This window comes from Molothrus aeneus, chromosome 5 (assembly GCF_037042795.1).
Source record: "Molothrus aeneus isolate 106 chromosome 5, BPBGC_Maene_1.0, whole genome shotgun sequence".
NCBI classification, from domain to species: Eukaryota; Metazoa; Chordata; class Aves; order Passeriformes; family Icteridae; genus Molothrus; species Molothrus aeneus.
The window spans coordinates 46,474,776-46,618,954 of NC_089650.1; the positions used below are offsets into that span (position 1 = coordinate 46,474,776).

The 144,179-nt window shown below is 39.9% G+C and overlaps 2 protein-coding genes and 1 long non-coding RNA gene across 4 annotated transcripts; 2 read left to right on the forward strand and 1 right to left on the reverse strand.

Annotated features, from left to right (window-relative positions):
- Positions 1–43,847: 43,847 nt before the first annotated feature.
- Positions 43,848–48,163, forward strand: LSM8 (LSM8 homolog, U6 small nuclear RNA associated). Its single transcript, XM_066550564.1, has 4 exons — positions 43,848–43,948; positions 44,771–44,811; positions 46,186–46,313; positions 47,905–48,163. Exons 1-4 carry the CDS (start codon positions 43,918–43,920, stop codon positions 47,993–47,995), a joined length of 291 nt encoding a protein of 96 aa, XP_066406661.1. The 5' UTR covers positions 43,848–43,917; the 3' UTR covers positions 47,996–48,163.
- Positions 48,164–55,438: 7,275 nt separating this feature from the next.
- Positions 55,439–103,034, reverse strand: ANKRD26 (ankyrin repeat domain containing 26). 2 transcript variants are annotated; one of them, XM_066550565.1, is made up of 39 exons: positions 102,817–103,034; positions 100,999–101,113; positions 100,589–100,762; positions 100,356–100,462; positions 99,720–99,857; positions 98,797–98,948; positions 95,871–95,921; positions 93,006–93,039; positions 92,855–92,927; positions 91,592–91,652; positions 90,231–91,237; positions 89,582–89,711; positions 88,009–88,070; positions 86,795–86,906; positions 85,271–85,299; positions 85,104–85,170; positions 84,975–85,019; positions 82,794–82,876; positions 80,172–81,155; positions 79,124–79,332; positions 78,398–78,547; positions 77,427–77,460; positions 77,135–77,273; positions 76,480–76,693; positions 76,004–76,187; positions 75,453–75,599; positions 73,351–74,304; positions 71,650–71,802; positions 70,547–70,722; positions 70,254–70,347; positions 69,077–69,151; positions 67,781–67,915; positions 66,757–66,869; positions 65,575–65,716; positions 64,697–64,978; positions 63,754–63,989; positions 62,754–63,000; positions 58,009–58,054; positions 55,439–56,927 (listed from the first exon to the last, which is right to left on the reverse strand). In XM_066550565.1, the coding sequence occupies exons 1-39, from the start codon at positions 103,017–103,019 to the stop codon at positions 56,806–56,808; spliced, it is 7,479 nt and encodes a 2,492-aa protein (XP_066406662.1). In that variant the 5' UTR covers positions 103,020–103,034; the 3' UTR covers positions 55,439–56,805. The 2 variants fall into 2 exon arrangements, with proteins under 2 accessions (XP_066406662.1, XP_066406663.1); XM_066550566.1 differs by lacking the exon at positions 95,871–95,921.
- Positions 103,035–103,308: 274 nt separating this feature from the next.
- On the forward strand, positions 103,309–105,650 carry LOC136556809 (uncharacterized). Its single transcript, XR_010783699.1, has 2 exons — positions 103,309–104,236; positions 104,978–105,650. It is a non-coding gene; the product is annotated as an uncharacterized lncRNA (long non-coding RNA).
- Positions 105,651–144,179: the final 38,529 nt, after the last annotated feature.

Below are 144,179 nucleotides of genomic sequence, written 5' to 3' on the forward strand. Positions count from 1 at the left end.
TTACCTGTCATTACATGGTGTGACATGATTTAAACATGAGTTTTCAGCTAATCAGAAACTATTCTCCTCATTTTTCCCCTCTGATGTTTCTACACTTCAGAGGCAATGCATTATGCAGCAAACTTTACCCAAAATAATGTGGCTGGCCAGGTAAGATAGCAGCAGCAAAAATGATATCTGATGCACTGACTATAATAATTATTCAGAAAGATTGAGCTTTAAACAGCCTAAATTCGTGAGTGCTGAGTGGCTGTTGCTCTAGCACATGTCAGACTTTCAAGTGAAAAAAGAGCAGGTTCTGTAACTCACACATTATTGTTTATATTATTAATCAATAATAATGTGTCGGTTACAGAACCTGCTCTTTTTTCACTATTATTATTATTAATAATAATATAAGATAATAATAAGATTATTAATAATAAAAATCTTCATTTTTCTGAATATTTCTGGTTAGGACAGTGTCTGGGACATTTGAAAGCCCAAAGTTTGCACATTTAGTTGCGTTTCCACAGGCCCTGAGGCCTGAGCAGCCCCAGACATCCACTTACCTGCTCTAGGTGATCCTGAGTTCCAGAGGTCCCTTCCCACCCCAACCATTCTGTGATTCTGCTTGCTCCTTCTCAGTTAGTCCTATGGTAGTGGGGCAGCTGTCCCAAGAGCCTTTCCTTGTTCTCGTCCTGAGTAACACCCAGCTGCATCCTGGAACTCCTTATTCCAGGGAAGTGTAATCCCTGAGCATCCACCAAATTTCACTGTTAAAGATACACTCATATACAGAAGAGAGGCATTAAGTAACTTGTCCTTTGGATAATGCTGAAGGCCCCTTTAGAGAGTGATTGACCCTAGAGTGAAATAGAGAGTAATAAATACGAGATGCAGGGGTTTTTAAATGCTACAGCAGCATAAACTGGAAGATATGAAAAAATCAAGAAAGGAAATGCCAGAGCCTCACACACGATCTAAACAAAGTTCAGACTACACAAGCTAAACTTACTGTGTAACACCACCAGCATGTTCAGTATATCTTTTTTGAATGAAGTACAAGTAGAGTTTGTGAATTTATTAAGTGGAGTCTTCCTTCTCTGTTGAGGTTATGTAGAAATAGATAAATAAATTACAGACCAACCCCTCCCCTGTTCGCAACAATCCTTTCCTCTTCCAAGAAGCAGCCCCTGAATAAAGATACACTACATCAAGCAGCTCTATAGGAGGTGTCTTTAATACAATAAACCTGTTGTATGGTATTAGCATGGGGCAATAGTGGAGGCTCTGCTAGCAGTAAGTTTTACATTAGCAATGAAAGGGTTGAGTAAAAAGTAGGGTCTTAGCCTCCCTTGTTTCTGCTTATAGAATTAAAACCCCAGAACCATTATTTTTCATGTTGCTTCTAATTGAAGCAAGTGGAAAATCAAATCTAAGGGGCTTGGGCAAGCATGAAAACTGAAAAAATAAGCCAGAAAAGGATCTGACTAGCTCTCTGCCATTGACCCAGAAGCCCAAAATATTACACAGTCCTTAAAAAAAACTCTGAAGAAGCAAAGAGAATACCTAATACTTTGTTAGGGAGTTTGATAAATATTTTATCTCCTCCTTAAATACTCCTCCTAAATTGTTAGTCTGACACCTATGAAGACAGTTACAGCAGGTTTGAAACAGAGCAGCACCCAGAGCAGCAAGAGATTTGTCACAGTCTTGCTAAGCCAAGTGACAATGATTATGTTATTATTTGATGTCATCATTAAATAATAGACACCAGATCACAGTGAACCTCAGCAATCTGCTCCCTGCATCTAACATGGAAGTATCTACTATGATGAATCTTACATATAGCAGTTTTTGTTAAAAAATATTTTTGTGAAAACCTATGTTGTGAGTAGTTTAGTTTTGCCCCAATGACACACCTCTTGCAGTACATGTACTTGCAAAGGATGCTCAAGTGAGTTGTACACTCCATGTCCAATTCAGTGTTACGTTTAACAGTCACATTAGGGCTGTTGTCATTCTTCCTCAGGAAATTCCTGCAAGCCCGTTCTGGCTCATCTCAATCTTTGCCCATCGATCAAACATTATTGATCTGAGTAAGGGTGCCTAAATGCCACATGAATGGTAGGTGAACAGCTGTGCTACAAAACCAGGACCTTATCTGTAAAGATCAAAGACCTTGAGTTCAGAAAGTTGCTGAACTACTACGGAAATAAAAATTTAATCTTTGATCAAAAGCTGACCGAGGTCAAATCTCAAGCTATAGTGTTCAAAAGAGTTCTACAATTCCCAAGGTATTTATTGGGCTAGGGAAACTGGGCATACATGCTTCAGGGGCAATGGGCTCCTTCTGCTTACTGAAATCTGTTTGCTTTCAGGAATAGTATCAAAAAATGACCTTGCTACAACCTGCCAAGTGGTGCTAAGCCATGGTCATTGTAGCAAAGCCATCCTGCAGAGATACACATTTAACTACCTGAGTCCTTTTTAGATTCTGGAACTGAATTTGAGAGTGCACCCTTTGCATTCTTCCTGAAGGAGAAATATTTGCCAAAACTCTGAGCCACACTTGCTCAAGAAACTAAAATATTGAGAAAATATTACTGCTACCTGAGGGTTTGGGCAAACCCTTCTCATTCAGAAATCATATTATCATATCCTTTGTACAGCTCAGAAAGCTACCTTGAGAATTACAATTTACTTTGGTAAAAATCCCCAGAAGCTACTGTCAAGTCTAAGCAGGCAAGTAACCTGTTCTAGATCTTTTGTTCAGTGTTACATGCTATATGCATTGCTTCATTCTTGCAAACCTTAACTGCTTGTAATGAAGACTTCCAGTGAAAGGCCTTGGTAGGAACTGACTTCTGTTAACTGAAGTGTTCAGTGTTATCACTAGTGTCTGACCACTTTGCAAGCTTGGCTAGCTCAAAAGACCACAAATGAATATTAATCAAGCACATAAAATCTGTTTCAGAATACATCTGAAATTCAGTTTCAGATAACCCATGAAAATGCATACTAATCTTTGTGGAGTTTGCTGATTTTTGGTTTGTATTAAATATATCTGGTGGAGTTCTATTTAACCAGAGATAAACGACTTCACTGAAAATGCAGAAAACAAACAAGACAATAATGATTGTTGACCTGGTATTGTTGGCAAATTCTTTGGCTACAGTTCTCATACTGTTTTCATCCCACCTAAAGTAGTGATGCCTGTGAACAACAGCTGTAATCAATACCATTACAGACTACACTTTTGACAGACACAGTTTCTTAGGAAAGGAAAGAAATCATTGAGACCAAAACAGAAAAATGCAAGAACTTCCTGAACTCTGAGCCAGTCAGTCTGTATCACTAACATTTAGTCATGAAACAGACAATGAGATGCTCTTTTCTCTGAAGTTGTCATCTGCTGACTTAGCTATGTTTGCCATAGAAACTTTGGGTTACCACACTTTTCATCAATCACCTGAGAGGATAATCCAAAGCACTGGGGACAGACGCAGCAATATATTGAGGCCAGCTCCTTGTTTGAGCTCTGAGGCCAGCTTTTCCTGCAGCATTTCAGTGAAAAAATGCTTGTTTATGCTCTTCCTGTTACAAGCTGAACTAAGTGTGATCATTTGGGAGACAGAATCTTGAAGGCTATAATTAATTACCTTCAAGTTGTAGGTAATTAAAGACATAGATCCTTGACTGTTGAGTAAGCAAACAAGGAGATATACTGTAAGGCACACTGCATCAAAATAATGTAAACTCCCATTCTGAAGAAGGGAGAAGAGAGGAGAAGCTGAGAACACCTATATTGGTACTTGCCCACATTACCTCTACACATTATTTCAGAAAAAAGTCACTTCAGAATACTGCAGGAACCCTGTATTAAAAATCTGGGCACTGAAAATTCAAGGCTAGAACGAACAGTGTGCCAAGGAACAATTTTTGGTTTTGGTTAATTAAAACAGCCTGGAAATATCATGTTGGGTTGAAGCCTCTTCAAGGTTGATGTGCTCCAGATCTTGTGACTCCAGCAGAGAAAAGGAGAAAAGGTTTCTTTCAACTTGAGGAATGATCTTGCACCAAACAATTTTCTTTTTTCCCTGAGCTCCTAATAAAGAGGTCGAAGTTCCAATTAGTAAAAGTAATATGAAAAACTTTGTCTGTACTGGTCTCATCTTACTGCAGAAGTCTCATAAATATTTCAGTACTGTATACAGGACATAGACACTAGGTATTTGGCAAAACAGACATGACAATTAGTCTCATAATTCCTTAAGTTTAAAAAACCACATTTTAAAGAACACAGTTAAAAAAACCACATTTGGGCATCTAAAGCACTGCTGAAGCAGAAGATATGAAGGTTCAAGACAGTGATCCAAAAGGAAAAAAGCCTGACCCCTCCTCTGATGCCTGAATGTCTGTCTGTACCTAGGCCTTATCCAAAGAAAACTTACTGGGGTGCCAAATTCTGTGTTTGCACAAATGTCCAGAGATATTATTTTCTTACTTGACCTAAACATATGATACAATCCTATCTCCCACCTAAAATTCCATCTCCATCCTAAGATTCACAAAATAGGCATGCCTCTTAGGAGACCCATCTGGAGGCCTGATCTGCTCACACACAGACTTTAATGAAATGGCAACAGCAGTGGCTGTTAATGGCAGTGGCAGCAGTGACTGATTACTGTTTATACAGTACCTTAGCTATCAGGGCAGATGCCAAGTAAAGAGGAGACTGAAGAGACTTTTAATCACTCAAATGTTCTCAATGAGGTGGAAGACAGCCCTGTTTGTCTTTTCACAGGACTGAGCCACTTGGTATATCTGAATAGGTGGACATCCAAAAGGACAGTCTGAGCTAAGCACAGGCAGGAATCTCCTCAGCCAGTGCCTGGCTACAGTGACTTTTGTTTTGAGCTGCCTGGTGGTGCCCAGGCAGCCTCTGGGGTCTCGGCTCTCCCCCAGGAGCAGAGACATTTGCTTTGAGTGCTGCAGAAATGGGTGACATAGCCTTCAGCTCCAGTCTGGGAGTTCCTCCAGGATCTTGATGTGGAGGAATTTCTCCATTGCATCCTTCCTGTCAGTTATGGGGGAAAGGCACCCTGAGGCAGAGGTGGCTTGGGGACGGCTTTCACCACTCCCTGGGAAGGTGGTGGATGCCCCAGCATTGGACATTAAGATTCAGCAGACACAGTTCTGGGCCATCTTGTCTAGACTGTGCCTCTGACAAGAAAGGTTGGACCAGATGACCCTTGAGGTCCCTTCAAACATGCTCTTCCATGATTCTATGATAATCTTTTATTTTTTCCTTCCTACAAAGTTGTCTTGTTCATACAAGAAGCTCTGGTTTCACAGCCTTTTGGGCACTGTGTGCTGAGAATGACCATGCTTGGGGGCTGTGCTTCCTTCAAAAGGCGACATGGCATTGGCAGGAGGTGTGAGACAGACCTGGGGCTTCCCCAGTTAGCTGAACTGTGGTGCCACAAACAAGGTGCCTGCAAAAGCCCTGGGGGAATTCGTGTGTCAGAAACCATGGCATTTTCAATATTTCTGATTAGAAAACATATACTCAAAGGAAATAATTATAGAAATTGAAATATTTAAGGTCAAGCCATGTTTCCATAAAAGCCAGACTTTTAAAAAGCAAGGATTACACTCTAAATAGTCTATTTATAAGGAACAAGTGATATTTTAACGTACCAGTATTTTTCCAAACTGTTTCAGGAAAATTATGAATAACTGAAGAAATCTGAAAAAACCCAAAAAATGTTGAAAAATGCTTAATTGCCATAGCAACGGCTGTTTTACAGTTGAATATCATAGTTCCAGAGAGACTCAGAGCTGCCATGATCAGATGGCTTCTTTTAAAATTTCCTGATTGCTAAAATCAAAGAATTTATTGCATAATCCTCTATAAACACAATAACAAAAACAGCTTCCCTCAGCATTAGTCACAGTGTGCCAAATGGTTTTCCACACCTTTCCATACACAGAGATCACCTTCATTTAAAGCTATTAAAGACCATTTTTTTGGTTACAAAACAAAATACAGAATTGTATTAAAGAACAACTATACTGCAAAATCTGAAAGGAACCTTTCCTTTCATGACTCAGTCTCACTGTGTGAGGCAAACAGTCTGAGTTATCTGTATATCCTACACACATGCACTGTGCTATTGACTTGCTGCAAAGTAGACAAATATTAGGAGCCCCCCAAAAGCATAAAATAAAATAAATTTGTCATAGTATTATTATCAATGAACTTGTCTTGGTTATAGATCCACAAGTTGATTATCTGCTTCTGAAATATACTTACTAAAATATGTGATAATTTTAAATGCACAAAAATATTACTGATGTGCTAAAAGCTATCATTCTGCCCCTCAGAGGAAATGGAATAGCTCTGACTTCAGCAGGCTTTCAATCAGACTTTAGAATTTCTGAGCTGGAGGATTTGTGGGCAACGGGAGCCAGGCAGACTGAGAGGAATAAAGCTGGGCAGCACATCATTGCTCCTGAGAAAGTGTCGTGTTCCTCCACTCTGGCCTGTGGCTCCTTGGAAAACAGATGCAGCAGCACATATCCATGTGGTATTACCAAAATGTGTTATACTTTTTCTTATTCTAAGAAGATCTATTACAGAGGACAAGATCCACACATCTTAGCATTGATCTCTTACAACTGATGAGAGTTTTTTTATGACATTGGAATTTTGTCAACTCAGAGCAATTTTGGCACACATAATGAAACCTTTTAGAAGAAAGATCATGGAAATGCCTGACATGCATGTATCTGTTTGCCAGCAAGAATTCTGACAAAGCTGAGGACATCCTTGCTGGAGGTGACACAGAGGGTGCAGGTGGAGGGCTGGCTCAGTGGGAGCAGTGCAGCTGTGACATGGCAGGGACACGTTTGCACAGCGCAGTCTCCAAACCCAGTTCTTCCCCGTTATTTTTGACTGATGAGGAGCAGAGACCCTATTATAACAAAGGATTCTCCTGATATGCATGGAGTACCATGGGGAAAAATAATAGTTTTGTGGAGGCAGCAAGCTGTTTAACTTTATTTCTGCCTATTTATAGCTCACTTGACCATTTTGACAATTGCAAACAATTCTGTAGACTAGCTATTTAGACACTCTGCTGAATGTATCCCAACAGAAACTTGAGGGGTTTAATAATTTTCTAGCCAGAGAGAATTTAACCTGTGATTCATTGAAGAATGTTACAAATAAAGACAGACACTGAATTTTTAAACTTTCACTTTTTGTAAATCATCTTTTAATTAGATTGTTACTCCAATTTATCTGCTCACCCTCAAGTGTAAGTCAATTCTTTTATATGAAACCAAACCCCCAAACACCTCACTTAAGACTTCAGCAAAGGAAATTGCACTAGTACTTCACTTAAAATCTTGAGCACTGATTTAAAAGAAAAACTTTTTGCAAGGCTGCACCATAGCACCAGCTTTACCACGCTATAGGAAACCTTTCATTCAGCCATTACTGTCACCAAGGAAATTGAAGTTAATTCTAGCTTCCACCTTCTCGAATACAGACTTCTGGTAAAAATGTATAGCCTATTTTTGAAACCTCTGTAAATATCTCCAACTACTTTTGTTGCTGCCTAGATCAATTTCCTGACTAGCAAACTCCAAATAGACTGAATTAAAATATGCTTGATATTATGTGTCATTAGTAAGTGAGTGCTCTTACCTTTTCAAATAGAAGACATCTTTACAACATTTGCATTTGAAAGGGGTGAGTAATTTTCAGCTTTGAGAGAACGTAACTCACATGTTTTCTGCATAATTTTGCATTCCACTTAAAAATTCTCTCTTTGCCTTATCTTTCATATTCCTTTATGTTTAGGCTTCCCAGTATCTCTTGCCCTGCCAGTTCGTCCATATCTCTCATGAGTTCTGCTTGCATACCCTCAGAGGAATGATGAAAGCTCAGTCTTTCTCTGCAAATCATTGCACCATTGTCTGCTGGGGATTATCCATGGAAAATAATCTACAAAAAGAATTTATTTGCTACATAAAAGGCAAAATAAAAATAAGGTTTATCTTCTACCTAATTAAAATTTGTGCAAACTCAGAATTAGACGTCATTCTTTTAAGCAAATACTCATTCTCCATCTTTACAGAGTGCCATACAAATCTGTTTCTACAGAAAGCAAACCAAATAAAAACTGTCCCGGACCTTCCCCTGTACATTTTACCTTTTGTTAGTGGAGTCATTGCCTAGTACTTCTTCACCAATGGAAATAAACATTGAAAAAACATAGAAGTCATCTCTTCTGTTTAGGTAAACAAAAGCTACTCTTCAAGAAGGATCACAGATCATCTTATGAACCTTTTAATAGTGGTGCCAATGAAAAGATGTTCTCTGTACTATGTACAGGATCTAAAGGATACATTTGGCTACTGAAAGTTCTGCCCCATCTCCTTTTAGTCTGTATGTAATGACCTATGGCAAAACAAGGCAACGCCCATGATGTGATGGTGAGCACCACATCCCTTTGTCATGTTTCACAGACTAATTGTTATAATCATTTGCAAGAGTGACTTTTTGTTATTTGTGTAAATGATGTATTTGTCCTCCCCCCCCCCCTCAAATTTTCCAGTTGCAATTCTGAATTCTTGATTTCTTAAACCTTCATCTTGATAGCAATAAAGATCAACCTTTGAGTAGGAATTCTCAGAAAATGGCTGTAGTGTAGCATACTGTCTGTGTTTTAGCCACTCTATAATAACACGAATTATTGCATGTCCGATGTTTGCTACTTTGTTATAGGTTTAACTACATTTCTTGTTCCATTTGTCTGAGATGATTTGAATCAGGTATGAAGAACAAACTCCCTCTCCTAAAGAGATTTGACCCCCATTCTTGTGGGCCCCACTGGTATCTAATACTGCTGCAGCAGAAGCGTAGCCTCCCTTTTAAAAAGTCGTACTGTGAAAGGCATCAGCTACATAGTTCAGCTATTTGTCAAGAGAAGCAACACAAATTATTGATGGAAGTTATACAAACATTCACAAAAAAATACTACAGCATTTTTTGTGGGCCACAAATAAAAAGAAACACTATTCCTAAACACTAGACCAGGTAGCTCAGAGCCCCATCCAGCTTGGTCTTGACTTTTCATGACTTCTCTCAGCATAATCTAATGTAGTATCAGAAGTCATTACTTTCATAACAATATTGGTGCATTTCCATTTAGCTGCTGTACCAGCAGCATCTTCTTACTCTGCATTGCTGGGTTAGTTGCACTAGAAACAAGGACAAGAGGCTTAGCCTCACTTCAGTTTGTGTTGCAGGAATCACTACTTCCAAGGAATGACATTAAAGTAGAACCAGCAGAACCAAGTCTCTAAAGCTGTTTTCAGCATCTCTACTGAAACTATTTTCTGCTACTTCTATTTTGGTAGGCTGGGGACCAGCCTGTGGTATATAAAATCACCACATGATTCCCCTATTTTTTGAGTAGTATCTGTAAAGATGGGGTTTTCTCCATCAAAAACATTAATTTTCCTTGGTCCGGGTTTGATGTAGTCAAGTTGCCAGTGAAATCACACTGACTCACAAAGACTTAAAATTAGCTTAAGTCTAGGCATATGTAATAATCTCAACAGGTCTAATAAAAGGATTGTTTTCTAAATCTTCTAGAAACTATTTAATTTAAAATATTAATTTAAATTTGCTATTTAATCTAAATTTACATACTTTACACTAGACTGGATAGTTTCTTAAAAGTCATGAAGTAGAAGGTAAATTCAAACCAAATTTTATTATTTTGATAATAAATTTACATGAAGATTGCTGTGCACTTCCTAAAAGAAAGGAGGGGAAAAGGCATAAATAAAAACAAAAATGTCCAGAAATAATCAGAATCACACAAAAAACTCATATGAATTTAATTCACAAGTTTATCTGTTGATATCTCTGCTTCCCCTACTGCTTTCAGGTGATATCTTTCCAAGGCATTTGCAAGACTGTTTCAGGCCTGAAGTCTGCTTTTCCATTGCTGTTTCTTTGGCAAAATAATTATGAAGCATTCAAATAAAAGTCAATCTTACTCAACAAAAGAGGGGGGGCAGGGGGGGAAGAAGGAGAAAAAAGGGATATTTGCTTTGGGATATTATTTAACAAAAGAAAAAGAGGAGAAAAAAACCCAACGTAATCTGGCTTTGCCAGCCACAGAATAAACAAATGTAGAAGTTTTCCTGCCTCAGTGCCTCAGAGGGTCTCAAGGCTTTGCTTCTCTGGGTCATATTTATAGGTACTTTCCTGACATTGCCTTCAACTCAATGTGCATACAGATGCTCTGTATACACACACAGGCTCCTCTGGATAAGCCATCCTAGTTCCATTAAGTGTACCATCAAGTTTAATCCCAGGTTACCACGAGACCACTATGCAGGTAATAACAGTCACAGTTTTTGTCCATCCCCACTGTCTATCAACATCTCTTGAGCCTAAAGTAAGCTTTAGAGTGGCTCTTGGTACGATTTTTCTATTAAAATCTCCTGTAAGTTAAACTCTCACACCTCCCAGAAAAGAAAAAAAAACCAACTCCAAATTAATTCATTTTATAATTGCTTCACTTCCTAAGGTTTAGGCTACATAAACTAATCCATGGCCACACTCATCTCTCAGTTCCCCATAACCTTTGTAAACCAAATTACATTACCAGATCAGTTGATAAGCCAGCGTTTGGTTCTGTAGCCACAGCTCCTTTTGCCCATACTGACCAGAAATGCCAGCACTCAGAAGGAGCAAGATGGGCTGTTCCTGGACTACTACTGCTTTTAAAGAGTATTTTGATTTTATAAAAAATGTTACAATGAAGTCTTTATTTTGGTGATTATATGCTATTTATTTTCACAGGCATTCTGACACATTCAGTGCATGCCATCCGTGTTTTCCTATGTCAAATGAAGGGTATGAACCGGAGGAAAATATTGCCTTCCCCAACACCTGCCTCCTTCATTCCAAATCTGAGCATTAGCATCCAGAGCTGGGATTGTGTCCCTGCATCTCTCCTCAAGCTCTGCATGGTGCTGAGAAGGTCATCCAAACCACAGTTTTCAAAAAGTGGCCACAAGTTATGCTTTCTTCATTTTCTGGGTATCTAATATGAAACAGCTGTGGATGAATTTGCAGGCAAAGTGAGTAGTCACAGCTCCAGGTGGGGGTGGTTCCCACTGCATAAAACTTCATAAAATGGTTTCTTCACTAAAATAGTACCCTGAAACATGATTTTCTAGGTGGCTTTCCAAAAGCAGCAGACATCTCTGACAATGGGATTTTAGCACAAACAATTTCTTCAGGAATGCAGTGAAGAGAAGTTCACTAACAGTTGTGAATCACTGCACGTTTGCAGAGATTCTGGCAGTGGAACAGATAGCCATCGTAGTATATAAAGGACTCACAACTCTGAGTTAGTTGTCTGCAAGAAACCAGAAGGTTTTGCATAAAACCAGTGCCAAAACTGAACCACATCTTCCCCTACATGTGTATATATAGTGTTACATGCACACAAGCAAGAAGAGTTGAAGAAAGCAAAAGGAATAAACAAACTTTCCAGGATAAACTATCTGCAGGTATTTTTAAATTAAAACAGTTGTGGCAACACTGCAAGACTCTTTCCAAAGGGTAAGCTTCTACAACATAAGGAAAGAGAGGCATCTCCCAGAAATTCCAGTATGTCAGGTTATTTAATGACAGCATCCAGACCAAGTAAAGAGTGACCACTTCACATTTCTCAGTCTGAGTACATATCTATCCTGCTTAGGTAGGGCTGGAGTCTCAACTCTGTGCACACTGTTTCCACAGAGAGGAAGCCCAGCCATGCATCACAGAGACTGTCACATTTGCTTCATAAATGACCAATATTATTTAAGGGATCAAGAGTTACATGTAGACACAAGCTAAGCCAAGATAACCAAAAAGATATAGCAAAGAAAAGCTTGGATCAAAATACCCACCTGTCCTAGCAAGGCTTTGGGAGGCTTGGGTTAAATTTCTTTTGCTGCCTGAGGGAATCTGACCTGGTATCTTCCACTTGGAGGTGAATATGCTGATCACAAAAGGTCGGCTATTTTAAGGCACAAGGGTGAGGCATCCCATTATTTCTGTTCAAACTGTTCCACTTTGCATGGAATGAATATTCATTGGGTTCCTGAGAGAAGGGAAGTGAAGAAATGTCTGTAACTGGGCTGTTAGGCAGCCTAGTGGGGAAGGTGAGTGAGAGGAACACATCCTTTTGAAATATGTGAGCATTTCTGGCTAAGCAGCAGCATGGACATAGTGTTAATGATCTGTGTTTGGGACTGAAATGTTGATACTGGAGACAAAATGGAATTTGAATGTTCAAATATGATTGTGGCAGCAGCCCTCAGACACCCTACTTAAAAGGCTACCTGGAAATTAATAGTTGTCCATTTAGTGCTGGGAACTGGGAGAAAAATATAGTGCGAAACTACTCACAGAATGATGAAAAGACCTCTCCTAGAGCTGCAGGAATAAAGTTTCTCTCTCTAAACCAGCCTTATATAGAGACCTAGGAGTACAAATGATGCTGGCAGAGAAGTAATTAAGTAGAATGACTGCAAAGCCCTGATAATAGAATGTCCTATGTTAGGCAAAAAAGTCATTCATCTAAATAGTCTAAAAAGCAGATTAAATAACTGTTCATATGAACTCTTCTATGAAGGTATTTTCCCCTTTAGACTGTTGCTTTAATGACTGTGTAATTATTGGAATTAATTGGGTTTGAAAGAACACTAGTATTTTTAACATAGGCTTTATCAGGTAGTGACAGTATTTTTATCTTATTATAAGTTTGCATTTTCATTCTCAGATGCCTTACTATTGGATCAAACTGTTCAGCTGCGGAGTTGGTGATAAATTCATCTGTGGTAAAAAAGGCGCTCATATAAGTCTGTTTATACTGAATTTGCTGTCTTTCCTCAGGAATGAATCTGTCCCACAAAGCTTATTATTAAATTATTTAGAGAGATGTTGATGAAGTTACACTGTATGGGTAAAGAAATTTCTGCATATTGCCCTGAAATGACTTTGCTATAGAGAAAGGCACTTAGGGATGGCTTCTTTTAGGGACAAAAATCTAAAGAATTTAACAAAAGAGAGCAACACTGTTTTAAGATTCAGCAACAAAAATGCTTTATGGGATCATTATGCACTATATATTAGGCCATTTGGAATTATACTTTTAAAAAATCAAGAAAACATTATATTCTTAAATTGTTTTAGTTCTAATGAGGAACAACACAGCATCCAAAAGAATGAGTGCCAGTTTACACTGACTGAGATCAGTGACTGCTCCACTAAGGAGAAGGATCTTCCTGCTCTGAGTGCAGCCCATCCAACTGGAAAGAGAGCAAGGTTTTAGCTAAGGAACACCCAGGGGTGCCTGTGCCTTTTCAGTTTAGTCAAAGTTCATTTCAGATCTTCTGGCTGACAAAAAGCAGCAGGTTTGCTTCTGTATGCACATATGCAGCTGGTTTGGCACTGCAACTGCATTTGCTGGGGGAGAGCAGTAGCAGCCATTTCCTTCACAAGAGTTTTGCTGTGTAATTAAGTTTTACTAATAAAAACTGAATGTACCAGATTAATAACCTTGTCTTTACACTGCAGACTGGTAAATTAGAGTTGGATTTCTGTCTTTATAAGAATTGTTGCCAGATTCAGAACACAGCTTTAATACCTCTAATTTAATTACCTACAAAAATTTGATGCCATTCCTCTTCCACAAAGTGCACATTCTAGCCAATGGAGACACTGATTTATACCAGGTCTGGGGTCTGTGTAGGAAAAAATTAGGCTCTATTTTTTCAGGACACTTGAGAAAAAATATCTGGGGCTTTGTTCCTGCTTATTCTATCTATAGACTGATAATGTGAACCTTTCCCCTCCAAGGTGTGTTCTTTGTTGGAGCCAGAATTTACATTTGCCTGTTAACTCAGACTGTTGTCCTAAAACCACAGAGATGCAGATCTGGGAAGGACAACAGGATGCTGTCCTGTGTCCATCCTGTGCACTATCCCCAACTGGTGCTGGTATGAACTGTCCTTAAACACATCCACACATATTCTTAAATACTTCAGTATTAAATACTTCAACAGTCAAAATACTCCTTCTTAAACAACTGCACTAATTATGGAATTTAGAAATTACAATATTTAGTTGCAATAGGTTTTTTTGCCCTTCCTTTCTGGTCTTTCATAACAAGTGACCATTATCCTATTTATAATTTTCTTTTTCAGATACTAGAAGATTTAAACATCCCCTTTTAATGTTCCCTTTTGTAGCCTAAAGGAATGGCATTACCTTTCTTTATGGATTATATTTGCTAAATCCTTTAGCTTTCCTTGCATCATACTGTGGATTTTTTTCCAAGTCATCTTTTTAAAATGTGGTGTCTAAAAGTGGACACCTGATCTGAGATCCAGTTGGCTACCAAGCAGAGCAAAACAGTTACTTCCCAAGGGTTGAATACAATATTCCTAGGAATGTATTTTTGACCAAGACTTTTCCTTGGAAAAAATACTGTGTTGTTACTCATAGTTAATTTGTGATTCACCACAATCCTCAGATCCTTCTTTGTGTAAAGTCACTTCTGCTACATGTCTATTTTCATATCTTTGTTGAAGTTCATCTGCTTTTAATTTCAGAGGATGTCTAATTTTTTAGACTCATTATTTTCCAGTTTTGATGCTATCAGAGCAACTTCACCATTCATATTGACTGTAGATTTTCTAAACATATTACTTCAATTTTATCATTCAATCATAATTAAAATTATTTAGAAGAAATGGTGTTGCAACATAGGTCACAGCACATGCTGCACCTGAGAAGGGTCACAATACACAGAGTATCATCATTCAATGATACTTTTTTCATCAGAGAGCTTCATCCCATACAGAGTAACACCAAAACACATCAGAAGGCTTTGCATGTCTGCCCATACAGAGCAACACCACATCACTTCAGAAGGCTGCAAGCATCTGCCCTTCTTGTTCTTTAGCCCAACCTTTTATCCCCCTCATGTTCATGCATTGCACCTGTGTGCCCTCTGTTCCCTTTGGTGGTTGGTCAGTGCACCTGGGCACTCCATGGCTCATGGCTGTCAATGCTGCTCACCTGCTTTTCACAGCTGTGCCCACTGGGGATGAGACTGGGCAGCAGCCCCACTCCCACTTACCACAAACTGTGTGCCTACAAAATGGGACTCCACATGAAGTTTCACATTCTTAATGTGAATCACTGGAAATTATTTTTGACAGTCACTCCTTAACTACAAAGAGGGGGCTCAGCACTCACTTTACCTGGATATGGGTAAACCACAACCACAGCTGTGGAAGTGCTTAGCATTATAGCCTGTTATGATACCTTTTCCCAACATCCACCTTTCCAGAAAAGCTATGCTTTTAGGAGGAAGTAACAAAGATGGACCCAGACCCTTCTCAGTCATCTCCCGACAGGCTGAGGCAATGACAACAAGATGAAATGTAGGAAATTATACTCAAACACACAAGAATGTTACTCTTTTTTTACCATGAGTGTGGCTGAACACTTTAACAAGTTTCCCAGAAAGTTTGTGGAGTCTTCAGCTTGATGACACTCAAAACCGGAATGGACATAGACCTAAGCAACTTGTGTAGCTGACTCTGCACGAGCTGGGGCATGGATTACAGACCTCCCGAGATCTCTTCGAGCCTCAAACATTCTGCAATTCTATGAATTTATGAGATAGTATTATTTGGTTTACATCCCCTTCCTTGAATTCAGAGAGTGTTTTACAAGCAGTTTTAACTTTTCATAACAGTAATGTTAAATAACCTGAAGTCATGGTCTGATCTGCAGCTGAAGGTCAGTCTGGGAACCAGGTCAGACATTTTGCTAGTCTCTGCAATATGACATGAATAACATGTAACATTTCAAACAGTATTTGAAATTCTGTAGTTGGCTCCTCTGGATACTGAGACTGCATCTTTTTAACCCTAGATCAAAGTTCTTCTCCCAGTTTGAGCACTGGTAACAAACAGTTTCCCTGTTACAGTATCTCTCTTCCCACCACTCCACCTTTAAAAAACAGTATGTTATTTTTAAGGAAGTTGAAGCCCAGTGCTGACATTATTAGTAAAGATCTGCATCCAAATTCGTGACTCATATGACCCAGGGTAGGCCTCTGCAGTCAAATGGGAGTATTGGCAAGCATCACTTGTGACCTGGACTCCATCCCCTGTGTTCCCAGAACCTCACAGTCACTTCATTAGTGCCCACATGGATGAGTAACATGAATAGCATGAGTCACAGTCAGGGACTGGATATGCCTCAACAGTCTTTCCACTGTGCCTAAGGTTTTTGAATTAGTCAAGAAGCCCATGTCCCAGCAGGATGGTCAGACAGGCAGATGGATGTCTCTGGCCCCAAGACAGTCTCTAATCACAGTCATCCACTGAGAAGTTTGTCACTGAAGCAGCACAGCAAATAAGAGGATTGTACCTTACTGAAAAGCTGAGCCAAAATGTACTTGTCTTGAAGCAGGAAATTTTCAACATTTATCTTTCCTAAAAGAGTTTACCTTTCTTTTCTGCCGCAGTGGGGAATCTCTGGCATCTGAATTCACTGGGCATGGGACCTGACTCTTAAAAGAACCTACAGCTTTTACAAATTACTGACTTGGAAACTGATGGGGTGGACAAAATACTCTCAGCTAGTCTCGTAACCTGATTTTGATACTTGGCAGGATTTTTTTACATATTCACACTCCTTTTTGTTCTCTTATTTAACAGATTGTTTTTCAGCACTTTTCTACTTTCATGAAAGTTTCTAGTTGTGAAATAATGTAAAATATTACAGGGTTTTAAACTATCTGTTCAGACAGTGTACTAAAACACAGTACAAGCACATGTCCTGAACAAGAGTGCAATAGCAGAGTGTGAGAAAAACCCCAAGCATTTAATACAACTGTTTCTATGCATATTTCTTAGTTGCATTGTTGAAATCCACACTATTTCAGGTATAATTCTATAATAGTGGCTCTTTTTTTTTTTTGTTGTATGTTATGAACATCAGGGGTTTTTTAAATTATTGGTAAACCCGCTGATAATTTCTTTAAAAGGCTAAAGGGGACTATTCTGTTAAATCTTCCCTTGGAATTTAGGTGTCCATAAAGGTGTCTCTTCTACTGAGAGACCTTCACATTTCCTTACTCCAAATGGATGACTCTCCCCAGAAAAGAATTATATATAAAGACACGAGCACTTTTATCTATAGCTGAGATACAGACAGGAAAGGCCAAGTCTTGCCAGAGCAGGAGGCATGAGGTGGACACTGGGTACTTGAGTATTCATTGTTTCTGCAGAAATGTGGTAATTTGGGGCAACTTACTACTGGAAACTGAAGTGTCAAGGGATTGTGGATACAAAGTAGCTCAAGAGGGGTTTGTGAAATGTGTAATTTCACAATATGTGATTTAGGTGCCCTGAAAGGCAGTTAGGTAAAAAGCCCTCCAGCAAATCTGGCCTCTTGACCCAGGTATTTTATCATCTTAGCTAGTCTTGAGCTGGATGGGGAAATGGTGAAGCATTACGGCCTGACTGCTGAGAGGAAGCAGTATCCACACAGTATTCAAACCTGTCACCGATTGTGCCTTCTAAGAACTAATTTTGATCCTATGATCTCACACTTCTACAACTCCTGTGTTCCCTAACAAAGGTTATTGAAATGCCAGTTTTTCAAAAACTGGCTACCTAGAGCTTGTTTTACTAGCAGCATGACCCTCTAGGGAAGCTAATTCACATGATTTTTACCTGACTTGAGGACATATAGATTCACATTATTAATTAATACCATCCACATAGCTAGTTTCGGAGCTTGAAAATTCAAACCCACAAGAGAAACACAAAAGCATGTGTATTTTTCCCCCTTTACCTAACAAAGCTCTGAGTAACTGTGAAGATAGAAGGGTGTGTGTGGACTAGCAAAAAAAATTAAACTCTAAGAATAATTCCTATGAATATTTTTTTGTCAAGATGCTTCTGTCTTACTGCAATAAACTCTACAGCTAACTCCTTCCCAGTTCCAAAAAAAAAGCAAGCAATATTGCACATTTCTAACTGCAACTCAAGATTTCCATGAGGCATGTCCTTAAGTGCTCATACACCATTGGTTTCTTGTAAGTTATATTGGGCCAAAGCAATTGCGCATTTCTAAGATAAATCTCCTGCTATAGCATTGAAGGCAGAGCCCCCCTATCACACAGGCTTCACTTATTTCAGGAATCAAGAGTTTTTAAGAGCTCCCCAAGGTTAAATACAGCATCCTCTGTGCAAGCCAAGTTGCTATGGTGACATTGCTTTATACTTACACTACTTGTTAATATAGGCCTTTGGCCTTCTATTTTTTAATTGCTGATGGATGAACTATCAAAATGTCTTACATTAACGGTACAAGGGTGATGTGAATCATATTTCAAAACATCAAATTAAATGTGGTACAATTAAACTTGAGAAAAATGCATCATCTCATATACAAATCTGTTAAGAGAGATTTTTGATTAAAGCATCACCTTTATTTTGAAGCAATAGTGTTTCAACCTATTAGACTCAAAATACGTTCCAGGAGGTAAAGATGGAAGAAGGACTTACAGTCAGAAAAGCAAGACATCAAATGTCAGGAAAGTATACTATTGTCATCCAAAAACAACAGCAGGAGAAACTAAATATTTCTAAGGCTCTGGTCTCAGTCCTGTGTGTTATCTTGGTCTCCACCCACTGGGAGTTGAATCTAATTGCCTACTACTTGTAGGCATAAATAAAAATAGTATGTTCCACCAGATACATTAAATAATAATATTTTTTCATTTGCACATTGTTTATATCTTTATTTACAGTTTAAACAATATGATGCTCTAGCAGAAAGCCTTCCAAGAAAGCAATATATTCCTCGTCTATGGCTCTAATAATGATGTTGTGAGAGACAGCAACCTTCTTTAGGCATTAAATAAGTATAAACTTCTGGATAGGGATCTTAACAGAGATCACCTCAAACCACAGAGATGGTTTGAGGGTTTTTTCATCTCTACTAGAAACAATCAAAGATATGTGAAAAGTTAATATATTCAAAAACCATTAGGCCTTTTGTTTTAGAATTTGTATATAGGCAGATGGAGCAATTAAGTAGTCCTAGTGCACTTTTAATCAGAGTAGAGATGCTTCTCAAACATCCTTTTATCCACAGTGAAGGAAGTCTCTGATTGCATTTTTACAAGCTCCAGAACATGCTACAAGTGAAGATTTCTCTTCTGCCTCTTTTCAGCATTTGGCTTTTCCCTTAAGATTCTCTGTCACTCAGCATCTTTTGCTACCCAGTGACTTCTGACTAAATGTACACCAAAAGAGAAAATCTGAGATACAGATTTCATTCCCTATCATTTGACAAAAAGTATCCTGAAGCAACACTTTTTTTCCTTTTTTTCTGCCATTCAGCATATTGAAGTGTCACCATCAGCATGGAAAACCATTTCATGGACAACTACGTTTCACCTGATTAGATGCATCTAGGCATATTTTTCATTTGTAACAACAACTTTAATGTTCTAAATGTTTTTCAAAAACTTTATAATTATCTTTCTTCCAAGGAAGCCAGAACTTAGGCCCAGAAGAGTACGTGCTAATCCTTGGAAAAGGAACAAAATGAGATTTATAGAGAAATCCCTTGACTATTCTGCCAAGCTCATTCAGGTGACAACTTGCCTTAAATGCTGATGAGGTCAATATATTCTTATACTCAGAGTGCTGTTCATTACTTTTGCTGGGAATACTAAGCTGAAGGTAAGATTTTTAGATTTTTCTTCATTTCAAAGTTTCTGTAGTCAATGGTTATAAGAAAAGAACTTAATGTTATCTACTCTGTTGTGTTGTTGAAGAAGTCTCTAATACATTTGAAATATTTTGGGGATTTTTATTCATGCATTAAGTAGGAAGTGGATAGACTGAGATAGCTGATTCACAATAGATCAAGAGACACATTTTTAGGAACTAAATCTTTCAAATACTGCAGATTTCAGCTTTCACAAGAACATCTAGTTTCATCCTTTAATGTATGTTCCTATGGAGACCTGACGAATTTGCAGTTCAAAGACCAGCAAAACATTTTTTGTGAAAAACGTGAGTACATAGATACTAAACAGGAATAAATATTTCTTACTTGAGAAAGGAAAAGTAATTATGATAGCTACAACTTTCAGCTGCTGTTTTGAGTGTCTGATGCTTGTGTCATGTGCTTCAATCTAACACTCAGACTTCTGAAAGCTTCATAACCTCGGTTGCATGTACCTTGTATTAACAAATTGAAAGGGATGCTTAAAAAAGTTGAGGCTAGTTAACTAAGAAAAATGCCAGGCAGTGAATGAGCTATTTGCTGGGCAGGGAATGAGCATGTATATGCAGATGCAGTAGTATAACTGTACCAATTAAGGACAAGGTTTGGAAATTAGCCATCTCAAAGTGATCATCAAACCCTCTAGTCTCTAGAGTCATAGCAATGAGATGCTGCTCAAATCCCATGTTGATCCATGTCCACAGTAATTTTAAGGTGCTCTGTACAGAATGGCTTCAGGATGAATTCTACAGAATGCCAGGGAAGGAAGAGCATTTTAAGGCTCACTCCAGTAAAGATTTGCTAGCAGATTAGACAAGCCATGATAAACAAGCCATGTTTACCATAAGAGAGGAGATGACTGTGAAAGGGGCATTAACATTTCCACACAAGGAAAAGCAGGCTATGAGGATCAGCCTCCATCTTGAAAAAGTTTAGGATCACTAGTCACAAAAGAGGAAGAAATTTCAGTGGAAACACAGTCCCAGTACCTTGCTGCTCCCTTGTAGGTATCATCAAAAAGATTAAAAAGAAAGAAATGCTTACCCACTCTTTTACAGTCCAACATTAATATACCATCTCCCAGAAATGCAATATTCACAGATACTGTGTACAAATTCTAGTTAATATGGATCATATGGACTCGGCAACTATCAGTGTTTATGGCTTGTGAGCTAGATGACTTCCAGATAGATACAAGCTTAGGATCAATTGATGGTCTTCTTTAACATTCGTAGCTAGGCTGCTATTAAATATTTACAATAGTAAATAGTATTTATTTGGGTGTTTTTAAATTTAGTACTTTTGTTTGTTTGAAATTTTATCTCTCTTGTATTACAAATTCAGAATATCTAGGTAAAACTAAAATATACCAATCCTATAAGAATATGGGACTCATTAGTATCAGTGTCCTGGACAATACTCAGGGAAATACAAATACATTGCTCCAGAATATTATAAAAAGTACCAAGGCATTCCTCTGTTGAAGTATTTTGGGAACTGGATATGAAAAAGTGCATTCTCAAGATCATATATTATCCACATAACTTTTATCTTGTACAGTGTTTCCTGGGTAGAGAACTAGAACCTTGTGGGTTAGAATCCTAGATTCATAGAATCACTTGGGAAAGACCTTTAAGAATCCAACCATTATTGTAATACCTCCAGGTCCCACTAAACCATGTTCCTAATTACCACATCTATCTTACAGGAAGGACACAGATCTGTTGGGGTGAGTTCTAAGAAAGGCCACCAAGATGTTAGAGGGATAGAGCAGCCTCTTATGAAGGGAGGCTGAGAAACTTGGGATGGACCAGCCTGAAGAAGAGAAGGCTCTGGCAAGACCTTTTTGCAGCCTTCTGGGGCTGGAAGTGGGCCTACAACAAAGATGGGAGCAAACTTTTTAGGTTTTCAACTAAAAGATGGTTAATTTCAATTTGATATAAGGAAGACTTTTATCACAATGAGGTGGTAAAACACTGGTTGCCCAGTGAGGTGGTAGATGCCCCACCCCTGGAAGCATTCAAATTCAAATTGGATGGGGCTCTGAGAAACCTGATCTCGTTGAGGAAGTCCTGCTCGTGCCAGGGGGGTTGGATTAGATGACCTTTAAAGATTCCTTCCAAATCAATCTATTACACAATTTGAAATACCCCCAGGAATGGTGACTCAACCACTTCCCTGCACAGCCTGTTCCAGGGCTGGCTGTGAAATCCTTTCACTGCTTCTAGTGAAAATTTTTTCCCAGTATCTAATCTAAACCTCCTCTAGTTTGAGGCCATTTCCTCTTATTCTATCAACTGTTTCTTGGGAAAAGAGACCAACTCCCATCTCAGTACAACCTCCTTTCAGGTAGTTTAGGAGAACGCCTAAAGGTAATCACTTTCAGAGTTTGTAGGTAGACTGGTGGGTTGAGTTCTAAGTCTTTTGTAGGGATACTCAACCTTTTTCAATTTGATGGAGAGTGTGGAGTGATGTTAGAAGTTTGCTGTCCCTAAATTTAGGCTCTGAATTTTATTTTGGCAGAATTCACCTCTGTATTGATTATACAAAAATTAGGGAGAAAATATCTTATTTCAATGGACTTAATTATCTTCAACTCCTATCAGTCAAGACAGATATAAATAAACATGGTGGTGCGAGTGTCATTCCAACAAAAGATTATAGTATTTAGAAGCCCTGCAGAACTGTTACTGTTTTTCAATATGAAGTCATGAAGGTTGTCTCTCTCCTTTTTATGGGTGGGCCTTCTACATCTGCCTGGAGTAGATGGCAATAGAACAATGCAGGACAGCTTGAGCAGTCACTGCCAGCGTTGTACCCATCCATCAGATAAAAACAGGATGCCAGTCTTCAGAGTTGTCAGCTTGGTAACTTTCAAAGGCATTTCAACTCCTAGCAAAAATAAAACAGCCTTTCTCAGATTAATGCAGAAATCTTGCACTGTGGTGAATAGGTAGTACTAAAATAAGACTCCCTGCTGCCTTCCAATGTAAAAATAACTTGTATGTCTGAGTATGCTACAGAAGACAAAGCACCCTAACAGTTTTTTTGTATTAACTAGGTAATTACTAGATGTTAGACAAAGATGTGGTTTTAATAGTGTACTTAGAGGAAATGTCATGGGATGGATGTGTACCTGTTCTACATTTTATCTCCCAAAACAACTATTTTTAAAAATTACATAGACTTAACTGTTATTCATGTAAGTTCCTTCTCAGTCACACTAACTAGACAGATGCATCTTAAAACAAATGAAATTGCCATTTAAAAGCTACAATTAAATAATCACAGTTATACTGCATTAAAATTTTGTAGTGGACACCTTATTACCTTGGACTTTGAAAGACTTTTTCCAGTTTTCTACTTTCTTACTTGCAAGACCTTAAGTAACAGAGGACCCTTCTAACCTGGTTATGTTAGGAAAAGCTCCCAAGACCCATTACTGACTCCAAGGCAACACGACGCATATTTGAAGAATACTATCAGCACAGCAGCACTTTGAAGTCATTCTCATGTACAGTGATAGTCCTTGATCAAAATATTTCTTCTCTAGATAAAACAAACACAGGAAAAGAAAATAAGAGTACTTACACAGATTTTCTAAGGTCACCAAGGAAGACTGATAAAGACCTTGGGAAAAGACTTCATTAGTCATTACCCCATCCTTCCTCTCTGATTATGACTTTCTGCTGATAAAGTCCTGCTCTAAATTGAATTATGAGTTAATTAGCTTTCAGAAGGCTGGCTGAGAAGCTGCAGCCTACTAATTTGAAATAGAGCTCTTAGAGCATATTAATGACAATACAGAAAGAAAGAAGAAATTAAGATTTTTAAAAACAGCCAAGATTCTTTGAAATTTCTTTTTTTCAAAAAGACTAGCAATTTACAAAGTAAGACACGTAACTAGCTTCCAAAGCAACAAGAACTAAGAGAGACCACTCATAGTTTTTGTTTGCTGTTTGACAACAGGGCTAATAAAGAGAAGCATGAAATACTTTATCCAAATCCACAGCAAGATTGTCATTGAAAATTAACTATTTGACACTATGAAAGGGATTGCAAGGATATCATTACCAAAAAAAAAATGTTTGATGCAAACCACTGCTCAATTCAAGCAAGTATTATAAAAAGATAATGTATGCTTTACTTGTTTGCTGATATAAATGATGAAGTTGAAGATCAATTGTCGCAGACATCTTTTTATGAAAAATCCTTTCCTTAGGGTTTTTCCTCCTAAGAAGCTGAGAGGCCTCAGGGACAAAATGTAAACAATGGTTATCTGCTGCTGTGGAATGCAACAGGCAGGTCTGTGATTGGTCTCATGTGGATGTTTGGAATTAATGGCCAATCACAGCCCAGCTGACTTGGGACAGAGTGTCCAAGCCACAAACCTTTGTTTTCATTCTTTCCTTTCTATTCTATTCTTAGCTAGCCTTCTGAGAAGCCTTTTCTTCTATTCTTTTAGTATAGTTTTAATGTAATATATATATCATAAAATAATAAATCAAGCCTTCTGAAACATGGAGTCAAATCCTCGTCTCTTCCCTCATCTGAAAACCCCTGTGAACACCATCACAATCAATTATAGCTTAATATTGACAGAAGCATCTTGGTCATGAAGTGTAAATAGCTTCTTATTGATGCTCTGAGAGATCAGGCAAGAGGAGAGTTAAGAGCTGGAAGCAGATCTCCCAGGTATTGCCTAGGAGTAAAAGCTTTCAATGGAGTTCAAGGGATTGACATCTTGCATGAAAACAAATTTCTGCTGGAGCCTGACTTGTGTCTTTTTAGGATGTATGCAAATGTCTAAGAATCCACACTCATTTTTCAAATTCAGAGCAAAGGACTATATCAGCAGGGGGGCTCATGCTTTTAACAGCTTGATGAAAATATTTCTACTGAAGAAGTCTTTTCACGGAAAATTATGGCTTTGGGTAATTTTCCAAGATCTGTTTTTCATGCTCCATTGATTTTTCTATGAAATATGAAAAGCTGAAAAACAAAACATTTTCTCTGAATCTCAAAATTTTATGTTTGGAAATAAAATCAGGTATCTTGTGAGTTTCATTATCCATTGTCTTTTCTCGGAATGCTGTCCTGAGAACACCTCCACTGGTGCATTGTTGTCAGGAACTCCAGTGATCAGCATTATTTACAAGTACATAGATCACCAGAAAAAGGATAAATAGAGAAACTGGACAAAAAAAGAAAATTAATTATTACCTGCAAAATTAGATAAGCCACTGAAAAACTCTCACAGATTATTTGTGTGCATGTGCCTGTGTATGCTTCTTTTGAAAATGAGACTAGCTGTACTTATACCCAACTAGCTATAAAGATCATCATTAGATAACACTATCCTAGGTAGCCACCTAATGTACTGGGCACACAGCTATTCAAATATGCATGACTAACAGTGGTGATGCAAACTTTTATAAAGAATACTTAAATCACAGAAACTAAAGAAACACTCCTCCCCAGACAACTTGGGAAATTTTATCCACTGCAGAGTCAAGCCATATAATGGTGCCATACCCCGCCTATTACAGATCTAGCTCCTTGGAAAAATATTAGCTGTGCATCTATCCATCGAATAAATTACTCAGTCCTACAGAAGCCTTCCAAAACCAACGGGCTCCTCTGGGGTTTGTGCTAGCTCCTAAGAGCTGTCTGGTCCCCAGTGCCACTAATACCCCATGATACCTAATCACTAATACCCTAATCACTACTTGCAGGATTCCATCAGCAACTGAGGATCTCTCAGGATTTCATAAAGAAGAGTCCCTTGAATGGGATCCCCCCCTCTTGGATCATAAGGATGATGCTTCTGTTTGCATCCCTTGCCTGTGCCTCTGATGGCTCCCCTGTTACAAACAGTCAGATTAGCTGAGGGACCAACAGCAGGAGAAAAGATAAACAGGACAAATAACATCTGCACAGTCCACTTTGTCCTAAAAGGAAGTGTCTGACTTTTCATCCCTGCTTCAACAGTCCATCATTTCATTTTGCCAAACCCCAGAGATGTCACCTCCATAGGAAAGGGGCCACATGCAACCCTCCTAGGAGGTGTTGTTGCTACGTCTGTGCTGTGCAGGAACTGGCTGGCCCTCAAGGCTCAGTTCTGGAGCTCCTCTGAGACCTGAGCCGTGCAGAAAAAGGGCAGACCTCTCAGCTGGATTTGTGTCCAACAGGATCTGCCCATAAGGACCTATCAGACACAAAAGTCTACTTCATTTGGACCTGACACACCAGGCTTGGGATTTAGAGGGTGTTGATATAGGGACAGGCAGGAGTTACAGGCCCACTCTGTCATGCAAGAAGAGCTCAAAGTTTTAGGTGTTCCCCTAGGAGGAAGCCTCCAAAAGTTTTGTTGAAAGTGTCGACACAGGGGTACCCCTGATGCAGGTGTAATTAGCACTGACTTCAAGATGCAGAAGACTGAACCACTGCTTTATTCTTCTATACTACATTCATCCTATATTCTTAAGAAACCCGTAACCCCTTCGAGCCTGTCTGATACAGCTTTGACCTCACTGGTCGACCAACCAAAACACTACCACCCTTTGGTAAACAAATCTCCATAACATATTCCACATTTGCCTAGCAACAGGTGTAGCAAGTGGAGATAAGAATGGTTTTAATTCTTTTTCTGAGCTTTCTCACAGCCTTCCCCAGAGAAAATGCCTGGGAAGGCCTGTACCTGCTCTCTGTGGCCAGAGAGCTGCTGCCACAGAAAGTCTTATTTTTTCCTAAGCTTAATGCACAATTCTTGCTGGAGGAAGCCCCTTTACCATATCAACATGCTGTATGCCTCATGAAGCATGTTTAGGGACTTGTAAAGCAAAGAATACAGTATAAGTGTAACAAAAAAGTGTTATTGCAGCTACACGCACTTGTGGGACAAAATTAGAGGGAAAATGCTCCAGGTTGAGGGCACAATAACTTGGTAATTGAGATGTTATCCACAGCATCCTTTAAATAATGAGCCAAATGCTAAAGACTTTATTATAAACACTGCTTATCATTTCCTTTGAAGCAGTGTTTAGAATAAAATACCAGCTGGTAATGTAGGATTTTTCCAACTGTTTGTATACAATTTTCTTTTTGAAATACAAGAAGGAAACAAAGGTTTCCTGATGAGAACAAACTGAAATACAAGAACTTCTGCAGGAAACTGAAGGAGTAACAGGATCAAAAGCAAAAAATACATGCATCCCACAGACTCCCTTCTTGCCTCTGAGGCCTCTCATTCAAGGACTGACCAGGACCACTGTGGCTTTGTTTATGGCATCTAACAAGCTCTAAGCCTCTGGCTGTAGGACTGCATTAGGTACTTCTTAAAGCACTTTTTGAAGCTCTAGGGAACAATAAAACAGTATTAGGAATCAAATTCAGCTTTTTCATGTTTGTCAGCACTCCATCTATATTGTTAATGTAGAGGTAAATGTATCTGTAGGCATGGATAAATGTGTATATATATATTGTATCTATGTTGAAAAACCTTATTTACCTATAACAGAATTGCTAAGATCTGTTATTTATTTACATTAGAGAACTCCATACAATTTAAAAAGGACATGTGATGTGATGCTTGTATATTCTTGTTTTATAAAACTGATCAACAATATATATACATATTTTAAAATTACATTTAACAGTCATTCATAGAATCTTAGCTTAAATGAAATAGCTTCTTATCCATATTTAAGGGCTTTGGGGAAGTTTTTAAGAATTTGAGGAAGTGAATGGATTTTTAAGGTGTATTTTAGTACCACTGGAGCTAAAAATTTCTCATCAACCTCAGCATCTGGAAGACTAAGGTCCCAAAATTCAGATGGCTTACAGCTGTTAGCTTGCCCTCTAGTGGTATTTCTTTAAAGCCACCACTGATGAAGAAAACAGATGGTCAACAGTATTTTAAAATTATGAAAAACAAACTGACTTATGTTACTGCTGGAGAAGAAAATAGCTATAAAAATCCCTAACTATTCTAATTTTCCCTGGCACAGCAGGCAAAATAAAGCTGCTACACAAACTCTGAAAACTTCACACGGAAGTTTGAAATTGTAGGTTGGACAACTCAAGTAGCTTGATTTATTTCATTGTTACACAATACCCCCATTTTTTTTCAACTTCTCCAGTATTTCAATGTCCTTCTTCCCTGCTAACAATATACTACCATTTTATTTCCTGGGCAGGAGCTATGGACTTGTTGGATCACTAGATATCATGTAGTTTACCAATAACTGAGAGCAAAAGTTCAAAAAACCATCTTGACTGCAGGAATTTCTGCCTTTGATTTTGTGCTTGCTTACAGTATGCATAGAGGCAATGCTTAGATTCAAAACCTCCAGTAGAGCAGAGAAGAGAGGTCTTCCCAGGCTCATGGGGGAAGTGGTGGCCAGGTACTCATAAAGAACTTCTAGTCAGGCTGAGCTGAAGCTGATTCACAGCAAACAAACGGGATGCAACATTGATCTAATTTATTTCTTACATCACTTCTGCAGTATGTTACATGTTTATTATTTTATGGTCTCTACTTGCACTGTTCTGCAGGTAAAAACCAAACCAGGCTGGAGGCAAAATCAAAAGACAAGTTGTTCTTAGGCACAGAAGATACTAGCCTATAGCCACCTAGGAGTTAAATATCTTTCTTAAACCTTGTCACGTGTTTCAACCTGGTTTTACACTAGAGTAGCATGATCAGGCAGAGTTTTGGAGAGCTGATCTAACTGCAGCCCAACCCAGCACAAGAGCAGATGATTTCTTTATAACTAAATCAAGCCTTCAATTCAGGTAAGTAAGTCACAGGATTGATTTAAGAGAGGGAAATCTGTACTTTGAACAGCTTCATCTGCAAAGCTGCTGACTGCAAAATCTAGCAGGTCTGTGAGAACTAAACTTGCAAGTGTCTACTGGCATAAGGTATTCTCACTTTTATAGATTGAACTTAAGATAATTAAAGAGTCTGATATTGACAGTGTACTAAGCCTACTTGCTTAGCAATTCTCAAGACTGGCAACTTAAATCCATTGAACAATTCCTTAAAATACTTTCCAAGTTTTGTCCGGACCACAGTTGAAGTATGTTACTGTTGGACTCAATGCCAGTGTATGCACTTTATATATATGTGGATGTACATGCATACCTATTTTATGCATGAGGTATACATGTAGATATTATATAGGCTATAGATATATATATAGAGATATAGGTATATAGATATACAGAGATATAGATAGATAAACAATTTGTCATGGTAAAAGACATTTCAGTCATAATAAAGTTCAATTTTGTTTCCAAGTAATGGTAGTATAGTTAAAACATTTTCAAAGGCCTGTCCAAATACCAGTCCCAAAATGAAGATTGGACTAGTAGTACAAATGGAGAAAAATAGTCCCCAGCACAAGCATTTGCCACCTGGCAGCCTAGCAACTGACTTGATCACAAAGTTTCTTGCTCATACTCTGACCTAACCTGAACAACAGTAGTACTGGTAGTACTTAAGTAATACTATGTAGTACTACTAGTAGTACTTAAGTACTACTACAAAGAGACAGGAAGCTATCATGCAGTTATCTACAGGCTCTGAATAACAAATATTCTTGAACATACAAATGTAGACACAATTATATATTAACAAAGAGAGAAAAGGAAGGAATAGCAGTACTATGCCTAACATGTGAGAAGCAAAAAGATCTGTGAAAGTCTGTGGTTATGCATAGCTGACTTTAAGAGGCACCTTACAGATGGATGGGTCCTCTCTGCAATGAGCTGGATTTCATTGAAAGTGCTTAATATGCTTCCTTTTACCTGAACTGGTACTGTAGGACTACCTCAATTCCAGGAGGACACTGGCAAAGTCACTTTGGTCAAATGGAGCTCAAAGCTCCATGAGTTCAGTGACTCTGAAGGAGAAAGTCTACACAAAATGGAATAATGGTCTTGGCTTGGTCTTTGCTGTAGAACAAAAAGAGCAGCAGACTTTATTACTTACCACCAAGCCTTTGGCTTGATTTAAAGCTGAGAAGACACCACTGGTCACTCTCATGTCCTGTCCTGAGAGGTAGAGACAGATCTAACCTTTGGCAAAGTGAAGTCTTTAGAGACCTTTGTTTCAATTCGAAGGGCTGTGTTTCTATGGGTAGAAGTACCCATTATATAGCACAGAAACACAGAACATATGATTACTGTGTGCCAAATCTGTGGTGAGAGGGTGGGAAGTGTTCATCTGCATATGCTGTAAGAGTTCATTAAACACAGTAAAATGACTGCAAAATTTGCATAATGAAAAGTCACCATTTCATTTTCTCCTCTCCATTTAAGACAGAGAACACCAAATATATCTCAGCAGTCATCATATTAAAGGATTCTGTTCATTATAGTACCTGGTAACACTACAGTGGGGTGCAGCTTTAGCCTTGTGCTCGTCAGCTGCTCTCAGGTCCTTAATTCCAGAAACCAAAACAATATGCTCCTAAACTAGAAGAAAATTTCCTTCAAGATTTTATGCATAAAATCTTCACCACTACATTTGTTTTATATAACTTATGCACTTGTAGAGTCATGTAAATGCAAGAGAAAATATCAGAACAGCAACCTTCAAAATCACTGTGAAAAAAAATTCAATTGTCAAGAAGCAGGATTTCATTAACAGCATCACATAATAAAGCTTTGCCATCCCATTTGGGTGATCTCAGGTTACCTGTCATTTAACATTTGAACTCTGTCAGGAAACTGACAGTCATTCATATTTTCACGAAGTTACTTCCTCCAAGACAAGTCCTTAAGTGATTTGCCTTCTCCTGCATGTATTTGCAGTGTATAATGTATCAGCAGTATATAATTATCTTCAACCAGAAAGAACCAGATGCATCCAGTCATCTTGGATTTCAGTGAAAATTACTCAGATTGAAAGGGATGCATTATTGTAACAGTCCTGTTTATATGCCCTAAAATATCAGCCATTGTGGGTGGCGGGGGAACCTCCACCATCATGCTGATTTGTTCTGTTACTACATGTTCTTTGAGATTATCAACAGCCTGCAAAAATGAATTTGCCATATGTCTATACTCAGCCATTCTCCATTTGGTTGAATGGACAATTCCTATTTTATAGAGATCTGGATTTTACTCTCTTGAATCATGCTGAATGGAGAGACTTAGTACCCAAGTAAATTCAGTGATCTAAAGCCAAGCAGGACAATTACAATAATCTGTCTGACCTTCTGCACCACATAAAATTCTATGTAGTCTTAGCTCAGTCAATTTGTGTTTGAGTCAGGCTATTTTAGGAAGCTATCTGCCCTTCTAGTCAGCTGCAGAGAGCCTGAAAGTAAGGGGCAGAGCATCAAACATTTTTCTAAAGGAACTGGAACAAGCAGAAGACATAGCTATGCAGTCTCACCCATAGAAAATTACACTTTTAGCAATGCTGAGAGAAATCAGAGTTTTTGTGATATTGCATCAGGTTTAGAATATATCCTTAGCTACTGTGCAATGCTGCTGAAGAATTTCAGGTTCTCTGTGTATCCTCTTCTTTTACCTCCTGCAGTTACACGAAGACATAACATTTTCTATAAAGTAATGACGGGTCCAAAAATGTTTGGCACGTCAATTGAGGGCAGTCAGATCAGCTGCCTGCAGGAATACTTCTGGTTCCTTCACTAATTTGTTGGGGAGCAGACTCCCTACAGTCACTGTGAATACTTTTTGTAAAGTACTTCCTGTAACAATGTTACAGGATACACCACATTAACTCTTATTTCCTACCAGATAAGAAAAGCAATAGCCAAATAAGATTGACCAGATCTTAAACACGACCACAGTACGAAGTCCAGGTTCTGGCACTTTTTCTCAGGGTTTTGTGCCAGTCTTTGATGAGATTATATGGGGATCTCCTTTTCTTTTGCTTTTTCCTCTTTTCTTGTACCACATTCATCACCAAATGCAATGCAGAATTAGTTTCTTCTGTCAAATCAGGAAATTATCAGTCTGCCACAGACAACTATTGTCATTGTGCAATCCCTCCTGGTCACCATGGTGCTAAGACCTGCTTCACCCCAGTCAATATTATCACTAGTCTATTTTCAAGGCAAGTAGTATTCTCTTTTACTACATAAGATTCTCTTTGGTTCCACACTCATGAACTTCCTTAGGCGCCAATATTAACTGAATGACAATGCCTGCCCTTGACCCTACAAACTGCTTTTGGAACTCACAATGTGCTGCAAAGCCTTTCAGGAACCTCCACCTAGAACAAAAGAGATGTGAAGTGCAGGCTGCACCTAGGTATGGGCCATGGCCTGTGAGAACAGTGTGTGCTATTTAATGGTGCAAGGCTTACCTTCAATCTTCTCCCTGCTCACCATACAAGGGTGAGCCAGCTAGAAGGAAAAGCAGCTACACCAGCAGAGCTTCCTCATGGCTGCTGGGGGAGCCAGGGGCAGGGGAAGAGAGATGGTATTTCACTAGGGTATGATACATGCACACCAAGCACAGAAGCAAGGAACAGCCAGGTATGGGATTCTGGAGGTGAAAAGTAGGACATTGCACATGTGGCTTGACTGGAGTGGAAGTAATTTCTGAGGGGAAGAGGGACAGAAAGCATTTTGGCAGAGAGGTGGAAGATAGAGACTGAAGATCTGGCACAGGTCAAAGCATATATTCATCTAAACTATCACATCAAAGAAACTTGGGAATTGCTACTTTAGTGAAATGACCAAAAAGTAAGAATGACCTCTAATATTAGTTAAGATATTGATTCAATGTATTGCCTTCGGCAAGGAATTGGTTAGATGGAATTAATTACATCTATCTACCTATTTCAAAGCACTGCTGCAAGGATTAATTAGTCATTGTTTGTAGATTTCTTTGAAGATGAAAATGCAAAACTGTATAATAAAATGAAATCATTAGTCATAAAGTTATGTGACTTTGATGTTTTCCAAAAAATACGTAAATTAATACCATAACATCTACTTCCATTTCATTCTTAGGCATATTTGTAATCCTGGACAAGAATTAATAGTGCCTGTAAAATATTACTACACAGTGGTAACATGAATTAATTCCATTTTAAAAATAAGGCTACATTAAAATTAAAAAGTTTAAAGCCATAAGACTTAGGCTCATATATAAGTTTCCTGTTGATATTCAAAGACTTAGTGAATCTGCTGTTTTAAACTATTGTTTCATCTATAGAAATCAAATTTCTGGTTGCTTTCCAACAGTCAGGAATTGTAGCTGATGTTCCTCACAACAGCAGTGAAACTTCACTGCTGTGAAAGGAATTACTGATATACATGTGATAAGGATTACAGTCTAGCCTTGGAGTTGTGCCTCCTGGGGTGACATGACAGCCAATGTGCACACATCTTACTGTCTTCTGGACAAGCTTGGGCCACAGCACACAGGGAAGGGTCATAGGTCTTCCCCATCTGACACTTCGAATGAACTGAAAGACAGTGATACTCTGTTTGGCACACAGCTTCAGAAAGCATCAACTATGAAAGACCTACTAAGTCAAGAGATGCTGCACAATTTTATGTCGCCATCTCAGGCTAGATGGGGTAATACCTTTGACAGAATCATATCTTTGACATTCAGTGAGGTTTTTTTTGGGTTCTGCACACTTATTCACACAAGTATAACAGAAATTCCTGTGTTTTTTCACCATGGTATCACAGTTCTATCATCATGATGTCACACTGAGTCACTTTATACCTATGAAGTCACAGTTTCTGCTGATATTTGAATTTTTTGACATAAATTACTCTGAAACCATCATGGAAAGCTGCTGGGGAAAGTTTCTAGGCTAGACTTGTTACCAAAGACATTTTACCTTTTTTTTTAATGGAACTCTATGAAATGTTTCTGAAAGGGCACAACAGCTTCTACACAGTTTGCTTCATTGCAGGTGTTGCTTAGCATTCATATAACTACAATGACACACAAAGTTTTGTTTTGAATTGGCTGTTTTCCAAACAGCCAGTGTTTTTGTGCACTGGTTTATTGACGTTGATGGGCAGGAAGAAGTGAAAGGGAGTGTTAAGATTCCTTCAGGGTCCAATCATCCTACCTAACTTTTCACATCTTCTGGTATCCATACCGACCCCCTAGAGGACCCATCTGCTGGTAGGAAATTATGCCTAGGGCACTATACTTCTCACTTAAAGTTGCTGAATAGAGACAGAAATTACCAAAATGGCTGAACACAAACAAAAGATGACTGTTTTTACTTACCTATCTTTAGCTCATATGCAGACAGCTTCCTTTATTATGTCAAACCAGCGCCTTGACCACAGAGCTCAGAATTACGTCCTTATTCAATTCCATCATATCCTATGGAAGCAAGTCTAAAGAAGATCTCAGCCAGAGAGAAAGTACTTCCTACTTGCCTGTTTGGATTAATTCTCACCTCTACTCTTTTGTTTTGTCCTTCTCACCTTCACCTTGACTCTCGCTCTCCATCAAGAAACTTATTGATTCTTAATTTATTCAGGAGATAACATCAGTACTCACTCCTCTCAAATCTACATTGCTTTCACCTCATCAAACACACCTTCATAACACAAACGTGTCATGTTTGTATTTCAAGACTTTCAGAAAGTCTTGAAATGTGTTTTAAAAATCACTGCCTGGCAGATTCTTTGAACAAAATTTTCTTAACCAATGGAATTGCACTGTTTTTCCCTACCACATGCATTTTGGATATTAACAAAATGATAAAGTTTTATGAAAAGATCCCCATTATTTATGAAAGTTGCTATTCAAATGACACTGCTCATTTAGTCTAAGTAATCACAGCTCCTAGAGCGAAATTGGGAAGTCATGTTATACAACATCTGAACTAGATGAGACTATATACATGTAAGAACTTTGCAATTTAATAGCATACTTGCATTTCTAACACAGTGATAATGCTTCCGAGGTACAGAATAGAAATCAGATTCAAATCATCATGGGCATGTACATGAACATAATGAACACCGAGTATGTTCTTTGAGAAATAAACATAACATCCTCTTGCCAAAAAATAGCAACGCTTTTTAAAATTATTTCCTCTTTAACACAGCCCATATTCCATGTGCAGAACAGATCATCTCCTGTTTAAATACCACAATCGTGACTACAAAATACTAGAGTCAGCCAATACTAAAAACACTTACATGCTGTATATGTTCATAACAAAGAGCAAAAATACGAAAGCACTTGCAAAAACAGATTGTGCACATTAGATTCAGGGCAGCAGAGACCTGCACAGTGACAGCCTTATCTTGTTACTGTGATTTAATTTGCAATGGCCTTTTTTGCCTAAGAGTTGTACCTGCCCCATCACTTATTTGACATTAAAAAATTGCAAATCATTTTTGAAAGATGTATAAAGACCCTAATATGTCACACCAGTATCACCAGGAATGGCAATCAATATTCTTTGCATTCTATTTATTTCTTTCAGATGCCTGTAATTATCTTTTTGTTTGTTTAGTTATTTAAAGTCACACAAGTAGGTGAGGCAGATGATAATAGTTTCTAATGTCACATGTAGCATCTATATTCCACTCTGAAACTTCTCTTTCTGAGGCTGAAAGACAGTGAAGGTGATGAGCAAAGTCCTGAAGTCTCTGGAAAGGACATAAGAAGGGGCAAGATGGGAAATGATCTTACATATTCTGTATCAAATTACATGCTGAGGGGGAAGCAGAAGAGCCTTCCTCAAAGACCAAAAGGGTGTTGTAAAATAAACTATTAGAAATTGCCTAGAACTTAGTTCATATTTGATTTCTTTTTTCTATGTGTGGAACAAGGCAGCCATAGGCAAATTACTTTTCTTTGCATTCTCTCTGTAAAATACTATAGAATAAAACAGAATAGATTATTTTCAGGTGGAAGGGACCTTTAATGATCATGTAGTCTGTCTAACTACTTCTGGGCTTAGAAGTTAAGGCATGTTACTAAGGGCTTAAAAATGGAGACAAATACTTTCTTCTCTCTGCACTTTCTCTTGACTATTCACTATGCAAAGTACTTGTAGCCAGAACTTTTTCTCTCTTTTCACATGCCTATGTAGAGGTTTCCTGTTGTCACCGTATTGCAAAGCTCTCATACCTTCTCAGTGATGTCTGATGGGCAGCTCCTCACAGCACTGACTCCTTCTTCTTCACAGCCCAACCAACAAACTCCATCTCTCTCCTCACCCAGCTAACCCACCCTTTTGTAGCACTCATCTTCTTATTGGACACAGCTGTGGCCCATTAAGGGCAGGCCTGATCCTAATCTTTGGTGATAAGTACAGCTGCAACTCCTCAGGTGTGACTACCTTCTGCACTATTTTTATTTTCTTACATTCTATCCCTCCACAGTTAACCATAATGAGGCCCTAATATTGATTGATGCCTTCTGGAGTCATTGTAATACCAATATTTTAAAAATAGCTCATTTCTATTTATAGTTCCACCACTGAATTCAAAAGAAATTCTGCTATTTCAGTGAACATCTATATAGTTCAACTTGCAGATTTAGTACATGATTAGCGTAATATTTACCAATCATTTTGAGATATGGTAATGCTCAACTAAATGGAAAGAATAATTTTACCCTCTACAATAAATGAAGCATGTGGATCTTCAGAACATTAATAGCAGCACCATATCCAGCAGAAATTGAGTAAAGTACTTTAAAAAAACATTGTATTTAGAAATTTTATGCCTTCAGGATGGGTTCAACATTCAGTGACATATATATTGTTGTCAATGACTATAAAGAGAGTGCTTATGAATTGTATTTCATTCATTCCTCTTGGTATTCAATTAGATGTGGCTAATATGTTAAGTGTTTTTCAGTAAGAACACAAGAGACCAGCATGGATGGCTTTCAACAGCATTAATCAATAATGCAATAGCACAGTGGATGATAATGAAAAAGCAGAAGTTACCAGTGGTTAGCACTGTGCTCTCTGGGACACTGCTCTTCTCTCATGTGAGATACTGTGCAGTGATGGTAACCCTTCTACACCAGAGCCAGGTAAGCAGGTGAGACTCAACAGAAGACACTTCTCAAGGCCTTTTATCACTGCCCCCCTCAGCTCTAACAGCACTATAGAGCTGCAAAACCTAGGCAGTACTTTCAGGTCAGGTGTCAGATGTACCAATTCAAATAGCCCAGAAATTTCACAGAGTTTATCTGTGCCACCCATCACTCCAGAGTCATAATCCGGCCTTGGACATGTGATCATAGTAATCTAAGAACAATTTTTTTTCCTGCAATTAAAAGGGGGAAAAATCCTTAGCAGTGTGCAACTTGCCATGAAGCTGATCTGCCTCAAGTAAAAAGCTTTACCCATGACAGTATTTGTTCAAACAAGAAGTTACAACATAATTCCATCTCGTCATGATCGAAAGGGCCGGTTTGGTTTTTTTTTGTTTATTTATGAAGGCGTTCCCCAATTTAGACCAACTGTACCAACAGAAAGCCAACCAAAAGGATTTTTCCTGCTGTCACTTGCTTTTACATCTATTAATCTCCGCAATCATAGCTCCTCCTTCCCCTGCAGATCCCCCTGTGCTGGCTACAGCGCAGTGTCCAAGGTGCAGCATATAGAGTTCTCTTTTTCCCACCAAAGGCCTCAGTGCTGAGCCTGCCATTGGTGTCAGCTGCCCACCTGAGTGAATCATGAGCTACCACAGCTGGGACAAGCAAGGTCCTCAGTAAAGCTCAAATATCTCACTGAAGCTGGTTTTTCTCCCCATACATTAACCAACCTCAGTATCTCAACAATAGCAGCTAAAAAGACTCATCACTAGAAGGTGTCTCAAGTGGCAGCTGAAACATGAACCAGAGGACATGAAGAGAGTGCCTAAAAGTACAAGCACATACTCTGGCAGTGAACAAGGATGCCAGCTGTGATTACCAAGGAGATCATGGAAGTAATAAGAGAAAATACCCAGCTGAAGTAGTAGCTTGTAAAATCCTAGGCTAGAAATAATGACAAAACAGACAGCCTGCCTCAAGGCTCTGAAGAAAGAATAGCATCTGCCATCCTTGTGTGCCACCTCTCTTCATTCTGTTGGTGAAATTCTGTTTCTTGCTCTTCAAGGTTTGCTTTTCACAGCATAGCCTACTGATAAGAAAAATAGCCTTCTGCTGCCCTCTGGCCTTATGCCTTTTACCAGAAAAGACACAGTGCCTATTAAAGGAAAGCATGTAGTCCTATTTATCTTCTGCTCCTGTCGATCATTTTTCATTGGGGTTTCCAACAAGGATTCCAACACAGCTTCTAGGCAGGACAAAATCTGCAGTATAATCTTTCTCCACTTTCATAATTTGTTCAAAGGTCCTGGTGCCAAAAGACTGCTCTGTGGTACAATGGATAACCTACTTCAAAAAATAATGATGCTATATAAATTACAAAGCAGAAATATATTGATTTTTTAGTGCAATCTACATTATATCTGGCAGCAGGCAAAATGTAAGTCACCTCTGAACAGAGCCCTTTGACAATGTGCTGTTCCTTTTACATGGAGATTATGTGCCACAGAGCATATGAAACAAGAAGTGGAATGGGGTCAAATGGGCATCTCTGCAGAGTATTAAGATAAAGGACTTTATAATTAAAACTGGAAGATCTAGTCATCTTAACGCAGACTAAAGATTAGGATCAGTGCTTTCACAGGAAGATGAATTATACTCTGAGAAATAGGGAATCTATCAGAAGGAAAAGCCTGCTTCATGAAAGCAATTTAGCAAATGCAATTTCAGCTATAACTGTAAAAATGATTCTATGACATGCTAGTAAATGTCAGTGACTTGAAGCTTATTATTTATTCTAGGTTCAACAGAATTGTCTTTATGTTCTGCCTAGACCAACTGAAAACAAGAATCCATTAGCTCTGTTATTTTGTAGTAGGTACACAACCCATTACCAATGGCATTTTTCCTACCACTAGTTCGTAACACCCCCTAAAATGATTAGCTAAGAGGATAATGGTACTGAACTTCTACAGCTGTTATCCATTTCTTCAGTAAAATAAAAGGAGGAAAATGGAAAAGAGTTTGTTTTCCTGCCAACAGAAACATGCAAAGTTATTTTTTATGCTAACACATAAAGTAGGGATAGTCTCATTAAGATTGCTATGGTATTTTGCATATTTTAGCAAAAATTGTTGGGGAAAATATGCACTTTCTCATATGAAGGAGCACTTTGAATAAATTATTTTAATGTTTCCCATAGCAGAAGTTGCTATCATAACAAAATTTAGATCAGGTGTTTGTTAATGAATTTCTAAAGATAAATAAAAAGTACTTTGAGACCTCACGCTACAGATTTGTTTCTAATGCATTGTAACACATTCACAGTCTACCAACCCTTTTCAGACTGCTAACTTTCTATATTTTCCAGTTGTTTAATTGCAAACCCCTGTCTTTTGATATAATAATATACATGAAACACATCTCAGCTTAGATTGCAGCTAGTCATGCATGAGATGAGTGAGATTGCTACTTTTCTCCAGCTACCAGAAAAAACCAAATCTATGTCCTTGCATTGCTGATAATGGGCACTAAAGTATCTACAGATTCAGAGGAATAAAGTGGAGGTGAAGGGATGTTTCTGTTTTTCCCGAACACATAACCAATCATGTTTAGCCAGCTTGGGTGTGTATTAACTAAAGACAAGCTAAAGGGCTAACTCTTTCTGTGAAGTGATATTCTGAGCATGTAGGAGAAAATCAGAGAGATTTAAAACTTTGAGTCTCAGAAAGTACTAGAAAGGTTATCAGATTAAGTAAATTAAATATGTGGGATTTGGGGATGCTTAGTTTTCTTGTGGAGTACATACTGCCTGATTCTTCTTCTTCAGTATGTACCACTCCACTATTTCCTACCTTGGGTGCTATATGTTTCTTGAGCAGCAACCAAGGGATGCAATTCTTGTTGAGCAGGCTGACAGATGTTACTAATTTGGGGAGTTTTGTTAAATTCTTTAAAGCTCCTATTCCAACACTGTATGAGGTGATTATACTAGATTTTCAGCTTCCAAGGAAGCTGGAGGAATAAGTCTTGCATCTTTCTCAATCTGATTTGACAGGGACATGGTCTGACATGCCATGGCACAGCAGTAGCAGTCAGGGCCCCTCTTCTCACGAGGGCATCACAAAGCCATTTCACCCTTCAGCATGGCAGGCTCTCTAAAACCTGGCTGCTTCTGAGTAACTAAGGAAAGCACAGCCAGCAGCAGCTAGCATGGTTTAAGAGATGTAAAACTGACAGGCATTATACAGTAACTAGCAACAAAGCTTTTAGTGAGGCATTTTACCAGCCTTAGGCTGGATAACAATTCTGCACACAGCTGCTTGCACACACACCTTACAACTACCATTGCAGGCTTCCTCCCTGCCCTGGCAGCCTTCAAGCAAAGTGTGGAAAGTGGAAAATGTGCAGGCACTACAGGGCATGATTAGTTGGTCACATATTCTGCAGATGCCTACAGGGCATGATTAGTTGGTCACATATTCTGCAGAAAGCATAGCATAACATGGAGCAATCACTTGCCATAGCAACCTTAACGTTTGGAGAATCAACTGCAGAAATAAACTGATTTTAATTACTGGAGCAAATGTAATTAGCAAGTAAGCTATATCTAAACAATGTAAGAGAAAAGGAAGCTTTTTTAAAAAGGTCTTTGTTTCTTCAACTGAGAGCTTAATGGGCATTATAATTACTTAGTATGTCCCCAAGGCCAGTTCTGCAGCAACTGAAGGAAGGGGCAAAGCCTTGCTAGCTACAGTTTTCTGATCCCAAATGTTGCCAATGTTACATAGTCACCAGAAATAAAACGTGTCTGGTCTAATGCAAGCTTGAACCTGTGAAATGTCCCCATGTGAGTTACTCAGAGTAGGCTCGCTATGTAAGCACCGGAGAAACACAGGCATCTTTAGTGGGAAACGCACCTCATTCTCGGGCAGAGCAGGATTTTTCTGTGTGGAGGAGGCGGAGGGGCCTTGCCGAGGCTGAGGCCGGCGGATCCGCGGCGCGGGGCCGCCCGCTGCCCTCCCTCCCCTCAGCGCACGGGCTGCGCGCGGGGCGGCCCCTGCTGGGCACGCGGCCGAACCACAGCCTCGGGCCTCCCCTCATGGATCCGCGTGCTCTCCGCACCGGGCTCAACTTCCACAAAATTACGCAACTTGTGCCCCCAAGTTGTAATTTAGCTTGCCAAACCTTGCTCCTGAAGGGCAGAGGCAGGATATTTTTTCCCTCCCCAAAAGATACAGGTTTAAATTAGAGTTCTCCATTCCCTCTCTCTGTGGGGGTGTTTTGTAAGAAGAGAATAAGAGCAGCAGTGGCTTCAAAGGAAGGACAGAACCTCAGTTAGGGCTGTGGGAAGAAGGGCTGAGCCGCCTGCCTTCAGGGAGAGCCTAAGAGTAGACGAAGCCAGGAATTCTCTTTTCAGAGTTCCTTTATACTGAGGGTGCTAACTGCTTTTAAGCACCTGGTTTGGCAAAGCCTGGGCACCAGACTTCAGGTGTCTGGCCTTACTCTTTGGATTTTAATATTCCTTTGTAAAATAAAAACAGTTTTTTAAAAAGCCCTTCTCTGGTTTTCAGGGACACTTGTAATATAAACAGGTGGATCAGAGATCCTTGACATCAGGTCTTGTGGCAATGTTCTGCAAGTATTTTAAAATTTCATCCTACATCCTTGTATCTCAATGATCTCATGCTCTTGGCCTTTGAGAATGTCTCTTGACAGAGAGAAAGAAGAGTATGAAAAGGAAAATGTCAATCCCCCTAAAAAACCCTTTAGCCTCTTACATGAAATACAGAATAATTATTGCAGTCCTGGTCTAACCATTAGTGGAAATTGTTAAGCTTCTTATAATAAAAGCTTAAGAGGATGAGAATTATGTAACGCCCAATTCCAAAAGTATTTTGTTCTCTGACATCTCTTGTCATGTTTCTGATAAAGGCTGAGCCATTGGACAAATTCTTCAGGGACTACTTTGGTGTAGGCACCTTCAAGGTGCCAAAGAACACCTTTTTTTTTTTCTGGCTAATTTACCTTAAAAAATTAATTTTGCTTTCCCTGTGATTCAGATGGCTATAGAATGCAAGAAAAAAAAAAAAAGGCATGTTAGAAGAATAAACAAAAGGAAGTTGGACTACTGACAGGGACAATCTAAACTGCGAGGTTGGGAGGAGACACAGCTGGGACAGGTGACCCAAACTGACCAAAGGTATATTCTGTACCATGACATCAAGCTCTATGTACATAAAGTGGGGAGGAGGAGAAAGGGGGGATGTTTGGAGTGATGGCATTTGACATCCCAAGTCACCATTACGTGCGATGGGGCCCTACTCTCCTGGAGATGGTGGAACACCTGCCTGCCCATAGGAAGCAGTGACTTAATTCCTTCTTTTGCTTTGCTTGTGTGCATGTTTTTTGCTTACACTATTAAACTGTCTTTATCTTAACCCAAGAGTTTTCCAGCTTCTGTCCTTACAATTCCTTCCCCCATCCCACTGACTGGGAAATGAGCAAGCAGCTGTGTGGGACTTGGTGGCTGTGTGGAAGGGCAGCAGTCGGCCTCCTTCCTGCTCACCTCACACCAACAGCCCACAGGAAACCAAGGGAGGATAACATGGCTCCCACACTAGCAAGACTCATATGAATTTACAGGTTACATTTAATGATCATCTAATCCCAACCTCTCCTGCAATGGGCGGGGACACCCTCCACTAGACCAGGCTGCTCAAGGCCTCACCCAGCCTGACCTTGAACACTGCCAGGACTGGGGTATCCACAGCCTCCCTGGGCAACCTGTTCCAGTATCTCACCACCCTCACAGTAAAGACTTTCTTCCTAATACCTAGCTTAAATTTCCCCTCTTTCAGTTTGTCCTGTCACTAAAGTTCCTGAAAGCGAGTCCCTCTCTGGCTTCCCTGTAGAACCCCTTTGGATACTGGAAGGTTGCCATGAGGCCTCTATGCAACCTTCTCTTCTCGAGGCTGAACATTCCCAACTGTTACCCTGTCTTCATAAGGAAGGTGCTCCAGTCCTCTTATCAACTTCATGGCCCTCCTCTGGACTTGCTCCAACAGTTCCATGTCTTCCTTTTGCTGGTAGAGCCTGTGACACGGGTAGGGTCTCACAAGAAGAGAGGGGAACAATCAATTCTCTACCCACATTGCTTTTGATGCAGCCCAGGGTATGGCTGGCTTTCTGGGCTGCAGACGCACTCTGCTAGCTCATGTTGAGTTTTTCATCAATCATCACCCCCCAAGTCTTTCTCTGCAGGGCTGTTCTCAATCCAGTCTCCACTCAGCCTGTGTGTCTGGGATTGCCCTGAATAGGTGCAGGACCTTGCACTTGGCCTTGTTAAACTTCCTGAGATTCACATGGGACTTCTCTCAAGCCTATCCAGATCCCTCTGGATGGCATCACTTCGATGGCACCACACAGCTTGGTATCATCAGCAATTTTGATGAGAGCAAACTCCGTCCCACTATCCATGTCACCTATAAAGATGAACAGAGTTGCCCTCAGCGCCAGCCCCTGGAAGGACACCACTAGTCACTGATCTTCACGTGGAGAATGACCCCCTGTCCTCAGCTCTTTGCCTGCGGCCACTGAGAGGCCAATCGCTGCACCAGGCGCTGAAGCCAGGCTCGACTGCAGGGATGAACCTTCCCGCCCCACGCCACACCAAGTCCCACCCCGGCCGCTCGGCTGCAGGGATAAACCTTCCCGCCCCACGCCACACCAAGCCCCCGCCCCGGCCGCGCCTCCCGGCGTCCCTGCGGGCGGTGCCATGTGCCGCGGAGGGGGCGCCACAGCCCCCCCGCGCGGCTCGTTCTTTGGTACGGCCCTCTCCCACCTTCTGGCCGCCTCCTGCCCCCAGCGCGTGCGCGCTCCCCGCCCTCGCGGCCGGCCCCTCCCCCGCGCTGTGCGCCTGCGCGGCGGCCCGTACGTCAGCGGCGCGCGCCGGCCGTGGCGGCGCCCCGCGGAGAGAGTCGGCCGCCATGACCTCCGCGCTGGAGAACTACATCAACCGTATCCTCCGCTGCGGGCCCGCCGTGCGCCCGCTCTGCTGCTCGGGCCCGACACTGTTGGCGGTGTCGGTTTCTCTCACGGGAGGTTGGCCTTGCAGGCCGGAGGTTCCGCGGAAAATGGGGTCCCCTATAGCACCCAGTGCTGCCGGGCTGAGCTTTGCCCGTGCGGAGCGGGAGTCGCGGTGGGCCTGCGCCCTTAAAGGGCTGTTAACGTGCGGTTAAATAACAGCTTCGCATCATTTGCTCAGAACCTGCCAGCTGGGGTTCTTGCAACGCTTTTGGTGTTAGTTTTTCTGTGCTTCTTGTAACCCGTGGACGTTTTCAGTTTTATTCACAAACAGTAAGCTAGTAACCCAGAATTAGTCAAGATGATGAATATGTGATCATCGAATGGGGATAGTCAGATCTTCAGGAAGAAGGGATGCAGAATACTAGCCTCGAGATCACCACTGCAGAGCTTTTTAAGGACTTTTAAAGTTTTTTCAAGGCCTTAATGTGTTTCTGAAAAGGTTGTTTCCATTTTGAGGCAGTGCAGTTAGTAATGGGAAGAGAGGTGAGCTCAAATCTGTATTCTGTTTTAAGGCTCTTTTTCACGTTTGTGTATGACTGTCCATGGTTGGGTGAAGAGAGACTTTCATGGAGATGTTAATGAAAAATACTGCATTGTCACATGTTATTGTCAACCATGCTGCTTTAAAAAAAGTGCTGATAGGCTTTTGGGGCTCTAAATGGCTCATAAAACCTGTATTCCATATGAATGCTTCAAAAAATGTTAATGCTTCTATTCCAGATATGACTAAATGTTTCCTTAATGAAATATCAGGTACTGTTGCAGTAATTACTTCTGATGGAAGAATGATTGTGGTAAGACTTTTTTTTTTTTTTAATGTTTTATTTTCTCCCATAAAGATTTTCCATCGTGGCAATAAAGAAGCTCTGTTAGGATAGTCTCACATATTCACACAACCAAATTATATAGTATAGAATAATTTCCATAAAGCTTAAAAAGATAATTTTATGAACACTTACTGTTTCTTGCATGTCATGTCAGCTTTTTTCCATTGATAAATTTGTTTCTGCAGATGCTCTGGCCTTTTTGTCAAATGGCTTTTCCTGTGGGAATGCACCAAAAAATGCATTCCTCTTCTGTTCAGTAATTTAGTTTCTATCTAAAATATCCACTTTGTTCTGTATGCTCTTCAGCTTTCCTGCTAAAACCATTTCTTCCCTATGGCTGTAGAAAAACATCAGCTGGAGAAGTGTTGTGGGCTTCTGTTTGTACCTGAAAACCTGAGGATAGGCCAACTTAATGCATTAGACTGTATAATATTTTTGGGTTTATTGCTTCTGTGTTCTGGGGCTTTTTTTTCTTGCATTGCTTCCCCCCATCTTTTATTCTTTTGTGTTTTGAGTGTAACTTAATAGTATGATTGTTGCAGCAGGATTGTATCTTTCTGTCTGTACTTAGCTTTGTGCAGCCTCTGGAAAGAGAGAGCAGAAATCTGTTGGCTTCACCAAATCTGCTTGGCTGAAGTCAGTCTGGTAAACTTTCTGTGTGCTACAAGATACTTCTTATCAATAAAGATTTGAATGGAGTTGGTATATAGGACTCATTGTTAGATGATACAAATGCATATATCGCTGTTTAAAGGGCTGTTTTTTGTGAGTTTGAGTTTCTTAATTAGTGATGGCAAATTTATGTTAAGAATTTTCCAAACATGTACTTAAGTGCCACAAAATACTGTATTTTTAATTTATTTTTTATATAATTTAGTAAACACAAGGTAATCTCCTTCAAAGAGATACCACTTTAAATTGCTTGTTAGGAATGGTTTCAATATTGTTGACCACAAGAATCCAACTTTTCTGTTCTTTGTTTATTTAATATTTTTTTTTAATTTCTGGAAACGTCCATACAAAAAACCAGTGTAGAAACAGTAAAATTGGTTGTCTAGAGGAACATCATTGATAAAATGAAAATTTATTTTTTTTATAATAAAGCTTAAGCTTATTGTCTTTTAGCATGAACACACAGTAACACATGGGTGCTTTTCTTAAATTGGTTATTGCTTTTAAAATTTCATTCTTTAGCTTTTGTGTTTAAGCAAAAGAGTAAAACCTGAATAGTACATCTTTTCTCCAGTACCTTTATTTTGCCACTCTGGTTACGATATCCTTGACAGCACAGAGGCAATTTTTAAGGGCAATGGCAGTGTGCTTTTTTGTGTTTTTTTTCAGGGAACACTCAAAGGTTTTGACCAGACCATAAACTTGATTTTGGATGAAAGCCATGAACGAGTATTCAGTTCTTCACAAGGAGTTGAGCAAGTGGTGCTGGGCTTATACATTGTGAGAGGTGATAACGTGTAAGTATGGCATGCTCTTGTTTAAATCCTTCCATACAGACTTTGTGTGTGGATGCACATGTGTCTGTGTATATTTATATATCCATAATCTGTATAAATCATGATAGCTGCACACACCTTGCATCTTTGTGGGTGGCACTGAAAGTATTGTCAAAGCTGAAGGTATTAAAAGGATGTGTGGAAGTGACACTTAGGGACATGGCTTAGTGGTGGACTTGGCAGTGTTAGGTCAATGGTTGGACCTGATCTTTCCTAACACACAGCTGTGATTCTGTATTAAATAGCAAACATCTATACTTCTTTTACAGAAGTGAATGACTTGTAATGTTGAGATTGAAGATGATCTCAGGGCTGGAGCATCTCTCCTACAAGGACAGGCTGGGAGATGATGAAGGAAAAGACAGAATAATCACTAAAAAATGAGCTAGAACTTGTGTCTGCAAAAAGTCAGCAATCTGGTATACAAAGTTGACTTGCAACAGTTTTGTTTTGTTGTTTTTTTTTTTTTTTACTTTAGAGCAGATGTTCACAGAGAGCACTTTATAATCTGGAAAATCCTTGAAGGTTCTGACTTGACAGTGTAGCAAGTGTTGAAGCCAATGTAGTGATGTGTCAAGTGTATGAGTTGGTATTTGATGTAAAATTCCTTTATAAAATGAGGGTGAAAGCTCAATGAGTGCAGAGGGAAGTAGCTGGTGTGCCAAACCCATGGGAGGGTTACAGGAGAAGTGGAAGAAGGCCTGGTAAGTGGGCCAGCTAGGAAGATTACTTTTGCAGTAGCATTGTGAAACCAATGGGAAAAGTAAGATTATTTTTTTATCACAGCTGGAAAGAGAGTATGCTGCAGTGACCAACACATGAGCCTGGATAGGAATTTTCATCTTCTAATTCTAATGGATACTTCTGTACAGCAAAATGCAAAGGCTTAAATTGATATCTAGGTGCATTTATCTAATATCATTGAGAAAGTGGATCATTCTGAATGCTTTCATCACTTTGGACTTGAAATTTTAAGAAAAACTAATTTGACACATTGTATGCCATTCTACCAGTAGCTTTTCATTCAGATACTGAAAATGTGTATAAATCAGCAGATAATGATTACTACTTCACTGCTTGATCATACAATTGAAATGTATGATGAAAGACATCATCATACAGCCACATTACTGAAATATATTCAGAATATGCTTCTGTGATATGGAATTGTTTTTGCAGTCTTAACAAATTCAAACATATAAGTAATAATTATGTATTCATGCAACTCTTCAACATGCTGAAATTCAGTGTCCTTATAGGAAGAAGTAAAAAGAATAAACAGTTAAGTAACAGTAACTTCAAAATAGGGGACTCTCATGAAATAGGGAAGCTGTTGAAAAATAAAAGGAAAGAAAGAGTACATGGTACAAAGTACTTTGAGCATTCCAGTGTGCATCACTAGAGGCTTTCATGGAATAAACAGCATCAATCAGAAGTTGGTATAGTTCAACAGGATGTAAGGCTTGTTAGATGATAAAATACAGCTTCTGTTTTAGAACTGTGTGATTTGATTTCAACAAATAATAACCTGATTTTTTTTTTTTAATTGCAGTGCTGTCATTGGTGAAATTGATGAAGAGACAGATTCTGCTCTTGACTTGGGGAATATTCGAGCAGAACCTTTAAACTCAGTTGTGCACTGAAAAGATAAAAATGCACTGGGACTTTGTAAATCTTCGGTTGTACAGACCTATTTAGCAATGTGGACAGTTTTTACAAATTGTGTTTAATTTGTTTAGTCACCAGTTTTTTATTATGAACATGTTGTAGTTTTGCATGTAAATTAAAGTTTCTACATTTTGCTAAAGATACTTTCATTGAATTTCTTTTGAATTTCAGGCTGCATAATTTCACTGGGAAATGCAATCAGTATCAGTGATGGTCCTGGTACTGAGTATATATACCTTGTTCTTAAAATAAGATCTCATTCCTAAAGGTAAACCAAGGTTTTTTTCAAGTTAACCCAGGATTATTTGAAGGTAGATGTGTGCCAGTCAGTTTAACCATCTCTAAATGTAGTTGTGGCTGTATGTAGAAAACTGTTCTTTGTAATTTTTTTTTGTGTATGTGTGTAGTGCAGAAAGGAAGAACGTTAAAAGCTTTCACAGTCTAATTAATGGCATATGCACATAGTACTTTTTTTTTTGTGGTGTCAGACCTTGAGTCCACTGGAGGTGCAGGAGTTCGTAATGCCTTAATCCTTGCAGACAAATTGGAGAAACAGACTTTTGAGCAGGAACAAAAACCCCAAATGCATGCATTTATTTGAAGCCCATTAAATTCCAGACCAGCTAATTCTCTCTCTTTACCTTTCAGCAGCTGTTGTGTTGCTCAAAATTTGGGTAAGACCTACAGAAAGAGAATTGTGTGTTTGCTAATGTGTAACCATTGTCTCTAGAATGTAGTTTAGAAGACACAGAAGTACTTTTGGTAGGTAAATTACTTATTTTGAAAGAAATTTGGCTTAATAATATTGGATATAAGGATCCCAAGTAACAATGGTCACATACAGACCTCTTATACCAAGCTAAGTGGGACAAGCTCTGTGCAGCATAGTGTGTTTGATGCCATATCAGCATGAAGTCTGTACTCTTGAACAAAGCTCTTGTTATTCCCCAGTGTCCCACAGGTCCAGTATTTTTCCCCTGTATATAAATGTGCTGTCAAAACAAACAAAAAGGAATTTTAATGTGCATATTAGGGGGTTTTGTACTAATTTTACTATTAAGTGGGATTTTTTCATTGCAAGTTCACTGTTTGGAAACCAGATACACTGAAGATATTTGTTTTCCATAAAATGTCTCTCAAGTCTTGTACCTTCCACCTTGTTTTACAAGATTGTTCTTGGTGGAGCATATGAAGCCCAGCAAACCTTTTTTTGCCTTTATCTATCTTGTGATCTGGTACTGTGTTGTGTTCTGTCCACATTTCTTCTTGGAACTGCTGAGCAAACATTGAATAAGTCAAATAATGTTTTTGCTGTGATTACCAGAAGTCAGTACTAATTCTGGCCATAATTGATTATGTCAAGAGAATCAGTTTCATTAAACAATCAAGAAAAAAGCCTTTTTGCTACTGAAATGCTGATACCTTCACAAGAGAAAAGAAAGTATAGGAACTGAATTGTATTGATAAAGAAAAAGTAGGTTATTAAATTAGGTATTTTAGAGCTCAGCAAAAAGTGCAGAGGCAAAGAGTGGAGTCAGGATGCACTAATGCACTACTTATTGTTGGATGTATTAGGAGAGTTATAGTTGAAACACATGGATTGAATACTTGTAGTACTGGAAAAACTATGGAAATATGTTGTCTTATAGCTGAGAAGTTATGTTTGAAGATGAATCATGGAATGCTAATGAATTATGGAGACCATTTACCTCAAACACATTTGCAATGGTGAAGGGATCAAAGCCAGGAGACCTAGTCAGAAGGTATTTATTAAAATCAAATGTAGGACTTGATAATGCTTTAAAAAATGTTAAGATGCAATTAAAGCTTTGTGAACTTTCAGGGACTCTTAAGCTATAGTGGCTTACTAGGTACCTGTAAGTATAGAGAAATCACTCAGTAAAACAGTATTTAATGCATGAAGTTGAATTACATAACCAGTCTGAAAGAGTATTTTCATTGAATCAAGACTGTAGCACAGTAGGCTAAAAAACAGATCACCAATGAGAGTAATTTATGTCATTGTTTTCATAAATGAAAAAAGATGGGAAAAATCAATGCAATTGAAACCACCAAGTGGCCATAGACTGATGGCCTAGTAGTAGTGATTCTGAAGAAGTCACTAGTACTAGTGATTCTGAAGAGAGTGTTGCCCCCAGAGGAAGAGTGGGGTGGAAGCTCAGCACATGTAAAGCCTGTGTATTGTGTCTTCACACTAGGGGAACTCTGCAGTCAGTGTTGCAAGCACATTGAGGGTAGTAAAAAGGTACAACAGAGCAAATAAAGCAGAGCTGAATTTTTAAGAGCAAAACTCAGATACTGAAGAGGTATGAAAGAGGACTGGATGGAATGAGAAAAGAGCACCACAGGTTCTCGTTCTGTGTTGAGAAGGGGTATGTTTGCTGTGTGCCAGCTGGCTGGGTTGAAGGTTCTCCTGTTTAACACTGATTGCAGAGATGCAGCAAAGCAAATTTCTCCTGGGAGATAAGTAGTATTGTCTGCAAAAAGCCTTTGCTTTATTCTTCCTGGAGAGAAAAGTACTCTCAACAAAGAAAGAGTAACTCTCTTTCTGGAACTGAAGGTGCTCCCTAAGAGTTCTGACTGCTGGTGCCTTATGGCTGTCACCTGGTTCCATGGGGTACATGAAGAGCCCTGCTCAGATCAGGAATACTTTCTTCCTGAAACTGTCTTCCTGCAGTGAGCCTAGATTAAATATTCAGTAAATAACAGGGATATTCAATAAAATCTAGTGAGTCCTTGCAGAGGACTAATAAACATACTATACAAAAATGAGAAGGGCAGAAAAAGGTGATACTAAGGCCAAAAGGAAGTAATGCTGAATTGGAGGTAATTGTCATATGCCATTAAATTTCCTGCATTGTCATAGGTTGGTCACTTCCTCCTTTTGTTTGGTTAATTGAGATCTTGGAGTGAAAGGACAACTCTTGACTAGTGGAAGAATCCTCCAGTGAAATGGATGAGCTGGTTTATGAAGAGATTAGGTAAATTAAGTTGGTGTGCATGAAGAAACAGAGAAACCACCTTCTGTGGTCCAAGGGCAATTTCTCTAACTGCAATCCACATCAAAGTGCTTCAAATACTGCATGGCCTACAAGTGGATTATTGGATGTATTGGATTGAACACGGATACTGTTTCGAGGATGTAATCCCACAGTGGACAATTTCTGTACAACTTGACCTTTCCTATCAACTATATAGCCTGTTGTCCTTAGCCCTGGAGGTAGTGTTTATTCTCCAATCCATTTTATAAGTAAACAGCTGAGATACACATCAAACACTCAGTGCTAGAACTGAAGATAAAGTGCAGGTTGATGGTATTTATCTCATGGCCACTACTACTTTGGTAGCAGATGTACCAAATCTGTGTGCCTGAGTAGGTGTTTTGTACCCATGGCACCATAATTCCACCAATTAGTCTCTGCTGCACTCTGCTAAGAATTTTATTCTGCAGATTAATATAGAAATTATCCTTAAATACCAGAGTTGTATTCTCCATGCATTGGTATGAAAGGATTTAATTTATTCCATTGTTAACATGACAAATAGTAAGTCATCTGCTGTTGCTCCTTTAGGAATTAAATTACCATGACCACAACAGCACTTCTCAAGGAGAAGCCTCAGTTGAAGAGACTTGGAAACCATGAATGTGAGTTATGCCAGTTAGAACACCAAGGTGTGTTTGCTAGTTATATTTGGTCTATGATACATTTGTGGCACCAGTGTACGCTACTCTACTAATTTTTACCAATGGATTCTTATTTCTACTTTACAATTGAGAGAACTGCAGCTTATTGATAAGAATAATGAAAAAAATTCAGTGGGCTAAGTGGCACTTGAAGTAGCCAGAAAAACTGTGTCATATCAATCAGTTTGAACTTCTGTGTTGCTTAAATAATAAGGCATTATAACTTCAAGTATCAGGTATTCATGGACAAATAACTATGAAACCCAGATGTGCCAGAAGTTCAAGATTGTTGAGGTGAGGGAGGGAAAGCTTGTACAACACCTAGGTTAAAACTACATGAGAGAGATATGAAAGACCCAGGTATTTGTTCTGAAAATCCTGTTCCTGATGGCCTCTCTCAGAGTGCTATATTTTGTCTTAGGGTCCTTTTCAGGGGCCTTTTTTTACAGTAATGGCAGAAATGCTGATATTTCTTACATCAGTAGCATTTTCCCTGAAGGAAATAAAAGCTCCACTGATGCAGGTGAAAACCAAAGCTGAAAATGCAACGGCATTCAGACTTTTGCCAAAACCTGTTTACTAGCCATAAAAACAGGACTTATCTACTTGTTAATGCTCCTTCCTGGAGCATTGCAGCACATTCTAGGAGCTCTGGAACTTGCTTGGAACAATGCGCTGCTGCCAGTCAGCCTTACATCAGTAACAGTGCCACCGGATGCCAAAAAATTTCACTCAGTGCTCAACTTCTTTCCAGCTCCTTGCATTTTTAGATGAAAGGCTTTCATTGCTTTAGACAGGACAAGCACATGTGCATGTGCTGCTTTTGTCTGCTAAAACCTCTTTAATGGCTTTCCTGCCATACTGGTTTGTACTCTACGTTTATTTTATCTTTAGTGTCAAATCCAGTGATGATTACAGTGCATAGAAATGTGAGTGGAAATTATTCAGTGGAGAAATTGAAGAAGTTGGACCTGAAGTACTCTAATGCATAAAAAATAGAAATAACTAGGATGGAAACCTGTTGAATGTGAACAACATTGGGCTTTACAGCAGTGGTCATTGTAGTGAAATTCTCTTAAACACAGGGACAGTTATTATATCTGTATAAATCATTCATCTTATAAGAAATACTGAGAAATTGTGAGAAAACACCTTCTACTCAGAAGTATTTTAAGGCACTGGAATTTTATATGGAAGCTTCCTATCCTAAAATGGTACTTTTTAATTATGGTTATTGCTTTTTATTTTTGTGCTTAAATTTTTGGTAATTGTCACTTGTGTAATTTTCAGACTTCAACTCTGTTGATGATGCAGATGGAAACCTGTATGCATGTAAATGCTGTCATGTTTCTGCAAATTGGCCAGAGCTGCCGGTGGTGTATGGCTGGGATCTGCAGCATTCACACTGATGAACACATGTGTGATGTAGAGACCTTGGATACAGGGGACAGGCTGTCAAGCTTGTATTCAAAGTAGCATGCATGCAAAAGACCAAGAATAAACATGCAGCGTTAACCCCCCAAGCTATGTCTAAAAGTTTCAAATTCGGTTTGTAGCATTTCCAATTAATAAAACCATTTCTTGCCAAGTGCCACATAAATACTACCTCATCTGCACCATTTGATGCATACAGACCTAATGTACAGTTCTGTTTTGCACTGAGTTACAAGACTGAACAGAAGCCAAGGCAGGAAGTGATTATGGCTAAGGAGCTGATGCTGATTGAAAATGTGTGATGCTGTGGAGGAAACATCAGACAATAGAACCTCAGTCAGTTTGGAAACAGATTTAAAAACCAGCACCTTAGGATGTAAACAGTCAATAGGACTGGGGCCAGCCTTTCTCCTAACAATCAGATCGTTAGCAGTAGGAGCGTGCAGAATGATTTCCATGATAAAAGTCCAAAATCCATGAAGGCGTGTGCTCATCAATGCTGAACGGAAGCAGCCTTCTTGCTTTTTGCTGTGTTTCTTCTACAGGTTGTCCTAACTCATCCTGGATACAAGAGTCAGGTGTAAGTGAGGTTTAAATCTAGGAAGGGCAAATGGTCAAGGACTTTGAAAAGAAAGGTTTAAGATTATTTTGTGTAACTCTAATAAGGTAGGATCCCTCTGGAATTGTGCTTCTTATTTTCAAGACAGCTTCTGTGAAAAATCATCAGCTTACATTCAATTAAAATTGTCAGGATCCGAGTGGAAACAGTCTCTGATAAGAATGGAGCAGAGCAATTGTTATAATTTAAGTGATGATCATTATGTGGCTGAATGGGACAGCATCCTGATTTGTCTAGAGACTAGTTTAACTTCTTGCATCATTTGTAATAGCCATGAAGTAATTTTGAGTTTTATGCTGCAACTTCTGATTTCACCATTTTACAAAAGTCCAGCCAATGCAGAAAGGAGTAAGAAAAGCAAACATTAATATGTTTGTATGTATCCATTTCATTGATGAATAAGACATGTACAGTGTTTTATAACCACACTGTACCTGTCAATAGTTTTGAGTTTGGTTCTAATTATGCTATTTCTGAGTTTCAATGGCAAAGTGCAGATGGCAGCAAAATGGGCCTTTTAGCTAAAAGGGAATTACCAGGCTACCCTACTGTTAATGCCACTCTTCAACACACAGGAATGCCTGAGCAATGCCCTCCCTTGTCTTGGGTCTTTAAGCAGCACAGCATTAGTTATGAAAGTACTGAAAGGACTGAAGTTCTCATGCTCTCTGCCATGGGCCACCTGAGCCTCAGTATTAATAAAGTGAGAAACTTCTAAGATGACAAAGCATCTACCACAGGACACGTGTGCCTGGCCTCTGACTGTTAAGATCTGACCAGTTATTAAAATTATTAGAGACAAGCCTCTGTCTGACTAAAGGTGCAAATGAGACCATATGCCAAAGGCATTAGTTCAGATTTTCATTTATCAGTAAATGTGAGGTAGAGATAGGAAAAAGACGAGGAGGAGAGGGAGAGAAGAGAGACTGAAAAACAGAATAAACATCAGAAGTATCACCACCCCACAGGTTCCAATGACAGCCTCTTGGTTCTCTTCCCTTGTTGGCAGTTCCAGTCCTGATGATGTGGTGGTTGCAGACTGTACCCATCAAGTGGGGAGGAAAGAGCCCACAAAACACCAGGTCCATGGGGTTTATATTAGCTGAGACTAAGTGGAAAGGCCCCTGTAATTCCCCTGGATGATGCAGTACTGGATCATGGGACATTCCCTGAGTCATTGACATCTTCTAAGGTATTGCAGCAGTCTTACCCATTATAGCTCAATTAATCATGGCCCACCAGCTGAGATAAATACCTTCATCCTATAGTACTTCAGAGGGGAGTTCTCACAGCCGAGCCATTATGTAAGGGAAGATCTGGCATGGTAAGAAGGACTATCCCACTTTGCAGGATTTGCCTGTTATCAGCCTCTTCCGTTATCTGGAATCCCAGTTTGCAGCCTAGGTGTGCACACCCACCTGCACTGGGGAGGCCACTCTGTGCACCAGTGGCCAAGCACCCAGCTGATTGTTTGAGCCAGTCCAGTCTCCTGCAGCACCTGGGCAGCTACTGCAAATGGTCCAGTGTTTGAGTCACTCATCTGTAGCAGGCCAGTCTCTTACAGGGGACAGGCAAGGTGCATCTGTGAGCACAGGAGAGTTCTATGAGCAGGGAAGGGGTGGAAAGCAGTGTCAAGAAAAAGGAACAATAAAACAAAGCCACGTTCAAGACTGCAAAGTTTATTAAATATCAAGTTCAATTAAATACAGCGTAATAGCTTCACAAAAATGTATTAATATAAAAAGGAAGAGTGTTACAGCAGCATTTAATGCTTTTCTCACTATCTGTTAACTCAAGTCCTTAAAATAGTGGGTAAAATCCTAAAATTCTTTCAGTCTTGATTTATCTCAGTACAATTATTCTTACTTTTCCAGAACTGTGACTTTTGCAGATGGGAAATGACAACACACATCTTAATTAAAAACCAGTAACTCTCTGAAATAAGTAAAACTGCGTATATGGTTGCTATCAATTTTCCACCACATCTGTGCTACAGACACCATATCATTAGCTGCTAGCAGCAACAAAAAGATTGGGTATGCTATCACACAAGTTCTGGAGAGTACTGAGGAGTGTTGATAATATTAATGTTCCTTTTTTACCCCTCCCACTGAAAGTGTTTTCAGGTGTACCGTGTTTAAGCAAGAGCTGCAAAAGTCTGAAGCTGCAGCAATTTTTCATACAGAAATCAACACCAATACCATAAGAGGTACTGAGTTTGAATACCCCTCATGATATTCAAATGTATTGTGACAGTGACTCATCATGAGGCCAGGTTGCCTATGGAGGCTTTGGAGTCTCCATTTTTAAATTAAAAACCCAACACAGATCTGGGAAACTAGCTAAAGGTGATCCTCCTGGAGCAGGAGGGCTAGAAAAAATAGCCTCCAGAGGTCCCTTCCAACCTCACTCATTCTGTGATACAAAATAAAAATACCAAAAAGACCATAAAACAAGTCTTGGCACTACTACACACTCACAGTCATTTTAAACTTACGTTGCATAAAGTGACAACAATGTAAAGTGCCCTTTTCTCCAGCTTGAACACCACTATAAGTTAATTAGCAGAACTTAGTACTGCATCAGGATTGAAGCACTGGGCTCAAAGAACATCAAATGATGTCCTAAGCATTGAAATAACACTGGAGAACTTACAAACATATTGAGTGAAAGAAATAAACAGAACAAAGGGAATGCTTTTGTTAAAACATAGAACACAAATAATGCAACACAATGAAACTACTGTAAGAGGAAACATTTCTGACAGTTTTGTCAAGCTCAAGAATCCAGATCAGTCAATCTCCTGGTCAGAAAAAACCGGATGTGGTTCTTATTTTAAGTGCAAAAGAAACCAGCTATGCAGGAAAAAACCCAACAGATGGGTGCACTGTGCTTGACATCCATTTAATAGAGTTGATATTCAGTCTGCAATGAACAAGTTTTCACATCTGAACTGGGGAGAAAGGAAACCATAGATGTGCTTTCTATAAAAGCAAAGTGTTTAGAGCCTTTCCACAGCACTTCATTCAAATCATGTAATTTTTGGTTAAAACATCACGGTACTCCTCTATTGCTCTGGAAAGGGGATCCTGGTCCACATGAAGGTTTTTGGAAGATCCAGCACTTTCAGTTTCAAGTTCAGCAGTGGCTGAGGGGAAAAGAGACAAAATTCCTTATGTTACTTCTACAGCAGACATGGAGAAATAAGGCCCTGTAAGTGTTGAGGGCCTGCATAACTCGAGAGTCTGCAAATCTGAACAAGACTTTAAAATTTCCAAGGACACCTAATAAGGGAAGAGCTGGGCACAAAGGAAGAAACACATTTTGTGCACATGTGCTTATCAACAGCACATGTCACAGCATTTCTAAAGCTACTGATGGACATTCCAGAGGCTACACACTGAACATCTTGTGGGACTCCACATGACTCCAGTGGCCCTTAACAGGGCTTCTGAATGTAGCCCCTGCAGAGCTCTTCAACCAGAAGTCTTTGCTTTCCTTAAACGTTCAAAGCTGTGCTTGATTGCAACACTACAACTACACAGCTGCAGTCCCTGCAAAGCAAGGACTCTGGAGGACCAGCTATCATGAAGCAAGTGGATTTCCTCTTTGGATGCCTGGCCTCAAGTTACAGGGTGTGTTTTAGGCTCCATGTTGCAAGCATTGAACTCATGTTTGCCTAAACACTACTGAACCATCTCTTCCTAAAGAAATGTTGTCTTTTATCCCTGATCATGTTCTTCTACTTTTTCAAAACAAGACTGCAACACCTAAGCTACAAAGACAAGCCATGAATCATAGCAAAAAAAAAAAAAAAATCAAGACCTAAGAGCAGAGAATATGTAGGGTATGGTTTAGTACTGAATGCAATCCATGTACAGGGAAGAAAGGGATGGCTGAAGTCTATAAAGATCTATAAAAATCTGGGGGCTTCTTTGATGTTTTTGCTGGAGATTAACTCTAGTGAAGAGCACCTACATCCTAAGCTCCGTGTTTCTGAGTGGAGCAGTGGATGAATTTTCTTTTTGTTTGTTTTTTCCTGGGCAAGTGCATAACATTCTATGCAATGTTTTGGAAAGCAGGAATTTTTTGCATTCAAGTCTAAACTGGAGAGCTTGCAGAAAAAAAATCTCTGTGCTTAGCAGGAGAAGTTGAAAATAATGGCTTGAAAGCTGTTAGAAATAGACACCTTTTTCTTTAATAACCCTCTAAATGGAATGACACGTTACCTTCTTTCAGTTCCTTAGTGATTTTTTCATCCAGTTCCTGTCGTACCTAGAATTATACATCAAAAATATAGTTAAGACATAATATGACCCAAATGTAACTGTTAAAACTTCTAAAACATTCTTACACCCTATAGACAACATGATTAAACCTAAAAATATAATCCCAAATAGAGATGATGGCCTGTGATGGCCAAGAAGATGCTGAAGTCCCTGGACCACATGAGCTATGTGGAAAGGCTAAGAGAGCTGTGACTGTTTCTTTCATGGAATAGACAAAGCTCAGGTGACCCTGTCTCTGTGTATTAACTACCAGGGTGTGGAGTAACAGAGATGGAGCCAAACTCTTCTCAGTGGTACCAAAAGTCCAACTGCCTCCACCTTTTTTTTCAAGTGTGGAAATAAAGCAAACACATGGATTTCTCTGAAAAGGAAGGAAAAGGCCTTTGAATGAAAATACACCTTTGAGGACTGACAATGTCTCTCCACTGTCCTCCTGCCCCCTCTGGAAAAGTCATGATGTACCAAGGACTGAACAACAGGCCCTAATGAGACCTCAACAATAGGCCTGGAGGCAAAGTTGACTTTAGATGAACCTTCCAACCAAATGTTATCTATATTTATATCTGCTCATTAACAAAGTATTGTTATATGTGTACGTTTACTGGCAGAACATGTATTTACCTTTCCGCTTCTAGAAACTAATCTGGCCTAACCCCCTAAGGGGGTATAGGATCTAAGACTTGATTCCTCCTTGAGCCCTGGCCAGGCTTTGGGAGAAAGCCAACAGGTGAATGAAATTACACACCATGTTAGCTTGTTTGTTTAACCGTTTAAAGGCTGGGCTATTTTCACAGCAAAGATGGGGGAGCCTGGTGGCCTGCAAGGTGGATGCACCACAGGAGTTCCCAGTTACCTTCGTTCTCCAGTCCTTCACTGTGACACCTTTCCCTGACAGCTGAGGTGTCTCAGACTCGGTTTATAGCAAAGTACTGCAGTAACTGGTGATGTATCTTTCTTTATCACTATAGGCATTCTTTTGTAGTAATCATTAGGAGCATTACTTAGCTTGTCCTTTATAATTATTTGCTAATGATTACATGCTTTGCTTAGCTTAGCATATCCTTCCAGAATTCACTGCAGTTTTACATTATAGTAAATTCCACTATTCCTCAAGTCGGTGTCTGTGTCCTGAGCAGGTACTCTCACTGCTTAGCTCTTCAGGCAGTAGCATACTGGGTCACTTGCAGCAGTCACTACCTCAGTAATTCTGTTTCAGGAGGTGATGTTGACTTACTACTTACCTATGGGGCTTCTTGAGCACAGAGTAAGTTGGATCCTCCAAGACTCCATGAGATGATACTCAGGGTCTAGGAACTCAACTTCACAGCAGCACTGCTACTGCACACACAACTGCTATTGCTACCCAGAACTTCTTGACTGTCAGAACAGACAAGGGCAGTAAAGAGCCTTCTCCTCTAGTTTAACCGAGTTCCATCAGAAGAGGTGAAATCCATACATACGGTGCCATCTTACAGATGCTGAGCTACCACAGAAGCCATAACTTCACAAAGACATAAAGCACAGAACTACTGGGCAGGAAGTCACTCTTTTACTCAAGAGAAACCAGCAAGTTCAAAGTGTCCCCAGCTTTAGGCCAATGTGAATGCATCAGTAAGTTTGAATCAAACCTAGCAGCATAAATAGACAAAATATTTGCAATAGCACCCAAGGTTAAACAGTACAGGCTACAAACCTTGTCATAAATCTGGCTGCAAAGAAGAGAGAGAAGATTTTTGATTAAGGATCTGAAGAAAGAAAAACAGCCTGAAGTTCAAAGGTCTTCAGTAAGACACAAGAACAAGGCCTACATATACATGAGGCAAGGAAAAATCTCACAACAGAAACACCACTAAAAATACAAGGAGGCATTTGGAAAATGAAGCCAGAAAAGGAACAAAAGTTGAGAGAGAGCGTGGGGAGCTGACATTCCCTTTCTCATATTTTGTAGGGAAACTGGTTTCATAAATTCACCAATTCACACTGGTTGCAGCTAGCAGAGTTCACTATTCTTTTCTAGACACCCACATTCATTTGCAGCAGCCTTTGGCACAGCTGTTAGGATGGAAGCTTGACAGTTTGTAAGTATAACAAGTGGCCTTGTGTCCCAAAATCTTCTTGCAATACTTGCAGCAAGTAGTCAGACATTCTCTGCCTTGGGCTATGCACTACATTTCCAAATTCTGGTACACAGACCACTAACAGTGGTCATCCTATTTATGACTCAGAGAGGGAAGACCAAGTTTTAAGACTTCCCTGAACACACTGAACATTGAGGTACTTGAGGCTACAGGTGGTGCCATGACAGTCTCAGTTGTTCCCTAATTGATGATTTCAGGAAGACTTATCACAATAGAATGTGCAGCTCAATTTAGTATCAAGGCAGATAAATTCACAGCAGGAAATCTGAGTCCCAGACACCACCCACTGAGAGAAATCTGGCATGCTGAGATTTCCATCTTTCTCTTAAAAGAACCTGCTTGACATGGTAAGAAATAGGTATGTTTTCTGTGGGTATAGCAGTTGCTTGTCTCACCCTTATTCCAGGGAGAAAAACTTCAGAATTTGATACAATATTAGAGCTCAAAGGGAATCCTAAGAAGACAAACTGTGTATAGTGAGAATAAATTATCCTCAGCTCCTCTGGTGACAACAACCATAGGTTGTGATCAAGAGCAAAAAGAACTTCAGGGGACTAAGTCCTATCAACAAAACTGCACTAGGAAGGAAAAATGTTAGTATAAAAGAAAGCCCCCAAATTAAGAAGAAAATACTGGACATCAGTAATTGAAGACTGGGAAAATGTCATATATAATTGTTCAACAACTTCCTTGAGAGTATGCTCAAAGCTGTGAGACACACATGCTCTGGAAAGAAACTCTATGGGTGCTCTTGAAGTCAGGACACTGAGAGGGAACAGTATCACCATTCTCAGATCTAATGCACACTTATCTTGGAATCAGCTCAAATATTTTTCACAAGTGGATTTGGAAGCATTTTTCAAAAAACATTGAAAAGACCTATACAGCAGTTTGAACTATACATGTGTATTTATTAACAGCTGTATAAAACAATGAGCCACAAAATAGCCTGAAGAATTATTTAATTTCTGTAATTAAATTTCCCTACTTAGGGGAAGGCAGAAACCCATGAAGGTGCCTATCTTGATATTGACAAAACTTTTGAGATTCTCAGAGAGTTCCAACGTGTTCTGGAAAATGAAAATGGAAAGCACTACCTGAACACTGTTGCTGTAATTGAGTTTTAAGAAGCACTGAGTACTTCCACTTTCTTTCCCTTCACTATCTGTTTTTCTCATTCTTCTCCAAAAAAGCCACAACTGTTAAGCTTTTCCTTATAACCTAGGGCAGCTTTTTTTGCCTAGAAGAGGAATGATTTCCTCTTTTGCCTTTTTTTTAATGTCTTGTTTCCATCTCTCTGTCCTTTCTTTCCCTCTTTTGTTCTGTGCTCCCTACCCCTCCTGGTCTCCTCTTTACTTCCCTTTCACAGTGAGTCCCTGTATTTTCCTTCCTTTCTAGTGCTTGTATGCAGAATAGCCCCTGCAGATGATACAGTATGAACGACTTCATGAGTTCTTCCAGTAATGTCTGCACACCTCTGCCCTCAAGAGTGTTCACAGCTACACAGACAAGTTCATCTCTGTAACTGCTACAGCTACACATTTCCAATGCTGCTTTGGTCCCATCTATTGTCTTGGCTTGTTTTTGTAGAACAGGTACTTTGTGTAGACACATGGTTTAAATGGGTTCTTTCCAATGAGGGGGGGACCATCAAACTGAAATGGACTTAAAAGTGAAGAAATACTTGTCACATTTCCTTGACAGCAGAATACAACAGCTCAACAGAGAAACTCGTCCATGTAAAGTGAGTCTCTCACTGATTACAACTATTGGTGTGGGGTTTTCATGGCATAATGTTCAGCCTTCTGTGAGGGATGTGCTATCACAGGGACTGGTAATTACATGGCATACTTAGACCAGAGGCATTGCAGAGGTTGCAGCATTGCTGTAAAATAAGAAAGCTGTGAAGACTTGCCAAAGAGTAGGTAATTTTACCATTTAATGAAATAGCACATGGCAGAACTACAAGAACAAATGTCTCCTATGCATAGTATGTATTCTGCAATGAAGTGTGAGAGCAAAGTTATGCCATCCCATTCATATCATCTTATTTTTGAAGCATCCTTTTGTTGGTAGTAACATACTAATGCAAGTTCTGTGAAGAAACTGCTGGAGTGAAGATCAAGGAAGAAGAAAAAAGTGTCTCAGAGATGTCTGATTGGATTTGTCACTCAACGTGATGTTAGCCACTTTAAACAGGTTGGCCAAACCATACACTGGAATTTCATTATGAGCTTAGCTGGGAGCTCCCTATGCCACAGTACTCCTTGTCACAGTTTCTCTTGTAAAAGAATGTCAGGGCACAGTTCACTGCTTTGACTTAAATATTTTTTGGCCTTTACCCTCTTGAAAATTTTTACAACCCTGATGGCCAGAAGTCTTCAGCCTTACAACATACAGCTGTGCACTGTTCTGAGGATTAGCAGTTGCTTTGGCCTATTAGACAATATGGCATGGAACAATAAATGGATTCTAACTTCAGGCTAAAAGGGAGAACCTTGCATATGGCTACTCTTCAGCACGAGTTGAGTATTTCAAAATGCTTACCTTGGCCACAAAGGCTGCAACCCTGTTTCTCGAGGATAATGTGTTCTCAGCTGGGGTGAGGAAGCTTCCTCCTAGACTGAGACTTCTGCTCAGTCCCAAATTGTTGCCAAGATGTCCCAGTGCAGTTGAATACAGAACTGGAGTTGCAGCCAGACCTCCGCTGACAATGCTGCTTGTGATTAACGATTTGCTTTTATGGCGCTCCCGGAGGAGCTTAGCATTGGCTTCCTCAAGTCTCTCATTAGCTCTGAAACATTTGCAAGCACACAAACAGTTACCTTCAGTAGCAACACTGTCCCAGAGTTACTCTCCAGGTCCTCAACTATTGTTTGACTTCTGAGATGAAGAGCCTCCAAAAGTAGTACATCATTTGACCTGAGCTTGTTTGGAGGGCCTGTTTCTAGGACGTCACACTCAGTGCAAGGAGCAGCGTCACCAACGCTTAGGAGTGCTCAGCATGAGGGCTTCAAAGCCTTCTGTGAAAGCCATGTGTTTACAGAGCTTCTTCTGTAACATCACCTCTGTAACAACTCTGGGCTGATCCCCTTCCCAAAGAAAGCTCAAAGCTCAGAACCACTGCTTAAACAGAAGCCAAAAAAGGTAATTCCTATATTTCCTTCACAGAACAGAAATCTGTTCCCTGATAGGCCTACTCTTATTCAAACAATAAAGGACATGAAATTCATTTTTTCTGTTGTACAGAGGATGAGATTATAGAGACTGGCAAACAAAGCTGCCAGTTAAAACAACATCAACTCGAAAAGTCTCCTGTTAATGCCATGATCAGTTGTATTCCTGTTGAAACACTAAGGAGAAATGAAGGCCTGCTAAATGGGAAGGGTCTTAAGGTACTTCTTCCACAAACATGTCATCATAGGCTTTCACCTGCTCTTCTGCACCTCACCTGCTGGCCAGGTGCAGAAGAGAAATTAACAAGAAATATATATGCATGAGGAAAAAGGAGTCTCTTATTACCAGTCCAAAGAAAGCACAGACTTACCTTTCCAGTTTCTTTGCTAAGGATCGTCTAGTTTTCACTTCCTCCAGATACAGCTCCTTGTACTTTTCCACTTCTGCCTGTACACATTCTTTTGGAAAAGTATTTTCTTGTTGAGTATTTTTTATCTTGTCCAATTCACATTCGAGATCTCTAATTCTGTCTTTTAGCTGGTTTCTCAGAGAAGCATGATGACTTGCTCTGATGTGTTCTAGTCTGTCCTGGGAGGCTGCCTGTGCCTGAAAGGGACAGTGCACCTTCAACCACCACAAAGACCAAGAGAACTCTCCCCACCTCTCAATTGCATGTACCCAAGATCATGGGCCCAGCTTGGCTTAGAGAGGCAGCTGTGCCTCTTCATTACCATCAGCAGGAAAGGCAGAACCCTGGAGCTACCACCAGGGTAAATAATTCTTTTCACTCAGGATGAAGCCCAAATCAGCACCACTGTTCAAAGCTACTAATGAAAGAGCATTATCTCTGTAGGACAGGGCATGGAGAATAGGATTCCTCAAAGACCTCAGCAGGATGCCTCACCTCCTCCCCATCTCCACACCTGCAACTTCAGTCACTTGTTTTCTGAGCACTCTCCCTTGTGCAAGGACAAAACTGGAACTTTAGGTCTGCCTGTGACAGCTGGAAGGTGCAACACCTCTTCAAGCATGAACAGAAAGAAGGAGCAGACCAGTGGACAGACAGCCCAAACACTGCAAAAAGGAAACCTACCTTGGGCAAGCTTTTGATTCAGGGACCTGCCTTCAGGGACATTACACACCATAAGAGCACTCCTGCCCAGCCATATGCCCTTCTCCCACTGCCCTTTGGCACAGACACAAGTACAGCACTAACACACAGAATCAGGCACTCAAAACAAAACACTAAAAAATGGTGACCACAACCAAAGTCTACAGAGTGCCTACAGACACATGTCAGAAAAGTCACTCACTTGCAAAAATAGGTTGACTTCTTGTAGTTTTTGTCTTATTTCTTGGCTTGCTCGTTCATCAACCTCTCTTTTATACTGCTCTATTTGGCTGTGCTCTACCATGTTAGTCTCTAAGTGATGTTGGAGTTTTGCCACTTCTTCTTTCAGCTGGCATTTGCTCTTCTCCAGTTTTTCACAGTTCCCGTGCAGGGTAGATAGCTCTTCTCGCAAATCCCGGTTTTGGGCTTCTAGCTGCATGCTTTTTTTAGACTCCATGTCCAGCTGCTGGGAAAGTTCAGCAACCTATATGTGGGGAAAAAAAAAAGAAACTCAGCGGGCAACTAAAGGCAGTGAATTCAGTTAAAATCACTGAAGGGATTTGTCCATGGAGACTATTTATCATCTGCATACTCAGCCCTGACCCTCACCCATGGACATGACAACCTGGTAGGACAGCAGAACTGCCCATCCCTAAGGCCCTCCCTAAGGATCTGCACTCTTGGCTGACCCTGCTTGCTGTCACCAGACCTGTCCTGTTCTTCTTGGTGAGTGGCTGTGGGATGGCTCCTTGGCCAATGAGGTCATGGACCCTGCCAGCCTTGCTGCCACTCTTGGCTTGCCCTTTCTCTGCATGACAGTCTGCCCTTCTGGTGCCATTGCAGATGCTGCTTTGCACTTTAGGATCGCATCTTTACCCATATGGACGACTACATCAGTATTAGTTAATAGTCACCTGCTTCTCTAACAGTAGAAAAACCATTGAAAGAGACCAATCAAATCAAAAATACAGCCAAGGAAAGCAAATCATCAACATGACAAGAAAAACTGGCAAAGCTTCACACAGGGTTGAAAAGTAGTAACACCACAACCAAACAAACCTCAAATTAAGCAGAGCTCACCTTTGTTCTCAATCTATCAACTTCATTGACCATTTCAGAGTATCTACTCTTCATTTCTCCCTTCAAATTAAGCTGTGACTCCATTTCTCTCTCCTCATACACCTTTATTTTCTTCGTAGCTCTACTGAGAAGTCTCTTTAACCTAAATAGCAAATCAGTTCAGGAAACAATGAAACACAGGAATAAGCAACCTTTTCTATATGCTCTCCAGTAAGGCATGCAGAAATAGCTTTCTTCATCTTTAACATACTTGAAAGTACCAGGAATTGATGATAAAAAACCTGGTCTTCCTGTGCCCCAAATCACCTGACACATCCAAATTTCAGCTGAAAAGATGAATTGAAGACTTTCTTCCCCACCCCTGGAGAACTGCAGGGCCACCTGGATTGGAAATTCCTCTTGCAGCTGTAAGTATAGGCTCATGCACAGAGGTACCTTGCAGGAATTAACACAAGACTTCAGTTTGCTTGCAGAGTATGTGTACCTATTATGTTTCATTGTGATTTCAGGATTTACCTCATAACCTCAGGTTCCTCCCATGACAATTCCCTGCCAGGTGTGTCAGTCACCTCTCTTTCCCCCCACCCTTGCCCCCTGCCGAGTACTGTCTGGAAATCCTGGCATTCCAGAAGGGCAGGGCGTGGAGTGATTGGCAGAATTCAAAAGATGCCATCTACCCCTGGGGGGACATTGGGCCATCCAGGTGTCCTTTGTCCCTTGAGACCTCCTATCATGTACCTGGTTGGTGGGATCCCTACCCCTTCCCTCCCCCTCTCCCCGGGGTTAAAAGAGCCAGCAACCACACGGTTTGGGAGTTCTGTTGGAGCTGTTGCTGGATTCAGAGGCCTGTGGGCCAGAACAAAGCTCTGGATCGAAACCCTCCATCAGAACCGACTCCTTTCCTTCAGCATCGCCTTAAAGCTTCTCTGTCAGAGGTAAACCTGAGCTCCTGCATGCCTGGACTTGTCTCCAGGTGCCCAGCTGCAGCATCCACCCAGCCAAAGGTGTCTCTGGGGTGAAACCACCACAGTTGCCCATATTTGGTCAAGCAGCAAGGGCCAGAGAAGCTCAGGCATGTCCCGTCCAGCTATATTGGTAATTATTCCAATATTCTTACATTACAGTTCAATAAAACTGCACTTCTATTCAGGGATATCTCTTCACCATATTGAAAAGCCATACCTCTTAAAGTCTTTCTGCAGTTCCAAGTTTCGTCTCATTTCTTGGTCCAGACGGAGTTCAACTGGGCGTTTTAACTCTATCAGTTTCTTCACTTTCTTTCTTTCACTCTCACACTTTCAAAACAGAAAAGACACACGACATACACAAAATGTAAAAACAACACCTATGTGCAATATGTGTCTCTAGCATTCTCCATGGAGAAGCTGCAGTCCATCTCTGTTAGCCAAGTTACACGTTAGGTTTCACAGCAAACTGGGCCAATATCGAAGAACAAAAATAGAAGCCTCCACTGAAACAAAGGGGGAGAAGATGCTGGACTACTTATAAGAGTTCTCAACTCATAGTAAGGATTATTTAAGTATTCTTATCATGGGAGAATACAAACTAATCTAAAGCTTTTACAGGATCTTTATTGATAAGCAGGCAGAGGAATTTATCTTTGGGAATTTTTTCAATAAACTGTTCCCTTCCACCCCTTCTTTGTGGCAACTTATGTGCTAGCTGCTTTTTACTTCCTTTATTCCTCTACAGGCAAAGAGGGAAAGACTGCCCCATTGCAACTGTCAGTCATTTCTGGTTTCCCAAGCACTAGTTCATCTCCCCAGAATTCCTTCACTATGTTTTTCTGCAAGGATTTTAAGTGTCCACTACCCTGAAAACACGCTGCTGCTACTCCCTGCACTGCACTGGAAAAATGAAATACTTCAATCCTGCCCGGAAAACAAGGGGTCAGAAGATAGCCAGAAGGAATCCAAGAAAGACCTGGGGAACTGAAGCCCTGCTTGATGTGTTCAACTGAGGCAAACCATACTGGGAACTCTCTCAAAGAGAATCACTCCAAAACTTACACAAGATACCCAGATAACTTTCATTTGCTTCCTGGATGATCCACAAATCATGACATATCCAGAGCCTGAATGGCAGGGGTAATAAAAAAATGCTCTTTATCTAAGAACTCGACGAAAAGGTTAATGTGGTACTCTCAGGTACTGGCTTAGGTCTCTGGAGAATTTTCTGGATTTACCTGTTCAAAGAGGTCTGCCTTTTCCCTGTCAAGTTGAGCAACACGCTCTTCGAGGTTAGATCTTGACTTAAACTGCTCTTCCCACATGCTCTGCAAGTCCTTTGATGTCAGAGCCAGCACATTCTGCTTTTGCACCTGTAAAAGCAACAATAGCAGAAGAAGAAACTAAGGTGACTGTAAAGAATACACTGGAACAGAAAGCTGTAACTTAAATGGAAACTCTCTCCATCCCATGTCTATGGTTAATGTTAATGTGGGATGTAGAACACAGCTTGTGAAACATTAACCAAGAAGAGAAACTGAAGATAGTAAAAAGAATGAATGCTATAGGGATAGTTAGATGAGGTGAACTTTGGGGAATAACAAACACACACACACAAAATCACCCTGTAGCTTTCTTCCAAAGGTTCTCCAGGGTTCATTACATATTTTCTAATGCAGTCTTTTCTAGTGCTCAGCACAGAATATACCCTACCCTCATGGCTTCTGTGACAGCTGTATATCTCCTCACAGCAAGAAAACGTTTTGAAACTGACAATGGTATTGATGGTTCTAGCTAAAGGGACAATGATTTGCCTAACAGATGCATTTGAGTTGAACACAACTTCCTGATTCAGTTCAAGTATAAAGACTGGAAGTTGACTAGAGGCTTTTAGTGGCATTTTTTAAGGAAAAAAAAAAGACAATTACAAAAGCAAAAAAAAAAAAAGGAAAAAACAAGAGATGCTTACTGGCTACAGAAAGTGACAAAACACTTAACACAAAGTCTCAGGTAAAAAAAAAATCCTTCGGGTGTATGCCTTTCACAAGTCCTCACAGAGGAGGTAAAACACTGGGGTCTCACGACAAAAACTAACATGGCCTCAAGATAAGCTCTGACAAACTTACAAAGAAAATATGGATCTGTAAAGTCTGCTCTCCTCTCTCAGCTTTCAACCACAGATCCCCATGCTGTCCACAACACCCACTCTATCAGTCATCTGCTATGGCTTAACCCTGGTAGGCAGCTAAGCATTTCACAGCAACTGGCTCACTCCCTGCAGGTGGCATGGGGAAGAGAATTCATCAGATGAATCACACTGATGAACACAACTATCTTGCACACCACAACACATATAAAACACAGCAGTAGGAAAATGAGGAAATTTACAGTCTTTTCCCTTGAGGATGCCTTGCCCTAAAACCAGGATATTTAACAGCTGTGTGCTTACAGAACCCACATGATCTTTTCATCAATTACCTATACACAAAAAATTCAAAGACTAAAATAGTCATTCACAGAAGCCTGTCATGTACCTGCTTGTGGTGGTCCTCTGCAGCTGCCTGTGCTGTCTGCAAGCTCATTATCAAGTCTTCCAGGCGGTTATGAACCTAGAGAAGCATTACAAGAAGCAAGAAGGCACACTATCACTTTCTAGCTTGAAGTTACACCTCACTGACAAAAGTATTACACACAACCTCTTAACCTACACTATTCCTACACTATTTACACCCACAACAATGATCAGAATGGCCTTAGTTTGATGCCACTGTAAAATTGTTAGCAATCATCACCTCTGGCATTTGACACAGAGAGTGAGAGAGAAAAGACCATGTGGGATATAAAGAATCTTCATTGAAAACAGGCAGGAGTAGCTTTTCTCATCCCCAGCACACTTGAAAATCATGCCCTATTAGTCAAAGCGGATTTGTCACTGCCCTCCCACTGGCAGTCACAGTATCAGTACATCACAAAGTTTGACTATCACATGTAATGATTTTCAAAATACCTTCAGCTATAATTGATAACTACAGTCGTAACAAGAACCCTAGTTCAGTGGCTACAATACAAAACTACAACAATAATAAAAAAAAATCTCTTAATTCAGGCCACAGATGTTAGCACCTTATCAAAGCCAAAATTAACCACTGTGTAGAAGCTGTGGTAAATTCCAAGGCTCAAACTGAGTTTTGCAGATACCACAAGCAGTCCTCTTCACTGTTTCATGAGAACAGACACACAGCAAGTAGCCAAAGAAAAAGCAATTCTGCACAGCAAAAGCTCTGGGACATGTAATTTTTGTTTCAGTCTGATGATGTCAGCCAGATCTCTGGCATAAAGGGCTTGGCATCAATATACCCTGTGGAATTTCTACCAGTAAACTTGATGAATAACTTAAATGGAACACATTGCAGTCCCCAAAGCAGCATCTGATGTTACAAAGGGTCTAAAGCAGACAATAGTTACACCAGTGTACTGCTGTCAAATCCTTACCTTTTTGAGTGATATTTTTGACTTGCTATAGCATGGGAAAATTTTCAAAGCTGGATGGCTGGAAAGTACAGCAGGCTACTTTCTGAGCAGCCTCTATTCAGAAAAAGCAGGCACTGAGCTCCCCTTGGCTCTCTGGGAAAACCTCACCATAAAGTTTCCCCACAGAAATAGGTAACTAGGCTCAGGAGACACCAAAAGAGAAATTTATGAGCAGCTTACTGAGGCAGAGGCTTGCAGGTCTCTCTGCAGGGCTTCAATCCTATTGCTTTGTTGCTGGACAGTGGCTTCCAATTTGGTGTTTTCAATTTCAAGGCTTAAAAAAAAATACAGGTCTTATTATAAAAATCTGCTAGGGCACCAATTCCAAAAGAACAGTGCAAAATAATAAAAAACAAGAACATTGTTCATAATTTTCATAAATTGCTGTGACACAACAAGGCTACCTATCTATGCTGTGGTTTCCAGCCAATCCCTGCAAGTGACAGATACCTCGCCCCACTGTGTTCTCTTACTGTTGCACGTGTTCTTCCAGTTGTTTTATAGTAGTGTTAGTTTCAGAAGATGCCAACAGCTGGTCCTGCAGTTTCTGGGCAGAAGCTGTTGCTTCTCTTTCCTTACCATCCAAGGCAGTCTTCAAGTCACGAACACAATGCTCAGACTGAAGATACTTTTCTTCCACCTCCCGCAACTGTAAAATCACATAAAGGGTCCACAGTCATCAGGTGAGCTTTTATACAGGGCAGTCAGCTGCTGCCCAAGGACTCACCTGCTGCAGATATCTGCTCATAACCACTGCCCAAAGAACTGTAATCATCTCAACTTTCAAAGCTTCTACTAGCAAATGAACACAAGCTGTGTTACTTCCTAATCTTCTACAGCGGCCTCTCCCATCCCTCCATGGATTTCCAAGAGCACAGCTCTAAGCACTGACACTGCTGCCCCGACCCTTTTGGGGACTTAGGATGCTTTTTGTAGTCACTTATTTTCTCCTCTGTGAAAACATGAATTAAGAAGTTCATCTGTCTGTAGTGACTTCACAAGTCCCTCATAAGGATCAGATTTTAAATTATTTTCCTTTCAGAACTCCAAGGCCTCTCTATGCCCACACCTTGGAAAAGGTAGTCCCTAACTCAGAAAGAGCTTACACTTCCCTTGCAGGAAAACCACTTAAGATGGCAAATTATAGCAGGGCCAAAGGGGAAAAATGCGGAATAAGTACAACAGCATTCAAAATTTGACACGTTACCGGGTGACAGGGCAGGGTAGGGGAGTGGGGGCAAGGGGAAAGCAAGAGCATAAAAATGTTGAAACACAGCAGTCCAATATTTCTGAATATTGTAGAAATTCAGAAATCAGACAATCTGCTTGGCTAAACCAAAGGTAACAAGGCATAAATATAGACACAAATTTATTGGGAAAAGCACCTTTGCAAATAAAAAATTTTGTCCAAGTTAGGGCATAATGTCCGCATGTCAATGACTTGGACACCAAGTTTATAAAACAATGCTATTGATTCCCACATCATTAATTTTTTCCTTGGGTTTAAGGATGACATCCAATCCTACTTTTAACAGCCACCATAAGATTTATTCATATAATTACAGACATCGTGTACCTTGGTTTTAGCCTTTTCCAATTCCTTTTGCAAGCGCAGCTTGTCTTCCTCCAGATCACTACGGTAGCGCGCAGTAACTTCGAGTGAAGCTTCTGACATAGATTGCTTTTTAAGGGCATCAGCAAGCTCCTGCTGCAGCTGTCGGATCATGCCCTAATGAAACAATTAAATGAGCATGAACAAAGTTGTAAGAAAATGAAAAATGCCTTTACTTTGACTTATTTCATTATAGAGTTAGACTTGTCTTTGGATTGAACTCAAGTGAAATTGTCTGTCACCAGCAGGCATGTGCACAATCACCTCTCTATCTTTCCCAGCTGAGCACCCCAAATTGTCAGCAGCTGTTCATGAGGATTTTTGTTTCCTAATACATAAAAGATCCAGATATTGTTCTTCTTAAACCATGCATAAGCACACACTGCAATCACGGGAATTTTACTAAGAGAATACAAAGAAATCTGTTGTGATGCAAGAGCCATAATCTGACTGCAGATACTATTTTGTTGACCAAAGGCAGGACTTGACATCACATCATTCTTTGTTCTATTCCTACACTTTACAAATATAATTAAATGAATACCTATATCTACAAGTTCTTTTTACATATACTCTAAGAATATGTTGAATCACATCCTCTTACAGCCGTCTTAATAAGTATAGTTTATAATAACAACTGCCTTTATACTGACATATTAGGTTTGCTAAAACCTGGATAGTTCATACAGTTAGACAGATCTAGTATTGTCAGAGGGAACCTATTGTTTTGGTATGAAGAATACACAGCAATTCACAGCTTAAAATGACTGATAGTATTGCTGGAGTTCTCTCCCCACACACACCTTACAGTAACTGATAAATGAAGAATAAAGCAGTTATCTCACACATGCCTATATTTATCTCACTCAAAGATTCTGGACATGTTAGGAAGAAGGAAGTGTAATTTTAAATCACTTTTCAAATCACTAAAGGCAACAAACCATACACCAGTGTGTCTAAATACTGACTTTTATTAGCTCCTATTTTCTAGAAAGTAAGGGAGATTAAACAAAATGGGTAAAGCAATTTTTAAGTCATTACTCTACCTGAAATTGGCCAGAACACCATCCTTACAGAATACCCTACTTACTCCTAGGAACATAGATATTGATGCAGTCTCTAGGCAGACCCCTTAAAGGCCCCAGAATATTCATAAATTAATACCTGGACACTAAAATACTCTTCAATTTTGATAGCAACTTAGGGAGAAGCAATGTTTTTCCTTTGTAGGAACTCAATATAAGTCCATCTCACACAATTCACTCATCTGCATTTTCATTTCTCAACTGTCATATATTAGATCATTCTTCCTTTTACATCACTTACCTGTGCCACCAATGCAATACTAAAAAAAAAAAAATCAAATACCTAAACCAATTCTATAGGGCAAAAAATGGATTAAGGAAAAGAGATGAAAGAAGTTCTAGAGAAGAATCACCTTTCTTGATTAAAGCAGACTTGGATACCTTTTTTCTGCTCTCTGCTCATATCTGAGCAGTAACACCCCATTTAGCAAACCCTCCCAGTTTCAAGAGAAACACAACAAACCAGAACAAATCATCATTATCTGGTCCCATGCATATGGCTTATATCTGATACACTTTAAAAACACAAAATAATTTCAAGAACTGGAAAACTTTAAATTGCTGTAACTCTGTATTTTACCTCTCTCTCTATTTTGTCACTCTCATATTTGAAGACTTGTTCTCTTAAATCAATACATTTGGCATTTAATTCCTTGTTTCTCTCTTCCACTAGGTAAACTTGCTTCTCAGTATCAGCTCTGAGTTTGTTGAAAATATCATTAAACCGATCTTGCACGTCATTAACTACTTTTTCTTTGATGATCCCCTTGTTCTGCAGATCTTCCAGCTGCTGACGGAGCAAAAGGTTTTCACTCTGGAGCTGGGCCAATCGCTCCTGCATGGATTCCTGCTTTATTATAAGTTTGTTTACTTGGTCTTTTTCAAGCTGTCGAGCATGATCATATTCCTTTGCCTGACACTGGCTTTGACTTAATTCTTTTTGTGTCATTTCTAAAAGCAATGTTTTCTCTCTGAGCATTTGTCTTAACTGGTGAAGCTCATTTTCTAGACTATTAGCTTTGCTTTCAGCTTTACTCAGCTGCTGGGACAAGCTCTTGTTGGCTTCTTGCACATCTGAGAGGTCATGATGGAGCTTGTTTTGCAGGCGAAGCCATTCGTCACGGTCTCTCTGAAACATTCGCTCAACATCGCTTCTTGATGACTGCTGACGTTCAAGTTCTTGAACAGTAGTGTTCAAGCGGGAACGAAATGATTCAATTTCTGTCTCTAGCCTGTCTTTGCTTTCTTTTGTCTGCTCAAGTTTGGAAGTTAGCATTGCAGATTCTGTCTTTAGTAAGTTCAGCTGTCCGTTGTACTGAAAAACTGTTTGCGTTAAGGCTTCCTCATTCAGCTTAAGTTCTTTTTGGAGATCTTCATTTTTTTCTTTCAAGGTCTCATTTTCCTCTAAATATTTTCCTTTTTCCTCCTGGTGCCTAAGTCTTATTTGATCAAGTTCTAGTCTTAGCACGGCAGTCTCATCTTGCAGTAACTGATTTTTGTACAACAGATCCTTTTCTCTCTCAGTGTCGGATTCCTGAAAGACAGAGAACATGAATAAATATCCAGGTGGGAAATAAATCTACAAAACCAATTCAGCATTAAACTGCATTTTAATGTTTCTAACACTGCAACATGATTGCAAAGATGAGAATGAAATTTCACATAAGACATAAGCTACTCTATGAACCAGTGCATGTGTCCAAAGCAGGAATAGAATGAAGGCGTAACACATCCATAAATAAACAAGCCAAATACGTAATGCCTTTTTTTCTGTAAGCCAGCAACTAAATAATAAAATTATTTGAAATATTTCAGGTATAAAGGTTACAAAATAACAGTGCTTTCTTATGTATGCATGCCTTTAAAATATTCCCTTTTAGATTAATTTAGCTGTGTTACTGATCTGGTAAAATCTCTGCTTACCAGGCTAAAATGGGTATTTTCCTTTTTAAATGTCTTCTTGACACTTTTTTTTGGCATTACTGAAAGTTTGCTATACAGCTGAACCATCCCTAGAAAGCAAGAGTCTTGTATAGTGCCTGTTTATTATACAAATTATTTTCCATGTAAACATATTCACCCTATATTTATTGGGCAGTACAGCCAAGAACAAATAATTCTTCCGTGAATTTCACATTCTTAGTAAATTCATTAAACTTTTCAAGACTTTTTTTTTTTAGTGTCCATGATTGCTTATTCTCCTTCAATTATTTTAACTAGTATTGAGAGTTTTATTGCTGATCTTCTTTCATAAAACTTTAATATGTGGAGGTGGAACAGAACTTCATACTTCAAGCTTGATCAGGGAATAAATAATTTAAAAAACCCCAAGTAATGGGAACACAGAGTGTCAACTTCCTTCCTGGCCAATCTGGATGTAGGTAGCTAGGTGTTTCAATGCTAGAAACCTCAAAAAGTGGTGATAAAATGTCAAGGAAATAAAAACAAGACAGTGTAAAAAATGGTGTAAATAATGTTTTCTTTTAGCTTTCTACTTGTACATACAGCGCTGATACTGCTTCTCAAAACTTTTAAAGACATAAGGGAAAACAGAAGAGGTGTTTGCACAATAAAATCACACTGTAAATAATCCATCAAGAAGCAGAAAAAAAATATAAATTTTATTATAACTTTAGAACAAACATGGTGAAATTGAATTAATTAGAAAAAAAATCTCCTTACATCTGATTTTTTTCCTATAGTTCTTCTTGTCTCTTCTTCTAGTTCCTTTTGTCTCCAAAGGTGGTTGCTCAAAATGCCTTCTTGCAGGGCTCTGGCACTCTTTTCCTGAGAGAGCTGTCTCTGTGTTTCATCACGCTCATCTTCAACCTACAATAATACAATTAAATTACTTGCACCTTCAGAAAAATCAAAGCTAGCAATATTGTTCCACTCTCCCTTTTATTCTTTTAAATAGTTTTGCTTTCCAGAGTTACAATAATCCATCTATAATTTTAATTTTCTTCTGAAAATTAAGAAGAAATACAGAATAATTTAGTTATTTTAATTATTATTTTGTAATAATTTTGAAAAATAACTCAAAGTTAGGCTTTGAAATACAAACAAAAGGGAACACACTACTTGGAAATCAGCTGTTTGCAAAATCTGGCAATAGTTACCCAATGCCTCTTCCATGAACACAGTACCACTTCTCTAGGCATACTGGAATACAACACCAATTAAAAAGAAGCAGAAAATAAGAATACAAGTGTTTAAGTCATTGTCTAACATACCTGTTTGAGGAGCTTTCTCAGTGTTACTAACTCAATTTCTAAATTCCTTGATTGTAACTCAAGTTGCTGTTTCTCCTCCATCTCTTTACAATATTGCTCTTCTTTCCTTCTGAGTTTTTCTTTTGTTTTCTCATATAGTGTTTCTAGTCTGAGCCTCTTTTCTTCTTCTTGTTTCAAAGTAAACCTGGGAATTAGCAATATAGTTGAGAAACTAAAGCACTAATACAAAAATTAGATATTCTACACTATGAACTTGCAGAAACAACTCAAACCATAAAAAATGTTAAAAATTTTCAGATTTTGTATTTTTACTCGAATTTTTAACTTTTTAAAGAATTCTATCATCATTCCATTATCTATGGTATCACGTTTACAGTATATGGAAATAAACTATTGACTGTTTTATCATTTGTAAGTTTATCTAGGTAAATATACTGTTACAAGATAACACATTATCAGAACACAAGATTATATACTTAAGGCTTTGGATATCACTTTTCCATTCCACTTCTTGATGAGCCAATATGGATTTCAAATCTTGAGTCTCTTCTGCTATTAATTTTGATTCCTCCTTTTCACTTTCCAGTTTTTTTACTTCTCTCCAGACCGCTGCATACCGATTTTTTTCATGCTCTATTATTTGTTCATATTTAAGAAGTATGTTTTGAATTTTCAGTAAAATAGCAGAACCTATTTTGAGATAGAGAAGACAAAGTTGCACATATGCATAAATACCTTCTAATGTGTAAATTATTTGATTTGGTGCAGGTGATAAAAGTTTTGGCAGTGGGAAGACTGAAGGAAGGCAGTGGGAGTTCTCTATGAGAAAAGTCCAGGGCTGGCCCCATTCCAGACAAGACAATGGACCAAATGCAAGGGCACAACTGAACCTTTCAGCCATGCTGGTGGCACCTCATAAAAATATATTTAGGAGAAGACAAAACCACCACTCAGGCAAAGGCAAAAAATAGGAACAGCTGCTCTGTACACACATGTCAGCGATGAAGGGGGTGGTGGGGAGGTGTTATCCTAAATATAAATGAACCAAGATACCTAGGAGTGCGCACAAAGAAACCATGTTTCAAAAGAAAAACTTGTAACATCTGAGGAAAAAGTGACTTTAGAACATACCTGTATGATCCACAGTAAGCTGTTCTAAGAGCAACACAGCCTCTTTGTAGGTGGACGTTGGTAACTTGACGTCCTCTGATGTTGTGTCAGATGAGTGAGTTAAATCGAGGTCATCAGTTACATCCATGTGTATGCTGACCTACAAAAAATACAGTATTTTCTGTATACAACTATGTAATATTACAGATGCATGAATGACTGATTCTTTCATTCACAGTCCATATCTGATTGGTCCCATCTGAGTGATTAAAAGCTGATAAAACTATTTATCAAGAAACTAATTTTTCAGTACCTTGTTCTTTTCATTCGCTGTCTTTGCTGCAGGTCTGGAAAACAGAAATGTATTTCAGTTCTAGAATGTTTATCTTGCATTAAGAACAATATCTAAAGTTGTTTTGAAAATGTAATTTCAGTAGGGAATGAAAGTAAAATTTAATACAAGAGTATTTTTAGACGTAGGTGAATACTGGAAAAAATTATCATCCTTATTGGAAGATTATTTTTTTTACTGGATATTAAGCAAAGAGTTGAAATAACTGTTCATTTAAAGTGACAGGAATCATATAGCTACAGACATGGAGATATATAGATACATAGTTATGTGCATTCCCTGTTTAATACTAGAGGTTTCGTTCCCTTCAGTATTTAGACTCTTTCCCTTAAGGTCAAAGAACTGTAATTTTAGATTCTCTAATATACTTAGGCTGACTGGAGTGGAGTTAATTTTCTTCAGAGCAGCCCACACAATACTGTGTGTTACATTTCTGACCAAAACAGCGTTAACAACACACCAGTGTTTTAGCTATTGCTGAACAGTGCTTGTATCCTGTTGACAATTTCTGTTTCTCATTTTGCCCCTCACAGTTAAGTCTAAGTAGGCAAGAAGTCAAGAGGATATACAGATGAAGGAAAAAAAAAAAAAAAGAAAAAAACTCAAACCCTAAGATGCATGTGATGAAATAGCAACTGTGTTCTTGTATAAGTCTCTCGCCTCCCTTTTAAAAAATACATGTTCACATAGACACTGACCTTCAGGTAATTTTCCAGCACTTGTGCACATTTGTCTTTATAATGAACTTGGGTAAGATGTTCAAAGCACATAAAGCAAAAAGGTAGTGCTTTGGAACACAATCAAGTCATATTGTCACATGAAGGAAGAAAAACCACTGTGCACATCAGGTTCACAAAAAAACTTACCTTTAGCCTTAGGTCAATTTTTATCATTAATTAAGTTTTAGTCATAATGGTTTTTATATTCAGTACCTTTCTTCCTCTTGAGATGTTTCACTTGAAGTGCTATCATCTGGTACTCGAAAATTATTCCCACTGGAAGAGCTCATCTGCTGATTAGCCTTCTGCTTTGAAGTCTGTCCTTTATTATTCTTTGCAACATCATGATTCAGGGAAAGTTCACTACATTAAACAGAAAAAAAAATACCACTTGAGTAACTTTACAGAAAATATTTCTTTGAAACAGACATAAGATGATGTCAGAAACTCAGATCTGTCAGATCTCAGAAACAACTGAGATTAAAAATATCTCTGATAAAATACAGACTTAACTCCAAGGATTGTGGAGTATGTAAAAGTATTTAAAAAACCTTGCTCTAGGAATGAGGGGGGAATGTGGAACCTGAATGAGATTCAGGCAGTATCTTATATTCACATTAGAGGAAGTATTAAGAGCAGAGATTCCTTTGAAGGACAGACAGAAAAACCCTCCTGCTTATGATTTCATAAAAATATCAATGCCTCCTTCAAACTTTTAATATTCATTTGGTAATATCTTTTCCCTCTTCCTAAAAAAAAGTGTTTTTCTTAAATGTTTGTGAAGCAGTGGTCTGCTCAGTATTGCTTTCAGTATCAAAGAAACTGCTTCAACTAGTACAATATTAGAAAACCTGAAAGATACTTAAGAATTCCTACAGATATGAATTAGAGATCATGTCTTTAGTTTCTACTTTCATTGGCGTTTTAATAATTTCTGACCTTTCCTCAGGTGAAAAATTCTTGTGGACTTTTTCTTCTGGAGTGTTTTCATCCTCCATTTTCAAGGAGTCATTCTTCTTTAGTGAAAGCTTTTCTTTCATTTGCTGATTAGTAATGTTGGCTGGTGGTGTATTTAATTTATCAACATTTTCCTCTTTTGCCACTGTCTGTGTATTGAAACTTCTTTCTGTGTTTTTTTCCTTCTCAACCTACAAAAATTAAGTTAAGTTTCAAGTATTAATCAGTCTTTCCATAAAAGAGAAACACAATATCCAAGACTGAGTAACTCAGCATTTACCTCTGAAGAAGTGCAAAATGAAAAAAAATATAGACAAGTATTTTCACAAAAATTACATTACAAAATGTATTGTTATTGAAAGTCCTTCAAATTCACTCATGATCCTATGATGTAACAGAAGCATGGTCCTTAGAAAGAAAACAACAATGTATCTTAAACCATGAACAACAAAAATGCAAAAGCATTACTGACAGATTAAAGAGTTAGAAGGACTGCACAATGTTTGTTATAAAAACAGAAATAAAAAAATCAAATGGAAGTGTGCTTGGTTCTGCTTCCTCCATGGAGGGTAGGCAGGGTAGCAGGGAAAAAGATGCCAAACCCACAAGTAGAAACATCTCCACTCACAGCAAACAGGAATTTAAGTGAAGGGCAATGAAGACACAATCATGCAGAAATCACAGCAAATGAGAAGTTCAGTCAAGATCCTGTTCAGAAGCTATTTTCATTCTTTGTTTCAGAAACAAAACTGATTTAATTGTGTGCAATTCTTTTAATGTCAATGAAGTGATAACTTCTTACACTGGAACTGAGTGCCACATAGTGTTAAAGTGCAACAATAGCACATTCTGCGTTTTCTGAAAAAGGGGAAAAGGCAACTCTCCACTGCTGTCTTGATTCTTAAGTATTTTATTTTCATTCAAACAACTAATTTGCACAAAGCTTCTTCATTTAATGATGAATAGCTGAAGTGAACAGGACCATTGATATGGAGAAAGACTAAAGAATAAGGAGTAGCAGGTGAACTACCTCTTTTTGCAGCTGTACCTTCTCCTTCTCCAAAGTCAGGAATACTGCTTGCAGCATTCCTACCTTACTCTTAAATCTTTCCATATCTCTTTTTAGCTCTTCATCAAGATTCCTTTCCAGCACGTCACAGGATTCCTGAGCACTAATGAAAAGACTTTCAGTTTCCCCTATATTACTGTTGATACAGCAGTTCTTGGGAACATCATCATTAAATCCAGAGTACTTTTTAAGTTTCATTTCTGTTACAGAATGTACACTTTCATCCCTTGCACAAACAGGTCTTATTTGAGGAAGTGCATTAGAAATGTCACCCAAAATACTTGATTCTAAGCTATGTCTCAGGCAGTAAGCAGGACCTTCCTCTGCACTTTTACTATTTCCATTATCATTCTCTTCTGTTTCCATAGTAGGCATTTTCTTTTTCTCTCCTTTAGCTAGAGACACCTTTCTGTTATCTACATTGTTAATGCCAACTGCTTCATCTGTATTCCAGGTATCTTCTACATATGTCTTTAAGCTATTTTGATCAGGAAGAACACCATGACTTGGAAATACAATTTCCATTTTGGGTATTTTTCCACCTAGTGTAGGTTTAATATCCCCAAATTCACCTTGGCTTTCTAAATTATTACTTGATTCTGTCACAGGAGATGAAAAAATGTGAGAACTCCTCAATTCTTCACCAATGCCATCTTCTGGTATTTCTTCCACAAGTGAAGCAGTTTCCCCAGCTTCATTTTCACCAAACAACTGCTTCAGCTCTGCTGTAATGTTTTTGAAATTTGTTTTCAATTCCCTTTTCTCATTTTCAACCCACATTCTTTCATATCTTTCTTCCCAAGGTTTTAGATTTAAGTCCTTGTCAGCACTGTGCGATTCCTCATTTTTTGTTAGGGCTTCCTGATGTGAAACTTCTGCTTTGTCAGTCTGATTTTCATGTGCTGTGTTTTCTATAAAGTTGGTAGTTTCTAAAACATATTTATCCTTAAGTTAACAGGTACAGACAAAAAGATTACCAAGAAAAAGGAAGTTAATCTAGGTAATTTCCATTGCAAACTTATCCTATCGTGTAACAGAAATAACAGCATCAAGATATTCTGAAAACAAATTTTATAACATAAATCAAGGGATACTAAATTAAAGGTTCATTGACTCACCTTTTTCTTAAAAATAAAGGACTTACTAGCTACTAGGACTTATTAGAGACCACAGCTTTTCTAGGAATGGAGTTGTCTAGACGAGGGTTACTTTCACCTTCAGGCCTGCTTGCTTTTTGTAACCAGTGGCCTTTGTTAGAAAGCAATTTATTTTTTCATGTTTTATTGCTTTAATACCATTTTTCTTTGGAACTGCCCATATTTCCTCACCTTCCTTCCTCCATACTGTCTGGCATTTTACAATCCCCTGCCAGCTAAGCTATGCAGTCTTAATGAACATGACAACCTTTTTATTGTCTACAACATGGACAACTGGGCCTATTTCTTCACCCAAGGTACAGGAATGTTAAATTTCATTCCAAGATCCAAAGAAAAGCATTTATGAGGGAAACCTGTCCATTCCTTCCCTCATCCCAAAAGTCAGGAACCCAAACTTAGGTGAAAACCATACCATGGCTCACTCAATGCCCCTTAGTCTCCCCCTGTCCCTGACCCCACACCCTGCTCCTCACAGGCTCCTTCCCCATTGCTTCCTAGTGCCTTCCATACAGGCCTGCAGCCTCAGTCCCAAGGGGCTAAAACCATTCACCTCCTCTCTCTCATTAGCCAAGCCCTTCTCTCTGCCAAATTCCTGCTTTCAGGACAGGGAAGGAGCACCTCAGCCAGCTCCCATCTGTCTCAGCCTCACCCTCCCCCAAGTTCACTGCCCACCCACTGCCACTTCCAGTAGGCCGAAGTTCCATGCTCTGCGTGTCAATTTTAAGCATGGTCCTTTGTCACCATACCTGGGTGTGGGGTAGAAGTGATTTGCTCCACTGTAGCTTCAGGTGCTACAGAAGACTCCAGACCCCTCTATCCAGCCCTGTCCCTCTCTTGTTGTAGGCCCAACACAAACAGGATGTCTGCCTTAATCCTGTCTAAAACACTCTCTGAAAAAAACCTTTTCAAACACTTACTAACATGATCAAAAAAGCACATATTTTGCAGAGACAGGGAAAGCACTGAGGTCACAAAATTTAACTTTTTTTTTTGTTTCTTCTTCTGTTACTAAGTGGAAAGCCAGGCATACTTAATCAAATAGATCAGCATACTTATAGACAAATTTCCTTCTTTACTTGAATGTGCATGTTGCATAGGGAAACAAAAGAATTTGACTGCACTGTTTCTCAGCACTGTGCAAAAGGAAGAACACTGAACAAAGTCTAAGCAAACCAGCGGGAAACAAATTAGTATAACAGCAAGTATCCAATATAACACTAAGGATTTTTCCCCATCGTAAGAAGACTGTATTCCATTTTACTTCAGGCTGTTATACAACCTTTATCTACAGAATTCTCCAGAATTACTCATTGACTGGTAAGTTTCCTTCACTTTACACATATATAACATATAATTCTTTGCTTTACAGTGTATAATACAATTTACTGTTTCAGGCTCCTAATTCAAAACCTTTGGTGTTACATACCCACACTCCATAGTTTTCAATGGCATCCTTATCTTCTTTTTCAGCTGCTGATGACATATGAAAAATAGGTCCTGAGTACTCACCTACAATGAGAAAACTATATTTTGATAACCAGCATGACCTAATACTATTTACATTTAGAGTGCATCTTGAATCATATTTGTGAGAAAAATCTTAACACAAAATAATGCATTGCCTCTAATTTGTGACCTCTTAGAGACAAAAATTACCCTAAAACAGACTGAAGATGTATCTGTGTACATTGCTTTCTTACAGGGCATTTAAAGGAAATTTGCTGAAAATTGCTGCAAGTGGTGACAAATTAACCAATCCTGTTTCTTAAAGGTGCATTAACTTGATCTTTCTCTTTGAAACACTGTAAGCCATACAGTAAATAGTTACATGGTTCCAGCAGCTGTAATTTCCCTATATGTATATGTGCAGTACACAAAAAATCATGAAAAAAAATCACAGCTTTGAAATATTTTAAGGCCTCAGCTTTACTTTGTCCATGAATGAAATGTGTTTCTAGACATGGATCTGGACTGAGTATTTCAAACTGCTACCTTATCTGTTGCAGAATGGAAAACTGAGACAGACTTGTGTAATGCTGAGAAACAATCCATGATCTCAACACTTTGCTTATACTGTTGAAAACGGATTCCACTCTTCCCCCTCTCAGAATTTCTATATAATATGGGCAGGTCACAAACTTCTCAGAGGTATTCACCAGTCTGGCAGCCTACCCTGAATCTCTGTTACACCAGAGAACTGCACTCCAGATAATCCCAGACACAATCTAGAAGCAGCACCTCGCTGTCATTGTTCTTGTGGAAGACATATTGTACACTTTCAAGTGACAAGCTTCCAGAAAGAAATTAATCTTAGCAACTCAAGTGGGGAATCTAAAAACAAGAGATGGAGGCTTTTCACCCTTATCACTCTGCACCTCCTCTCTTGCTCCATAATGCCATGGATTCTACACAATAGCATTTCTATATACAAAGTTTCACTGCTAAAGAGGGACACAATATCCTTCCTACAAAAAAATGAGCCAGACTGAGAAAAATACATAGGTATCCTCATAAAAATACAAAAGGGCACAACCTCACTTCTTGGCATTTTCTGCCTTAGGTGAATACTTTTGCAAGCCTTCATTCCTTGAAGGGTTCTTAACATTTGATACAAGAGTCACAACTTAATGTCTGAACTCCTCAGTCAATCAAAGGTCTCCAGAGGTCCATTCTGACCCAAGTTACAGTGTGAAGTAACAACCTTTTCCTCCCACCTCACTGCTGGGTAAAATTTGAGATTTTTTTGTAGATTTCATTGTTGGGTATTTCAGTACAAGGCATTACACAACCGTCATTAGTGGATTGACAGCACTTATTTCACAGGGTTGCTATGATGATCTCTTGATAACTGACGCATTTCAGATAGTCTGATAAATACTAAAGACAATAATAACAGCAATAATTAGGGATTATCTAAGGATAACATTCTACAAGGAACACAGGCATTTTTCCCTTTTCCTTGTTTTTCAGCAAGAGGTGCTTTAGACTTAACTCATGCTTATTAGATATCCCAATACCAAGCTGTTTGCTGGTACAGATGAAGGCTCCAGCCAGCAGTAAAACCAGACAGATGTGCTGGTCGTCAAGGAACATCTGTAGGTAGCACCACAGAAATTACTGCAGAGGGTATCCTAAGTTATCATTATCAAGACTGCTGTAATCAAAAGCAACTCTAACTCCCATTTAGTCTTGCCCATCAGAGAAGTTTTCAACAGCAGCTATGTTGAGTTTGAAGTCTCAGTCTTCAAGTAAGATTTTAGGATCTTTGGAGCCCATAAGATCTGTTTCACATAGTGTTTAACCAATCTTGAAATTTCTGTGTAACTGGCAGAGAACAAGGGAAAAGGCAGGAAAGACACAAGGCATCAATGCTCCTCCACCTTCAGGACTGCCTGAAAAGGGGAGATGACAACATGTATGCTGGAGGAAGCCTACATCATGGAAGGGTAGACTGTAGGAGGGAGCAAACATGTACAGGTGCATATTTCAGTAGTCCTTCTGCTTCCAGAACACCTTGTTAGAACGATTAATTTAAAATTAAGAGAAGATTTGCGATTACAATGTGTCTGTCCATGAAAGAACATGACAAAGGGACGGTCATGAATACCTTCAATATCCTCAACATCTTCTAAATCAAATTCCTGCAATAGATCTGCAAAAGATAAAACAGATGCCTTATTAAATACTCCTAAAAGATTATGAAGCCAAATCCAGAACTACTTAAGGCAAATATTACCTGATTTCTGCTGCCTGTTTTCAGGAGAAGTTTTGTTCATTTCCAAAGAAGAAGTGGGAGTCTTCAGCTATGAAAGAGAATTCAATGTTAAAACATCAAATTCAAAGTAACTACTAACTATTTAATGAGCAGAATAAGTAGTCAGTCTAACATGAACAAATACTTACCTTTGAATTGTTGGGTTTCTCCAAAAAGCCTGGAAGTGAAAAATATTTTGGGAAATGTTATTTTTTTAAATTGTGGGTACATTTTACTCCATTCAACATCAGTAGTTTCTACAACTAAGTATTAGTCACAAGCATTATTTCATCAAGAGTACAATACTGAACATTCCATTTACCTCATCATGCAGCATGTGTCTTAGTATACAAGAAAAGAACAATGCATACTTCCCATCATACACCTTGGATTTAAAAAATGATTATCACATAACTAGGACAATATAGGTGAAGCAGTAAGGTCATGCTTGTTAACAGAACAAGATTAAAATATTTAGTTCTTTTGAGGAGCTGAATCCTGCTTTCTAAAAGGATTATTTCAAAAGCCAAAGCTGGTCTGTTGCAATAAATGATCATCAAACAGTACTACGACTGTGATTATTCTACAAGTGCTTAATATTGAGGAGCATTTTCTTTTCCATTGATGGGACTAAGAAAGCATGGGTGCAGACAGAGAAACCTCATACATATCTAACAAGGTAAAATCAAGGCAGTTTTCATCAGATTGTTGTGGTTTAGCTTGCAGATGAACAACAGAAACAAATGTTGTCTGGTTTTAATCTACATTTATAGTATAGTTCCAAATATTTTTTAAAATTTTGTTCAATATTAAATAATTTCCACACCCACACAATCCCACCTATACTTCTCAAATCCTTCGCTTAAGTCATGTTATGGTTTGAGTCCTCTCACTAAAGAAGTATATGAAAGGATACTTAGAATTATTAAGAATGGCTCCATGGCAAGAATTTTTTATTTAAATAAAATTGTTTATACTTTATATTTTAAAAAATCCAAACCAGCATTAAAAAACAAACAGTATTCAATTTCAGTAAAGCTGGTGGTTCAGCAGTGTGGAAAGACCTTAGAAAGATTACCATAACCACCTTTCACCATCTTTTCACACTGATCCTAAACCTGTCTTAGTAGAATTCTTGTCTAAGCAGAATTCCGTGACAAATAGTTAACAACTACATTTGAAACTCCTGGAAACTTGTAAAGTTTTGCTCAAGACACTCAAGAGACAGTGTCATGAACTCCAGGCAGAAATCCTCAGCAAAAATCCCTGTACTTGTAGTCCTACTTTAGCTCCTAGGCAAAGCAAAACATAAAGTTATCAAAATGCTATCAAAGGTTAAGCCAGGGGCAACAAAAATGCTAAGCCAGATCACAGCTGTCTTCTGCTGCATTATCATCTAAGAATGGTCAGTCCTAATAGACATACACTGTCATCACTATGAAACAAGAACCTAAATCAAAAAAACTAGATACTCACTGGAAGAACACAAATAATGCAAAGAATTTCCTTTACAAACTGGCCAGCAAGTGCTGTGATTAGTTAACAAACAATTGAAACTTCATAGGTATGGTTTGCACTCACACCGTGACAGCATTTCTAGGACAGACACTGATAAAAGTTTACTTTAAGCTTATAAATGCTTACAGACAAACATTAGCCCACCAGGAAGTTACCATTGTCACTTTCCTCTGAAACAAACTGGGAGCATGTTCCATGTCTCTCTGCAGCTGGGAGCAGCACACCACATGGTATCTTATTTGGCATTTCAGAATCTGCCTGTGTAACCTAAAACACATGAATGAAAATTAGTACAAATGCATTTTCAACTCATTTCTATATAAAAAGTTCCCGCTAAACCAATTAATGTAGCACGGTATCTAAGTGTATTCTAGATACAAAAATGGTTTTTAAGGCCCTTGGCAACAATCCATCAAAACACAGTATATTGGAAAATCACAGCAATTGTGTTAGTTTTCAGATCTTAAGCAAAAACTTCATGCCACTATTCTGCCACCCTGACAAACCTTGACAGACTGGATAACCACAAACAAGAATTAACATGGTAACTCAAGATACAGGTTGTGAACCAACAGCTACATGTCTGCAGTGGTCCAGCATTAGTACTGAAATTGTATATGACATTCAAGCTGGTACTGACATTCCCTGCAGTAGAGAATGAACACAGTGCTGCTCCCAATTGCAAGAGCCATTTGGACTGAACAAAGATTAGCAAGGCAGAGCTTAAAATTACCTTGAAACTAACAATGTTTGAGCCTTGTATTTTTAAGAAGGGGATGGGAAGAGTTCTTTTTTCTCAAAAGAAGAGCCAGAGGGACTTAGCTACAGACCTTGCTAATTGCCATGGACAGAAAAAATGAAAAAGGCAAACAGGGCCAGCATGTGCAGTGCACCTCTGTTGAACATGATTGTCAAGAGGGCCAGAGTAACCTACAAAAGGTGGAGAGGATCTGTTCAGAAGCAGCAAGCCATCTAGCTTGTAGAGCCCAAGGGCAACAGCTAACCAGGTCAGCAGACTGGGGCTGTATGGTGAAAATGCAACAACCCTGACAGCCTCTGTGAAAAGGTCAGAGTATTTTAAGCAGCAAGGAACTTCACTGTTTCAGGACTATACCAGAAACCAAACTCAGCCAGTTGCTGTGACCCAAGCCATTAGCTCACCCTAACTTCATCCCAATCCTAACTGAGCAGCTGGGCTAGAGCAGAATTATTTCAAGGGCCCCCAGTTAAAAACATACAGCAAAAGGAAGGAAAGAGGAAATAAGCCTTATCAACAGTAGTGTCCAAATGAAAAGGAAGCTCTCAAGTGATTCTGGATCTTTCTTCTACTTCCTGCAGTGGAAACCCTTGTGTCCTTCACAAAGAGTACCTCGGAATCCCAGGGAGATTCAGCATCTTCCTCTTGCTCTGCTCCCACTGTTGGAAGGCCGCCTACAAATAAGGTAAGAAGTGAGGCGCTTGAGTGTTTGTACATCCAAAGGTGCAGGTTCCATTGACGAGGACAAACTAAGAAGCAAGTTTTATTCAAGTGCTTCTTCCCACCCAGACACATCATGTTATCTCCTTTACACTTCCAGTTTCTTTTGCTTCCTTTCTATCAGAAGATAGCTATGCCCAACAGCTAACAAAGCTACAGGCAATATCCAACATACTTGGGTAACATTCAGGAAGATACTTCAGTATCCTGCAGTTCTGCTGTATACAGAGTTAAGGTCTCCAGCCTACAGCTCCAAAATTTGGCATTTGCTATCACTTTCCATTGTACAGGGGGTACCACAGAAACACTATCCAAAACCTCCTCACACTAACATGCACAAAGTCACCAAGAAACAATCCTCCCTTTGTTGTGCTACTAGGAAAGATCTTCCCTGACAAAGTTCATACCCGGCCCCTTCCCAGAAGCTAGACACCTAAGCATTGTCATTTAAAAATAGAGGCTCACACCTCAAACACTTAAACCAAACACACAAAAGCCATTTCTGTCTTGGGGAGGGTGGAATTAAAATTCAAACCTCTTCCCTACAATTTTAAGAGTCAGTCTCAGGGGGTTACTAGCCAGATTTTACTATCGTATTTCTATTTTAAGCTACTCCATTAGGAAAAATTGATTCCGGATTCAATTGTGTGGACACATACACATAAAGAAGGGGCAAGGACCTGGATGCCTGTGAGGGCACCCACTCCAGAAGAGGCTGGTTCCAATCTGAACTCTGACTACTTACACTATGCCAGATACATACTTACAGTAAAACACATATAGGTGGATGAGCAGGTATAGGCACAACACTACAGCAGGTTCTGCCAGTGCCCCCTGTGCAGCATCTGAGCAGCAGCTACACATGCTCTAGTAACATCTCTGGAGACAGACAATGGAAATGGTGCTTTGTCTTCCTACTGTCAGACCTCAGGTAAGTACCAAAGTGCTCTTCTCTGACTAGGCTGGTAATGTTTTCAAGCACACACATGTGGTGCTGGAGAGACCTTCTACATTTTAAAACTGGACAAGGTGAGGCACTGAACAGTTTTCTCTCAGCTTGACTCAAATCCTTCCCTGGCTTCAGCCAAGAGCAATTACAGCCATTCAATGTGACAGTACTCGTGATAAAAGGGAATACTGCTGTCACTCAAGACCCTCTAGTCCTCCTTCTCTTTGTTATCTGTGCATTTTGTTCACATCACTTCAGGAAGAACATAGCAACAAATCAAGAATGGCATCTGCTTCGTATTGCATTGCGTCATACCCAATGCTACAATTTCAGTTCTTTAAGAATGAATGAAAAGCAACACAATCTGCTTTCCTTCTCTGCCAATGCCCACTGGGACTCATAGGAAAGAGAAAATTTTGCTATCATAGGAGACAATCACCATTTTAGCTCATTTCAATGCATTAATATTTGTAGAGGAAGAACTTGGGTCAGGATTTACAAAGTCATTTCTCTCACCAGAGTTGTCCTTTGAAGCTTTGTGGACTTCGTGCCTATCATTACAAACAGAATTTTTCACATCCTCAGCAACTGTAATTTGTAGCTTTTTGCCAGCACCCTCCTTCTCTTCATGTTCAGATGATTCTTCCTAAAAGAGACCAATGAAAACAGCTGAAAAGAACAGTAACACACATTATCTTTGCTGTTCCTCCATAAGCAATTCCTCATGTTAGTCTAACTCCAGCTTCATTTAAGTTCCAACATTCCAGAGCATATTTCTTTTTCCTCTATTTTGCCTCATGGAAAATCATTTGTTTCCTGCTCTTGATCTTATATAAAATTCTTTTTGTTTCCTCACTTTCAGCTATCAAAACATGAATTTCCCTAAATGGTAGTAAAACTTCACAGATAAAAGCTGTAACATAGAACTTAGAAAAATCTAACTGATTCCAGAGTCTGCTGCCTATTCTTTTTCCATACTATATTACCATACCATAGCAAAGAAACTGTTTTGACTCCAAGTAAGACACTAACATCAAAAATGGATGATCAAAAGATGGATATATGTGAAAAATAAGCATTAAGAGAAATCTGGTTTAGTATGTGTTTCTTACTTATCTGACCCTTAGAAAATACCCTTGTGATTGAATCATCCTTATATACTTACTTCACTGCTTGAATGAAATGCTGCTCTCAAATTTTCTTCTTGCTTATTTAAGTGCAAAATTTCACCTTCTTTTGTCAGTGGTTTATAGACTTGATCATCTACTCCTTCATATTCCTCTTCTTCAGTATCTTCACCATCCACATGTTCAAGTATGACAGACGTTGGTCTTTCCCTTTCAGGTCCCAGGGGTTTTTCTGCTAACCAAGAATTATTGTCACTTTCAAAGCCATCACTGAAGTTTGGCCTTTTCTCCCTAACAGCACAACTATCTAAGAGAGGCTGAGGTATCTCTTTTTTCCAGTCTGTCCCTTCAGAGTTTGGAAAACAGGAGTCAGCACTTCTGTGAAATTTCTCCTCAATCATGCTTTTTCTGTTCCAGCTTTCTTGCATATCTTGCAGATTATTTAGATTTTGAAAGACAGCTTGTTTTGGTACTGACTTGCAAGATATTTCATTATTCATGATCTTTGGAGACACTGATGTTGTATTTTCCTGAAACCTTTCACAAGACCCAGCTATGAAAGACACAGGAGTAACAACAGATTCCTCCAACTTTTCATCACGTTCTTTACTTATTTCATCATCATCACAGACATTTCCTGTTCCACATCGAGCATCCCCTTCATACTTGGCTTTACTGAAATACTCTAATTTCTGATTAATTTCCCCTTTAGGTTCTGTTTTCTCCTCTTCCAGTATTTCATTAGACTGAGTTCCTTCATCCTTCAACTCTTCCTCCTCCTTTTCATCTTCAGTAAAATCTTCATCATCATCTTCCTCCTCCTCCTCCTCCTCATAATCTTCATCACCATCTTCATTGTCATTTTCATCCTCTTCTTCTTCCTCCTCCTCCTCCAATTCTTCATCCAGGTTGCTTGCAGCTGAGACATCTTGATTAAACAATTCTTCACTGTCCCCTTTGTTCACATTTGCACCTGATGGGATTCTTTGTTTGAGACTTTTCTTTGGTGACTTAGGACTTTCAATTCTAGAACCACCACCATCATCTTAAAGTACAAAAAAAAAAATAAAAATGCATGTGAACAGAAAGAATTAGGTAAACAGTAATAGGGATGTTCTCAGATTAATGTACAAGAGAGGAACCATTTGGGAATGTCTAGAAATAGAGAGGTTGGGCAGGATGGAGGATGAACTTGATGAAGGAAAGGGGCTTAAGAGGTGATCAATATCTTCATTTTAAGGACTTATTTTATTCTGAATTGTAAACAGTGCCATGTTTACAAAATGCTACTTTTCTCATTTACTATTAAAAAAAAAAAAACCAAACTGACAAAAAAACCTACTTAGCAAGTCTACCTTATATATCAATATATCATCCAACCTTTTGCAAATTAACTTACTGTTTTTCCTGAACTGCTGTGATGCATTCATTAACAGCGTTAGGTTTGGCTTCTGCAGCTTCTGTAAATAAAGATTTAAGATTTTTTTTAACAATAACAACAATCAATCCTTTGTTCACATCAAATCTTGAACAGTAAATATAATCACTGTCCTTATGATAATGCTGGCTCCATCCTATACTTCTAACTACACAAACACTCCTCTCATATCCAATTCAGTAAGTATGTGCAGGCACCCTTCTGCAAATTGTTTCCAAAAATGTTTACGTGCATAACTATTCTAAAAATCTGTTTCTAATACGAACAATACTTCAGTAAAATTCAATTAGATTTAAAAGTGCATTTTCAGGATGCTTACTTGCAAATGTACACAAGGTAACTGTTAATATCCCCATACTTAATGCATAAATTTAGTCCCTGCAAGTACACTTAAAAAATACCCCTAAATCTCAAAATCATGGCAGAAAAATCTATCATTTCTATTTAAATCAGTACAAGAAAATAAAATCAAGTTAAAACTAAACATGCTTGCATCTCCAGCATTACAGAGTGGGTTGAGCTACCACACTCAGGTTCTACATTACAGCACAATGCCAATGCAACAGATGATGCTCCAGACATCACTCAGAAGTTCATAATTCTACAGATCATTAGTAAAAACAGCAGACATAAGAGCTTGTAACTAACAAAAAGAGTACTACCCAAGCATTAAAAAAATGAGGAAAAACATGCAGTGTGAGATCACATGCAAGTACTGAATGTCATCTTATAGAAGAAAATAGATGACCCATTTGAGTAACTCATCTGCTCACTGAGTACTCTTGAGGAACCTGCTGAGGAAAGGAGAACTGGGTGATGAGGATTTTTACAGATCTTGATAAATAAATGTCCTTTATCACTTAGGAATCTATCCCCAAATTTACAGAAAACAATAACAATGATTGGACAAGAACAGGATAGGTTATAATAATAAATCACAAATTTTTGAAGTCTGCAAATCTGACTCACATGAACAAGAAAAAATATAAAACTATGTGGTTATCTTGTCACCTACTGCTTTTTGGCTTCAAATTACAAATCTACTGCATACTCTGTCACAGCTATAGGTCCTTTAGGAAAAACAGCAGAAGGAAGGCTGGCAGGCCAGAGATTGTGTTAAAGAGAAAATAATATTGGCTGGAGCTGCAGTTTCTTTCAGTTCCAAAGAATTTGCCTTCAAACCCCTTATTTTTACAGGATATTTTTCCTGTAAATGCACCATACCTTGGGGGTAAAATCAAGTTCCTCTTCCTCAGAGGTATGCCAACTGTCATCGCTCCCCTCTTTCTCAGAGCTTCTTTAAAAGCAAAGCAAAATGAGTACCGTGTCTCTCAAGTCATTCCTCAGGTAAGTGTTATTATTTTTAAAGTCTCACCTTATTGAGTCTCCTTGGGAGAAGTCATCTATTGCTGTTCAAACATTAATCAACATGTTGAAATTAAATTTAGCATGCTAAAAATTAACCATTTAAAAATTAAATATTTTACATGGACAACTCTGCACATCATAATAGAACGATGCTTTGGGTAGTAAATTCAGTACAAGGTGGCATAAATGACTGCATTTCCAAAACAAAATTGCATCTTCAAACAACACTGAATTTTAAAAAAATAAAAAAGGAAATAAAAAGACCAGAGCTATATCTCTTTTGGAGTCTTATACCTAGAAGTTTAAAAAGCACAGAAACACTCCTAAACTTAAAAAAAAAAAAAAGTATAACATTAATATCCTACATTAGTAAACAATTAACAAAATGGTGGTGATTTAGCAAGACATTAAGACTTCCAAAGTACTCATCTTACCCACAAGTACACATCACATGCAGAGATTTATTATTTTATGCAGCATTATGTATAACATTATGCTAACATTACACTATCCAATGCTCTACCCAGACACAGATTGTTTTGCAAAGGTAATGAAAATCAAAAAGCATAATCAATCTCTAAAGCTCAAGTAGAAGAATCACCAACACTTCTGTACACTGCATCAAAAAGGGAATTCAGCAGACACACACAAGTGGCAAACCCAGGGCATTCTATAGGACACTCCAAGCTTTTATCAGTGTTACAAACATGACTTGCACGTAGGATAGTTGGATAAATCAGGTCAGAAGGAACCTCAGGAAGTCTCTTAGCCAGCCTTCTCAAAGCAGGCTCAGTTATGAGGTCAGAGAAGGCTGTTCAGGGCTTTATCCAGTCTGGTCTTAAACACTTCCAAGGAGGGAGACTGTACAGCCTCTCTGTTTTACTGTTCCCACATCCAATTTGAAACTATTTTGTTGCCATTTATGCCTCTTATATCTCTGCCTCCTGTCAATGTACCACTGGGAAGCACCTAGCTTTGTCTTCTCACATATACTGGAAGCTGCTGCTAGGTCCCCTGCAAATTCACTTCTCTAGGCTGAAAAATTCCAGTTTCTGCAACCTCTCCTCAAAGGCCAAATACTCCTGTCCCTGATGAATCTGATGGCTTTCCACTGAGCTTGCTCAATTTTGAAAGACAAATCTCTCTTGAACTGGAGGCTCAAATTACACCCAGAGCACTGGACATAATCCAGAGAGTGCCAAGTAGAGGTGGATAATCACCTTCCTCAATCTCTTGGCTATGCTGCTCTTAATACAACTCAGGACACTGTTGTCAGGGCACCCTGCTGCTGGCTCATTCTCAGCTCACTCTGCCAAGACACATCAGGCTTCCTCAGCAAGGCATCTCTCCTGCCAGGCAGTGCCACCATGCTTTTAGCAAGGGGTTGTTCTTTTCCATGTGCAGATTTTGCATTTGCCCAGGCTGAATTTTGCTAGAAAGGCCTGAGAGTTCATTTACACAGTATGTCAGAGTAAATGCCTCTCAATGACAGCATTGCCCTGAAGTGCATCCACTGATCCTCCCAACTCAGGGCTATTTGCAAACTTGTTGAGAGTGCACTCCAGCATGATCCACTAAAGAAACCTCACCTCCAGGAATCCAGCTTCAAGAGTCCTAGAACCTTCTCAACTATCAACAGCTCAGATCATATAAAAGGGCTCTTCAATTCCCAAAACAGAAGGGGAAAACAAACACAATTTCCACAACTTCCAATAGTACCTATTTCGGTGTTCCTCAATTCTCGACAACTAATTCTTGTCAACTATCATAACAACCAATCCAAGGTCTTTGGCTGAATCATTAAAGGGAAAGGAAAACAAAGGCATATCATATGCCTGAAGACATCTCCTCCACTAGCAGTAAACACAAAAGAGCATGGGAATTTTGTCTGTTTTGAAGACAGGGTATGTGTAGAAATGTTCATGAGTACATCTCCAGACCTGCACTGGGCCTTTGGACAATGAAATACAGTGTGCGTGTCATGTAGAGAAAGCCTAGAAGCTGAAACAAGGACAAGCTAACAGTTAAAAATACCAACACAGTCTCTAATTTTTACTGTTTCCTTTTGTAAACACACAATATTTAAATAATATTAATTAATTGTACATACCACAGTTCCTGTTAACTCAATCAAGAACCAGCAGTCTAACCTACCTGCTAATTTCCCAAGCTGAGTAAAAATGCCTCCACCAGTGTGGAGCAGTCAGTTATCATGCCTGATGGGTGACCTCAGTTATATTTTCAATTAGTACTCAAGTAATCAAATGAGCTGAGTAAGTTTTCTGAAATTTTGCTTCCAATGAATAGATTAGTTCAGTTGGGTAGAGCATGGTGCTAATAATATCAAGTTTGTGGGTTCAATCCCCGTATGGGCCAGTCACTTAAGAGCTGGACTTGGTGATCTTTGTGGGTCCCTTCTAACTCCAAATATTCTGTCATTCTGTAAACAGTGACTTTAAGCAGTGACCAAGAACAAGTCACATTGTTCTTTAGAAGGCAAGAGAGAAAGTTCATGAGCCACCTCTCAGACAGAACTCTGATTACAGTAGAAATGGGATCTAGAAAAGCAGTCTCTGGGGATTGCTTGCTTCCACTTTAATTCAAGCCCATTTCCATTTCAGAGTAAAAGAAGGGCTTATTGAAAAACATATTTACTATTATGAATGACACAAAGCAAACACTAAATTCAATAATAAAGAACAAGGCAAAACATGCAATCAAACAAAAACCACGCAAAGCCTGCTCTCAAATGTAGTTCATAAAACCAGAACCATCAAAATAGGAGCCTCCAGGATAATAAACATCACAGATGTGTTGATATCTGTATACTGTACAACATGTTTCATATTTTAAATGCTACTGTACAAAATACCTTTCCTTGATTTTCCTGTTCTTGATGTCTGGTTAGGAGATTGTTGCATTTCTATATCCATTTAGGAAAAGGCATGGAAAGGACAGATGGAACAATGACATCAGAATAAACTGGAATTTCCAGAAACTTGGAAAACATAAGCAGTACATCAAAACAGCTACAGCAATGGGAGAACACACTGTAACTATCAGCCTATTCTACAGTTAGAAGTGCTGGAAACAACCCAACCAGAGTCTAAAGAACTCTGCTCTCAAGGGACAGTGTAAAACAGTATCTTAATGTACTTGCTCCCTGTAAAACATCTATATTTCAGTATTTTGAAACACTGAAACATCTTATCAGAAATATACTCTCCTGACAATTTTGTATTTCCCTCAACTTGACTACTTTTCTAGCAGAGATGCTAATTAAATTCCTTCAGGGTTGTAGAGTGCCTTACACATACAGCACACAAAAGTCCTTATTCTAAGCATCTCAAAAATCCTTATGTGTCAAGAACCAAACTTTGGAGAGACTCCAGAAGTTTGAAGGAAATCTTGGCTCCCTGTACTCAGACCAGCATGCAACTTTGAGACATTAAGTTATTTACACAAACTCATCTTAAGTTACAGTTTTAGCATGTTTGTTATCCCTTGCTAAAAAAGGAACCCAGTAACTTATTGCCTTACACCAGCTCATCTTAAAAGTTGTGTCAGTTGGTGCCTGATACAAACATAGGCCACTTCTACCTCAGTTTGAAGAGTCCTGCTTACATTCATTTGACCATGCTGAACCACTCAGACATGACAAGAGAGCAGCATGTTTCCCCCAGGGCTATAGAGCAGGCCACAACCGGACCGAAACGGGCGCATTGACTGGTGTATCACACAGATGTGTTTGTGTGTGTACATGTCTGTGTGTTGTGGAACACAAGTTCAGAATATAAATCACTATGCATCTGCTCTACCCATCCCACCTAGTAAAATGCAAGAATTCATTCTGTTATTGCAGCTAACTGACACCAAATTCCTTCATGATGCAACATTTGTCTCAGAACAGAAGGGTGTCCTCCTTCTGTCGACTTTACCACAGGGAAGGAATGTACTTGTATCAAAACAAGATACATTTAAAGAGTTAAGAAAGGACTGCATGAATGGTTTCTCATGTCTTCTACATTTCTCAGCTTTCTGAAGGGATAATACAGGACAGCTATTACTGAACTTGGGAGACAGAAATCACTGAATTCTTTTTAAAGAGCTCTATGATGGAAATCCAACAGTTTCCATAGGGACCCAGGAGCACGAAAGGAACAACACATCACACAGTATTCATATAAACAAAAGCCAACTTTTGAAGTAGGCTGAATTGCTCATTAGAGGAGAGTATTTTGAAAAATATTCAACAAGTGCAAAATCAGCAAAAAGAACAAATACAACACTGAAGATCCCAGAAAAATTGTATAGAAGAGCAACAGAAACAAAAATAATTCCGAAATAGGTTTCTCTGTTCTCCTGAAATCATTCCAACTTCTCCTCTAACAGAGGCTTCAAAGTCTGTTACTGCAGCATATTAGAAGGATTCTCCTGCTACAGGACCTGTACTTTTTGTGTGCAAGTTAGAGACTGCAGAATTAATGCAGGTAAATATTCTCTTTATGTTACTAATCCCTAAGAGACAGTAACAGTGTGCACTGTTTGGGCAAAAGCAACATTTTCCTGGTTAAACCACCTGTATCAAAATCTTTAAAGAAAAAATCCCTGCAATCTATCAAGAAACTTTCCCAATCTCTGACTAGGTCAAATCAAGTGTTCCTAAGTCAAAGCAACAAAGCCTGACTCTAAATTAAATTCCTGTATCTAGGAAAGGTCAGTGAGGAAAAATATCCCATATTTTGCTCATTTTTAAATATTTAAAAATGGAGTAAGGAACTGTATTTAAAGGAATAATGAATTGTGTTAGAGCAGTGTCTTCTGCCCATTTGCCACATAGTACCAAAGTAACATCCTTAAAAATTTGGAAAGAGTAAAATCTCCCACTTGTAGGGCTTGAAATGTAAAGTACAAGACACACTATTTCATTTATACTAAGGTATTAATTTTCTAAGATTCCTCTAGGACTCTGAGCTCATAACCATAGGCTGAATTTTTAAAACTCACTGAAGGAGTTAATTTTTTGATCACAAGGCAATTTAATTTTTCTGGATCACAAGGTAATAATTATTTTCTAAAAAAATTCATAAAAATTACTGAAAGTGGAAGAAAAGCATTCTTATTATTTTTATTGTAAATCAAACTATGCTCTAGCCAATGCAGCATTCACAGACACTCCAATGTTATTGCAAACAAAGTTACTTTTCCAATATAATATTTGCTAAGTATGTCTCTACAGCACCTACATGGAAACAGTTATAACTGATTTTGGACATGCAAAAAGGACCTTAGTGCAGATGGAACTATTAACATTAAAATGAAGACACAAACTTCATGAAAATCAACAAGACACATACCTTTCTGCTCATTTCTCTGTTGCTTCCCAAGTACAGAAAGAGGAACAACTACTCAGGTAGAAGCCACTGCTTTTGTAATTGGATTTTCACAATCTGAGTTGCCATCTCTAGGTAAAAGTACATGCTTGAAAAGTAAACACTTTTGCCTAGTTCCTTCCCTATCCTCCTAGCTCTCTCAAGGAAAACCCAAATAGGTGGACAGTCTGACAGACAGAGAGTAACCCTAAGAAGCGAACACAGAATGCAAATCAAATGCTTTCACAGCCTAACAAGCAGCACTTCCAACTATCATCAAATAAGCACATTGACAAAGCTAGTGCTACTCCATCTGATGCCTCCACTAAAGCAAATGGTGAACACAGTAAGCACTAAAACACAAACCCACTAAGAAAAAGCCACACTGATTCTCCTCGTGAGCTACTCTGTGGTGAAGGGTCTTACCTCCTCTGTCCACAGCAGGTGCACCCAAGGTGAAGCCAGCAGCTGCTGCCCTGTGTGGAGTGCCAAGTGCTGTGATGCCTCGTGCACCACCACCTGTAGAAGCTTCTCCTGTGTTCTCCCAGTCTGCATATTCTGCCAGTTGTTTGCTAAGACTGTACAGAAAAAGAGAGAAAATGCATTAGGTAAAAAATAATCCCAAACCTGCATATACCATTTAATAGAAGAGTTAACAGCCACTTCTTATCCAACCTATTCTTATCCCATCCATAGCCATTTAGATTTAAATACTCATATGCATTTACTGCATGACTATTACATACTTCAATATTCACTACAGTCACATTCACTCTACAGTCACATTCAAACCTACGAAGGTATTAACTCCTGCTTGGTACCTGTCAAGTTTCACCTCTGGATAACTGTAGGAGACAGACATATTTTAGAGTTTATATTGAGCAAATGTGAGCTTAGCAATAAAACTTGAAATCTAACAGAGAACTCTGGGTAAAAATTTTCCTCAACTTCCAAGTTCACACTAGACACTGGAATGATACATAGAAGACAGGAGGACATTTCCACAAGTTGTGCTGGGGAAGGTTAAACTGGGTATTAGGAAAAATTACTTCAGGGAAAGGGTTGTCAGGCATTAGAACAGACTGACCAGTGAAGCTGTTGAGTCACCAGCCCTGGAGGTATTTGAAAGATGTTGTAGATTGGCACTTAGGGACATGATTTAGTGGTGGGCTTGGCAGTGTTGATTCTTAGAGGCCTTTTCCAATTTAAATAATTCTATGAAGACATCACTGAGAGCACCTTCAACACAAGTCTCAGCACACTACTAAACTTTTGTGCTGTTATCAAAAATTATCAAAAACCACACTGATAACTGACAACTTACTCTAATGATACAGTTTAAAATTTACCTAGAATATCCATGAATAACAGCATAATCCTCAGCTGTCCATCCATTAGTGTCTTTATGGGAAACATCAGCACCATACCGAAGAAGAACTTTTATCACATTAAGCTCTCCACCAGAAGCAGCAGTCATAAGTGGGGTTCTGAAGGATCCAAGAAATATGATATGAAATAGATTGCTTTACAGTCACCATAAATATTTTTGTTTCTGTTCGCCCTCAAAAAAGTTTACTTTAAAATAACAAACAAAAGAACAATAATTTTTCATTAAGATAAACAATAAAATCAGAGAGGGTCTCAAAACAACTAAATGTTTAATCTTGAAACAAAGCTTTCACACAGACAACACTTAGAAACTCTACTACTATGCAGGAGATGGCTTTTCAATTTGAGGGAAGGCCACTGAGCTAGTGGCAGGCTTCCTGCCAGAAAGGCATCACAGACAATCCTCAGTATGGAAAGTATCGAACGAGATACGACAGCAAGCACCGAGGTACGACCATCTTTCACAAGTCACACAGAAGTAACTGCTTCTGTGTGGCTCCTTGTTCTGTAATTTTTCAAACCTCACTCTCATGCCTCTCTCAAGTCAAGCTGAAGAATATTAAAGAGACCCGTGTAAAGTTTTGACAGCCCCTCACCTTTCACATTGATCTCGAGCATGCACATCAGCTCCTTTTTTAAGGAGAAACTCCATTATTTCTTCATGATGTTCGGAGACAGCAAGAATAAGAGGGGTACATCCCTCCTGAAAGGGCAGATAAAGTTAAAAATCAAAGTTTAAAAAAAATCCAAAAAACCAACCAAACAAAACTTTAAGAAAAATATGAATGCACCTTTTGGAAAGCACTTCATTAGCAAATATAAAATTTACCTTATTTTGGGCATCAATATTGGCATTATGCTGAAGTAACAGCCCTGCTACAGTAGTATTACCAGACAGGACAGCCAGGTGAAGGGCAGTGTTGCCATCAGCATCTGCCAGATTTGGGTCAGCACCATGTTCTAGCAGAATAGCCACACATTTTTCTTGCTGGCATTGTACTGCCTGGAAACAAAACACAAAAAACTTCCAGCATTTTCAGTTTCACTTTGTAGCAATTCCTCCATCTTCCCAATACTGGGAATTAAGAGCACCTTCAAAGATAGCTAACATATGCCCATTCCACAACAATCACAATATGCGTGATTTTACAAAGGTCCACATAAAGAATACTGAAAAATACATCATTTAGTTCAAAATCAGTAAGTCTTACTTGCAAGAACGTACCATAGTCCACGTACCTTCATCAGTGGTGATCTGTTATCATTGTCAAAAAGATTTAGCTTACACTTGTTTTCTACTAGAAATGTAACTACATCCACATGGCCATTTGCACAAGCAAGATGCAGAGCTGTCCTAAAAATTAAATAAATTGAATTAGCACAGACAGGGATAATTTCAGGGTTTTTTGATAAACAGATATGACCACAAGTTTGAGTTTACAAATCTCAAGCTTAAGAACACACTTCATTAGCTGCACAGTAGCTGCACACCAGCTGGGACTTGCTAGCAAAAACCCTCCACAGCATCTGCTAGTAGGGGGACATTTCCTTCACTGCAGAACAGAGTCTGCAGATTCCTGTGCCCAGGCATTGGGTATTGTCCTCTGTAGGGTGGGACTACACATGTGGCACAGCAACAGAGACCAAAGCCAGGGAATCTGAGCTGGCAAATCAACCTCCAAGTTTTTCTTTGATCATTCATGGGCCAGAAGTGTATTGGAGATGTTAGAGATGGGTTGAATTGAAGTAATATCACAGGTTACCCTCACTTTGAGAACTTTTCCTTTTTCTCTAGCTTTTTTACTACTGAAGCAAAACCAAGAACACATTTGCACCAAAGTGCCTCCAACAACATGTAGCAAACCAGAGAGCAGAACACTCTGATCCTGACTACAGGAAAGTAATTTTTGACTTTCCTGTAATGTTTAACTATCATAGTCATAAAAAGCCTACTACAGATTAAGTCCTTTCCAAGGAGGCAATACTGTGTTTCCACAATATATAACCAGCACAGGAAAACCGAACTTTCTTCTTCAATTTAAAGCCTTGCCAGAAGGAAAAGCAGTCCTTCAAACCACAACATCTTAGGTCTGATGTCAATTAACCAATCTGTTTGCACACAAAGACACAACCACCGAGGAAGTCCTTGCACGTGTTTCCTCCTACAAATCTAGTAGGTGTTTTTAGGGCAATAAAACTAGATGAGCTTTATTGCTGCCAGAAGTCCAGCCTAGGAAGCTGAGCTACTCTGCTAAAACCAGACCCTCTTCAGAACATCACAAAGGATGTGACTCTGAGCCTTTTCAGAAAAAGTGATTCCCTTTTGCTTATGATAGATCACTAGGAACTATGCTGCAGCCCAGGGCTTCTCCTGAAGGTAGAACTGTTAAGTGCTTGCTGTGCTTGACTCAAACCCCCCACAAAACCTGCCTGAATGCAACAGCTTCTCCTGACCAGATATTCCAGTCCAAGGTACCGATCAGCTGTACCAAAGCCTCAGAGCAAAAAACTAACTGCCACCTAAAACCACACTGTGGCTTAGGCTGTCGCATCACACTCAAAAAAAGCAACTATGCGTGCAGCATCAATAAACAACACGCTTTCCACCTTTCTTTAAGTTGCTCCCAGCTGAGGCAGCACATCCTTCGAGCTCAGCTACTGAACCTGCAGGCTGAGCCCTCAGAGGTGCACAGAGAGGGATGCGATTACACTCAGACTTCAAACCCTGGCTAGAGAATGGCCACAAGGCTCCTCTTGCAATCCCCCTTTGCCAGGCTAAGAGCTCGCTTCCACCCCCGCGCCCCTGGGCAAGGACATAGGAGTCCGGGAATGAGGGCACTGAGGAAGCCGGGTCACAAACGGTAAGGCGACAGTTGGCCGAATTCAAGGGGTTTTTGGCAGCCCAAGGCTGATTCCCACAGCCAGCCAAGGGCTGCGGCGCCCGTACTCCCACTCCTCCCAGCGCCGCTGCCGCTCCGCTCCTGCGCCGGGGAGCTCGCGGGGCTCCTACAGCTGCCCCTGGGGCTCCCGAGACCGCCCCGCGGCTCCCGCCCTTACCGCTCCGCCTTGTCCCGCCCGTCGATGCCGTATTTCTTCAGTCCCTGCCGCACCTGGGCCAGGTCGCCGCTGGCGGCCGCGCGGTGTAGCTTGCCCAGGTCCTTCTGCCGAAGCTCGTAGGCACCGCCGGGGGAGGGAAGGGAGGCGCTGCCGGCCGGCGGCTGCCCCTTCCTCTTCCTCCCGAACCCGAAGATCCTCTTCATCCTGCAGCAGGAACGCAGGCACAGTCCCGTCTAAGGAGAGCGACGGCAGGAAGCACCGGCGGGCTGTACCGTGCCTCAAGCAGGGACAGGGGAGGGGAGCTCCCGGCACCGAGCTCGACTCGATGCGGCTCCTGCGGAGCGAACCCGGGGCGCGGCGGGACCCCCGGGCAGAGCCCGAGCCCGCGCCCACCGCCCCCAGCAGCCCCGTCCCACCGCACCGCGAGCTCCGCGCAGGCGCGGGCGGCCCGGCGCAGGCGCGGCCGCGGGAGGCGGGGAGTTAGGAGGGAAATAGTGCTCGGATGGAATTAATGTCCCAGGGCACTCAGTGCTGCGTGGGTGTCGCTATCAGGCTTGGGTGAATGGGTGACAAGGACAGACAGCAAGGATTAATACAAGAGGAAAGGGGATGGAGCCGAGCTTCAGACATCATCTACTTCCGTGGCTGAGCAGGTGCTGAGGAATATGTCTGGTCCAGGTAGCTGGGATCGCAAGCTGCCGACTGAGATGCAGGTTAAGCTTTGGGTGGGAGCTCAAGACAAGAGGCCGTGAGCTGCCAACCTTCGGGATATAGCCAAGAGCGCGAAGATGTGTGATGCTAGTCAGGTGAACAGACTCTGGGAGACACAGCAGGAGCCTGGAATTGCCGACTTTTTGGGTAGCAAAGGAGATGAAGAGCGCCAGCCAAGTCGTTGAACATGGAGAGTGGGACAAGAGCCGAAGACTCACTCGGGCGGAAGAGCGGGACTGGCTCAGGGGGCGACTGTGAGGCTGTAGAAGCCCAGAGGTTCTTTATGGAGGTGCTCTTCTCAGAGGCACCAGCTCGAGCTGTTTCTGTGTTACTGCACAGGAATAAATTGCTTTATGGAACGAGATATCTGAGACTCTGCTATTGGAAAGCGGGGTCGAACGGTAAGGAAAGCTGGTGTGACCGTGTGAGAGTCGAGGTGCGGGGAGATGTGTCCGGCGAGCCGCCCTCACCGCGCTGGACCCGTGGGGGCTGCGCTTCCAGCAGTGGAAGCTGGAAGCTGTGACACCTTCGGGATGTGAGACTGTCAGAGCTTTGTGAATGGTCAGACTGGGAAGCTTCCCTAACATCCATGACGGACTCAGAAAGTTACTTTCTGATAACTGGGGCTCAGTTGGCACCGACACAGAGGAATACAAACATGCATGCAGACGGCCTATATGAAACTGTAGTAGAGAAAGCAAAATATTGGGTAAGTTTGGAATAATTATTAATATTGTACTGCTGCAGTGATGCTACTGGGTAGTTCAGATACCATACAATTTGGGGGTGATGCCATGGTACAGTATACCCTAGGGTATTTGGCTAATGGAACACCTTGCCAAAATAATTCTTCCTATCTATAGAAACTACTTTTTGCATATGAATTTCTGAAAAACCGATGGTAAACAAAACCTAATTCAAACAGAGAAATGCATTTCATTATGATAAGCAGGAAAAATATTTATTGCAACTGGACAGGAATATAATACCACTTTGTAGGGAGGTGATTCAGCCCTTAGAAATATTTTCTTTTCCTTCATCACTAAGAATGGTGTATATATTAAAATCTTTATTTTCCTTTCCAGAATGCATCTTCACAGCTTTATCAAATGTTTGCTTTTGGCAATATTCTCTTCTGCTGCGGTGACTGATGTACAGACACTTTCATTAGTTGACTCTCAGTGTATTAGCAGTGTTCTGTTTTTTCAGACCTGACTCTAGAAAGAGGAGCCAAAATAATAATAACAATAATTTTAAAAAGATGTAAAAATACTCTTTTGCTGAAACTGCAGCTAAGTAGATTCAGGCTGCAAAACCTAAATTTCTATGAGTATTAGGAAATAACTACTAGTAACCATTTTGAGAGTGTCTCTATAGTTAGTCTGACTATTTAATGGAAAAATGGAGAGCAAAATGCATTTTCTAACTGGATATATTTGTTTTCTTCCAGCCATCTTAGAAGAAAGGCAAGTTTTTATTTACAAGATGGTAACATGGGATAAACATGAGTCATCTCTCTGCTCTTCAGGAGGAAGTGTTTTATCTCAACTTTTCAAGTGGACACATGCTCAGCCACAGATAGTTTTGTTTTTACAGGTTACTCCCCAGCTAAGACAAGGAAACCCTAATTCTATGTCAAATATTTCAGAATGGTATCAATAAGAAACCCAGTGATTACAATGTCAGTTTCAGTTGGTGACTTTGATAGCTGAATGGGCTAAAATTTAGTTTCATGCTTTTGAAGATAAGGGGATGCAGATGGGATCATAAACTTATATGGGTACAACTGGAGCTGTTCATTCCTTACTAGCCAAGAAAGATGCAAAAGAAATAGCTAGTCTCTGTCACTAAAGCAACTGTCAGCTGTTTTATCAATACTGCTTCTTTAATTGTGTTGGCTCAGGGTGCTGTTGAAGATACCAAAGTGTATGTTTTTAGTTTTGATCTATTTTAAATTTAATTTTTATAGTTCCTTTTTGGATTTAGGTTTGGGTTTTTTTTTTAATTTTGGTATTTCCTATTCTGTTCAGTGTTCTATATGCTTATCTGTAGTTTTCTCAGTATCATCTAATAGCAGCTGTTTCTTTTCCTGACTGCATGAAATGTTTCATTCCTGTTCTGAATTCTTGTTTCATTACAAGACTTGTGTATCACAGGGAGATTTCCAAATAGGGCTTAAGTGTGACTTAAGTGTTGCATAAGCACTGGTATTTGGATTAGTCTGCTATGGGTACACCTTTCCTTCAACATGATTCACTGTAGCTGGATAATTTAGCTCACAATCTTTGTACAGCTGAGGTATAAAATGACAGTCTGAAATTTCCCTTTGCCAGTATGGCTAATTCCCCTATTAGACCACCTGGTGTATTTTGTCTACCAGGAAGGAAAAGTGTCAGTAAAGACTTGGGCTGATAACAATATGCTGCTAAGAATCTGGTATAGTACACCTGCTTTGCAACTGCTGTATTTATAGAAGAAGTGGTACAGCTTAGAAAAGCTGCCTGGGAGGATTGCATGTCTCAGTAATGCCGACTCTGAGGCTTTGAAGGGGACAGGATAGTTAGAACACATCCTGCAGACAGTGACTTCAGCAGCTTTTGCTCTAAGAGCAGAGCTGCAGCTGTGGGGGTGCTTCTGGTGTGCCACCTCTGAATTCCAGAGTCATTGGACAGTTGTGAGTCCAGTGGGGGCAGTTTGCTCCCAGTCCAGCCTGACACACTATATCCGATGCACATGGTAGGATTAACAGCTAGCTTTCCATTCAGGATGTAGAAGGGATTTCTTTTGGCTTCCTCTTAAGTGATGAGCAAGAAAATTTATTTTCTTTTCAATACAGTAAAGGAGTTACTATATGAGATTGGTGCTAACACCACTAAGGTTATGGGTTCAATCCTTTTATGGGCCATTCACTTAAAAGTTGTACTTGATGATCCATTCTTGTAGGTCCCTTCCAACCCAGAATATACTATGATTCAGAAGAGGCTTATTAGAGTATTCAGAACCACACAAATTCACTGGCTCACGCTTTTTGGGCTACCAGTATACAGTTATCATGGAATGAACTCTGTGTTATTGTGGAGTCAGGTAGGTCGCAATTGGATTTGTTAGGTTTGGTTCATTTTAGTTGAGAGAAATGCAAAGTAAGACCTTTGTCTTCCTTCTTTTTATTAAACTACTTGGAAATTATAAAACACAAGAAAGGGAGAAATGTCTGCTGACAGTAGGACTGAAATGCATTGAGAACTTATTCCAATTCCTAAATGCTGTGGCTTAACCTCAGACCCAAACTGAGGTACCACACAGCTGCATGATCACTATCCCCTGTATACACACCACCATCCCCCCAACCCAGTGGGATGGGGAAGATAATTAGAAAAAGTAACATAAAACCCCTGACTTGTGGGTTCAGATAAGAACAGTTTAATAATGGATACAAACAAAAAGGTAAGAATTGTAATTTCTAAAAAAGGAAAAATTAAACCCATAAGAAACAAGCAAGACCTGGGAATGGTTTTTCTTCTTGACTTCCAGGTCTCAAACATGTCTCTAAGCATGAAAATAACACTGGAAACATTCCAAACACATTAAGGGAAAGGATGAGAAAAAATAAAGGGAAACTTTGGTTTAACTTTTGTTAAATAAAAAAAGAACATGAATAATGCAACACAATGAAACTACTGTAAGAGGAAACATTTCTGACAGTTTTGTCAAGCTTAAGGATCCAGATCAGTCAATCTCCTGGTCAGAAAAAACAGATGTGGTTCTTATCATGAGTACAAAAGAAACCAGCTATGCAGGAAAAAACCCAACAGATGGGTGCACTGTGCTTGACATCCATTTAATAGGGTTTATATTCAGTCTGCAATGAACAAGTTTTAGCAACTTAACTAGGGAGAAGGGAAACCATAGATGCTCTATAAAAGCAAAAAGTCTTCAGAGCCTTTCTACAGCATTTCATTTAATTAGGTAATTTTTGGTTAAAACATCACGGTACTCCTCTATTGCTCTGCAAAGGGGATTCTGGTCCACATGAAGGTTTTTGGAAGATCCAGCAAATCCAGTTTCAAGTTCAGCGGTGGCTGGGGGGAAATGACAAGATTCCTTATGTTACTTCTACAGCAGACATGGAGAAATAAGGCACTATAAGAAGATTTTACATTACTTGATAGTCTGCAAATCTGAACAAGACTTTAAAATTTCCCAGGACACCTAATAAGGGAAGAGCTAGGCACAAAGGAAGAAACACATTTTGTGCACATGTGCTTATCAGTCAACAGCATTTCTAAAGCTACTGATGGACATTCCAGAGGCTACACACTGAACATCTTGTGGGACTCCACATGACTCCAGTGGCCCTTAACAGGGCTTCTGAATGTAGCCCCTGCAGAGCTCTTCAACCTGAAGTCTTTGCTTTCCGTAAACGTTCAAAGCTGTGCTTGACTGCAACACTACAACTACACAGCTGCAGTCCCTGCAAAGCAAGGACTCTGGAGGACCAGCTATCATGAAGCAAGTGGATTTCCTCTTTGGATGCCTGGCCTCAAGTTACAGGGTGTGTTTTAGGCTCCATGTTGCAAGCATTGAACTCATGTTTGCCTAAACACTACTGAACCATCTCTTCCTAAAGAAATGTTGTCTTTTATCCCTGATCATGTTCTTCTACTTTTTCAAAACAAGACTGCAACACCTAAGCTACAAAGACAAGCCATGAATCATAGCAAAAAAAAAAAAAAATCAAGACCTAAGAGCAGAGAATATGTAGGGTATGGTTTAGTACTGAATGCAATCCATGTACAGGGAAGAAAGGGATGGCTGAAGTCTATAAAGATCTATAAAAATCTGGGGGCTTCTTTGATGTTTTTGCTGGAGATTAATCTAGTGAAGAGCAGCTTCATCCTAAACTGAGTATTTCTGAGTGGAGCAGTGGATGAATTTTCTTTTTGCTTGTTTTTTCCTGGGCAAGTGCATAACATTCTATGCAGTATTTTGGGAAGCAGGAGTTTTTCACATTCAAGTCTAAACTGGAAAGCTTGCAGAAAAAAATCTCTGTGCTTAGCAGGAGAAGTTGAAAATAATGGCTTGAAATATGTCAAGACATAGAAATAGACACCTTTTTCCTTAATAACCCTCTAAATGGAATGACACGTTACCTTCTTTCAGTTCCTTAGTGATTTTTTCATCCAGTTCCTGTTGTGCCTAGAATTATGCATCAAATGTACAGTTAAGACATAATATACATAATATGACCCAAATGTAACTGTTAAAACTTCTAAAACATTCTTACACCCCACGGACAATATGATAAAACCTAAAAATATCATCCCAAATAGAGATGATGGCCTGTGATGGCCAAGAAGATGCTGAAGGCCACATGAGCTATGTGGAAAGGCTAAGAGAGCTGTGACTGTTTCTTTCCTGAAGTAGACAAAGCTCAGGTGACCTTGTCTGTGTGTATTAACTACCAGGGTGTGGAGTAACAGAGATGGAGCCAAACTCTTCTCAGTGGTACCAAAAATCCAACTGCCTACAAGCTGCACGTTTTTTTCAAGCGTGGACAGTAAAATCGTGGGGCAGAGGGATCCCTCCAGAACATGAAATTAGACATGGGTAGTGGAAGGAAGCAGGAAATCTCAGGCCTAGACCAAAAGATGACCTAACCAGGACTAATCCTAAGCAAAGCCATAGTAGTTGAGCTGTTGGAAGAAAGCACTTTCCCCAGTTTATTAAACCTTCACAATGACCAGAAGGTCCACAGGACCCTCTGCTACATAAGCGGATTAATCGGGAGAAGAAAAAGGTCTTCTTTGCCTCTTATTTATTTTAGTAACCAGCAAGTTCAAAGTGTCTCCAGCTTTAGGCCAATGTGAATGCATCAGTAAGTTTGAATCAAACCTAGCAGCATAAATAGACAAAACATTTGCAATAGCACCCAAGGTTAAACTGTTCAGGCTACAAACCTTGTCATATATCTGGCTGCAAAGAAGAGAGAGATTTTTGATTAACAGTCTGAAGAAGAAAGAAAAACAGCCGTAAGTCCAAAGGTCTTCAGTGAGACACATGGCCTACATGTACATGAGGCAAGGAAAAAAGCTCACAATAGAAAAACCACTAAAATACAAGAAAGCGGGAAAATAAAACCAGAAAAGAACAAAAGTTGAGAGAGTGCGTAGGGAGCTGACATTCCCTTTCTAACATTTTGTAGGGAAACTGGTTTCATAAATCCACCAATTCACACTGGTTGCAGCTAGCAGAGTTCACTATTCTTTTCTAGACACCCACATTCATTTGCAGCAGCCTTTGGCACAGCTGTTAGGATGGAAGCTTGACAGTTTGCAAATATAAAAAGTGGCCTTGAGTCCCAAAATCTTCTTGCAATACTTGCTGCAGAGACATTCTCTGCCTAAGGCCCCAACTTTCAAATTCTGGTACACAGACCACTAACAGTACTTCCTATTTATGACTCAGAGAGGTTTTAAGAGTTTAAAATTTTTACAACCCTGATGACCAAAAATCTTCAGCCTTACAACATACAGCTGTTCTGAGGATTAGCAGTTGCTTTGGCCTATTAGACAATATGGCATGGAACAATAAATGGATTCTAACTTCAGGCTAAAAGGGAGAACCTTGCATATGGCTACTCTTCAGCAGGAGTCGAGAATGGTATTTCAGAATGCTTACCTTGGCCACAGAGGCTGCAAACCTCTTTCTTGATGATAAGATCATCTCATATTGGCTTAGGAAGCTTCCCCCTAGAATAAGACTTCTGTCCAGTCCTAAACAGTTGCCAAGATGTCCCAGTGCAGTTGAATACAGAACTGGAGTTGCAGCCAGACCTCCGCTGACAATGCTGCTTGTGATTAACGATTTGCTTTTATGGCGCTCCCGGAGGAGCTTAGCATTGGCTTCCTCAAGTCTCTCATTAGCTCTGAAACATTTGCAAGCACACAAACAGTTACCTTCAGTAGCAACACTGTCCCAGAGTTACTCTCCAGGTCCTCAACTATTGTTTGACTTCTGAGATGAAGAGCCTCCAAAAGTAGTACATCATTTGACCTGAGCTTGTTTGGAGGGCCTGTTTCTAGGACGTCACACTCAGTGCAAGGAGCAGCGTCACCAACGCTTAGGAGTGCTCAGCATGAGGGCTTCAAAGCCTTCTGTGAAAGCCATGTGTTTACAGAGCTTCTTCTGTAACATCACCTCTGTAACAACTCTGGGCTGATCCCCTTCCCAAAGAAAGCTCAAAGCTCAGAACCACTGCTTAAACAGAAGCCAAAAAAGATAATTTTTTTTTTCCTTCACAGAATCCAATTCTGTTCTCTGAGGGGCCTATTCATACTTAAAGAGTAATGGACATCAAATTAATCTTTTCTGTGGTCCACAGGATGAAGAGATTATAGAGAATGGCAAACAAAGCTGCTAGTTAAAAAATCATCAACTTGAAAAGTATCCTATTCATGGCATAATGTTGCTACTGTGGTGTTGCTGTTGGAACACTAAAGAGAAATGAAGAGAAGGCTGATGAAGGGGAAGGTCTTTCACCAGAATTATGCCATCTCATGCTTCCACACATGACTCTAAACAGGTGGAGAAGAGTGATTTGGAAGGAAGATGCATGAAGAAACAAGAGCCACTTTTATTACCACTACAAAAAATATGGACTTGCCTTTCAAGTTCCTTTGCTTGCCATTTGCTAATATTCACTTCCTTCAGATACAGCTCCTTGTACTTTTCCACTTCTGCCTGTATACATTGTTTTTGAAAAGTACTCTCTTGTTCAGTATCTTTTATCCTGTCCAATTCATATTCAAGATCTCTAATTCTGTCTTTTAGCTGGTTGGTCAGTGAGTCATGATTGGCTCTGCTTTGTTTTATGAACTCCTGAGTGTCAGCCTGTGCCTGAAAGAGACAGTGCACCTTCAACCACCACTAAGAAAAAGAGAACTCTCCCCACCTGTCTGTTGCATGTACTCAAGTTCAAGGGCCCAGCCTGGCTCACAGAGGCAGCTGTGCCTTCTCGCTACCATCAGCAGTTAAGGCAGAACCCTGGAGCTAATACCGTAAGTCTTTTCACTCTGGATGAAGCCCAAATTAGTACTACTGTTCAAATCTACTAATGAAAGGGCACGATCTCTATAGGACAGGGCATAGAGAACACTCAAAGGCCACTTGCTATGAAAGACAGATAGGTCCTCAGCTGCTTTCTAAGGAGCCTCAATTCAGCAGAATGCAGGAACTGAGCTCCCCTTGGCTCTCTGGGAAAACCACACTACAAAATTTCCCTATAGAAATAAGTAACTAGCCTCAGGATTCATCAGTAGGGAAATGTATGAGCAGCTTACAGAGGTAGTGGCTTGCAGGTCTCTCTGCAGGGCTTCAATTTTGTGGCTTTGTTGCTGCACAGTGGTTTCCAAACTGGTATTTTCAATTCCAAGGCTTAAAAAGAAATATAGGTCTTACTATAAAAATCTGCCAGAGCACCAATTCCAAAAGAACAGAGTAAAATATTGAAAATCAAGCGCAACATGCAAAACCATGTTGATTTACTCTGATGCAACAAGGGCTCTATTCTTTGGTTTCCACCCAACTTCTGCAAGCACCAGACACATCATCCCACTGTATTGTACTCTTACCGTTGCACATGTTCTTCAAGTTGTTTCACAGTCTCTGAATATGCCAACAGCTGGTCCTGCAGTTTCTGGACAGAAGCTGTTGTTTCTCTTTCCTTCTCATCCGAGGTAGCCATCAGGTTCTGAACACAATGCTCGGAATTTCGGTATTTTTCTTCCACCTTCCGCAGCTGTAAAATGACAGCAAGAGTCCACAGTCTTCAGGTGAGCTTTTATACAGGGCAGTCAGCTGCTGCCCAAGGACTCACCTGCTGCAGATATCTGCCCATGCCCACTGCCCAAGGAACTGTAATCATCTCAAGTACCTTCAAACCTGCTACTAGCAAATGAACACAAGCTGTGTTACTTCCTAGTCTTCTACAGCGGCCTCTCCCATCCCTCCACAGATTTCCTAGAGCACAGCTCTAAGCACTGACACTGCTGCCCCGACCCTTTTGGGGACCTGTTCTGATGCTCTTTGTATTCACTTTATTTGCTACTGCAGGAAAGCATAAACTGAAAAGCTTTTAGTCATAAAGAAGGAAGGAGTCTTGGAAGTGTCAGATGAAAACTGCTCCAGTGGACCTGCTCTGGAGCACAGCATGGCACCAGGGAGAGTTTTCTGAAGTGGCAGAGACCTCAAATGCAGCACTGAGAGAGGTGCCCAGCTCCCGCTGAACGGGATGCAGTGGATTCCTGAGGAATGGCAGCTCTGCCTCTGTGTGGTGGGGCCGGGAGGAATGGCAGCAGTTGTATCCTGGTGAGCACCATTTCAACAAAGGCTCCAGGTGAACTATGCCATCAGACCTGCTCTGGAGTTGGGAATCACACCAGGGTGCTTGGGGAGTGTTCTTAAACCAGGAAGACCTCAAATGTAGAGCAGAGAGAGGAATCCCATTGTTCCAGACATCTTTTATGAAAAATCCTTTCCTTAGGAGTTTTCCTCCGGAGAAGTTGAGAGGCCTCAGGAACAAAATGTAAACATTGATTATCTGCTGCTGTGGAATGCAACAGGTGGATCTTTGATTGGCCCATGTTGGATATTTGTAATTAATGGCCAATCACAGCCCAGCTGGCTCGGACAGAGAGCCGAGCCACAAATCTTTGTTATCATTCTTTTCCTATTCTATTCTTAGATAGACTTCTGATGAAATCCTTTCTTCAATTCTTTTAGTATAGTTTTAATGAAATATATATAATAAAATAATAAATCAAGCCTTCTGAAACATGGATTCAGATCCTGGTCTCTTCCCTCATCCAAGAACCCCTGTGAACACCGTCACATCCCACACCCCTGAGCGAGGAGTGTGGAAACCATGAGGAGAGGCAGCTCTACCTCACCATGGTTAGAGGAGGAGGCAGGAGGGACAAAGGCACATCAAAACCCAATGTAACCACCACTTCCTTGGTCTCTCTCCTTCCCCCTGGAATACTGCCTTGCTCTTTTTCAAGATGTATTGGAAGTAAGAGGCATGCACAGCTTGATTCAAAAGGCACAGGCTTTCGCTAACTCTGCTCAAACCCTAGCCAATTCCTTATGCAGGTACAGGCTGCTCCTCTCCAAGTCAGCCTCAAGGCTCTGACAGTAACTGAAAGTGAAGCTTTGGATGTAGATTGCTCTAGAACTGCATTGGCAACCGTCTGCTGCAGGTGTGGCACTGAGTCCTAGGGAAATGGTGTTCCACAAGCATGAAGTTTTTGCTGAGCATATTATGGGTGCTTTTACTTCTTCAGCTGCAGAATTACGCCTGTCTTCAGAGTGAATTCAATTAAGAAATGCTGCTGGCCACCAGTAGGTAGCCAAAAAACCCAATGATCTCTCACTTCTCTTTTTCCAGCCAAGCAGCCCAATGCTGCAGTGGGAAACAGAGAAAACTTCACTGCTTCTCTTTGAGACTTGAAAGGCCAATCAAAGGCCACTTGCTGTGAATGCCAGGTCCTCAGCTGGTTTCTGAGAAGCTTGTATTCAGGAGAATGAAGGCACTGAGCTTCCCTCAGGTCTTCAGGAGATGTCCACAATACAATTTCCCCATGGAAATAGGTAACTAGGCTCAGGAGTCTCCAAGAGAGAAATTTATGAGCAGCTTACTGAGGCAGAGGCTTGCAGGTCTCTCTGCAGGGCTTCAATCCTGTTGTTTTGTTGCTGGACAGTGGCTTCCAATTTGGTATTTTGAATTTCAAGGCTTTAGGAGAAATAGAGGTCTTATTGAAGAAAATGCACCAGTACAAGCATCAGTCCTAGAATGAAGTCACAGAACTGAAAAGTGCCCTTCAAAATCAGAGTATCTATTCTGTGATTTCCACTCAGCCCCTGCAAGCAACACACACATCATCCCACTGTATTGTTCCTTTACCGTTGCACATGTTCTTCCAGTCCTTTCACAGTAGTCTGGTTCTCCAAATATGCCAACAGCTGCTCCTGCAGCTCCTGGACAGCAGACAGCTCTTCTCTATCATTATCATACAAGGTAGCCATCAGGTTCTGAACACAACACTCAGAATTTTGGTATTTTTCTTCCACCTCCTGCTGCTGTAAAATGACAGCAAGAGTGACAATCTTCAGGTGAGCTTTTATACAGGGCAGTCAGCTGCTGCCCAAGGACTCACCTGCTGCAGATATCTGCCCATGCCCACTGCCCAAGGAACTGTAATCATCTCAAGTACCTTCAAACCTTCTACTAGCAAATGAACACAAGGTGTGTTACTTCCTAGTCTTCTACAGCAGCCTCTCCCATCCCTCCACAGATTTCCTAGAGCACAGCTCTAAGCACTGACACTGCTGCCCCGACCCTTTTGGGGACCTGTTCTGATGCTCTTTGTATTCACTTTATTTGCTACTGCAGGAAAGCATAAACTGAAATGCTTTTAGTCATAAAGAAGGAAGGAGTCTTGGAAGTGTCAGATGAAAACTGCTCCAGTGGACCTGCTCTGGAGCACAGCATGGCACCAGGGAAAGTTTTCTGAAGTGGCAGAGACCTCAAATGCAGCACTGAGAGAGGTGCCCAGCTCCCACTGAACGGGATGCAGTGGATTCCTGAGGAATGGCAGCTCTGCCTCTGTGTGGTGGGGCCGGGAGGAATGGCAGCAGTTGTATCCTGGTGAGCAGCATTTCAGCAAAGGCTCCAGGTGAACTATGCCATCAGACCTGCTCTGGAGTTGGGAATCACACCAGGGTGCTTGGGGAGTGTTCTTAAACCAGAAAGACCTCAAATGTAGAGCAGAGAGAGGAATCCCACGCCCCTGACTGGGAAGTAGTGAAACCCTGAAGAGAGGCAGCTCTACTTCACCATGGTTAGAGGAGGAGGCAGGAGGGACAAAGGCACATCAAAGCCCAATGTAACCACCACTTCCTTGGTCTCTCTCCTTCCCCCTGGAATACTGTCTTGCTCTTTTTCAAGATGTATTGGAAGTAAGAGGCATGCACAGCTTGATTCTAAAAGCATAAGCTTTCCCTAACTCTGCTCAAACCCTAGCCAATTCCTTACAGGCTGCCTTTCCCCAAGTGAGCCTCAAGGCTCATTGTTACTGACAGTGAAGCTCTGGGTGTAGATTGCTCTAGAACTGCATTGGCAACCTTCTGCCAATGAAAGTGCAGGTGTGGCACTGAGTCCTAGGGAAATGGTGTTCCACAAGCATGAAGTTTTTGCTGAGCATATTATGGGTGCTTTTACTTCTTCAGTTGCAGAATTACACCTGTCTTCAGAGTGAATTCAATTAAGAAATGCTGCTGGCCACCAGTAGGTAGCCAAAAAACCCAATGATCTCTCACTTCTCTTTTTCCAGCCAAGCAGCCCAATGCTGCAGTGGGAAACAGAGAAAACTTCACTGCTTCTCTTTGAGACTTGAAAGGCCACTCAAAGGCCACTTGCTGTGAATGCCAGGTCCTCAGCTGGTTTCTGAGAAGCTTGTATTCAGGAGAATGAAGGCACTGAGCTTCCCTCAGGTCTTCAGGAGATGTCCACAATACAATTTCCCCATGGAAATAGGTAACTAGGCTCAGGAGTCTCCAAGAGAGAAATTTATGAGCAGCTTACTGAGGCAGAGGCTTGCAGGTCTCTCTGCAGGGCTTCAATCCTGTTGTTTTGTTGCTGGACAGTGGCTTCCAATTTGGTATTTTGAATTTCAAGGCTTTAGGAGAAATAGAGGTCTTATTGAAGAAAATTCTACAAGGAGAGCTCCAATTCCAGATAAACAGTGTGAAGTAACAGAATCAAAAGCAAGAGTGTCTTTCAAAATCAAATTATGTGTCCTGTGCAAGCCCCTGTCCCAGCCCCTGCAAACAACACACACATCATCCCACTGTATTGTTCCTTTACCGTTGCACATGTTCTTCCAGTCCTTTCACAGTAGTCAGGTTCTCCAAATATGCCAATAGCTGGTCCTGCAGCTCCTGGACAGCAGACAGCTCTTCTCTATCCTTATCTTCCAATGCAATCTTCAAGTCATGAGTGAAATGCTTCGACTTAAGATAGTTTTCTTTCATCTCCTGCAGCTGTAAAATGACAGCAAGAGTCCACAGTCTTCAGGTGAGCTTTTATACAGGGCAGTCAGCTGCTGCCCAAGGACTCACCTGCTGCAGATATCTGCCCATGCCCACTGCCCAAGGAACTGTAATCATCTCAAGTACCTTCAAACCTTCTACTAGCAAATGAACACAAGCTGTGTTACTTCCTAGTCTTCTACAGCGGCCTCTCCCATCCCTCCACAGATTTCCTAGAGCCCAGCTCTAATCACTGACACTGCTGCCCCGACCCTTTTGGGACCTGTTCTGATGCTCTTTGTATTCACTTTATTTGCTACTGCAGGAAAGCATAAACTGAAATGCTTTTAGTCATAAAGAAGGAAGGAGTCTTGGAAGTGTCAGATGAAAACTGCTCCAGTGGATCTGCTCTGGAGCATAGCATGGCACCAGGGAGAGTTTTCTGAAGTGGCAGAGACCTCAAATGCAGCACTGAGAGAGGTGCCCAGCTCCCGCTGAACGGGATGCAGTGGATTCCTGAGGAATGGCAGCTCTGCCTCTGTGTGGTGGGGCCGGGAGGAATGGCAGCAGTTGTATCCTGGTGAGCAGCATTTCAGCAAAGGCTCCAGGTGAACTATGCCATCAGACCTGCTCTGGAGTTGGGAATCACACCAGGGTGCTTGGGGAGTGTTCTTAAACCAGAAAGACCTCAAATGTAGAGCAGAGAGAGGAATCCCACGCCCCTGACTGGGAAGTAGTGAAACCCTGAAGAGAGGCAGCTCTACCTCAGCATGGTGGGTCGTAAAGTCAGAAGGGACTGAGGAAGATCAAAGCCCAATGTAACCACTACTTCCTTAGGTCTCTTTTCTTCTGGTCCACAGGATACTCTTTTGTTCTTTTTCGTGATGGACAGGAAAGCATCAAGCACCCCATGGTTTATTCCTGTAGGAACAGCCTTTCCATACCTCTGCTTCAACCCTCTCCAACTCCTCCTGCAAGCTCAGATTGTCTTCATCCTCATCAGCCTCATGGCTTGTAGTAACAGCAAGAGCAGTCCTAAAGCATCCAAAATTTGATAGAAAACGTCTAATTCCGCATCATTTTTTTTCCCTGCTTGCTCCCAAGTCTACTCCTTCCCCTTTCCTACAAGAACAGTGAAAGGACAACCAAGTACATGGAAGTTTGGAGAATTCAGCTTAGAAGGAATCTCAGGATGTCTCCAGTCCTACTACTTCTGCAGTGCAGCCTCGACTATGGGGTAAGGCCATGCTGTTTAATGCTCCTTCAACTGTTCTTCAAAATCCCCCTGGATGCAGCTGCATGAACTCCTGGGGCAAGCTTTTCAACTGCCTGACCATCTACACGGCAAGATGTTTTCTCTTCATGTGTGGTTGGAATCCATCAACTGTGGTTGGAATCCATCAGTTCCCCTTGGACAAGTTTCTTCTCTTTCTCCCACTGCTGCCATTCATAGCACTTTGTTCCTTTGCTTAAAACCCCCTATCCTGCAGAGCAATATTGCTGCTGATCTAATGGCAAATTTCCCAGTGAGTCTGGCTCTGTGTGAGGAGAGTGCACCACAGACAACACATTCTGGCCGTCCTCAGCAGACAAAACACAAGACTACCGAAGGTCTAAGAGCAGCCAAGAGCAGACCTGCATTTACCAGTCACACAGGAAGAGCCACAGGGCACAAGAGAATGGGTGAGGTCCAATCAGCTGTGAATCAGCCCTGCAGAGACAACGACAAAGCGGCAGGCCGGCAGCATGCACTTCCAGCAGTGCTCCACCTAACCAGGCCGCTCCAAGCCATGAAAAACCCTAGAGTTCACTCTCCCAGCTGACAGGACAAATCTCGCTTTTCAAGCCATTAGCTTGAACGCGATTCCACACACGGCCTTAAGGGCGGGGGCTTCCACGCGGCATCGAAGGTTGCTGTGGGGTGCTGGTCACACCATGCTGATATTCTCGTTCTGCCTTTTCCTGAGGAGAAGCCTGCTGAGGACTAGTGGAGCTTGGCTCGGAAAATGTCGCGGCAGCGCCTGCCAGAAGCAGCCAAGGTGTCCCATCAGTGGCCCACAGAACTCACCGCCTCAGCTGGTCTCGCGGCTCCATGCCGACTCTCTTGAACCACCAGCGCCATGGCCTCAGCCATGCCCGGTCGTGGCGGGCGGCCGCGCGGTGCAGCCGGCCCTGGACCTTGTCCCTGAGCTCGGAGGCACGGGCGGCGGCGGCACAGGGCTGCCCAGACGGGCTGCTGGATGGCCACTGCCGTCGCCTACTGCCCAACAGCCACCCGACTCTCTTCTGCAGGGCGTGCGACGACATGGCCCTGCTGGGGGCGATCAGCAGCAGGAAGCACCCGGCGGGCTGATTGGCCCCGAGTGTGGATGGGGGATGAAGGACAGGACGAGGATGAGGGACAGGGCGAGGATGAAGGACAGGGAAGCGAAAAGGACCAGAACAGGCGCTCGGCACACGGCAGACAAGGTCGCCCCGCGCAGTGGCGGCGGTCTGGACCCCCCGAGAGGGCGGCAGGGACGGGCAGTGCTGCCAGCGTGGGACGCTCCCCAGTGGGCTGGGCAGCTCTGAGCGCCCGCTCCGGGCACCCACAGAACCTGCGGCGCCACAACGGCCGGCGGCACGCGCGGGGCGTCACCGGGGGCGTCACAGAGGCCGGGCTGCGCCGGCCGGGCCGGGGGCTGCGGCAGGCGCTCGAGCAACTCTCGCCTCATCCGCTCTGGGCTTTGCCTTCAGCGCATGGCCAGGGTGCCGCTGGGCTCACGGCCCCAAAATGAAGCTCAGGCTGGGGTCGGATCCCAGTCCGAGCGGGCGGGGCCACCGGAGCTCTCAGGCATCTCGGAGGTGATCGTTCGGAGGCTGCAATGCCGGAGTTCCAGGACAATTCTCCAACTCCTCTGTCTTGTCCCTCTTGAAGAGCAGACAGACTCTTTATCCCCCTACACCATGGTAACTGCTGGCACTTGCTGCTATGCCAGCTGCCAACGCTGATTTTGTGTTTTGCTGGTCCACCAGCCAAGCGACAGCACGCGGCCTGCTGCAAACACTCTTGAAAACACATCCCTGGTGGTCCCAAGAGAGTGTGAAGGCCCAGAGGTTCTACACTTGCTTTCTGGGTGGCTTCAGTTTGCTCTTTCTTGAGTCATCGTGCTTTGCATGGTGTAGCGAAGTCTTCTAAACTGAAGAAGCGTTGGAGAGGCAATTTTGATGTGAAGAAGGTTAGTAGATGCAAAAAGGGGATGAATGAACTTTGTAGCACTGTGCCAAAATAAATGAAACTTGACAGTAATATGGTCCTTTGTAGCAGACCTGCCAGGATGTATAGCACAAGTCCTTGCTGCCCTATTAACCTGTGACCCTTGCAGTCATTCAGCCCTCAGGACATCTCAGTTTGTATTCACAAAGATGCAGTGACAGTAAGAGTCACTTCCCAATCTAGTGTTAAAAGGAGATGATGCTGTGTAGATGAGGGAAGTATGCTGGGGGATCTGTTCCCCAGTATGTTTGGAAAAGAAAACTTACACCACCATCAGTGTGGTAATTAGTGTTTGGTGCCAGTGTTTTCTCAAGTGACTCCCACAGTGTTGCCTGTCCCCAGGCCTAGTGTAGGTGTGGTCATTTTGTGTTCATATCATGTGTTGTGTCCCATACTCACTCCACAAGTCAACAACAAGACTTCTGGAGTAAATCCTTTCAAATGGCTCAGGAATTTCCTATGTTCCCTCCTCTTTCAACATTCTCACAACTTCATAGTCTCTTGCAGCTAGAGTTCTGAACTCTATTGTGCTCTGTCTTTAAAGCTTCCCTAAACAGCCTTTGGGGCTTCAGCTGCAACTTTGTTGTTGTATTTGTTATATTTGTTGTATTTGTTGTTGTTAGCTAGCTTTAAAACACAGCTTGATGCAATGGGAGGTGAAGAATTAGCGTTGGGATACAATACAGCTTTTCGAAAGGAACAGTATATACTCAGGCAGGGCTTTTGTGCTGCCCTGTTGCCTTCCTAGCTCTGTTTCCCTATGACCGAGAATACTCCTCTAAATGAAGAGACCATTAGTTGTGCGCTCAGAAACGCGTTATTGCTTTTCATGGGCACTTTATGCCATCTAGTGGCAGCCCGTATGTCTTTGTGTACTGTTTGCCTCACAATTTTACTTTTTAGGCACTATACAAAACTTTGTTGTACGACTCCTCCATCAAGCAGCAAGGTGCAACTCTCCATCCATGCTACTGACTGTACTGCTGTGGTGAAGGGTCAGCAGACTCGATGGAATGGTCAGACTGGGTGAAGGGTCCAGTGTCAAGTAAAACCACAGGAGTGCTCAAAATCGGTGCTTTTCTGAAGCTTAATGGACTTGTGAGTTAATTAACCAAATATTCATTATGTGATCGTATGGAAACCTGGTTGCTGATTTAGGGATGTATCCTGGAAGGTGACAAGTCTTACAAAGAATGACTGAGGGAACTAGGGTTGTTTAGCCTAGAGAAGAGGAAACAGCAGGGAGACCTTGTCACTCTCCATGATGATCTGAAAAGGAAATTGTAGTCAGGCGGGGGGTCAGTCTCTTATCCCAGGTAACAAGTCATAGGACAAAAGGAAATGCTTCAGGTTGTACCAGGGGAGGTTTATGCTGGATAATAAGAAAAAAATTCTTCACAGAAGGGTTTGTCAAGCATTAGAATAGGCTGCCTAGGGAAGTGGCTGAGTCACCATCCCTGCAACTATTTAAAAGATGTGCAGAAGGGGCACTCAGGGACATTGTTCAGTGGTGGACTTGGCAGTGCTGGCTCAACAATTGGACTTGACAACCTTAAGAATCTTTTTCAACCTAAACAATCCTGCAATTCTATGATTGTAGAGCCTCTAAAATGAAAACCTGTATTTTGATGGGAGTGTGTGTTTCATGAGTGCCTCCCATAATCATTAGGTATGCTGTGTCTCTGAAATGCAGCAGTTGTGTAGGACATGTAGGTACTTAAAACAGCTCCACAACAGCGATGCCAAGTTGCTTTAGAGGAATTTGCTTCACTGAAATACAGTTCTGCACACCTGTAGGGATTGTATGTGGCCATTTTCCTGAGCTTCCATCCACTTTTGAAACGGTATGAACTGGAACTAGGTTTATCTTTATTGATGACTTGTTCTAGCACCTGATATGAGGCTATTCAAATATGTGTCTTTTCACATCCAGAAATTAGAGACCTGCTATTGGTTACTCCATATCTGAAACATGCTGTAATCCCACCAGTTTGCAAGTGATAGGAATAATATCCATCCATATTACTGCTGAGGAACTGAGTCACTGGCATGGGTGGTACATACAAAAAGTTCATAGCACATAAATTTGTGGTTCTTTGGGATAGCTGTTTCACACAGGAGTAGACATGGCATAAAGTGCATATATTTGTAGATTATTTTGGGCATGTTCTGATTTCCCCAGAAATAACTTTGGAGCATTCCAGATAAAAAAACAGGGGGCAATGCCTAGGAGCAATTTTGCAAAACCTCACTGAAATGGCCAAATAATCTCCAGGAGGTTATAATGTCTGAAAAGTACTATGCAAGACCTGCCTTTGGTAAGCAGGCATTTTAGACAATGCACTTGGCTTTAAACCAAGCATTATTCCCAAGATACAGAAACACTGTGCAGAATACAGTCCAGTCAAAAAGGAATATTCAAATCACAGCTCAAAGCTGCATTGCACTGGAGGAGGGAAACTAAGGTTTCTAATCTAAGGAAGTGGAGGGTTCTCATCTACATTCCATGATAGGGGAACTTTCTTAGCATAATTAGATTATGTTGTTGTAGCTAGATTTGCACCCATAAGCATGTGAGCTTGTTTAGTGGTATCTTCAGCCTCTTCACCAGGACAACACGAGGACAAGACTCTTATCCCACCATGTTTGCTGTGTGACTATAGAGCTGTTTCCCCACTGAACTCTAGTGGCTCGCCTCTCCTATGTGTGAAACTTGTTAATTTGCTTTACCCTATGGAAACTTCACAGATGGCTACTCCCCAATTACTAAACTGTTTGCAGATGTTTAGTTGATAAATGTTTGTTTAGCAAGCATATGTGGTGACTTAGGATGATCCTGCCACTGTGCTTTTGCCATCCACTCAGAATGAAAGAGGTTGCCCTGATTCCTTCATGGGCTTTCCCTTTTAAAGTGATTGACTGGATTCCACCTGAAGCAGCTGTGGGGAAAAAAACAGCCAAAACAACCCACAGGCTCAGGGTAGTAGCTTTACATATGGATATTGGTGGCTGTTTGCAAAGTTAATGTGCTTCCACCCAAACATGGTAATTTGTTCCCTCATAATTCTGAGACAGTGCCACTAACCAACACCTCGAACCAGCATTACCAGTCTGGCTGAATCCAGGGGGGTGTGAATGGTCCAGCCCAAATGCTGCACAGTATAAAGGATTCATATGTTTTCCATGCATCTTTTTGGGATGAGCATATTATTTATAAAAATCTATTACTTCAAGACAAGAACTTGAGCTGAAGTTAAGGAAGGCTAGCAAAGAAAAAAAGAATAACAATAACAGATATATTGAAGGTGTATTTTGTTATTGGGGTATTGACTGACTTTTTCATAATAAGTCAAAGACTTGCTGTGCTGATACATAAGGATGAAAACATGGATGTTACAAATGTACTCACATAAATAGTCCCAGTAAATAAGCCAATTTTTTTTTCCTTTTTTTGGTGGGGGGTGTGGAATGGCTAAGTAGTGTACCAATCTGGGGCAGAGCCCTTATCTCAAAGAAGCTAAGAAACTGTACCTGTGAGAATGATATATAGAAGTGGCAAATTCTTCTCTTGAAGTGATATTTTTAATTAAAAGATAAGTAGCTAGAAATGGTGAAATAACTCTCCTCCTTCTGTGGCTAGTGCTCAGCTGACTGTGTTTGGTATTCTGCAGTAACTGGACAATTACCCTGTTTTATTGGTGTGTATTTGGTTTTGGATAGTATGCTGAATGCAGTTAGCTCTTTCTTAACACCTTTCTCCATATTTTCAGTTACTTAACCATTCGTGTTTCTCACTTCATGTTTGAATGGCCATGTGGCTCACTACATCTGTACAGAGCTTGCTGCAAAGGGCATTGAGTGTTCCACTGCTATTGCAGAGTTATAATAGTTTAGGTTTTACAAGTCTAACCTGTAACTAGAGGAAAAATGGAAATTTATCATTTTATTGGCCTACCAGTGATTACTGGATGGACAACCATCTCTTCAGTAACTGTGGTAAGAGGTAAATAAGCAACAAATACAAAGGTATTTGTATTGAATCTAATGAAATATAGTGCAGCATTTCCACAGATTGCAGGTTTTTGATTTGCCATTACATTTTATTAAAATGTAATTAAAAGGCAGAATAGAATCACCCATACAATAGGCAAGCTAGGAAGTGTAGATGAATTTATTTTTCAGCATCACATTTCTATAAACACTGGCTTCTGTATTTTAAACTCTAAGTAATGTAGATTGAAAGACAGGGTATGAATTTTACATAAGCTAATGAAAGAATTACTTTTGATGATGAAAATATTAATTTTGTAAGAAAAACATTTTATAAATGTTGTGAAAGAACTGGGTGCATTTCTTTGTTTTGCCTCTGCTGTTATGCCAGGTATATACTCTTGTTTGGTTGGTTTCTATTAACAAGATATTTAAGTTAGTAATCACAAATCAGTCATTTTCTTCATATTTACAAAGACTGGAGCTTTCCTTGCATGTTGCTATAGATTTCAAATTACAGTGGTGTATTGTATACACCTTGTACTATTTGTGTCTTTATATACATAATAAATATGTATGTATGTATGTAGTTGAGTAAGTATGTATATAAAATACAATTGATAGTCTGCTTAAAACTTGTAGCTAACTTTGGAATACAAACTTTGTTGTTTTCAGATGAATTGTGGTGTTAGGCTACTTGGGAAAAATCTCCTTTGTTTTGTTTATACAGGAAACAAGCAAACAAAAAAATCCCCAGAAAAATGAAATTCAGTGTTGTGATAATTAATTCTAATTCATCAGGGATCAAATTCAGAAAAGGATATTTTTCTCCTTGTTCCAAGAGGGGATAAAGAAGGATAGAAAGAAGTACATTTTCTTATATAAAAGCCAAAGAGATATATTTGCAGTGCCTAGTTTGTCATATGTGTAATACCACATGTCAGAAGGCTCTCCTCTGCCCCTAGCAGCTATGTGCAACATAGAGTGAGTGGGTCAGTAGTGAATACTTGTGCTGTTCCGAGATACCTGATGGCTGTTGCTAACCTCTTTACCAGGCTGCTTTTTTTGTTCTCAGGGAAAGATGTTACAGAGATTTTGATTCTACTTAATCTCAGTAATATATCTCTAGGCTTGACCACAATGGAAAAAAAAAAGGAGTGTCATTGTTACTGTCACTGTCCTCTAGGGACAGCTTACCTGTCTGTTCAGCACTTTGTCTGCAAGAGCCTTTGGCTTAGTTGTGTCCCACCCTGGCAATCAGAATGCTAGCTAGGTAGCTGAGTTCCTGCAGTTCCCACTTTTTTATTTGTATATTGTGCATTCCATTGTTTTTGGAAGTCTTGGTGAGCTCCAGGTATGGATGAACATGAATGTTTACTGAAGAACCACTGGATTTCCATATTATTTGGCATTATCTTAATGCATCTTTCTGTTTCCTGGGTTTTACTCGGCTGGCCACTTCTTTCTCACAGAAGTACAACATGTAGGCCTCAGTAGAGCATACAAATTTAATTATTTCTTCCTGGTTCATGTTTTGCACAGGTCCTCAGAGTCTGTGATCTACTACTGAACTACTAGCTGTGCTGTGTCTGTCAAACATCTTGGGAGTAATGGTTTATGGCAAGATAACAAGCTGTACAGCAGATTATTTAAGATTAACAATACTGGCCTCTCATTCCTTGTATGTTCAAGTTCAGTTTAATTGCAACACAAATGAATTAGCAAGTGCACTGATATGAAGAGAGAAGACAAAAACAGGTGTAAAGAAAGACTGTAAGAGAGGAAATTACATATGGGGATACTCAAGAGAAAAATATTTAAAAGAGACCTGTACATACAGCCTGTAAAATGTTCATAGTTTGGATCAGTCTTAACTGTAAAGATGGGGAACAGTGTGTCTGTGTTTCCACACAGAGCACCTGTTCTTAATTTTAAGGGAACAGCAGCCAAACTACTTCAAGGTTGACTGCTTTTGAAGTAAAACCTCAGGCACCTCAGACACACAGCAATTGGATGCAGGCTGAATGTAGGCCTCAAAAGTACTTGACTCAGTGGGCTCAAGGACTATAATTAATATGTCTAGGTCAGTCAATAGCAGAGTAAAAAGTCATTGTCCCTAGACAGCAGGGATAACCAGTGCCATTACTCTGGTCCCCGAGGTCTAAGAGACAGGCTACCCATCCTGTTCCCATTGGGATAGTTGGGGTAACAGGTCTCTATATTCTGACATTGGTTGACATGCCTAAATATTAAATCCTCTGAATCAGCCCTAGCATCCTCTCTTTCTCCAAGATGGCCTACCTAAGATCTGCAGGCAGTACCTCTGATACAACCACAGGAAGACAATCTCCTTGGTCACCTGGTGATGACTAAGCTTCTCACTTGCTGTGGTCATGCTTTTTGCTTCCAGAAAGGAGTGGCACACATGAAGCCCTGCAAGGCTTCACTTCCCCCTTCACTTCTCTCCCTCAAAATCCCTTCAGGGCTGTCACTGACTGTAAGATGCATGACATCACTGAACAAAACACCACTCGAAACACAGCAGTCAATGTGATCTCCAATCTCTTCTGCCTTTTCTCTGTCTAAAAACAGGGCAGAAGAGTTACAAGAACTCCTATGTCAGCATTGCATAAGGGGTCTTGTTCGTAACACAGAACAGCCCATGGAAGAGCACTGACTTTCTAACAAAAGAGTTATTGTAAGACACTTTCTGACCATTTCCACAAGTCATTGTTCAAAATCTGGGGAAGGTTTAGTCCAGGAGAAAAAGATCCATGCCTTTTTTCATGTATGGAGAGAACTGTCTTATCTTGAGAAGATTATTTGTAACACAAGTTTGGAACCATTTTCACAGTAAATGTGAAAATGGTTTATTGAGTAATGTTAAAAGGTGCTTGGAGGCAGACAGCTATCTTGAGACCTGCATTGCCCATTACCTGTGAATATTTAGAAATCTCTGCAACTGGGTTACTAAAAAGGCAAATCTGCACATTCATTCAAGGTGTTTCATTGAAGCAGCATGGAAACAGAATTTCCATATGAAAAATAATGACCAAAAGTTAAATATTTCTAGAGTAGACTGTTGCTAGCAGGAGGTTGGGCTCTGTCACTGAGCTGGTAATTTTCCCCAAACATGTGATAAGGGCTGAGATCTCATCTCTGACCCTTTAGCTCAGTTTTTTGAAGATCTCAGATAGTTAATTATAAGTTTTTTCTGCATCAGTAGATCTCATAATGTCTCATGCAGCGACCAGTGGTAAACCATAGAAAAGTTATTCCACAAACCTATTCCTTGTAGCCAGATAAAAAGGAGGATGGCCACAGCTGATCAATTGGAAGGTGAGAGAGGTTAATTATTTTTGCCTGTTTGCTCAATACCAGTCTTTTCAGGCCTCTGGAAGGAGAGGCTGTAGAAAATTAAGTGACACAGAAAATAATTTCCCTGGTGAATTAGCTTATTTACACTCTGTGCATATGCTCTGTAATGAAGAGAGAGGGGTGAGGCTCAGGGGCACTGCTTGATCTCAGTGTGAACAGTGTGAAGCCTTGCTGTCCATGGGGACTCTTCTCTCAGGCTGGAGAGCACCACTGGGTAACCTGTGAGCCCAGGCAGAGCACCACAATGTTGGCTAACACAGTGCTGTCAGCCAGCAGAGAAATCCCTGGCAGAAGATGTAAGCCAAGCCAGCCTGGGGCATCATTCCTGTGTAGAGTGACACAGCCATGTCTGTTCCCACTGCCCACAGGTCTGCATTTAACAAATATGGTTGCGTGGTTCCTGGGATGAGCCTGTTCATGGCTCAGTGGTAGGGCATAGCAGCGAGAAGCCCAAGACAAGTCCATCTGTCTAGACATCCCCCACTTGATGTCCATGGGCTCAGCTTCCACTGAGAATTTCCCTTCTTTTGGTGTGTTTCTATAATATATAGCTGCTAGAAGAACAGGTAAATTCAGTGGTGCATTTCCTTTACAGAGAGTTATGCAGGGATCATTGGAACTCAACATTCTTATTTAATTAGCAGCTTTTGGCTTCCTATTTTATATGTATAGTCTCTTTTCTGCCTTTTTGTTATCATGGCAGATTATCAATCATATTTTGGGAAGAAGTTAAAGCAAAATTTTACAAACTTGCATTTTATTAATGTTTTGCATTTTTTTACATAAAAGTGAGTTTTCTTCTGGATTTCCTTCATATTCAAATCCCTCTGGAAGATATATTTCCAATAAATACACTATCTGGAAGGTAACACAGATGCCTGATGCCAAATGGGAGCTGTTGCCTGCTCCAGTATATCCTTCACTATCCAGCTGGTAATGTTAGGGATACTCCTAAGGGAGAAATGCAGAACACAGCCACGTGAAGAAAATTCAGGTTTTCTATAATAGTAACTTTTAGTTTGAATTTTAGAGCTTAAGTGTACCATTATTATTGTAACACATCATGCATGGCAGCTCCTGAAATCCTATCCTTTAATGAATTAAACAAAAAGGGAGTGGATTTTAAACAATTTCTATGGAAAAAGAATTAGATTAGAATTTTTCAGTTTGGAGAAATGGTAATTAGCTACTCTGCTAATTTTAGAGTGGATAAAAGAGTCCTGATCAGCTCTATGGACAGTACATGGGGACAAAATAGATATGAGGAAATCCTGTTATCACTATACATATATATTTACAGTAAGGAGATGCAGGAGATGCTTGCAGGCCTTCCCTAATCTCTACCGGAGACTTGATTAAGAGCTGCCAGGCTGCTGGTTGTCTCTTGGCATGAGAATGTATGGCACAAGGCTTTTTTGAACCAGACAGGTTGGAAACCTGACACTCTAAAGCACCCAGAATTGTTCAGGCTAATGTGCATGAGCAGAGGTTTGTGTAAGTGTGGGCTGGGTACTGCATATGGGACCCAAGCAAAAACCTGAGTAACGCTGACTGCTGCTCTGTGGGAGCAGCAGTTTATCTGGAGATAGACTCGGTGTTTCTGCCTGACACTAATTTGAACAAAGCAGTGTAACCTCTGGTAGGATGCCAGAGAGATAGGGAGGTGTACACCTTTTCTCTGTAAATTTTTTTCTTGCATTCAGATGTTACTACATGATGTCTCAGATTTTAATAAAATGGCATTTGCCACAGAGAAAGTATTTTTTCAATCAAATAAAAATAATTATAAAAAAGAAAGAGTTCTAATTGACTCTAATCACAAATCTTTGCATTAAAAATGAATGAAACTGTTCTGAACAAACATATTAACAGACTTTTGTTGCTACATTGCCGTGCTTTGTTATGTATTCATCCATTAGTCACTAATTTGATCCTCCTAATCATAAGCGGTAATTAATGAGTTAGGGCTGTTCCAGAATGTCAGTGAGAAATTTAAAATATTTATAATTGGTGAACTAGTACAGGATATTTTCAGCAATACTGAAACTCTACTTTAATAGACTCTTATAATCAGAATATCCATAATCCAGTATTTGTCATAACGATAAGCTGTACTGTACTGCCAGAACACAATGACACAAGTCATGCAGGCTTTTTACCACAGATGATGTGTATGGGAGTGGATTTTTTTCTGGCCTTTAAGTCTTTAAGAGCAGTTTTATAACTTGATCACAGGTGAAAGGTGGGTTTTGAGACAGAGAAGGAAAACAGAAGATAAGCATGACATCTTTCTCCATCTCACTTTTGGGCAGTTGGATATCAACTAATCTATAATAAGCAAAATTTTATGCTTCCTTTCTCTTCCTCTTGGTGTACTCCATTGTAGTTTTTTCAGTTGGGTTTTTCATTATCTCATGTGATGAAAAGCAGGTAAGATAAAAACAAAATCCTTGATGTTAATATTTCTGATGCTGTAAGCAATTTGGTTGCTTTACTATTAAAGGCAATACCAAGTTCTTTGCTAATGTAGGAGGATTCTAATCAGAATTGAGTTCTCCAGATTTTCAGTCCTTTTTTCAGAACTTCTCAGATTACCTGTTCAGCTTCAGTAACTTGCAAATAACTCCCAAGGGTGTTGTAATGTCTTACACAAAAATTGATGGATAGAGAGCACAAGGGAGGCTTTAACAGAGGTCAGGAAAGGGCACATGGGAAGACAGTGGGGGCCAGGCAAGACCAGTCTCTGAGATTTTAGGAAGTTTCCCTCCAGAAAGTGATTTTTTAAGGTGACAAAGTAATTTACTTAAGAATGGAGACATTTTAGGATTTGCTAATATTGGGAGTGATTAATTTTACAATAATTTTTTCTATTCAGACGGCTTCTTATATTGATGCAGTTAAATGTTTTGATTCTTGTCAAATAACCCTACTCAGTATTAGCTATCTCTTTTATTTCAAGCTACAAAAGCATAACATGGAACATGTGCCCACAGGACAACTTCCTAAGATGGAGAACAAGATTATATTATGCACCCTTCAAAATTCTGTAGTGACGTGATCTATGATACAAATTAGATTATTTGTAGTACTCTAATGACATGAGTCTTATTGTTACCTTCTAGTGGGCAATGTGTTTCTTTCTTTAGATATAAAATCTTCTGTACAGATCAATTTTGTCTGATTTGGCAGACAAATAATATAATTCTATTCCTTCTTTACTCCTGCTCTATGTAAACTATTAATCCTAGCAGTATACAAAGGCAGATTTTTTGCATTTAAATTACTCAGTTGTAGCCTGGAAACAGTATTAATCAAGACAAAGTCTGGTATCACTCCTTCCAAATGTATGCATTTTGTGTGCTGTATTGTTGAAGATAGGATTATATCGGGATAGTGCTTCTCTATTAAAGTCTTATGTTGCATCATCATCTGTATTTCATGGAATTATGAAGGAACTTGCTGAAGCCGGGCAATCTTGAAGAGAAAATGGTCTAGATGTGCTTCACTGTGGTGCAGAAAGAATTTTAGCTCTCTTATTAGCCCTTGGTCCTCATTTTCTGGTTTTCCTTTGCAGTGCTGACAGCTGACCCAACCTTTGCTCCCCCTCAGGGTGAGCCTTTTCTTTAGCTTCTCTGATGTGGATCTGCATAAGTGGATGGCATGGCCCTCTTTTGCTGGGTCTGCTTCTATCCCTGCATTCCAGTGAAAGTGGGCAAGGGACCATGTGCAGTGCAGGAGATGGGTACTTGGGATGGGTTGCAGGATTGATACACTTCTATATAAAAGAAGGATGATATAGTGGTTTAAAACCTAGCTGGAAAATTAAACACACTCAAGCTTCTCCCTTTCCCCTTCCCCTTCTGATAATGGAGGAAAACTAGGACACATTATGAATTGGAATAGCAATTAACTGAAAATTGCAATAACTACAACAATATTAGTAACAAAAAGTGTACAAAAGAGAGAGAGTGTTTTACCCACAAAAGGATATTCACCACTAAGCAAAGAAGAGCACTTCCCTAAGGTAGTGCCCTGTGTGGTTTCCCAGATGAAGGCAATATGGCAACTGGCCCTGTGCCGGGGCCACGTGGTATTTGGGAAGACAGGAGCAATATGGCTAATGACAGCTTCCACAGCTTAATGCTCCCACTGCTCAATGCTCCCACTGCTCTGTCTGACAAAGCAATGGAGATCTAGGGCAAACAAACCCCCTCAGAAACTAGATCATCTGCACTGTGCCGTGCTGCAGCCTCAGACTGTTCTTAGCAGCTGCCTCCAGCACTGGTGGCACTCCACTGGGGCGTGTGCTCTGCATGGCTTGGCCCTGTACTGTCACCATTCTCTTGCTTGAGGCAGTGTCTTGGGTTCACTATCATGCAAATGCTATGTATAGATCATATTACAGCAAAACTAGCTTGGAGGTTAAGTGCGTGCAAATAAGTGTTGTGAAAAAGTCTGTATGTTTCAGAAATACATGTCTCATTTCACTTGTCTTATGTCATGACTTCAAATACATTATATTGTACCACCTTTTGGAAGATGGGTAAATATTGCAAGAACCCATACCTCTTAGTCATGACAAGTTAACTGCATAAGATGTACGTGAATCACAGGGCAGATGAATTCGTTGTGTTGATATTTTTGTGGAAATCCAAGTAATAACCAGACATAGGTATAGCAGCGGGATGAGGCTTTATTCTTTCCATTAGGGTCGGCTGACACAAAACATATTTTTCCATTGATGTCTGTGCTGTACAGCTGTGTGGCTTCCCCCTCCCCTCTCTCTCCCCCTGGATCAGGACTCTTTCTAGCCCTGTTATAATGCTGCAGGCTGCCGTGGACTGTGCTGAAGTTAAGCACATCCTAGCATCAAGTGTGAGAAACGGATGAGGATCCTGTCAGACATATTTAATTTAAGACATTTGTATTATCCATTGCTGTAATCAATCTGCTAGGTTGTTTTTGTGTTATGCTGCAGTTTGCTGCTTTTACTCACTGGCCCAGCATAACACTGGATTTGGTGCAGGTGCAGAGCCCTGCTGCATTTCCCTCACTGCGCCACTCTGACATAAATTGATGGATGGCTTGGAAGACATTTTAAACAGCAGGGAAAAGGCAACAGCTACTGCAGTTTAGGAGATATAAATGGGAGAAAGGGGCCAAAATATAATATTCTTCTGTGAGTGGAGGGAGGAAAGGAGATACTGTAAATAGAAAGTAGTCAGGGAATATTAAACACTGTACAATTATATACAGTATATCTAAGCTGGTAGGCTGCAGTTAATGAAGAAACTATTTTGGTGGGAATGGGAAAATTTTAAAGCTATTATCTATCAAAAGTAATAAAAATTAGAAAAGCAAGTACTTTAATATGCTGTCAGACATCGGTGACAGTCGCTACGTTCAGTAAAACTCTTGCTGATTCACAAATTAGGCCACTGAGAAATTTGATGTTGGTGATTTGCATGAGCTTGAAGCAGATCAATTCACCAGTGATTTTACCTTTGTTGATTCCTACAGCTGAATCAGACAGAGTAATACACTGAAACAGGCAACTGAATGAAATTGGATCACCAAGTTATGTACAAATAGGACTATTTTGAAGCTAACAGATTTAGAATAAGCTAGTTTTAATATTAAACACTTTCTTTTAGTTACAGAACAAGCAATTTTGTTCCCTTGTAACAGCTTTGGGGCTAGGAAGTGACAGCAATATCCTTCCACAGATTTTCATACTGTAATTACAGAATGTTCATACATCTGAAACATTACAGACATACATTACAAAGCTACTGGCTACTTTGAAGCTCAAGTGAGAGAAAAGTAATTAAAAAAAATCCCAAACCTTTGTTCACACAAAACAATCAACACAGGTCTTCTTTTCTGAAAACCCTTGCTCCTCAATTACTGACAGTAGCCATGAACCTTCACTTGACACTCTGCTCTTCCTGGGAGCCAGGAGTTGCAGGAAGGCTCAGCTAAGCTTGATCACCTCCCACCTGGGAAAGGCCCCCTGACCTACCTCTGAAAACTTCTGCTCAGATTTAGCCCAGTGCCCCTATCTGGCTTGATTTATTCTGAAAATGCTTAAATCAGTTTTAGATTTAAGCTGCACTTAGGAAGCTTACTAAAGGATGTTCTAGGTGACATACATAATAGTGGTGGGCAAGTGTTCTCAACAGCCAAAAGGAAGAACGTTAAATTCCTCAGCTTCTTTATTAGAGACTCTCTGGATCTCAAAGAGCCAGGAAGCATGTATTTGCAATGTTAAAAGAGGATTGATTTATACATTCAGGGCAGATAGAAGTCATTTTTCCAACATAGAGGACTCAGAGGATTTAAGTACAGAGCTCTGTGGCTTCTTTTCCCAGAGCCAATAGCAAATGCCATAATGAGACTTTGTGTCACTGACAAAACACCTTTTCAGTCTGATGTCCTTGTTCCTATCTATACTAATGACGGGTATTTTTCCCCAGGAAGGCTTTCAGGGCCACAAGAGGCCTTTCTTCCCTACCAAAGGCATCAGGCCCAGCACCATGTAACCAAAGCACAGCTGTGCTTCAGCAGCCCTGTCTTCCATGCTGCAGTTTGTTTCCTTTGCCTGTAATGGCTCTAAGGTGTGTTCTTGCTGCACCAGCTGCAGCAGGATGAAAGAAGTAGAAAAAGCTTGTGCTGAACCTGCCTCTATCCCAGAATTGCTTTGGGGAAGGTGCCTGTGTAGTTTCAGGACACATGCACTCAGCAGTGTGCATCAGAGTCCTTGTACTCTTACTCCATTTTATTTGGGGTAAGCATTGATTTCAATACTTAAATGGGTTTGATCCTGTCTCAGCCCTAGAACTTCTGTCCACCAGTGGAGTGCTGATGGATATGCCAGGGACCTGTGGAAGAGAAGACTTTGTTCTGCTGTAATGTAGTTTGTGGTTTGTGAACTTGTTAGGCATCCATGTGCCCCACATCAGACTGATGCTACCCAGGCACTGCCCTGTTTTGCTTGTTCATCAGTGAGTTTGAGAGTTCAGAAGTCATTAAGTTGACTAGAGCATTTGTAGCTCAGACTTAAACTGTAGAGGAGCAGGAATTTGTTCTTTGATCCTGAAAAAATGATTTAAAATACTTGTGCCTCTGACTGAACTTCCACCCACCTGTGAGAATAGGAGCAGTGCTAGTTCTCACACCACAAGATTTTAAGAATACATGTTCCTCAGATTAGAAACTATATCAGTAGGAGCCAATAAGTATGTTAAATAGACACTGAAGAGATTGGACTAAAAAAGTGCTGGTGGACCCAAGACCTACACTGGCAGCTCAGCATTTTCTGTTATAAATATAATCTTCCTTCCAGGAGACAGTCCAAAGACTTACTTCTTCTCAATGGGTGACATTTAAATCACATAAAGGAATGCTTTTTGAATAAGCCAAATTATCCAATCATCTGTACTGATCTGAATAATGCTGACCTGAGGGGTACATTTCTCCTGTGCTTTTAATGTTAAGTTATCAAACTGCATTTGCAAGGTACAGTATAACTTGGATGCATATATCTTATTTTCTGTAGCCATGTCATCTGTTTCACATGTATTTGTGAAACGGGGTGCTTGCTTCATGTAAGTAAATGTTCTTTCACTAGCAATAAAACCTCAATGGGCTGAGACTAGGTGATGGAGAAGAATATAGAAAGGAAAGAAAAGTAAATGAAAGGAAAAGAAAAATTCTTAAGAGTGCAAATGCAGTCATTGCAGAGTTTCTTCCATATAAAATTTCAGATAGCAATAAATGGAAGAATGCAGTAGATGAACCTGAATGAGTCATAAAAAGCAATCTCAGTGACAGGAATGCATTAAAAAACCTTTATAAAAGTAACCAGTCCCTTACCCTTTAACAAGATAAAGAAAAACTAAGACGTGTGCATGAAAAGCACTTAGTTTCACCTAGCCATGATTCCAAGACAAAAGAAGGAAAAAGGAATTCTTGGATTTGCTTAGTTTTTATCAAACCCCTGTATATTTTTCTATTTTATTTTTTCCTGGTACTTGTTTTATAGTTTAGTCAAAATACTGGGCAGCTAGAAAAAGAAAGCAGCATGTATTACTTGAAAAATGTGTGGTTAACATGCTTTCCTTTGTTCTAATGCTTTCTGTCACAAAGTACTGCAAACACCTTTTATGTTTTATTACATTTTCCAAAGAGTAAAAAACCATCTTGCTGTAACAGTTCATTGACCCAAGTCAAGTGAGGTCAAGATCTGGATGTTTCAATAGCTCAGCTGGGAGAGCATTAGACTGAACAAAAAAAAAGACATGCTGCATACTTCTTTCAGCATGATAGATGCTGAAAACTGAGTTCTTATCTAAATGAGTTTATTCATGTCAATTTGATTTTTATACCTATTTTTTAATGTTATTGCATTTATAGTTCTATTAGCATTTGTTGGTTAGGTTTAAGTCTTGATGTGGTAAGTAGCTATTTAAATATTCAAATTTTCAAAGTTACTTGGACTGCTTGCAGACTTTAGATTATGAGGAAGAAGCACTTGGGCTGGTTTTAGCCCCATTCCAGCACAGTCATTTCTCAACGTGGAAAGAATAACTAGATTACTTTTTGCAGTTTCTTTCCAAAGCACTTAAGGTTAAATACTGCAAAATGTGTAAGTTTCCAGTTATAAAGCTAAAGTTGTTGTTAGATGAAAACATTACATGTTCATTGATAAAGGCTTACAGAAAAGTTGCTGTTCATGCATTTCAATGCTGTTTTATTTTTTCCTCATGTTTTTTAAGGTGCATGATATTCTGAATTATTGAGTGGAAGTCTATACAAAGGACTTCCATTATATTAGGTGTTCATACACTTAGAGCTATTTTAAGATGCTTTATGGGCTTTATTACTTCTTTTCTTACCATTATTTCTTTTTTCTGAGTATTTACTCTGCTGTCTCTCACTGGTGCCCAAGGAGACCTGTGACTGACTATTTAATATTTGTTGCACTCTAACAAGAAAGTTGTCAGAAGTTAAATTCACGATAGCTACAGCCTGAAATTTGTCTTGTCACTATCATTTGAGGAAAGATTAATGCAGAATGTCTTCACTAGATTTATAGACTCATGTTAATCTCTCTTACTAGTGTTTCAAGATTTCTAGGAGTATAATACTTCCCTGATAACCAGAGAGTGGTTATTGCCTGTCACAGTTTGTAGTTAAACACACTCCATTATTGCCTGTCATAGTCTGTACTTCAAATACATTCAGTTCAATACTATAAAACAGTGAATCATAACATAGAGAGATAGATCCTGAACTCAACTCTTCAGGTAATGAAATATAGTGTCATCTCTACAGTGTTATGATTAAGTGTGAATTCTTGTTAAAGTCATGACTTTACCAAACATGTATTTTAAATTGTCAGTGTATTTTGTGGCCAGCTTGTAGCTCAGTGTGCTGATTTTGACATCAGTAGAGAAATTAAACTCTAGCTAAGCCATTCCCTCTGCCCCTTATTTGTAAGTACGGGACAATAAATGAGATCATGCATTGAAATAACAATTTACTAAAACCACAATAACAACAGCAAAATCATTTAGTGTACTTGTATTCCACACTCCAAGCGATAATTTTGCTTGAAAATAAAATTTCCCTACCTGATGAAGGGTAATACTGTGTTGGATACACAGTAAGGACTAAACAACAATTTCCATTATAAAGCTTCACACTAAAAAATATTTTTTGGAGAAGTAATTTTGGCAGGTGGAGAATTAAATGTACAAAAAAGGCCAGATTTTTATTTTGAAAAAAGTATTATTTCCTATTTTATATAACTCATGGTTTAAAAGAAAAAAATGTGCATGTGTTTCTGGACATTCAACTGATAACTAATTGAGATGGAAGCTGCAGTGTGATGTCATCTACTTGCAAAGTTTCTGGCCCCTACAACTGCTTGCCCATTTCTGAAAATATTGTGAAATATTCATGACTTAATGTCTGGATTCAGTAGTGCCTTAGTTAGTTGCTGTTGCAGGAAAGATCTTCCATTGTCCACAGAGATAACAAAGAAAGTGCATTTCATTCCTTCCAGGCACAAATCTTCCCAGTAAAAAGTCTGTTGCAGACATCTTTTTATGAAAATCCTTTTCTTAGGATTTTTCTTCCTGAGAAGCTGAGAGGCTCCAGGAACAAAATGTAAACTATGGTTATCTGCTGCTGTGGAATGCAACAAGTGCATCTGTGATTGGCCCATCTTGGATGTTTACAATTAATGGCCAATCACAGCCCAGTTAGCTTGGACTCTCTGTCTGAGACACAAACCTTTATTATTCATTCCTTTCTTATTCTTAGCTTAGCTAGCCTTCTGAGATAAAACTTTTCCTTCTATTCTTTTTAGTATAGTTATAAGGTAATATATATATCATAAAATAATAAATCAAGCCTTCTGAAATATAGAGTCAAATCCTCGTCTCTTCCCTCATCCAAAGACCCCTGTGACCACCACCATAAAAGTCCCTTCCATTCAGTTCTCTGCATGTAGATGGGTCATGTTACAAGGGAGATGAAAGGGACAGAAATGAAAAACTGTATGGGATTTATAACATCAAGCAGTGTGTCCCCATCACTGTATTGCCCTTGGGACTAACATCACATCTTCAGGAAAACCTGATAATAATATTTTAGATTTCAGTTAGAAAATCCATTTACCTGGCTCAGACTTTGTGTACTTCTGTCACTGGAGTATCAGAGTGCCTCCCAGGGATTTAAAAGTAGTAATGGTAATGATCAGCTGACTTTCCCAGCCTCAAGAAAAAAGTGCTGAATTAACTGATGTCATGTTTTAACCCAAGCCAGCAACTAAGTACCATTAGCTTAGCCCACTGCATATGCCCTCTGCCGCAGTGGGATGGGGTGGAGAATAGAAAAAAAAGTAAAGCCTGTGGGTTGAGATAAGGACAGTTTAATAATTGAAATAATATTTATATTAATATTAATAATAACAAAACCCCAATAATGATGATGTAATGAAAAGGGAGAAAACAAAAAGATAGAAAGTTAGAAAAAGTGATGAACAATACAATTGCTGACCACCTGCTGATGGATGCCCAGCCTGTCCCTGAGGAGAAGTCTGAGCCAACTTCCTCCAGTTTATATACTGGGCATCCAGTATATAAGTTATAACATATAACAGTATATGTTTTGTGGTGTGCAATATCCCTTTGTCCTGGCCATGCTCTCTCCCAGCTTCTTGTGCAGCTCCTCACTGGCAGAGCATGAGACACTGAAAAGTCCGTGGCTTAGATTAGCTACTACTTAGCCACATCTAAAACATCTGTGTATTATCAACATTATTCTCATACTGAATACAAAACACAGCACTTTACCAGATACTGAGAAGAAAAGTAATTCTATCCCAGCTGAAACCCACACATCTGATGAGTTTATTTTATTTTAATTACAGTGATGCTTAAGTAGATGCATTCTTAGACCATTAAAGGTCATCTAGTCCCACCACCCCTGCAATAAGCAGGGGCATCTTCAACTAGATCAGTTGCTCAGAGCCCTGTCCAACGTGACCTTGAATGTTTCCAGGGATGGGATATCCACCACTACTCTGGGCAACCCATGCCAGTGTTTCATCATCCTCATAGTAAGAAATTTCTTTCTTACATTTGGTCTGATGTATGCATGTAGATAAATTCAAGAGACTTCAGCTATTTTTGAGTTCACACACTCTTATTCCAATATCATTAGAGCTATGTTAAAATTTTCAGAGTCTTCTTTTAAATTTGATTATTGAGCTTAAACTGGCTTCACATTCAATTCTGAATATTATCACTTTCCATGACTGTAAAGCATATTTCTCTTTGACTGTAAGTGAAGACAGTTTCTCATTATTGTCTGGTGTGAGTTAGTTAACCAAAAGGGAACCGCAAAAAATTTGTGAAGCTAACAGGAATTCTCTGTATCCATACTGATTCCTCAAATCTTGAGAGCATCTTATGAACAAAAGTGTATTCCCTGCTGCAGATCTCTACCATGTAATGTTTAGCATGGTGTATTACAACTCTGAATACAACCTGTATTCTAGAAGCAAAAATAGAGATTGTAGTAATTATGTGAGGGCAATACCAAGTGTATCTCTGAGGAACTGAATGGATCACATAAATAATTCTGCAATAACATGTTTTTCCCATCTAAGATACATGCTAGTGCAATGTGCACCAAAATTTATTCTGCTTTTAATGACATGATGCAACAGTAAAAATGTACATGCTAGTAGTCCCTGCAGAAAAGGCTTTAAAGCCCACTGCATATTGCAGCACAGCAGCTATATATGATCTACTGGATGGCAGCCAAGAGGAACTTGGAGGAAATGGTAAATGTGTGCTTTACAGTAGTTCAGTGAAAGTTGTCTTCTTTGTAGGAAGATAAACCTTTTCAATTATGTTGGTAGCTGTAAGAGTTTAACATGGGCCCCAGTGGTAAGATTTTGTTCCAGGGCTTGGTGCAATAGAGATGTTCCTATTTTAAAAAATGTTGTTCCTTTCTCCCCCTTCACCAGCACTAAGGGCTGGAGCTTTTTCCAGTTGAAACATTAGCAATTTACATAGCAATAAATGTGAAAAAACCCCTGAGATTTAAATCTCAGTTGATGCTGATTCTGTAATAAAAGCATAGAAACATTTCTAAAAGGCAATTTCTTCACTTACTTGATTTCCTCTTCTGTAGCTGCATTGCAGTGATGGCTTTACCAATTATATTCATTGTGACCTTTATCCTCATATTCACTGGAAAAACCTTTTATTCTCTTGTATTTTTCTTTATAATTGTTTTTATCTTCTTGTTATTGTTACACATAACATTGAATTGTAAATTATGTTCTCTTCAAATTGACATAGATGATTGCAATGTTGCCTGTGCTTTTCCCCATTCTGACATCCCTGTGTCATTTACCATCTTTTGGATGGGATGCCAGTTTTTATTGTTGCCTCCTCCTCTGAATTGTTTGTAGTAAGTAGACTGACAGGGACTGCAAGTTTATGACCTGTTTTTTCAGAAGGGTCATGTGTGACCTACAAGATTCAGTGTTATCTGAGGATTTATAACATCTCTGTTGAGAACTGAATCAAGAATATTAACTTCAGACTAGTAATAACCAACTTGGTTTGATAAAGTAGAGCTTGGGTGTAGTATATACCAGCAGAATTGCATTATACAGACAATTTACAATTAGACATCAAAGAGACAAGTGTTGCTGACAGAACAAATGAGGGAGAGTGGGAGGCATGCATGCTCAGACTTCCTTCTAAAAATTACACAAAAGTACAATGTGACCTGTTTCCATAACTCACCACAGTAAACTTGTGACTAGTATATTTGATTAATACATTGCTTGTCACATTTGATGTGGTATGCCAAGTTTTTTCCCAGTTAGGTTCTTAATTTTTCATGTTTTCTTAATTTCTGATGTTTGTATAGCCAAGAATATTGCCTTACAGAGTCCATTTGTTTCTTCACAGAGTCTACCACTCTAGTTACTTATAGCAGAGATGCCTGAAAATGATGCAGATAGTACACACAAAGTGTAATCAAAGCCAAACACATACCTAAGCAATATGCAATAAGCAATATGGATTATTATTGTTTGATGTATTTGTCCAGTCTTATCTGGATTCTGTTTGCATGTACTAAAGTAAAATATCAGTAATGTCACTGGTGGTTTGTTTATTATGGAAACTTGATGGTCCATGTAACATGGAAAAGAATAGTTATAGTTCCAAATCCACACATTTTTCTATTTTTCAGAGCACACATAGGTAATATATATATAGACACAACTAAAAATCTTTTAATATAAATAGTTTTCAAATAAAAAGAATTCTAAGGCAATCCTGTGGCCTTGTAGTATAAGTGAAGGGATATCTTTTGACATTTTTGAAGCTAGCTAAAATAAAACTTAGATTTAGGTATATGGGTACCTAGAAGCAATACATCTAAAGGTATTGATATGTTGGGGTGCTTTTTTAGCAAAAAGAATGAATGAAGTATTTTGAAAGAATGAACACAGTATTTTGAAAAATGTTCCTGTTAGGTCTTGTAGTCAATCACTAATTTAATGAATCTCAGGGAATTTCTTTTCTTTTTGTAATACCATCTTTCTTATCTGTTGTATATTGAATGTGGAAAGAAAATCAGGGTTCTTGCTTCAGAGATAGAGTGACAAAAATAGTCCTGAAGGCTGATGTTAAGAGATTTCCAATAATGAATGGCAAGTAAACACAAAACCTCCTACATGTGGTGTCTGCCAATTCAGATGGCAAAAGAGAGGTTTGGGGTTTTTTGTTTCTAGTGTGTAAACTTCAGAGTAGTCATTAATTTTGTGCTCCAAAGGCATATTAAAATTAGCAGAGATTTTTCTTTCTGCTTATATACATCGGAAAGCCAAATATCACAATCTTTTTCTAAGGTAAAAAATGAAATAAAGACTTTTTGCAAGCAAACATTAGTAGCCCCTGTTTAAATATAATAGTACTTTGGGTGTTAAGGATGAGAATAAGTATTTTGTGGGAAGATGCATTGCTGAAAGCCCTGGTAAGTGTGAACATAAAAACTTCCCCAGTTTCTAAATTTCCTAATTTTTAAACTTTAAAGGTGTAGAACCCTTGCCTTGAAAAAAACAGAAATTACCTATAAGTGATTTGTAAATCACAGCATACAAATTGTACTACATGAAGATCTGAGTTATGCCAACCTATAAACACCAATGTCCAATACATAATTAAGCAGAGTTTTCACCTATGTTCTTAGCAGTTTCTTGATTACATCACATCAGACTCATCCTCAGGGATATAACTAGAACAGAATAAGTCTATGCCATCTCTAATTTAGTTGTTTTTCCTGGTATGAGATCTGTTTTCTCCCTGGTGCCTAATTGCTGTTAGAATAAGAAGGCATGATACAAAATGAGGTATTGGAAAATAGCTAATCTGAGCTTTGCTAAAGATACTAATATTTATTGAAATATGCTTTATGTTTTCTATATTATGTAAAAGTATCTTAGAAAGTACCTAGCCTCTGTACCACTGCATACAGAATAAGTTTTACCTTGTAGAAGTACCCATGATAATGAATACATTATTGCTCTAAGCACAATTTAAAAGGAAGATCCAAAAATAGCCTCCATATTCCCCTGGAGTGACAGCTTTAATATTCAACCCCTTTTTCTTCAACCTCACACTATTCTGTTCATGCCACTGTTAATGCATGGGCTTTATGTCCTCTGAAAAACCAACAGCAGTGCTTTAAGTTTAGGGACACTTACTGTATACCATAAAATAAATCATTGGCCTTGTCATTTAAAATGAGCTATTGTATGTTAGTTGAACAGTGCTGTTGCTGGAGCCCTGAAAACCCTTTAAATATATCTTTCCTTAATTTTATGCTTAAAACTTCAAATATAAAATAGCACTGAAAATATACTTTTCTATAACTCAACAGAAATAGGACTGATTTTGAGGAAGGTTTATATTCTCAGGGATCCACATCCTGTCATTTCAATTGCTTCCATGGGAAATGTGTTTCCAGAAAGATGCTTTAAATGGTTGATGGCAAATTATTTTTTTTTTTAAATGTAGACTAATTAGACAGTTCTTTGTCATAGGTATTCAGCTTCTGTTCTCTACAGAGTGACATGCTTACAGGCATATTGCCCCATTTATAGTCTGGTGATAAAAAATGCTTTTAAAACAAATTACAAGGGTTGGTATTTAGAAGAGACTTCAATTCTTCAAGGATTAATGTTACTTTAATTTCTTAGGGAAAACATGAACTGTGTTCCCAGGTTGGGCACTGAGGGTTCTATTCACATGTATCAAATGACTGTATGCTACAGTGATCTGTGGGTGGTTCTCAGTTGTTCTGAAATAGAAACTACATTGCTGTATCTTTTTTCTTACTCTCCCCTTCTGTGAGAAGTACAATAGGAAGTCAACAGCTGAACTTTTCTTATTTTACTTTTGTTTTGCTGCATTTTAGGCCCACGAGGCCTCTGCAAACATGTGGTACATTTCTGTTGAGAGGATATTCTCTTGCTGAGCAACAGGCACCATGCTTCACTAAACAGGTATAACATTTGCCTAGCAGTAAAGAGCCATAGGCAGTTCCCAGGAACTGTGGTTTACTGACCTACAGAGTGGTCTCCTAGGCTAAATTAGGATCACACAGTTGGATGCTATGGATACCCTTTCTTAATACTTTTATTTCTGCATTCACAAATCTCATAGGAACTGAGAGTCTCCTTTTGTCAGGGTACTACATAACACTTTGTAAGTGCTGCAGCTCATTAACAGTGAAAGAAAAATGGATAAAGGTACACAAGAACACAGGAAGTCAAGTTTGCATGCCAAGCCATCGCCAGAGCTAGTTTGATTCTTAATGCAGTATATTGCCTGCTAAAGTGCCTTATACAGAACAATTTATGTTTACAGAATTTTGGTTATGTGGTGAGACATTAGGGGTGTCAATAAATTCTATTTTTTTCCTTCCAGTACGTTAGCATTTTGTACAGACTTAAAACCCTAAGATGGGCAATTTGGGGCCACTGAATGTATGCCCTTATCTCCCATCTTGAATACATTCCTTGTTCCCATAGAAGAATCAATGAAATCTGTAAATATGTTTGGCAATAGTAAAAACATATTAGGCTGAATTATTTGCCATCTTTCTTTATTTTCCAGTCTATCCAGGCAGAGTTGTTATTAAATAGCATGTTTTTCAAGTTCTTAATCAAACTAAATCAGGATTTGAATTGAATATGCAAATGCAAGTCATGGGGAAAAATGTTCAGTTTGAGCCTGGATCTGAACATATCAATTAAATTCTTGCTTCCAGCTTGAAAAACAGCCCACTGCCTGAAGTCATGCCCAGTTGATCTAGGGCAAGAGGATGAAGCTGCTTCCTT

Bases quoted from the DNA above. Each gene is read 5' to 3' on its own strand.
- LSM8 (XM_066550564.1), top strand. From the start codon at position 43,918: ATGACCTCCGCGCTGGAGAACTACATCAACC. The intron at 43,949-44,770 runs GTATCCTCCGCT...ATGAAATATCAG, and splicing joins GCTGGAGAACTACATCAACC to GTACTGTTGCAGTAATTACT. The intron at 44,812-46,185 runs GTAAGACTTTTT...GTTTTTTTTCAG, and splicing joins CTGATGGAAGAATGATTGTG to GGAACACTCAAAGGTTTTGA.
- ANKRD26 (XM_066550565.1), bottom strand. From the start codon at position 103,019: ATGAAGAGGATCTTCGGGTTCGGGAGGAAGAGGAAGGGGCAGCCGCCG. The intron at 70,348-70,546 runs GTAAGAGAACAC...TTTTTTTTTAAG, and splicing joins CTGGAAGAACACGTGCAACA to CCTTGAAATTGAAAACACCA. The intron at 63,990-64,696 runs GTGAGTGACTTT...TGTCCCTTTCAG, and splicing joins AAGTCAACCTATTTTTGCAA to GCACAGGCAGCCTCCCAGGA.